This window comes from Antennarius striatus, chromosome 4 (assembly GCF_040054535.1).
Source record: "Antennarius striatus isolate MH-2024 chromosome 4, ASM4005453v1, whole genome shotgun sequence".
Taxonomy (NCBI): domain Eukaryota; kingdom Metazoa; phylum Chordata; class Actinopteri; order Lophiiformes; family Antennariidae; genus Antennarius; species Antennarius striatus.
The window spans coordinates 12240767-12384945 of NC_090779.1; the positions used below are offsets into that span (position 1 = coordinate 12240767).

General features: G+C 39.3%; 2 protein-coding genes across 6 annotated transcripts; both read left to right on the forward strand.

The window, feature by feature from the left end:
* Positions 1-7393: 7393 nt before the first annotated feature.
* LOC137594046 (voltage-dependent calcium channel subunit alpha-2/delta-1) lies at positions 7394-81923 on the forward strand. Of its 5 annotated transcripts, none has more exons than XM_068313267.1 (40): positions 7394-7664; positions 19639-19720; positions 19985-20101; positions 39514-39573; positions 40133-40168; positions 41137-41266; positions 48786-48917; positions 50036-50105; positions 50211-50261; positions 50476-50575; positions 53131-53289; positions 54550-54654; positions 55092-55170; positions 55598-55647; positions 55734-55823; positions 55954-56028; positions 56111-56191; positions 56435-56509; positions 58608-58667; positions 62200-62256; positions 62531-62602; positions 62810-62871; positions 64204-64280; positions 69332-69392; positions 69486-69577; positions 70573-70654; positions 71248-71310; positions 71859-71962; positions 72482-72571; positions 72661-72728; positions 72813-72851; positions 73041-73112; positions 74979-75131; positions 75650-75702; positions 76064-76119; positions 76243-76372; positions 77095-77207; positions 77993-78075; positions 78337-78416; positions 79984-81923. In XM_068313267.1, exons 1-40 carry the CDS (start codon positions 7576-7578, stop codon positions 80018-80020), a joined length of 3285 nt encoding a protein of 1094 aa, XP_068169368.1. In that variant the 5' UTR covers positions 7394-7575; the 3' UTR covers positions 80021-81923. The 5 variants fall into 5 exon arrangements, with proteins under 5 accessions (XP_068169368.1, XP_068169370.1, XP_068169369.1 ...); XM_068313269.1 differs by lacking the exon at positions 79984-81923 and adding an exon at positions 78841-79518; XM_068313268.1 differs by lacking the exon at positions 78337-78416.
* Positions 81924-91247: 9324 nt separating this feature from the next.
* hgfb (hepatocyte growth factor b) lies at positions 91248-114211 on the forward strand. The gene is made up of 18 exons (XM_068314009.1): positions 91248-91384; positions 92368-92527; positions 92803-92915; positions 93470-93584; positions 95715-95863; positions 98004-98124; positions 99396-99514; positions 103392-103557; positions 103649-103779; positions 104779-104872; positions 108629-108759; positions 109548-109577; positions 110124-110229; positions 110609-110683; positions 110903-111052; positions 111186-111292; positions 111892-112034; positions 112560-114211. The coding sequence occupies exons 1-18, from the start codon at positions 91336-91338 to the stop codon at positions 112737-112739; spliced, it is 2139 nt and encodes a 712-aa protein (XP_068170110.1). The 5' UTR covers positions 91248-91335; the 3' UTR covers positions 112740-114211.
* Positions 114212-144179: the final 29968 nt, after the last annotated feature.

Genomic DNA, 144179 nt, shown 5'->3' on the forward strand with positions numbered 1-144179 from the left:
GGGAGAGATCAAGGTTGCACTAAAGAAAGAGGTGAAGACAGAAGGGGATCAACTGGTCTTGGAGATCCTTCAGTGCAGAAACATCACTTACAAGTTCAAGAGTCCAGACCATCTCCCAGGTCTCAAAATAGTTTGCATATGTGCAAGTGTAACATAGTTACACAAGGGTGTTAACATATGGTGTTAAAACTCATTTAAAATTAACAAATCCATAATTTATTTCATTGTAGACCTGTATGTGAAGCTCTATGTGGTGAATGTGGCCACACAAAAGCGGATTATCAAGAAGAAGACCAGAATCTGTCGCCATGACAGAGAGCCCTCATTCAATGAGACCTTTAGATTCCCCCTCAACCCAACAGGACATTCCATACAGGTACAGACATCCAAATCAGACCAATATGGCTGTTTCCATCTGTTAAACATTAATTGTCATAGAATACCCCTCTTTATTTTTAATAAAGTAATACATGTCTGTAATATATGTCTGATAGTGCTATCCCTAACCACAGCCTGAAGTTCACCACAAAAAAAATCCACTATCATATTTGCAGTAATTTATCAGTTCATTCTGTCCAGTTTAATGTTTAACCTTATTCTGTCTCTGAAATGAATCATTACAGATATTTCAAAGTGGAAGCTTGTAAGGCCTGGAAAAATAAATAACATAATCATCATATCAAAATACTGTCATTGTAATTGTAATCATTGTGCTGCATGACATGAAAAAAGCCACTCTCAGTATTTATAAAATTTTAATAGTAGACATTCTGATGAATAAATTCTATGAAATCTTGCTACATCTCAAGCAGACTTGTATATAGGAGCGCATTTTTTGTGTAGTAAAAAAAAAATCCATTACTGGTTTTATTTTTACACAATAAAGTGCTGATATACCCATTTCATTTTGGTTTAAAGGATAAGCATGGTAAGCATTTATTTTCATGGTAAAACGTAATCTTTAGTATAGATTGACTAGTACTGTTGTCACTTCCTTTGCAGTATAAGCACTTTGTGATCACATTTCTTTCCAACAATGGAAAATGTGCATTAATGTTTCTCTCCCCAACTTATCTCTAGCTTTTCTTGGTGTCCAATGGAGGCAAGTTCATGAAGAAGACACTGATAGGAGAAGCCTACATCTGGTTGGATAAGGTGGACATGAGGAAGAGAGTGGTCAGCTGGCACAAACTGTTTGTCAGTTCCACTCAGACCATTCCCTGAACACCACGCCAAAAGAAGACGGTGACGCAAAAGATCGAGGTGAAGTCAGAAGGTCGTAGTTCAGAGACCCGCTTTTACAAAAAAAGAGAAACGTATACAAAGAAGTAAAGAGATTGATTTAATCTCTCCATCTTTCCTTTATCTCTTAGGTTCATAAGTAATAAAAAAAGAGGGAAATGTGTGCTAGCAACATATCAGCTGTTTCAATCCAACACTGCCAGCAACCCTGTCCAACTCCTCCCATGTATGGTCTATGGTATTTTGGGGCTTTTCCTTTGAGCAACATGCAACAAGCATGAACCCAAACTTATCAGCAATATGGCTTTGAGATCAGTGATGTCATCCCACAGATCCATTATCAAGACATGCATTACACTTTGTTGTTTCAGTTCTGTGAGAGACTGGAAAATAAGGTGAGCCGAATTTCCCATAATCATCAACTGAATTGGTGTTGAGTTCTCTTCACACAGGAGTTGTTGTGATGTCTAAATGATGATTGCATTGTGTATGGACATTAGCTGTTTTTAGATATTCATGAGGGAATGCATATTGTTTTTGTATAGTAGTCAATCTCATGTAAGAAATAAAAGGTACATATACTGCAAACTACGCAGAACAGTTAGGTGGCTAAAGTTTACTGTGAGATGAAGATGAAATGTACAGCACTATAGTGTAGATATCACACATGCAGATCAGAACATATCAGAGAATCACATTGTACAGTGTGATGTTTATACTATACAAAGATATCAGATGCAGAGTATATCTAGAGACAATATACAAAGTAAAATATAAAAAATATAGACATGAAATCTCCTTATAGATTGATGGTGTGGGTGACGCGCTGACAATCCAGTAGGCTACTTTAATCTGAGGTGTAAGCAGTCATAATAGCTCTTATGTGAATGTGGACCTACATGAGCTCAAGATGTTTATGAACAGCAGAAAAAGCAGCTCTTTTGGTCTTTTGATCACACTGATCCATCACAAAACATTCAGCAGGGCTGTGACAGATTTGCAGTTCAGTCAAGGTTAACATCCAGTGACAAGTTGCTGTTTCACTGTGATGCTATGACGAAGTGTAGGTATGGTTACAAAGAGATTAACAGCATATCATGTTTCAAAACACACGCTGTATTGAATGTTACAAGCCAACTGCAGAGGATGGCATGATTCGATCATGTCTGTGTCATGTGTACATGTGAGCATTTTATTTTGAAACTGTTGTGTTTGGTCTGAATAGGCTCTGTCTGTGTAACTCATACATGTTATTAAACTGTTGTAATTGACATGTAATTCACACAAGTGTCAAAATCATTTGGCAATCTGCAACTGTGTTAGTGTAGCCCCCTGGTTCGAGTTTTACCTACAAGTAATGTCAGAATCAATAATAACATGTCAACATTTCTCAGAATGTGCTGTAAAACTCACCACCATGCCGTTGTGTGTCAGTCACTCCGGTTGCTACACAGTGAACCAATCTGTCTCATTACATGTGACCAAAATACTCACTGCATTTCAACTCCGTTTTGAAGCAGAGGACCACAAGTGTCATTGCTAATGTGGAGTAAGTAACCTATGTAATCATTTGCAGTGTTTTTGCCACCACATCTAAAGAATAAATGAATCACTATAAAAGCACTCAGATTTAGTTGTGTACTGGCCTGATGCAATTTCTGAAAGAGCTCAATATAACAGAGGAAACAAAAAAGACACGGAAAACAATGTTATTCAAAGCTCATAGAAAATGAAAAAAACATATACTAAGGTATGGATGTGTGGGCAATATATCAATAGACTTTGCTGTGCCATTTTCTTTCTTCCTTTCTGTCTTTCTATCATTATATTTCTGCCGAGATCCATTGGTTCTTAATTCTATGCAACAAATGTCTTTGATATGTTTGGAACAAAATAATACATCTGTGAATACATGGTCTGAAACTATGTCTTATATAAACATAACCTTAGTTTTTACATTGTCATTAAAATATTTTTTTTAAACTTTTAATATAAATTGTTAACAGTTGTTAACATCTAAATGGAGCTTGTGCACTTTATTATGGTTGTGTTTATTTTCAAGTCTCATTTTAACAGTAATGACATGCAAGATTATCTCTTTTGTGTATCTGCACTGAAATTAATTCTTTCATTTATGGTTTATGTGGTGACAGGAGATATAGTGGTGTGTATATTCTATTAATTTGACAAAAAGAAAGACATGCAAACATGTTAGGGTTCCTAAACAAGATGCACAATCTGACGAAAAATGACCTTTCTACATCATGCTCATAGTCTACTCAACTGTGTACAGTAAATACAGTAAATAAGACATGTGCCCTCCATGCTCAGTCTTCACTGTTTAACCCCTAGTGTTTCAGTAAAATTTACTTAAGCTAAAATCCCTTTTGTTTTAATCAGCTGTTATCTAGTTGTGATGCCATCCATTAGTTGTTGTTCTAAGGGGTGTGAATGTGACTTGAGTCATTTGACATGTGTACAGAACATGTTTATTTTCTACAAAGACTGAATGTTTATATTGTCTGACGTTTGAGCATGTGAGTGTTGAAAAAAAAAATCACAAAAGACTTGCACAGCAATGCGCATCTATAGTTGTATAATGGGAGCTGACTGTGTAATCAAAACAAGTGCTGTCAACCAATGACTGTCTGTGAAACCATGTCCCGTGTATGGCAGAAACAACACAAAGAAAAAAAATCTACTCAATTTCAGTAGTTGTCTGAGAATTCATGTTTTGGATGTTGCATGTTTTGTTGATGCTTTGTCTGTATATTTTGCTTACAGATTATGTTTGAAAAGAAACAGAATATGTATAGATTTATCTGTATTCCGACTGTAAAGAATTATGCTTGTAAAATTGTCCTGTTTTTCCATTCTGTGTAAAAACAAAGAATCTAATGTTCTTGTTTTGTGGTTGTACACAGGATGTGTTGAGATATTATGCAAATTGTTCTAAAAAAAGATCAGATGTTTCCCCTAAATCTAAAGAATAAATATTAAGAAGATCTATCTTACATGTGTAGAGTCCAGCTTGCTCTTATATAAAAATGACACTACTTTTCCACTGACACTAATGTGGAATTTTCACTGGACACATAAGAAAAAAAAAAACGCATTTCATCAGGGTGTCATTCTCAACACTACCATAGGATGGTGCTAAATGATCCACATCATGGTATTTATTTACATTAAAGTCACCTCTCCATAACACTCAATTTCTCATTTCATTTTTTTGATTCCACTGTTTGACCTGGCAAAACTTAAAATTGTTAAAATGTTAAATGTTAAAAAAATGTGCAGATAGAAGATGGGTCTTTGACATTACATTATGACCTTTCTCTTAGCAACATATTACATGATTGGTTTGTCTCTTTTGCGGCTGGAAAACTTACAAATCATGGACAGATTTAGAAAACATCTCCAGAGGTAGCAGGAGATCCCTCATGTAACTGCCAAGGACTTCTTATTATCATGTTTGGAGCAACTCTTTGGTTAAAGCTACAGTATACACACTATTAGCTCTGGTAAGCTATGGAATAAGTAGAACTATACAGCTCTACCTGACTGAGGCCACCTTGGTTCATGGGAGAATCTCTGGGGCATTTAACCTGAAGTTTGGCTGTTTGACAATTGCAGAGTTTTATGTAAGTGTCATCTGTCAGAGAGATAGTTGGACATTCAATAAGTTCTACTCGACAGCACTTGCATGTTGACTAAGATGGAACTGTCCATGATGCCCCCATGACTCACAAGAATGCTAGCTGGCATAGGTTCCAGCCTCACACAGCCCTCCACAGGACAAACACTTATTTTTAACTAACTATGAAAATTCCAACTGAATAAAGTTTTCTGTTTTAATCTGACATCTGACTCATAAATCATCAGTGAAATAAAAGGAGGTCATGTTAGAACATTAAAGTTTAATTAACTTGTTAACGCAAGATATGGGGAAAAAAGGTTTATTCAAAATATTTCTTTGTTTAAATTGCTCATCTTTAACTAATTTATTCCATTAAAAGTGCTGTGTACACTAAAACATAATTTTACATGTATTCTATAGACGGCAACCTTGAAAAATCTCTCAGTGGCAATTAGCTGTTCAGTTAAAGGTGTTGAAGAAGTGGAAATCACAAATACAATCAAAGCTCATCAATCCATCCATCCACCCACCCACCCATCCATCAATCCATCCATCTATCCATCCACCCATCCATCCATCCATCCATCCATCCATACATACATACATACATACATACATACATACATACATACAGTACATCTGAGTTACCTCGCGTTTCTGCGATTGTGACTTTATCAAATAACCGCTAGATGGCAGTGTCGTTTATCAAATGAATTGTTATTGCACAGTGTAATTCAAGAGAACATGATAAAGTACATTATATTAACCTCACTGCAAACCATATGTGTACAGTATCTGCAAGTTTGTTCCATCCATCCATCCTCTACCGCTTACCTGTGGCCGCGCTGCGGATCTGCGAGTTTGTTCTTTCTTCCAAAATCAAACTTAAAGTGGTTAATACAATCATGATCATTAATACATTACATATATGCATATAGATATTGAAATAACCACTTGTGAGCTGAATTAATTAATGATTTAATGTTAAAAAATGTATCGCAATAATATTCTTTGCTCATACAAATTAATCATAAGCTCAATTGAATTATTTTTAGTCTCATTACAATATACTGTAGGTCATATAACATAAACATTTTGTCAGACTTCAGACAAAGAGACATTCCATACAAAAGCCATTAGTTTTGATTTTGGTCCTTTTTAATATTTAATGTATTTCTTACAGTATATGTGAAGAGAGGTGTAGCAGCCAATGATTTCAAAAAGAACATGGAATTGCGTTGTCTGAAAAGAAGGTCTTTTCCTCTCCATCACCTACATAGTGCTCAGCTCTTGTAGTACGATAAGACCTCTCCTGTTCTTATCTGTCAGTTACTCTTTTCAATCCCTTCGACTGGTGCATTTGTTGTTCTGATGAGGGAAAAGAATGTGAGAAAGGTGTAGTGTGAGAGGATGCAGTGAAGGTCATGTGATGAGGAGTGAAGTGATGAGATGAGAATAGTTGAGAAACCGAGGGGAATGAGCAACAGCACAATACAGTTGGAGCACTGGGGGAGAGTTGTAGACAGGAGAGAAAAGGGGGGGTTGGGGCCATGTGGAGCTGGAGAGAGAAAGAGAGATGGTGTGTGGTTGCCAAGCAACAATTGATAACCAAATCCCCAAGCATCCTGCTTGTGATGCCCTGCCCTCCCTCCAGGCCTGAATGAACACAGTAGGGTTGGTGTTATCACTTTGTTTAATTATTAAATAATATCAAAGTGTTGATGTTCCTTTAAAGTAAAATGATGCAGGCGCTTGTATAACCCATGGTGAAAAATATATAAATTATATATTTATTTTATGATGCAGAGCACACATCCTCAAATTCAATCTTATAAAATGGGAATGATTTATTGCTCTGAGAGTTATTGGGCTTTTACTATACCTTGATTATAAGATTTTACACAATAAGTGTGCAATCAATGGGACTGTCACACTCGGATTGAGGACTGGGACTGATTCCCATGTGGGATAGTTTCACGCTACTAGAATGACTGATAGTAAGTGCCTAGGCTTGCGCCATCCAAGTCACTAAATTCTCCCTCCCATTCCTCCAGGGCGTAGGAACTGAAAGGTTGCAGCGCATTTCAAACACCTGCTTGCATCAGTATTCAGCGTACATATGGTCGTGTGTGGTACCTGTCGATGGACTCTCCGTGTAGTGCACCAAGTATTGCTTTACATAGGTAAAATAAAATGTTGCTCCGAACCACCTTGAGTATATTTATTGGGGGGGGTATATTTATTGGACCCAGACAAAATCTTATAGCAGCTTTAGAAATGTCACATATTCACAGCAGTGGTGGCTGTTTAAAATTGCACCACATCAATTCGATAAGAAGAGTCAGTTATCACAGGCTAAAATGAGCATGGGCGATTTTTTTTTTCTTGCAGTGTTGATGAAAAGGAGGGAGGACACTAGGAGAGCGACAGCGTGAAAAAGCGATAGAGATAGAGAGAGGGGAGGTGGGGGGAGAGGGAGAGAGAGAGAGAGAAGGGAGTGAGGGGGAGACAGAGAGCCTGAATATCCAGCTTCAGTACCTGTTAGAGCTCTTGATGACCGGGTGAACAGATTGGAGTCGTCAGGGTTCGTTAATCTGCCGCTCACGCTGCCTCTTGCGCACCGCCGCCGCGCCGACGGGAAGTGGCGCTCATTTGGTGCTGACGCGCGTCGGGGAATTTCCCCCGTTAATATAATGGATACCTGCACGGTACGAGCCTGGCTGTTTTGGGCACTGTTATGGCACGATGGGTCTTTTGCGTCGCAGTTTCCGACACAGCTCATGTAAGTAAAGCCCTCTTTAATCCAATTTGGAGCAGTTCATGTCGTTTGAATTCCAGATACCATTCTTCTCAAATGCTCGGTTGTTAAAATGAGCCACTCGAGGTGTGTAGATTGTGTCGGATGGTTAGAGTCGGGTAGGCAGCAGTTTCATTCATACACTCCAGTGGTCATTTGAAGGGAGAGAAGTTTGGTTTATAGAATACTTCTTCCCCTGGCTGCTCGCTTAAGGCAGTGATTATAGTGTTGGCTACCATAGCAGTGATTTAAAGTGGCAACAGCGCAGTAACTTCCTCTAAGAAGTTCAGTTACCAGGTCCTATAACCCTATGTGAAATGACAAAAGTTGTCCCTTGTCTGTACTCTTTGCGAGTTCAGAGTTTGATTCCATATAATCCAATATTATTAAATGTTACCGGGATTGCGTAATAATCCTTTTTTTAAAAAAAAACAATATCAGAAAGAGTACTTTTTTATGCATTATTATACCTGGGCACCAAATTTGGTGACAACATAATAAGCTTGCATTGAAATAAAGGGCAAATATAGAAAATATTGGATGTAAAACTTTGTGAGTTAATTGAAAATTAAGAACTTTGAGTCTGTTTTAGATTTTTGTGGTGATGGACTTTATTCATATTTTCATCATTGAGCTATGTAGCTGGTCCAGGATAAATACCTCTAGGACATCTTATTGTCCCTGAGGTAAAACCAAAGTGGCAACAGAAGTTAAACATTTGTTAAAATCTACATTTGTTTGCATTACTAATGATAATTCATCATTTTCATTATCATCCAGTCATGTGTGGGTGAGTTTTACTTCCAGGGTTGGTCACCAAACCAGACTACTGTAAATCAGAAAATGGCTGTCAGATATTTCTAGCATTTTGTAAATCACAATTATTAGGGTGAAATTAGTAATCATATGTATTAGAAATACCTCAGAAAAAGACAGACTTCCACACCACAGACAAAATTTTATTTCTCAAAATCAACAACCTATTCCCTTGCTTCTGCTGCAGACTGAATGCTGTGTCAGAAAATATACCTGTACAAAACAACCTTACCAAACTGACCTGTCTGTGCATCCCTTTATGCAAACCCTGCTCATTGCTCAATATGATTTTTGAATGAATGAGTGCATGAATGAAGTATTCAAAATCGATTCAAAATCATAATCATATGCTTCATAAATACAAATGCACCCATCTTCTTTGCAACTCAAATAGATTGCATGTATAATTTTATCCACTGTCAAAATGCAGTGGTGTGAAGCAGCATGAAGCCCTGCAAACAAGATAGTAAAAGGAACTCACAGGTCTATTTAAATAAATGAAAAGTTGTCATTTTGTATATGCAGAGCTGCTGAAATAATAAATAGTTAATCAGATATGAAATACCGGTATCTTTTTTTGTTTTTAAATGCACAATTTAAATAAGTACTATTTGATTTTTTTCTACGAAGGTTCAGATTACTGTGAGTTCCAGGACATTGACTTAGCTCCTCTCCTTGGGGCAGCTATTATGAGGAACATAATGGATAGACATTTTGAACAAAGATCCAATGAGTCATAATACATAGAAAACAGTCTGCTGAAAACACGTCCTTTTTTCTGATTATCAATTGGCGGGCTACAATTTTGCCAATAACAGCCAGTTGTTTTGCAGTTTGACGATCCTAAATTGCTCAGGTGTTGGAGTAAATATTCTGGAGATGAGATTATTTTTACTGCCTTTAATGTCTAAAGCAACATTTCAAACAATCAAAAATGGCACAAATGCTTCATAATGAGATCACAAACTCAAATTGCAATTATATGATATTTACAATCAATTCTGCTTGCATTTATGCATTTATCTTTGCAAAAACTATGTTTATCATATGGCTTTGCAGAGTTTAGCAAAAATGAGGGTTGAAGAGAGGGAAAGAACTGCTGCTGGGAGGCTCTGAAAAGCATTAGCTCTTGGAGGAATGAACAACAGAAACCTGCTCTAATCCTGAGGAGAGCTGAGATTACCACTGGGCAATGTGGCATCAAATCAATGACATGGTTCAGTCAAACTTTTACCAAAAATAATCAATTATGATTGTTTTCGTTCATTTTTTTTTTTTGAAGATGAGGCCTGAAGTGAATCAGTAATTGTCTAATCTTTAGCCACTTATCCAAATCCGGGTCAAAGGAACCTATCCCAGCTGACATCAGGCGGGAGGCGAGGTGAAACCTGGAAAAATCACCAGTAGAGAGACAAACACCCATTTACACTCACATTCACAACTACAGTCAATTTAGAGCTGGCATTTTACCTGAGTTGCATGCTTTTGGAGGTAGTAAGAAGCCGGAGAACCTGCAGAGAACCCACACAAACAAGGGGAGAACATTCAAATGCCACACAGAAAGGCCTGAGGTGAAATTGAACCAAACACCTTCATACGGTGAGGCAACAGTGCTACCTAATGTGTTACTGTTTTGCCCTTAATGAACTAAAATGATCATTTAATTAATTTAAATAATTGTTAATTTAAAAATACATTTAAATGTAGTTTCTGCCTACAAAACCACATTCATCAACCCAAAGAATTAATTATTAATTGAATGTCTTACCAGAGCAAGACATGTTATGTTTGAAATGCAGTGTTGATAATCCTCTTTTCATGTTGAATTTGGGACTGTTATTTGTTTATGGCTGAATTTTTTCTTTCCACGATCCACTGCAACCGTAGAACTGATGTTGTGTTTGTTAACTACAGCTGGAGGCCTTTCAAATTACTTCCTCAGAGTATATTAAACACTTGCAGCAGCACAACGCAGATGAAACCATACGTCTGTCATTTTCTGTCCTATGGTCAAGGGGGCACAAGGTAAATAACATATTGGTCGTTCCCAGGACAGCCATGATTAAAAAACAAAATCCAATTGACATCACAACCTCGCCCGCAGCCTTTTAATATCTAACCATTCATTCATTCATTTGAAAAAAACCCCAAAAAAACCTGCCAATATTCATATTAGAAAAACCCACATTTTAGTGATTTGCTCATTTGCAGTCTCACTGTTGAGAAGAAGACAATCATCATTTAAATTTGACTGAACCAAGTGCAAAAAGGCGCTCAAGGTTGATTGAGGAAGAGGGTGAGGCAGGTGAAGAAGGTATGTCGGATACAGTACACTCAGCAATTTGTACACCATGTAGACAAAAGGTGTTTAATTATCTTAGTTGTGCATTCTTTCTTGTACAGAATAAGTGTGACACAGTTACTCCACATGCATATTGGCTTCTTCGGGGCAAAATAAAACCACATTTTAAAGCTTTTTTCTGTGCTCCATGACAGAGAATTTGTGAGGTCACTGCGTCCCACCACCATGGAAACTGGAACTTAAATTGATCGTGACAAACAGAGTAACAATTAACTATACACCAGGAAAAATTTGAGGAACTGTTACAACATGTTGCCACTGATTAGACATTACTTGCTATTTCTGCATATTTAACCATAATCACTTATATTAGAATCATTACTTGTTGAACAAAAGTAATAAAATATGAACTTTAAATTTCAACAGTGAATCATTAACATTTGAATCAGCAGGATTGTGAGGTTATCAATTTCTGTTTTGATGCATTTTCAATTACCTTATTTTCCGCACTATTAGGCGCACCTAAAAGCCTAAGATTTTTTCATAAACCCGTAGTGCGCCTTATAATCTGGTGCGTCTTATATATGGATTAATATTCATATTAATATTGGTTAAAAACATGATAGCTGAAAAAAAGCCAGCAGTCTGGCTGCCAGTCATGCCGCACTCCGCCACCAGGGGAGCACCCCCACAAGGCACTCGGGCCCACGCCCCCTAACAACGGTAGTCAAGGGGCGTCACCGAAGCCCCGGCTCTGACCGAGCTGCTCTCAGACGGTAGAGCAGACTGTAGGAGCACCGGTGATTACGTAGCAAAACATAAGGAACTTTCAACAATTCTATTAAAAAAGTTTGACTGACTGACTGATCTCAGTATTTCCTAACTATTTGGCGTCGGAAATAACCCACTTTAAACTTAATTGGTCTTAAAAATGCCATTGTGCTGTCATCTGGAATCTAGTGACAGTCCATTCAACAGTATTAGTCTGTGGAAACACACGGAGAAACTGGCATAAAGGTGAATGAAAGACCCTCAAAGCTGAACTTCCAGCCTTTTCTGAAATTTCAGGAGCAGTCACTGCTAGACAAAGGTACCAACGGGTGTGCTGCAATTGATTTACAAATGTAGTTGATAGATCTGGGCGGAGGGGCGCATTCAGGCTTGTGTATTCTGTCTGCAGCGACATACTATGAGATTCATGGTGGTGAGACACCGACGTTAAAGTCAGTTCTATGAGTAAAACAGCATCATATTTGCAAGTAAATTAGCAGCCTGACATTAAAAACTAGTTAAACAATTGTTTAGGACACACAGCAGCAAATAGCTGCACCTCACCTCCGACTGGACTACCGATCGATCGAAACAATATTTAATTAATAAACGAAGATGAACGTCGGAGCTTAAATATCTGCTTCAAACTTCAGATCAGGAAATAATCCGCTCTGTTCGCACTGACTGCACTCGTAATGAATTTAACCAGTTTTTAATGTCAGGTTTTTTAATATGCGTGTTGACTTCTTTCTAAGATGGCAAAGTGATCAAGTGATCAGGGTTCCTTGATGAGGCTCAGAATGGCTTATTGACATAACAATAGGGGCCATTTAAAGGTAGTCAGGAAGTCATGAATACAATCATGACTGCCTGAGCAGAAAAGGCTCTATCTAGTGGACGGATTGCACAACAACAGCCACTGCAGTTTATCAAATAAATGTTATTTATTTTTTATTGTGTGCGCCTTTTAATCCGGTGCGCCTTATATATGAAATAAATTATAAAACAAACAAATTATTGAGGGTGCGCCTTATAGTCCAGTGCACCTTATAGTGCGGAAAATACTGTAAATCCCATGTCTCAATCACAGTTAACTTAAAAAAAAAAGGTTTTAGAATAAAAGGAAGATTTGTCTTCACTCTTCTTTCTTTATCTGTCAGCAGAATGAGTTAAGGTGTAATGTAATTTGTGTCCCTTCATCCATATTGACTGCTGACTGGAGGAGAAGTGTTTATAGAAATACAGAGAGGCAGATGGAAAAAAAAAAGAACTGCGTCTGAATACCTTCAACGATTGTACTGTGCCCATACACAGTAACACCCTTAATTTTTGTGAACGTTCACATTCATTGTATCGGAAAATATTCTGGCTGTTTGGAATCCAAAAAATGAATGATTCAATTTTTAAGTTGCATTTGTTATGCCAAAGGATAATTTGCTTCTGAGGGATAATCAGCACAATTCAAACTATATTAAAGAAGCAGATAGTCAATTGTTGAGTCTAATAATCAGGTTGTCAAAAATCCCAAAAGCTTTTATTTTGTATCAATATTGTCATTGGTGTCATGATTTGCTTCAAAATATTATTTTAGGGATTTCTCCCTTTTCACTGAGAAACTGCAATCTTTGGTGTTTCCATGTCTCTTACTTCTGTCTGGATGGGACCCCTTCTGTTTTTGCTTCTTTAATGATGTGTAATTAGACTGTAGTTTAACACAGCTGCTTACTGAGGTGCAGACTCTGGGCGGCTCATTACTCTCTCCAGAGCCAAAGTGAGAGCATCACAACATATGTCTCTCTATTTTGTATCGCCTCTCTGCCTCGTTTTCTCATTTGCTCTTCCTGTGTCTGAAAAACAACGTGGGGCAGTGTCTGACCCAGTTGCCATTTGTGTGTGTTTATGTGTATGTGTTTAATTATCCAGGATAGTAGCAGAGGCTGCAGTAATCATAGCCCAGTAACCAGAGCAGAAACATTTTGCTACCTCAGATCAAAAGGATTTACTTTATTACTGTTTTGCATTCACTGGATTTCTTTCTCATTTAAGTGACTGAAAGAGTGCCAGTGTGATAAAATTATGATCGTGATAAGATAGTAAGTTTTACTGAATGCAATATTTGTATAGAAAGTCAAAATAATTTAATCATTAGTCTTAATTTCAGGAGGAGATCTTCAGTCAGTCAGTCAGTCAGTCATCTTCAGATTATCACCGCTGTATCCGCCGCAGCGGGTCACGGGGAGCCGGAGCCTATCTCGGCAGCAGAGGGCGTGAGGAGGGGGACACTCCGGGCACGACGCCAGTGCACCGCGTCAGGAGGAGATATTACTTCCCAAATGAAGCATGGGCAGAAAGTATGCCCTTCCTAATACCATTTATGAGTGTTGCCACTTAACTATGTTGGTACCTCAAGGGATCATTGGAAATGATTTAAGACAAAATAATGCAGAAAAAGTGCATACATTTTTAATGTCTGATACAGTAATTCTTATATCTTTAAGGGATATTTTCCATAGAATTTGCCTGTGAGTAAAACAACAGGCATACAGCTGTAAACTGCAGTGGTAGCATCAAAGATGTTCACAGACATTATTACAATGACTTATACTACAAGTAATTGAGACGTTTCACTGCCGCTCTTGAACTGCTTCGGTTCTCTATTAATCCGGAACAGAAAAAAAAAAAACCCACAGTGGCACAAAGAATCCAGGGTGTATATGTTTTGTAGCTGCTGAAAAAAAGGCCAAATCTGAACAAGTTATAACAAAGTTATTACTACTATTTTCATTGCAAGTAGCTGGGTTTGTGTCAAGTGCAATGTAAATATTCAACCAAACAACACTGAGAAATGCTTTTCTACAATTCTAATTCCCATTTCAAAACATCCTAAGACAAATCCACCACACCATCTCATAATCCAAACAACCAAAGCCCAGGTGAATATATACGACAGTTTCAGCTTAGATCTTGGAACCTAATAAGATAGCTGTTGGGTATTTACATCCCAAATGTGAAATTCTTATATCCCAAGATGGTGAAGGTACGTATCAATCCTGCTGTCAGTGGTTTATATCCTGATATTCTTACCTTACATCAAGATAATTGGGCTGAGCTTTTGAGACACTTTTATGTAGCTTGGTTTTGGCAAAATACACTAAATAGGTTTGAAAAGGAAAAAAATTTCATTATCCATAGACACACAGTGAAACACATCTTCACACAATGCACCAAAGCCTGGGTCATCTCATCCATTTGTCAGTGCTTGTGAGTTTTTGCCACAGAGATTTACACTGGAAGCAGCAGATTGAATAGAAGTTGAACTCTGGAGAGATAGCCCTCTGCTTCCTGAATATAAAGCTTCTAGACGCACGAACACACATACACACGAACACACACACACACGCACGCACGCACGCATGCACATCACTGCAATCATAGAGCTTAGGCCCAAGGTGCTCTACAATGCCTTACAGTTTGCTGTTACCAGATTTGGGAACAAATAAAGGGCGAGACAGATGGGAGGAGGGAAGAAACTGAAGAGAAAGGAATTTCAAAAGGAAAAGAGAGTGAAATAGAAACAATGATGAGAAGAGAGACAGAACCTCAATACCTTAAGTTGTAGATATTTGTTACTTGACAGGAAGAACCATACACAATTTGCTTTACTGGCTAAGTATGTCTGATGTTTGGCCAAATGATCATTGAATGCGCTTATACAGCTGCATGTTGACTGGCTAGGCATGATATCAGCACAATATAGTATATAAAAAACCAGACATAAGTAAACCTGATATAAGTGTGTAAGAAATATTGTATTGGCAAAGTACAAAGTAGAAAGAGAGCCACATTAGTCACAAATGAATGACAGTCTCATCAGTTTACAGGATAAGTTCTAATAATTGCCAAACATATTATTTAATAGCTTTTCTGCAGTATTACAAATTTTCATGATATATTATATTCTTTTTAAACTCCATCTCGTCCTTCCAACTATAGTTGATGTGTATGAAAAAAACATAAATCTTAAATAAAATAATGAAGTGCAAAAAAATTAAAGTGTTTAAATTGAAGCTTTTAAAAATGAAACACAAAAAATTAAGCATGCCTTAAAAATACCAATATAAAAAAAGAGAGAAAACTTACAAACTTTAGGCAACAGTAAGTAAGAAAAATATAGGCATCAGAGTTCTCCTGGAAGAGCAGTGTATGGTCTTCAGCCAGTCATGAAGATCAATCCTAGTCCTGCCCAGGGGACACAAGAGACTGGTAGCAGGATATACGTAGATGGATGTGGCAGGTCAGAGATCTATACAGGTGCCTGACCATGCAGGCCTCTTCTATTTGTGGAAAAAGAATGTTGAACTTCACTAGAAACTAATGAATGGGCTATGAAATGGTGGAATCACTGTTATGAGATTTCACACAACCTATAGAGGACCCTTGCAGCAAGGTTTCAATCATTTGTAGACAGTGTATTGACATCTCACTGAGGCAAAAGGGAGATGCTATGGTCCAACCAGGACAATATGAAACAATGGAATCTTAGTCTGATTGAGATAAAACAGACAGGAGTTTGACAATCTTCTTTAAGATAGCAGAAACCTCTTTGTGTATATATACATTATATTGACAAAAGTATTCGCTCACCTGCCTTGAAATCCCATTCCTAATCAATAGTTTCAATATGATGCCAGTCCACCCTTTACAGCTGTAAGAGCTTCAACTCTTCTGGAAAGCCCCCACCAGGTTCAGGAGTGTGTGTATTGGAATTTTGGACCATTCTTCCAGAAGCCCTGGCTCTCAAGCTCTGCTCTAATTCATCCCAAAGGTGTTTTATCGGGTTGAGGTCAGGAGTTTGAGCAGGCCAGTGAAGTTCGTCCAAAAGTTCATCCACACCCCACTGTCATCCATGTCTTTATGGAGCTTGCCCCCCCAACAAACTTTACATTTGGCACAATGCAGTCCAACAAGTATCATTCTCCTGGATGGAGAAAGAGACCGCTCCGTCCATCTCCGTTCCACGCGCCTCTCTCCCTCGCCCTGGAGAGCGGCCGCAGCTGTGCTGTCATTGTTTCCTGACAGGACCGCGGTCCTGCTCAGACTGTTTCGCGCAGGTCCACACTCACATGTCCGCATCAAACAAACTGTCACGGTAGTGCGTTCGAGGGTGCACACTCGGCGCCTACGTGTTTCCCCCACATCCACACAAAACTGTATGAGAGACGCTCACCTGAGGATGCTGGTCCTTGGTCCGTCTCCGGGTCAGGGGCCAAACCAAGGCACTACCTGGGTGTGGCTTAAATAGCGCATTGTGGTGCGCTGTCAGGCCAGCCCGGTACCTGGACTGAACCATTTTGGTTATTACTGGATTGTTTAGTGGGCGGCACGGTGGTGCATTGGTTAGCGCTGTCGCCTCACAACACGGCGGGTCCGGGTTCGAGTCCCGCTCTATGCGCAGTTCGTATGCGCTCCCTGTGTCTGCGTGGGTTCTCTCTGGGTTCTCCGGCTTCCTCCCACCTCCAAAAGCATGTGCTTCAGGTTGATTGGCAGGTCCCAAATTGCCTGTAGGAGTGAGTGAGTGTGTGTGCATGTTTGTATGTCTTTGTATGTGGCTCCGCGGATGCCTTGGCGTCGTGCCCGGAGTGTCCCCCGCCTCACGCCCTATTGCCAGCTGGGATAGGCTCCAGCTCCCCATGACCCGCTGCGGCGGATACAGTGGCGGTTTATGAAAATGAATGATTGGATTTTTTTGTATTTTAAAACATCACTAAAAGATGTTTTATGTTGCCCCAAACTCCACCATGCCTTTAGTGAACATTCGTTTGCATTTTTCTTGGTCATTTTGCCCTCAGCTCGGACTTCAGGGGATAATTCTGCGCAAAAGATCTGTGCTTTGTTTCATAGTGGCGCTTCGTGTTACCACTTTTATTTCGTTCAGACCCTATGAGGTAAAATGGTTTTGAACTGCCTGACGGAGGAATAAACATAAACTTCGTCCACTCATTGTTAACCAGCGTTTTTTTTCCTTGTTAACCTCCCTTCGTTTGGAGCTATGCTGTCTCCCTTCTGCTGTGCTCCGCTATAGCGGTAAACTCACAGCGGCAGCAAGCTGTCTCACTTCCTGGTAAACTGAAAGCGCAGAATAGACAAACGATCTGATTGGCTGAACTGAGTGGCGCTATTACCTGATTAACTGGAGGGGCAGCGCCCGCCGTCTGTAGCTGCGAACTGCAAGTAAAAATGCGCAAAGAAAATCTACTCCCGTGAATTTATCATGGAGTGGTCACAGGTCCAGACAGAACCATCACGCGGTCCGGATCCGGACCGCGGTCCGCCATTTGGTGACCCCTGCTCTATGGAGAGAGAGAGAAAGAGCGAGAGAGAAGAGGAAAAAAAAGGCGCACCTGATTCGGATTATTTGGATGGGTGAGCGAATACTTTTGACAATATAGTGTATGTATTTCACTTCTGCTGTTCAATTATGTTCAAGTGGAAAAACAGTCATGTAACCAATGCTCAATAGTAGCCAGAGCACTGTTTACAAGCACCAGCCACTCTCTACTTGAATAGAGTCAATCAGCAGTGATTACTTCATACTGAATTTTAATGTAATGTCTATAATGAAACACATAGACACACTTAATGGGAGCTGAAAGCCAGACTTCAGGTTAGACAGATATGTAACAGACCTTTACCACCGGATCAATAACTCATTAAGAAAATGCTGTCAAAATCTAAACAACTTTTTCACAGATTAGTCAGGTAGACATCCAGCTATACTTTTTTTCTATCAAAAAAAACTGTCCTTGAGCTGTACAAATAGGACTAGTGTCCATTTGTAACTGTTCAACAAACAAGTATCCAATAACAAAGTGTAAAATTGAAAAAGACAATACAACCAAATGGTACAAAAATATTCAACAATTGTAAGTGTAGTAACTGCAGTGCAGCATCACCAAACTAATTCCATAACTCAGTGGAATTCTGGTACATTACAGCAATAATTTAGGGAAAGTTTGTGTTTGTAAAATTTTGATGAACTATTAATTACAAATATTCAATTACTTCTCTCTTGTACTGTGTTACTTTAACAAATTCAGAAAAACTCTGTTTAGGATCTCCAAGTGGATAATGTCAGAAGCCAACAGACAGCAGATGGACAATTAAAAATGGAAGAACAGGCAGAGTCTGCTGCACATATGGTTAAATAAGATATAAAGAGAAAGAGATGGCTGAAATTTTAAAGTTAGAGTAAAAATTTAAGGGAACAATTGGATAGACAGAAAATTACTTAAATCCATGCTGAAGCAGTTTTTCCTTCTAAACACTCGCAGTCAGAACAGATGTCTCACCTCCCTCTGAATCCAGATACTTTTGGCTCACTGTTCCGGTGCACATCATTGGACTGTGCATGTGAATTTATTTGTTGCACATTTCTCCATGTGTTATGTCCTTCAAAATTATATCATAAATTTCATTTATTTAATTAATAATATCTAAGATCTTTTTCATTTACTTCATGATCTCTATCCATGGCTACTTTTGCAAGGAGTCAGGTTGCTGTACAAGCTCATTGTGATCCTTCAGGATTATGAAGAGGCTTCGAAGGAAGAATTGTTTTATTTTTCTAACCTTTATTTTATTAGGTGAAATATTTGAGAACCCGTTCTCGCTTGCAAACATGACCTGGCACCAACATTCTCTTCCTCATGTCTCCAGAGCTCCTTGATAAACAGAGATGTACATTCCAGTTATCTAGTTTTCACTTGTTCTCTTATATCACTTTCACAAGACACAACATGTTGACATTTATCTGACGGCATGACTTAATGTCAGTGACATGTGTTTGATTTGACTACATTCTCTTTGTTCCTGGTGATGCCCGCAAAGATTGGTTCGTATTTCGCTTGACCTATCAGAGTAATTCTTTTTGGCACATTTTTTTGCTTTCAACCTGTGCATCTAGAAGGTCTTGCTAGCTAACAGATTGCATTGTGAAATGTCTGTGATGTCTCCTAAACAGGATTACACCTGTGATTCAAGATTGACTGTGTGGATTGCTTTGTTCAATAGGATTAAAGATTGGGTTGATCAGATGCAGAAGGAACTTGTCACCTTGGCTGACATGGCCACAGCTGGAAAGAGCCTCACTGAGGTATGAATATACATACTAAACACACAGGCATAAAGAAAGAGCACCATAATGCGGTGTATCCCCACACATGCCAGCGTGTCTTGTTTCAGTTATTTAAAAGTTGTATTCTAGTCACCTGTTGTATGGAGATATATTTATTTATGTTCAGTGAACATAAATAAATGCCTTTAATGGAATATAGAATTGTGAGGCATGAAATAGCTTAAATACCATATCATGTGTGTTATTTTACACGTTCACTAATATGGTATTGTTTCTCTCTAGATTTTTCAGAAAAACCAGCACTTATACACTGTGGAACAAAATGATGCAGAGGAGCTGGTGGCCAGAGCAGCCACAAAGATTGAACAGTTGCTGCTGAAGAGGGCAGCTGCACTAGAGGTAATACTCATTCCAGAACCTGCTGTTGGTTTGCGATTTTGCATGGTGCCTTTATGGAAGGCTAATATAGAAAAAAATGGTGAGGAAACCATTTGGCTCGCCATTTTGAAATGGCCTCAATAGTTAAGTTGATATTTTGTTAAAATTCAAATAGTATTCTAAAAAACACAATGAAGCCACTGAAGTTACAGTACCATTTGACAGAACATTTGTTTTTCACACATTTTCACCTTTGGTAACAACTCATTTAAAAAAAAAAATTAGTGATCGTCCAGCTAAAAAGTTTCTCTTTATTCCTCTTGACAAAAATGATTTGTAAATTTTATTAACTTTTAATTTTTAATTAAAAGTTAATGTCTGATAGGAAATAATGTAAGTCTGTGACTTCGTGGATGAAATATATATTATTTGTATGCTTCATGATGATAGTGTGTGATGCACCTACACTAAAAGTATAAAAGTGAAGATTTTCTTCTCCAAGATTCAATCTGATGAGTTTGCTGACCCTGGGGGTGTTTTGTCCTCCTCTCATCCCTTTTTTCTCCTCTTTAAAGAGAAGTAGGTCAGAAATGTTGATCAGTATCCGATGTTTGAAGTGTTTGCTTGCATTCAGAGGGAGAACACAGCACTGCTTACTCTGCCCATATAAGGCATCCTCATTGTTGTCTTATTAGTAATGGAGTGGGAGTATTTATGAATCTTTATAAACACGTCTCCTGCCAAGTGTCTGTTTTGTGTATGTTAAGTAAACTCACTGGTGTTCTTATCGTTTTCCCGAGCTCTTGTGCCATAAGATGCGTAAGCAGCCGGGGAAAACTGTCCTCAGTGTTTTATCCTGTTGACAGACGGTTGTATTTCTGTCTATGAGTTTTAATGTGTGTGAAAGGTGATGGACTGTTGGTGGGCAGGTTGTCAGCCAGCTTGATGCTGATGATCTATCCAACCTCCTTTATTGCATCTTGAGTCTCATTTTTACCCACGACCGACCTCAAGGCACATTGATATTAAATTTTCTTCCTTGAGATGTTAGGATAAAAAGATAAATGATTGACTGGTGATGTGAAAGAACAATAAAATGCATGAAGATGTTCCATGCATTGATGGGATGAATGAAGGAGCATGGGGAACCAGGTTGCAGTAAAAGAAAAAAAAAAGTGGTGTTATTGTTGATAGGATTCAGTATATTGTGATCTACCGTAAATGTGTTTAAAATGTCTGATGTAAGGTTACAAATGATTCTTGGTGTCAATGTAATCGTAATTTGGTAGCTGAAGACACTTAGGCCACCTTTACTACATTGTGAACTTCCATCCTTTTACTTCTGTTTTTCTATCACTTTCATTTTATTTCTGTTCGGTTTCTCTTCTCTACCTCTATGATTAATGACCAATAAACCTTTGAGAGATTGCTTTATTATAATAAAGTACGTGTAATTTATTCTTGGCTTTAATCCCAAAAGGAATACACTCACGAACGGGGTGTGGAGCAGACTATGAGCCACTGTCAGCTTGTGGACCCAAACAAGAACATTGACTATGTAGAGAAAGGACTGACACACACACACACACACACACACACACACACACACACACACACACACACACACACACACACACACACAGACATACACAGATTGTTTAAACAACAGCAGAAAAACTGCAGCAGATACACAGTGTGCTGATTCTTAGTAAGAAAGAGATGTGGATTGTGTGTGATGTCTGTCTTCAATGACCAACCAGCTTGCCTTACCAGTTGTTCACCATCAATGAATGGGTTTTTAATTACAAAGTACACAGGGATAGCAGGGAAGACAAAGAACGAGAAAACATGCTCTGTGTGTGTGTGTGTGTGTGTGTGTGTGTGTGTGTGTGTGTGTGTGTGTGTGTGTGTGTGTGTGTGTGTGTCTGTGTGTGTGTGTGTGTGTGTGTGTGTGTGTGTGTGTGGTGTAGGTGTGTGTGTGTGTGTGTGGTGTAGGTGGGTGTGCGTGTGGTGTAGGTGTGTGTGGGTAGTTCTAGGGGCAAATGGCTCTATTCAGTGACTAAAACACAATAAGAAATGTTCATTTAGAGACACAAAATCCATTAAAAAACATTACTTAAGCATTAATGTTGTTATAAATACGAAATAATTCCATTGACTCATATTCTTTGATTAAACATCTCTTCTTCTTTTCCTTTCGGCTTTTCCCTTCAGGGGTTGCCACAGCGAATCAATTTCCTCCATCTAGCCCTGTCCTTTGAATCCTCTTCTCTCACACCAACTACCTTCATGTCTTCCCTCACTACATCCATAAACCTCCTCTTTGGTCTTCCTCTAGGCCTCCTGCCTGGCAGTTCAAAACTCAACATCCGTCTACCAATATGTTCACTATCTCTCCTCTGGACATGTCCAAACCATCTCAGTCTGGCCTCTCTCACTTTATCTCCAAAACTTCTAACATGTGCTGTCCCTCTGATGTACTCATTCCTGATCCTATCCTTCCTGGTCACTCCCAGAGAGAACCTCAGCATCTTCATCTCTGCTACCTCCAGCTCTGTCTCCTGTCTTTTCCTCAGTGACACTGTCTCTAGACCAAACAACATCGCTGGTCTCACCACAGTTTTGTACACCTTTCCTTTCATTTTAGCTGAAACTCTTCTATCACACATCACACCTGACACCTTCCTCCATCCGTTCCATCCTGCCTGGACACGCTTCTTCACCTCTTTTCCACACTCTCCATTGCTCTGGACTGTTGAGCCTAAGTACTTAAAATCCTCCACCTTCTTGATCTCTTCTCCCTGTAACCTCACTCTTCCACTTGGGTTCCTCTCATTCACACACATGTACTCTGTCTTACTGCGGCTAACCTTCATTCCTCTCCTTTCCAGGACAAACCTCCACCTCTCTAGCTTCTCCACTTGAATTCTTTGATTAAACATCATAACTTGTAAATCTTGTTGGCCATAGTAGCATTGTGTGTGTGTGTGTGTGTGTGTGTGTGTGTGTGTGTGTGTGTGTGTGTGTGTGTGTGTGTGTGTGTGTGTGTGTGTGTGTGTGTGTGTGTGTGTGTGTGTGTGTGTGTGTGGGCAGTTTACTTTTCCTAGGGTGAAGGGCTCTATCAAGTGACTAATGGACCAGTCCACAACATTACTTAGAGTAATACCTCAGTACCTAGTAATACCTCAGCATCAGTAAAACTCTGCAGGACACAGATGGTGTGTGTGCTGTGTGTGTGAGTGTGTGCTTTGTTATGTGCATGATCTGGTTTAAGGAGCATGGAAAGGTGAGACAGCTACAAAACTATGTGTTTTCAAAAGAGCACATACGACATCTAAGGCTATAGCATGACTGCCTAATTTTTTTTTTTAATCAAATGATGGGTTCATTGACTTACAGTGTTATTACTAATGATAATATGTCAGTTGGTGTCAGCCTGAATCCTGACCACACAGTGTATAATGATAATCCATTTTCACTGCAGGAGATACAGTACATATCAAAACATCCACTGAATATCTAAGAAATTGTCAAAAGTTACCTGTAGCATATTTGCACAGGCTCAAACCAACTTGTATTACCTCTTATATCCCACGGTGTGTCGCAGATGGGGTTTTTACTATATGGCGTAATACACTGTCCATTGATTCCAGTTAGCTGTGGGAAAGACAATAATCCTCTTTCCTCAAGATGCATGAGAAAAGACTAGCCCAAGTTTCTGGCCAGGAGAAACATGTTACGAAAGACTTGTGTGTCACAAAGTGCAATAGCGACTAACACAGGACGACATGGGGCAACAGTTAAAGAACAGACTTTGTAAGCCTAGACATATGTTTCCTTTTTTCACTAGATAACTTAAAACACAAGTGCAATTGATGTACTTATTGTAAAGGGAGCTGTCATGTTTAACCCTGTGACTTTACATTATCATTTTCCTTAATGACTGAGCTGATAAAAGTAAAATCCTTTAATTCCTATCACAAAAGTCATTCACTCTTTCATTTCCAGCTGATTATCCTGTGTAGGGTGGCAGGGGAGCTGGAGCCTATCCAAGCTGACTTTTGACAGTCAGTCTCCCTCAGACTCATGCCTCAATTTAACCAGTTCATCTACAGTGCATGTTTTTGTTGATGGGAGGAAGCCAAAGACCCCAGACAGCACTTACACAGGCATGGGGAGAACATACACACTCCACATAGAACACACTCAGGTCGTTGTTTGAAGTTTAACATAGGTACCTCTTGTTGAAAAGCCACAACATTACTTCCTTCCAATCTTGAAAAACAAAAAAGATCCAGCAGATGAAACATTGTTCATCTTGTGAACAAACTAAATGAAATGCCTAATACCATTCATTGGAGTCTAATCTACTGTCAAAATAACAGTATTGAACAGAGGATAGAGCTTTGTCATTGGCAGCCCGCTAGGTTTCTCAGAAGCCTTGGCTTGTTAAGTTGCTGCTTGGATTGGCAGTGTTTAATCATCAATCCAGCCTCCTCCAAATCCCTGCCAGCTATCAACAAACTGAATCCCCAACATGCTTGTTTCCAATCTGTACTCTCGGCAGGCCTGCTTCCAACCTGCACATCTTTTGCCTACTAGTCTCAAGTCTGCCCACCAGCCTGTCTCTGAGTTGGCTAGCCACTGGATCATTATTCTCCATCCTGCCTGCCCTGAGTTGAGTAGCATTCCCCTTGTATGCTCTGATCCTGAACCATACAAACCTACACGGTACCAGATGAGGAGCCTGATGTCCAGTAGCACTCATTTGCTGAATTTTTCTTTCCTATTTTCTAGAGGTTTCCCCATGACAACTCAAAATAATATCTGATCCACATGGCTGTCCCTGATAAACAAACTGCTGTCTCCAAAGATACATAAAAACAAACCTAATGACATACGACATATATCCACACTTCCTATGACCATACATTTATCTTCTTAGAGTTGCTTCCCAGAACCTTTCTCTATGATGTAACCAAGACACAATGGATTAAATTTCACTTTAGTCATTCACTTTGGTGTTGGACCATATTTTAATTAATCTTCTGCCTGCTGACAAGATGCTATAGTAATGAGCTCAAGATGTGATTTTATGATGTCTGTGTGTGTGTGTGTGTGTGTGTGTGTGTGTGTGTGTGTGTGTGTGTGTGTGTGTGTGTGTGTGTGTGTGTGTGTGTGTGTATGTGTGTCAGTATAAGACTGTAATGAGTAGAGGCAATGGTACAATCAGAGAGACATTCCAGTCTCTATCGTGCACACAAAAATACAAAAAAGGACACTGGAGTAGCAACAATTCTTTATGACTTTTTACTCGTCCACAAACAAAAGGACCTTCCACATATAAATATTTCCTATAGACTTAATCACACCCTGTATCCTAGAGCTCCCTTTGGTTACCTATTGTTAAAGTCTTAGGATACTACAGTGGCAGATGTTACTCAACCTCCCATCTCTGCCTTGTGCTGAGATGTCTGCTTGTGTCTTTTTGATCGCATTTCTAACTCTGTGTGTGTATGTGTGTGTGTGTGTGTGTGTGTGTGTGTGTGTGTGTGTGTGTGTGTGTGTGTGTGTGTGTGTGTGTGTGTGTGTGTGTGTGTTAGATGTAGAGAGAAGACAGTGCAGATGGGGTTTCTAACTACACATGGTTTACCAAGGACAAGTGTTGGATCAAATCAAACTTACACTGAAACACTTGGCTGTAAATTTACAGTGACATCTGGACACTATTCCACTGTATTAATGTTAGTGACATCCCATAAACCATGCGATCTTAAAGAAAGTGCCTATGATAAATACATGAACTAGGAATGCATTGTTTACAGGAATTTACTGTAAACTTCATTGTAAGCAACATAGTTTCACAAGAAGGTGAAAGAAACGTGTGAGAGCTGAAAATTTAAACTCAAGCAGACACGTCACAACCTGCTGAGCTTTTTATCATAGATTTCGAGCTGCACTGATAAGGAAAACTCCACTGAGTATAATTGGTTTTCATTTTTATTATGATTATAACAATTTATCCATGTATCACTATACAGTATAACAGGTTTGATAGGGAGTGTGCTCAGTCAATCTATTCTTGGAAACCAATGGACAGAATTCAATGAAGTTTCACAGATGATTTTTTGGGGGTCCCTCAAGGTGTTCATCTCATCACATTTCTGGGCGTATGGCCCATCCACATCAACACTAATTGAGCTTTTCAGATAGCAGGAACATCTGCCTCTTGGACACAATCTAGACACAAGTGAGCAGGAAATAGAATTCCATTATTTTTCTTAAAGATGTGAAGTGTTTATATGTTATTTTTATTACTGTTATTTTTGCTATTGGTGTTTTATTATTGGAAATAAAATAATCATTTTATATGGTGCTCTGTGTCTTAACTCCAGCCACTTTAATTTATGCAGTGGAATCTGAGCGTCTCCTAGCTGACCAAATAAAAACAAAGAGGTGGATCATGGATTGAATGAGGCCAGCTACCTATCTAGCCCTTAATAATGTATATTTTATAGTCTTGAATGGTAGAGTTCGCCTCAAGATCAAATAATAAATATTTCTACCTTTACACGTGTAGCTATTTACTTTGCAACTGTATCACTGCAGGCAGGGGCATATTTTGTTCCCTCAAGTGAAATGGACAATTGAGATACACCTTGGAGCTACATATCTGAAAATAAAAGGCCAAAGAGAGCAAAAAAAGATGGGAAGCAGACGTAAATTTACTGTTCTCAACAAAAGGCTTGGCCTACAAGAGGATACATGGAGGTTGATACAGCTATCTCCTGGGTTCTCACAGTTGCAGACACCTCTGCTGTTTCTCCCATTCTCATATTCTGTCTCTCTTGACACAAATCTGCTCTTTCTTCCTTAGTTGTCCTTCTCTCACCTATCTTGTCTACTGCAGTGGCCGCCAACCTTTTTGGTCCACAAACCAGTTTAACGTCAGACAATATTTTCACAGATTGACCTTTAAGGTGTGACAGATAAATACAGCAAAATAAAATGATACGAACATCTTAAAAAGTGGTATTTTGACGTTTTCGTTTTCTTTGAGTCATATGCTCTTCTTCTGTCTCCTCACTGGTTTTTTTACCCTGTGCAAGAAACTTTCCAAAGATGTTTGTTTTCGTTCTTTTTTGATAGCTTGGGAGTTTCAATTTAGCTGTAATGTATTCTGTTACCAACCAGAGAGGCCTCCTTAAGAAGGTCGCCATTTGACTGAGACAAGCATCTTGACATGCATCAGAAGTGAGTCATAGACAGATGTGGCAGAAGAATTTAGTAATTTTCCAAAACAAAATATTGCTCAGAATCAGATAATAAATAAAACGGAAATAATATATGCTTGTACTCTTTCTGTCCAGCCTGGTACCAAATGATCCATGGACCTGTACACACACATTCCAATGGTCCACGGCCCAGAGGTTTGGAATCACTGGTTTACTGTACCTCCCCTATGTTCAGTGTTCCACAACACCATCACTCTACCTTTTGCCTCTGTCTGACACTTCCTACTATCTTCTCTGCTTCAATTAGCTGTCTGTCCATCTCCCATATTTCCCATTTTTGTTTCTTTCAAGCCTATCTTTGTTTCTTGCCATTTCACACACATGCACTATCAAAGTACATTCAGTAGACATGTGTACAGGGTGGTACATTCATTTATCCTTTTCCCAAAACATCAAATAATCCATTGCAAGATGAGGCTTTCATTATTTTTTTAATGAACACCTTCTCCCATATTTTTCTTATAATTGTTTGTTCTCATTTATAAAGACGTTTATGGACACTGTGATCATAATGAGTCAGAGTAGCATTTTTTTTCTCTGAGCACATGGTTTAATGGAAAGGATGGTATCCTTTCCATTAAACCATGTGCTCATGGTGTCTCTATACCTTTTCCCCATTCAGACTTTTTTGTCTATTATTATTTTCTTACCTCATTGTAACTCCCCTGTTTACTTTCTTGACATCTCTTCAGGTAGAGACTTGTAACAAATACATAATCTTCATAATTGTAACCATATTAGGTACAGGGAAGACTGGATGTGTTTGGTAATGATCTTTTAGACTGTTAGACTGAATGGTCCATTGATTTCAAGGGTGTGGAATCTTTAGAAACATTAAGAACCCCCCCCCCCCACACACACACACACACACACTCACACAGTCTGGGAGTCTGAGAGGCTCTATAAGGTTTAGCAGAGCCTGTCTCATCTTCCCTCTCTATCCTTTAAGCTGTACTCCGCTTTCTCACTAAATGCATGGTGGGTTTCTGGGCTGCCCTGGCAGAATGACAACTAAGACTTGTGAGGGCATGGCAGAGAAAGCTCTGTGCAGCTAGCGGGACTCCGCGGTCATCCAACAGTAGGGTTAGCTGCTAACGATCTTTCACTCCTAATGGCTGCGGTGTAATAACGTCATACATCAGTTTGCATGAATGGTGCAAGGTGCATGAAATGAGAACTACTGTGTCATTGGCTTTTGGAATATTGATAGGCACAATAGTTGTTGGGCCGCTTTTATGTTCACCTGGGATTAAGAAATAGAGAACCTGCATCTATCAACAGTGCTACATGCAGATAATAGTGGATGCTTTGCCCTCTTGTATTATGTTCGAGATTGTTATGAATTGCTTCTCCTCCTGGACCATTTTCTCTTTGAAGCACCTCATTCTGAAAACCCCTGCTTCTCTGCATCTATTTATCTAATTCCCGGTATCCATATTCTTTCTACCCCTTAAAGTCTGCAGGGGAGCGTTGGCTCTCCTCACGTCTCCATTGGTCATTCAGTGACAGAATGAACTCATTATGGTGTGAAGATGGGTTATCTCTACTGCAGTAAGTGAGAGGGAGACTAATGAGTATGTCTCCGGGGAATGTGCTATGCACTCCTATTAAGTAAACTGTTGTAGTGGTAAATTTTCTGTTTGAACAGAGGAATGCTGCCTCCTAATCAATTGACAGAAACAGCGACTTTCAGCATTACTGTAATTAACTCCAATCTTGTTTCAAGAGGTTAGCTTTCACTCAGGGAATGTCTCATCACATCAAGTCTTAGTGGAATTTGATGGTGGCACTGCTTTGTTTAGGTCGCCTGATAACTCATCTCTGTGTGTACACGTTTGACAAAGAGAGATTGAGAGGGATAAAGAGAAAAAAAGAGAAGGGTAATTAAGTATCCTTTCCTCACATATCCCTTCTTACCCTCCCCCATGTCTCCCAGAGGAGAGGGGAGTCTCGTCAAAGCCTTGTCATGAATTTTTAACAATCCTGTCGGTCTGCTCTACTAGGAGGTGTGTGTTTGCGTGTGTGTGTGTGTGTGTGTGTGTGTGTGTGTGTGTGTGTGTGTGTGTGTGTGTGTGTGTGTGTGAAAGAGAACGGTATATTGACATAAAATACTGTCGCTGTATATTCTCCATTGTTGTCAGATTAATTGTTACTAGAGTAAGATGCATGATGTATAAAGTATCAAACAGCTGTTGCTTATACATGTGCTTATACATGTGAGTCACATGTAATCTCATCACAGAAATTCTGGAACCAAAGGGAGGATCTGAAATCAATATCCATATGTTTATCCTCCTCTGTGCTATAATGCTACACATACCACATACGTTAAGCAAACTGCATCTATTTGATAGATTGTCTGGATATAGAATGTACAAGTGCAAATGTCACTTATCTCAGTGATGTGATGTTAGCACAATGTGATGTTAGAGTAACATTAGTTGACATTCAACTAATGACAAGACCCCCTGCACTTGCTGGGCTTGCACTAGGAGCTAGTATGACTAAGCCACTGTGGCTCAGTGTAGAATAATTGATTAAGCCACAAAAGGCCACACTCTGTGTCCAAGACATTGGCGCAGTGCGCGGACGACCAACACTTGTCACGGGGAGCGTAAAGTCAACAGTTCAAGCTGAACTATCTTTATTTCTGTCCTACTTTATGCAGGTATGAATGTGAGATTCAACCATTGAACACTTAAATTCGCTATGGTGAAGCTACAGTCATACAAAATAATGTTTACTTGTAAGTTTTAATTAGACTAGAAGACATTTCAACTTTGACCACCACCAACACCATTGGTATGCCATAGTTTTTTGGGGTTTTTTTTAAATTCAATAACATGATTTTTCATTTCAATTTAAAAAGGCATAAAAAATAGCAAGCAAGTGAATACATATTTACATGCATCGCTGGTTATTCCTGCCAGTCATAGGGAACAAAAGACTACAAACAAGTATTGATAATATCTTTCATTTACCTTCTGATCGGTCTGTCACCACTCCTCCCCCCTCTCAGCATTCACCATTTGTTTATTTATGAGGACTTTAACACCAACTCTACTATAAAACACTGGATTCTTTTGATCGATCGTCTTCACCTTGTCTTACACCAATTCGCGGGTTCAGCTTGTAAAAAAACAATCTTTTTGTTTTTCATTGGACGAGAGGAGGTCATGACCCGAGTGCATATTTAATGATCAGGAGCGTTCGGGTCACTTAGGCTATTTCCGTCGGCATGCTTCGGCTAAATACCATCGGCATACGGAAATAGCGGCACTCGCTAGCGGAAATAGCGAGTGCCGCTCGCTAGTGGAAATAGTGAGCGCTGCTAGCGAGCGAAAAAGTTGTAAGTTTTAGCCTTTTTTCCGTAAAAATAAGAACGCCACTGTGGCTACACAGTCTAAAAACCTTGTAGCCAATCTGGAATTTACTTCACCTATGGCGAAGTGGCGAATGGCTAGCGCAAGTCCAGACTTGACATTTTTAGGATGGATATAGGCCACTAATCCTGCTTTATCTTTGACCACACACTATTATGTAACTTTTTGGTTTTCTTTGAATTCTGTATGGAATGAAACATGAACCAGGACTTTTTTTTTTTGCATTTGGTTAAGTCTTGGTGTATTTTGATTTAGGGAGTCATTAAATTTAATTATTGGAATGGAATGGGATTTTATGAGTACAGTACCTAGTTTGATCTGGGTTTTCCCTGGATATTCTGGTCAAGCCTCTGAATAAAAATTGAACTATAAAGTCTTCAGAGAGTGCAAGCATTCACCAACACTACTGTCTTTAAATATCCAGCAGTCAGGAAATAGTTTCCAGACCAAGTCACAAAAAACCCCATAGCAAATGTTCATTTAGTGACACAACATCCATTAAAAGACATTTAAGCATTAAGTGTTGTTGTAAATACCAAATAATTCCATTGACTCATTTTCTTTGTTTAAACGTCATAACTTGCAAATCTTTTTGGCCATAATGGCTTAGAGCAGGGGTCACCAAATGGCGGACCGCGGTCCGGATCCGGACAGCGTGATGGTTCCGTTCAGACCTGTGACCACTCCATGATAAATTCACAAGAGTAGATTTACTGACGGCTACAGACGGTGGGCGCTGCTCCTCCAGTTAATACAGTAGTAGCGCCACTCAGTTCAGCCAATCTGATCGTTTCTTTACCCTGTCTGTCAGCGCACCAGGAAGTGAGACAGCTCGCTGCCACTGAGAGTTTACCGTCCGCTACAGGAGCACAGAGCACAGGCAGTGAGGAAAGCACAGCTCCAAACGAAGGGAGGTTAATGAGGAAAACCACTGGTTAACAATGAAGGACGGAGAAATTTATGTTTATTCTTCCGTCAGGAAGTTCAAAACCATCTTACCTCACATAGTCTGAACACGTAGCACTAAATTAATTAATTAATAAGGTGAAGCGCCACTACGAAACAGCACAGAGCTTTTGAGCAAAATCCCCTGAAGTCCGAGCTGAGGGCAAAATAACCGAGAAAAATGCAAACGAATGTTCACTAAAGGCATGGTGGAGTTTGGGGCAACATAAAACATCTTTTAGTGATGGGACAGTTGTGAAGGGGTGCTTAAACTCTGTTGTTGACACATTGTTTGAGGGGAAAACGGAAAGATGAGATGTGTGGAAAAACTCCCAACGTCAGCTTCAACAGCAACCAGAAAATCAGAAATATTAACAGCTTGATGCAGCTATTCAGAGAGCACCATGCATATCTGTGGTCATTAATGAGTCTACTGATGTTAGTGGTAATGTCCAGCTTTTGTGTGTGTCACGTTCCTTCACTAAGACAAGGAGCTCTTTGCTGGGTGTAACACCACTAACACACACAAGAGGAGGGGACATGTATGCAGCAATAAGATGCTGACAAAGGGGGACGTAGATCTGAAGCGGGTGGTCTCTATCGCCACAGATGACAGAGACCACCACCCTCTCTTTTTCCACCACCTTGTCATGGTGGGAAAAAAAGAGGGGGCTGTGCCAAACAGTGGGAGCTTTCCAAAACAGTCAAGGTGCGCTCTGTGAACACCTTTTGAACAAGTAACCTTGTGCAAAGTAAATGACTGGCAGGCCACATGCCCCTTTCTCTCATGAAGACAGTTCTGTTTGCATTTTCCCCCTGAAAGCTAGTTTTTATTCATGCTTTGTGAACACGTTAATGTTTTTTTACTTGAAGTGTAGGCCTTCAGTTCTTTAGGCTGATGTGTCTTTAATTTATGAGAAAAAGGGTTACTCAGCTGTATTTGCACTTTATTTTTAATTCTGAGGTTTGTGTGTTCTTCAATCTAACATAAAGGTTTTAAATTTATTTGCCTGGTTTTACTTTTATTTATGGTGAGGTCAAAGAGCTAGCTGTGCACTAATTTAAACATAACCTGCATTGAAAATTGATAATAAATGATAAAGTGGACATAGGGAACGGCAATAAGACAGAAACTCGACTTGGACTTGGGTTCGGACCTTTTACGAAGAGAAATTTTGTTAACCGGACCTCTGTGACATTTAATTGAATACCCCTGACTTAGAGTATATGTGTGTGTGTGTGTGTGTGTGTGTGTGTGTGTGTGTGTGTGTGTGTGTGTGTGTGTGTGTGTGTGTGTGTGTGTGTGTGTGTGTGTGTGTGTGTGTGTGTGTGTGTGTGTGTGTGTGTGTGTGTGTGCACTTACCATGTGCAATGTGTATTCCACTTATAAGCACTGTGCCAGCTATTGCTATGGTTATTATTTGGTGTATCTTTTACCATGTTAATGACTTGTGCGTTTCCTGATCTTGACATTATTTGTCTGATAAGAAATGCAACATGCTAATTTTAAAGTACACATTTTATAAGCAATGGCAAAACTCTTTGTGTGGTGGTGTGGGCACAGCTTTTTTGGCTCCGTGGAGTCGACTGCAGTTTTTACTGCTGGATGCTCAATTTATCTACAGTTAACTAAAGAAAGAGGGACACTTGTGAAACAAATCTGGACTTGTAAAGGATATGATTTCAAATGATTTCACATTACTGTCCTCAAAAAGTTTTTGTTGTGGCTCAAATGCAGTGTATACTTCACTGATGATAGCCAGTGCAGAGGAGGTGGAACAGAGCCAAGGAACTTATAACCAAAGGAATGGGACTGCTGATCCGGAATGGAGATATTTGCTGACAGTAGCCACATGGTCATAGAGGCTTACACATACATTCATTACCACACACTGTAAAACCAGAGATTGTGTGTTATGTCATACAGCTGTTGCTCATGAACAGATCTGACATGCATGACACATAATCATCAATTTTTATTGGGTCGATTAATTTGAAATTCAGGGTGGAGTTTATTTAAGGCTACTGTAGTCTTGGATGGAGGTAGGTTTGTGTGACAGATGGTGAATTAAAGTTACCATGAGAGTCATAATTAACTTGTAAAGTTGGAGAAAAAAGCCTAGTGTTTAACTTCCATACAGCCTTGAGGAATAGTTGCGGTCTCTGTGTATTTATCTGCCTGATGTCTGCTATTGGATTGTGCTGTGTCTTTATTTCAACCCCTTCCCTTTCACACACACATATGGAAAATAACTGAGACACTCACATTTTTAGATTTGATTTTGTATCCGGTCCGTTTCAATCACAATATGGATTGTATCATTGCTGACTATATTCAGGGAAATGTCACTCAATTTGTCTTCATTCCTAAGTTCATATGTGGCTATATTTAGCAAATTACAGAACAAATCTATCTATTAGAAGCTTTTTTGTACTGTTCGATATTTATTCTATCGCTCAAGTTTCAACCTCATCCTACTTTGTTTAGGCAAGATTGCCTGGAGGAGAAGAATAAATTCTGGTTGGATTTTGATGAAGTAATGCACAGCATACCTAGAAGTGAGAGAGTTGTCATTGGTGCAGACCTCAATGGACATGTTGGTGCAGGAAACAAAGGTGATTAGGAGGTGATGGACAGGTTTGGTATCCAGGAGAGGAATGCGGAAGGACAGATGGTGGTTGACTTTGCAAAAAGGATGGAAACGGCTAACAAGGGGCTTATGATGACCTGTATGCTAGGTTGGACAATAAGGAGGGAGAGACTGATCTATACAGGTTGGCAAGACAGAGACACAGAGATGGGAAGGGCATGCAGCAGGTTAGGGTGATTCAGTATAGGGATGGAAGTGTATTGACAGGTGCCAGTAGTGTGATGGGAAGATAAAAGAGTAGTTTGAAGAGTTGATGAATGAGGAAAATGAGAGAGAACGAAGACTAAAAGAGGTGACTGTTGTAGACCAGAAAGTATCAAAGATTGCAGTGGAAAGGCACTCGGTCCTGATGATGTACCTGTGGAAAAATGGAAGTTTCTTGGAGAGGCGGCTGTAGAGTTTCTGACTGGGTTGTTCAACAGGATCTTAGATAGTGAGAAGATGCCTGAGGAATGGAGGAGAAGTGTGCTTGTGCCCATTTTTAAGAACAAGGGAGATGTGCAGAGTTGTGGCAACTACAGAGCAATAGAGCTGATGAGCCAAACAATGAAGTTATGTGAAAGAGTAGCTGAAGCTAGACTAAGGGCAGAAGTGAGCATTTGTTAGCAGTAGTATGGTTTCATGCCAAAAAGAGTACTACAGATGCAGTACTTTCTTTGAGGATGTTGATAGAGAAGTACAGAGAAGGCCAGACGGAGCTGCATTGTGTTTTTGTTGATCTGGAGAAAGCTTAGGACAGGGTGCCTAGAGAGGAACTGTGGTATTGTATGAAGAAGTCTGGAGTGGCAGAGAAGTATGGTAGAGCGGTGCAGGACATGCATGAGGACTGTAAGACAGTAGTGAGGTGTGCTGTAGGTGTGACAGAGGAGTTCAAAGTGGAGGTGGGACTGCATCAGGGATCAGCTCTGAGCCCCTTCTTGTTCAATATGGTGATGGACAGGCTGACAGACGAGGTTAGACAGGAACCTCCATGCACTATAATGTTTGCAGATGACATTATAATCTTTAGTGAGAGCAGGGAACAGGTGGAGGAGAAGCTAGACAGGTGGAGGTTTGTCCTGGAAAGTAGAGGAATGAAGGTTAGCTACAGTAAGACAGAGTACATGTGTGTAATTGAGAGGGACCCAAGTGGAAGAGCGAGGTTACAGGGAGAAAAGAGCAAGAAGGTGGAGGATTTTAAGTACTTAGGGTCAACAGTCCAGAGCAATGGAGAGTGTGGAAAGGAAGTGAAGAAGCATGTACAGGCAGGATGGAACAGGTGGAGAAAAGTGTCAGGTGTGACGTGTGAAAGAAGAGTTTCAGCTAAAATGAAAGAAAAGGTGTACAAAACTGTGGTGAGACCAGTGATGTTGTTTGGCCTAGAGACGGTGTCACTGAGGAAAAGACAGGAGAGTTGGAGGTAGCAGAGATGAAGATGCTGAGGTTCTCTTTGGGAGGGACCAGGATGGATAGGATCAGGAATGAGTACATCAGAGGGACAGCACATGTTAGAGGTTTTGGTGATAATGTCAGAGAGCCCAGACTGAGATGGTTTGGATATGTCCAGTGGTGAGATAGTGAATATATTGGTAGAAGGATGTTGAGTTTTGAACTTCCAGGCAGAAGGCCTAGAGAAAGACCAAAGAGGAGGTTTATGGATGTAGTGAAAGAGGACATGAAGGTAGTTGGTGTGAGAGAAGAGGATGCAGAAGACAGGGTTAGATGGAGGCAACTGATTCATTGTGGTGACCCCCGAAGGGTTAAGCCGAAGGCAGAAGAAGAAGAAGAAGCCAAACTGTTATTTTTATTATTTATTTTTAAAACAGTCAGCAATTACTGACACCCGCCCCCATTAATTAAAATATGGGGCAAACCTGTGTTTGCAGAATAGTTATTACAACAGCACCATTATAAAACAGTGAAAAAAAATACAACAGAAAAAGCTTTACATATATGGCAGTGATTACTCGCTGTACAGCATAATACAGGAGCCCCTCATTTACAGACATATGGCTTACTCCCTCATTAAGCTGGAATTCTTAATGTGCCATCTATTCTGAAATGGTTGTATGTGTCCGTCCTTTCAAAGGTGGATATGTTTGAAGGCATGAAAATATCTACAAGGTTAGCAGTCTTAAACATGCCATTAAACGAGGCAGCTATTCGACAGATTTAAGGAAAAGATCATGAGATTGCTAAGAGTGAGTGGAGGGATTTGAAGGATTTGATTAGTAATATTTGATCAGTAATATTTACTTGATTACAAACAGGATAACTCTTTTTAAATGGATTTCTTTGGATAAGTTGTGCAAACATGGGCCCTGAGGCAAGGAAGAGGTGATTCGGTTTTGAGAAAATGGGAATTTATATATAATCAAGGATAAATTAATACATAACACCTATATTTTTTATGACAGTGTATTTTATAAAGGATTCAAAAGGACAGTGCAACCTGAGTTATAATAGGGTACAACCATGCTGCAGTCGTTTATCCAAGATATTTCACATTTTGAATGTAATGTCGATTATGGCCTCTCTGACCCCAGTTTGTTAAAATGTCCAGTATGTTTGATTTATTCTGCCAGCCAAGCTGCCACCAATGTTAGTACAACTTAAGAATTGGTGAGGTGTTTTTTTTTTACTTCTTTTAAGTCTTTTAATTTGTTAGACACAAAATACAAACACTAAGAAATACAAGCTACAATAAACTGAAAAGAGACACAAAATATAAATTAGCTGATAACATATTTGAATGATAAGAAGGCTTCACTTAAATAAACATTAATTAATACTTAAGCCTTTTTAACTAATGATGTTTTATTTTAAGCTGTTTTACATTACAAAATTCATTAATGGAAACTGAAGAAAGATGTTGCAAAATCATTGACAAAACAGATGAGATTTCGTTTTTGAAACAGACGTATTGTCAAAATCAGTCTCTATTTCCATCCATCCATCTCATTGTAAAGGAGATGGGGCCATTTGGAACTGATCAGTTCACCTAAGCTGCATGATTTTGGAGGAGAGAGAAAGCTGGAGAACCCAGAGACTCCCCAGACATGGGAAGAACATACAAACTCTGCATAAAAACCAAAACATTTTTTTTCTGTGAGGTGGCAGCGCTACCCATTGTGCCACCGTGCTGCAGTGTCTATTTCCATTCATCAAAAATGGTGTTCATTGGATGGCGTGTGCAGTTTCATTTCCTGTGCTACACCTGCTGAGGTGGGATCATCTACAATGGCCCGTCTGGTCCATCCCGTCAGCAAGTTGAGAGTACTTCAATGTGATAGGACCCAACGGACACTGAGCTGTTCTTGGGGTGAAGTCAGAGCAATTTCTGGTGGAGCCCTGTAGCGATCTTGACATAAATATGTAGTATAACCCGGGAATAGAACAAAAGAATAATGGAACAAAATAGTATTCAGTTCTCTCCAAAATTTCTGACAGGATAGCTGATGCTCAGAGTCATACAGTTGTATCTAGGAGAGGCAATGATCAGATGTCTTGGGACTGAAAACGGCTCAACTTGTTCTCAATCTTTAAATGGACAAGAATTCCTCATCACTGCTTTGGAGCTGGGTGTGGTTCAAAATAAATATATGAATCAGACCAACATAATCAGACCAGATACTTTGTTTTTCATCAGATTATGACCAGATAGAGGATATCTGATATGAGATGAGAGTAAAATGGCAGTAAGATTCATTGATCTACTACATCATTATGTGTTGCTGCATTTGACAGTGTACTGTATATATATATATATATATATATATATATATATATATAAAACAGTTATATATATATAATATATATATAACTGTTTTAGGGCATTTCAAAATATAGCTGTCATCTAAAGTGGCTTTTTTTTGCTCTTCATCCTCAAATGCAGATTCTTCATCAGGTGAAATGACTGATCATTAAGTTCCATGTTATCGCTGCCCAGCCATTATTTCAAAGCCACCATCACTCCTGTCCTGGCAATAGCTAGTCATAAAGCAGGAGATGTGTAAACAAGGACCTGCAAGCAGCCAGGCGTCACACAAATGTTGTGTCAAGCATTATACACCGCTTTATATGAGGCATAAAAAATGACTCCATTGTTTAAAATACCTTTTGTTTTACTTTTTATCTCACCCCCACCATAATTCACTAGATCAGTGGTTTTCAATGTGGTGTCATTATTTTCACCGTAATTCCATCCATAAGTAACTCAGTTACAGAAAAATGATCTGTCTTGGTTTTTGATTACATATAGTTTCTGTAATAAAATCTCTGAATTTCAAATTAGATGGGATATCTTCAGACAAAATGTGACTGAATGGGTCTCTGTGGTCTTATTGGTATCATCGTGTTGCTTAATATAAGAAATCTTACTGAATAAAAATTAATGCACAGGTGCATGACACAATTATCAAACAAGATTCAATTCAAAACTCATGTTTCAGAAATATATAATTACTTCTCTTAAAGTCTACCAAGCAGAAAAGGCAGCAATTTCTGCTGTTCAGATTTTGCTTTGTCTTTTTATTGTTTATTATTTAATGAATGTTCAAGTATGATAAATTAGCTGCTCCTCCCTCCCTTCCTTTTGCCATAAGCTTTTCTCTCTCTCTCTGTGTGTGTGTGTGTGTGTGTGCGTGCGTGCGTGCGCGTGCATGTGCGTGCACGTATGTATGCTCTCTTTTATGGTCTCATTCTCTCACACACATCAAAATCATAGCAAAACATTATATTTCCCAGAATGCCCTAAGCTTAATCTTAATGTTCAATCTTAATATTAATCTTAAATGTTCCCTATTGGTCCCAGACTTAAAATGATTCTTCCTGCTAAAATTCTGTATTTATTTTCTGTGCTCACATATTGTCCCTAAAATGGAGGCAATGCCAGCATTCATGTCCTCACAACATGCTCTCACTACAGTCCTGGAATTCAACATTTTTAGTCTGACAGTTTGAGGCTTTGTAATGTGGGCAGTAGCTTAGCTGAGCTGTAAGACTTGTCTCAGGCTCTCTAAGTGTAACCATAATCATTTATCTGCCTCTGTTATGGTTTCTGTCATGCCTTGTTGGAATCTTTTTCTTTCCTAAGGGATTCCTGCAATTACTGAATGCTATGCAGGCGACATACCTTATGTAGTTTCCAGTCTTAATCCCTGTAATATTTCATTCTGCAGAAACTGGCCACAGCTGCTGAGAACTTCCAGAATAAGTATCAGTGGAAAGACGAGTTTGAGGTAACAAAAGCACAAAAAAATGCAGATTTATATACAGCGTTTATTTATTTTAATCTGGTTGTACGTATTTTACACTGGCAGTGAATACAGTGAAAAGTTTCATTGCAAATTATCCAATGTTTTAAGACGCATCACGCTGTTCTAGTCAGACGATAAGTATTCAGTTTTCTAATAACGACAGTGGCAGACTAATATAAAGCAGAGCAAAGAGCTGGTCAGGAAAGTGGCTTGTTATACACACATTTATGTATGTGTCTAAGGACAGAATTATTTTATTGCTTTCTCAATGACAGAACAAGGCTTCCCTGGAGCATTGCAAATGATTTGTAGCCACAGAGACAGAGATGTGAAAAGACGAACACTGTAAACTCACGTTTAATTTGTGTGTCGTTCATTTGACTGGTAGCAAGAATTTAGGTTTTCATTAGCATAAAGTTAAAGGTACTGTCAGCCAACAAAATAAAAAGCCTTATAGGAAGCGTTTCATGGTTGCATAAATGTTATGGTTTGTGTAACACCCTAAAATGTCCATGTTTGTGCCTGTGCGACTTGTTTACAGGATGATGAAATTGCCTACTACAACGCAAAGGACAATGTAAGTGTGCTTTCTACTCCCTACTGTGTACCGTCCTACCATTTTATGCCTTATGCACGCGCGCACGCACACACACACACACACACACACACACACACACACACACACATTCACACACACGGTCACAGTCAGACATGTGCCAGCAATACGCTTTTTGCTACATTGGCTCTCTCTCTTTTGTCCTCCCTTTCACCCCATCATTTTCCCTCTTCCATTTTACATGTCTTATTTGCCACATTCATGTCTTATTTTTTTCCACCTTTGCTTCCTATAATTGCCTCAGCCTTTTTAGTGCTATCCCTCCATATTTTGCCTATCCTCCAAGCTTTTCTTCCAGATTAGTGTCCTTTCCATCATCTCCTCCCACCCTTTTTCAGGTGAAGAGGTTTCTGCCATGTTTCTCCTCTAATTGACACATGAGATCTATGAGCTGGCTACACTGTTGCTTTATTAGGAAGCAACTGTTCACACTCTTTCTCCCTCCCCCCTGCTCCCTCCTTCTCTCTATCCACCGCAGTACCCCACTCCTTCTCTCCCCTGCATTCTTTCCTCCATATCTCATCATCCTTTTCTTCATATGTCTGCCTGCCTGAGCAACTGTCATTGGTGTAGATTGGTGAATGCTTGGTAGAAGTTATAAATCTCTAAAAGGGGCAGCGACAAACTGGTTGTATCTTGGTACTCTTCCCAAGCATAAATGATGGAGAGGGGAAAAGGCGAGATTTCACTAACCATATGTTCGATGATGCCATATTTTCTTAAATGATCTAAGACGATATGATAAGTGCAGGGATGGCATTATTACATCAGATAGGAGTTGATGAGGATCTATAGTCAGGCTGACTTTGAGATTCTCTGCTTTAATATAAACCCACAATCTGTTTCGTGCATTCATTGACACCTCAGCAAATAAAATAATGTAGATATGTGTGTGATATCTTAAAGCCACAGTCAGTTGCTTTTCTCAGGTGGATGCAAATGAAACGGAGAGAAGGAAATACAGGATTCGACCAGACTTTAAAGAAGACCCTTCATTTAAACGTCTGACTGATCACAACCACACAGCTGTCCACATTCCCACTGACATATATGACGGATGTGAGTACACACGGTCTCACACACACACACACCCAATGGTAACCATGGATACAACTGACACACAATCTCATTTTGAAATGTTTTTTTCCTTTATAGGTTGCACTTGTAGTACTGTATATTTGCATGCTTAGTTTGTATAAAAGACAATCCAGTATAATTAAGTCTTCTCCTGCATGCTCCCTTGGATAAATCATGTGTCCTTGGCATTCAAATAAGAGTTTCTGCTAATCTGAATGAAAAGATATTTGTCTTTTTCTGTAGAAGCCTACAAACATCACACAGTGTTTCCTTTGTTCATAATGAAGGATCTAGATAATGAGTCTTAATTCATGCTTTCATGCATCAGATGGGTGAAGCAGACCTTTATTTTGACGTGAGAGAGCGGTTTAAACACAGGTAGCACTGATAATGCAAATTATGGTACCGATCCATTCAAACCATGTTTACTTCCTGGAAAGGATTTCTCTCTACTAAATGGAATGGAAACTTAATTAATTTAATGAATTAAACCTTTGTTTACCTGCTTTTCTATGTCAATATGGCTTGCTTTGAAAGGGCTTATAATAGCTTTGATGCATATTCATGAAAGAACAGTTTCATTGAATTATAGCCAGTGATTCCACTTGATATGCTCTATAAAAACTGCATTTTGTCAACATTCTAAAGGATAGAACATTTTAATTTCAAGCGTTTTAGTGTTTTGTGCATCTACTTTGAAAAGATTGCTTCATTTACTTTATACTGTGAAATCAGACAAATCGGCTGGATGTATTCCCTACACTATAAGCGCACTAGAAGTTATGAAATTGTATTATCAACAATGTAACAAATCAGATTGCTGCTATTTTAATGTAAAATAGAACCATGGGTAGTAGCCGTTTGAAGCCCTTGTGTACGATTCCTCATTGTCAGCTGTGCTTGTCCATCTAAAAACATTGAAAATTATAATGAAAGACATGAGAGATTGCTGAATAACACTCTGGTTTAAATATTGTATTATGTCTTTGACATCTTTTATTTTAAAGTAATGTGTGACACTTTCTAATTGTCAGCTAATAATACACTAATAATGTCATACAGTAAATAATAACATGTTTAGTCTTTTAAATTATGGTGCACAATGGGTTTGAACAAAAGGTTGCACGCTTGCTCCTGGACCGTGGATGCTGTGTGAAACTACGTGTGTGTTTGTATATGTGTGTAGGTGCTAATTAGTGTGCAGTAAGATGCTGTGCATCAGCGGTGACTTGGAGGGACAGAATGGAGTGACTTCCGCAGCATGGCCCCTCAGCCTGCTGCTGACTCGTCTGGCCCCGAGGTTACATTCTTCACCTTTCCGCTGACCCCAAACACCAGGGAAATAAAGTGAGGGCAGAGGATGGCACACATTGATGTTGGGCTCTCTTATCTATGTATGTCAGGGTTCAAACACGACTGGCAGGGGGAACCCAAAACCAACGACAGAGTAGCAGGCAGGTCAAGACTCAAAGAGGTTCAATAGTACAGGCAGGGTCCAGGTTCTGAGTAATCAGTCCAACAGGCAGATGAATCAGACAAACGGCAGGCAAACAGGCTGAGTCCAAAAAAACAGGCGGGGTCATACACAGGAGACAATCCTAAAACCAGGCAGAAAAATCCGAGGTGGGGTTGACAAAAGGCAGGGTCCGGGAAACAGGCTAAGTCAATCACAAAAAAGCAGAACAACAGGCAGGATTCAAAGAATGTAAGCTCAAGGCAAACACTAAACAATCTGGCAGTGAGTAGAGGGCTGAGCGGTCATATGAAGACTGGAGGCTGACTGGGCAGTGGCTGCAGGTGTGTGGAGAGAAGGCAGGTGAAGGGAATGAGCTGATTGCTGAAGAGGCATGATCTGGAATATGACATGAAATTTAGTGATACGAAAACAAAACAAACTATCAATGATGACAATGATAGCGCATGCCTGGCTTAGTGGCATGCTTTTGAACCTGTAACATGGTCATTTTTTAGCGAGACACTTTGCCTACAATCTGGGCTGAGTGCCATGGCTTCTCAAGCTTTTTTTTTTCTCATGGTTTGTTGGTAGCCTGTAATGAATATGCATAGTTCCACTGAGATGCTCAGACCTATCTAGGGCTGGAATCTGATCACAGTGATATAAACAACATGTAAAGTTTGAATATATGGGAGGACTCAGACTTACACCATTGACTGAAAACCCCTGGCATGTTATTTTGAGGTTCATACAAGATTTTAGGGTTTAGGGTGGAAAGAGTAAAGGATGACATTACAACTGTAATAATGTCAATAGAGCATGTACAGATGAAAACAGGACAGGAAATTACCACATTCATGGGAGGAGTCCCCCCATTAACTACACAAAATATTTCTGTAGTTAATGAAGTTATAAGTTTATGTGTGCCCATTTACTGTGTCAGAAAGGCACATGTGCAGGAGGGTGCATTTGTATGTCTGAGGAGAAAAAGAAATAGGGGATTCATGTTATTGAGGTTTCAACTCTCCAATTTGATCTTCACCCTATAAATGTTCCAGGAATAGCCTTTGCTCAGCTGGAGAAAATTGGATTTTTGTGGGTAAAGTGGGAGGCATGTTTATGAAATCCCCTCCTATAGGCAGTAACAAGTCATGTATGTGAAACAAGAGTAGAATAGAATGAAGAGAGGTTGACAGAAAAACAACAAAAGCCACATCTGGTTCCAGTGAAGGACAGAGTGAATGAGATAGAGGGACAGATACAGACAGAGAAGAAAAACATGGTGAGATTCATTGTAGTTGCTTTTGAATGCAGTAGCTGAAAATATATAAATACAACATGACACTACAGGGCAGGACGCATGAATAAATAATTTCAATGAGTATATAAGACATTCCTCATTTTGGGAATAGTATGCCAGTGTTTTGTTTTCTTTCTTTTTCTGAAGAATAGAGCAGAAAGAGAATTTTCTAACAACAGACTATTTCCACTTTTTGTACTAAGCTAAGCTAACGGATGCTGACTCTAGTTAGCTTACAGATGTACATTCATTGAAATGAGAGCGCAACAAATCCAAATCCTATCCTTCCGGTTTTCAACAAAACCAGATGTCTTTCTTCTGCCTCTTGTTGTCGCTTTTTCTCACTATCTCTCTCTAACTCATACTCAGACTGAATCTCACTGATTCTCTGCAAAATGACGAGAGAAAGAGGGAAATTGGAGGAGTATGACAGTAAAAATATGAAAGAAGCTCTAGACCGGGTGGTCTCTTCTGTGCAAGAGTTAAGGAGCGACTTTAATAAGTTCAAGAGTGACTTTGATAAGAAGTTGGAAGAAAAGCTGATGCGGGTACTAGACTGCATGAAAAAAATGAAGGAAGACATGAAGACAATTCAGAAAGACACAGATGAAATGGGGGTGGCAGTGGCTCAGTGGTAGAGCAGGTCGTCCAATGATTCAAGATCGGTGGTTAAATTCCCGCTCCCGCCGAGTCATTTGTCGTGTCCTTGGGCAAGACACTTTATCATCCTTGCCTCCAGTGAGGCACTTGCTGGTGTGTGAGTGTGTGTGATTGTTCCGGTGGTGGTCGGAGGGGCCGTAGGCGCAGATTGGCAGCCATGCCTCCGTCAGGCTGCCCCAGGGCAGCTGTGGCTACACACAGTCTACCATTACCAAGTATGAATGAGGAGCGAATGAATAATGGATCCAATATAAAAACGACTTTGAGTGCCCAGAAAAGTGCTATATAATTCTAATCCATTATTATTATTATTATTATTATAAAAAGAACGAAGAATGTTGTCCTTGTTCTAAGACAAACAAAGAATAGATGAATTGGAATAAAGCATTCATATAATTGATGTGATCATCACCGGCATCAAAATCAAGCCGAGGAATTACGCACATGCTGTGGCCAGAGTTGAGGGAACTGAGCATGCTGACTCCGATTCAGTGGAACAACAAGTGAGGGATCTGGAGATTAATATTGATCTGCACCAGGTTAAGACATGTCATCCACTACCATCTGGAGGTGGGAGACCACCTGCAATGCTGAAAAAATTCTCCAAGTACAAAGTTGCTCTTCTGAAACAAGGCCCTAAAAGAAAAGGAAAAGATATCTACATCAATGAGAATTTCACCAAAAAGAATCCTGATATTGCTAAGAATGGGCTGATCAACAACACCTGGAATAAAACAACTGCAAGATCTTCATCAAAACAAAGGGGCTCTATCCGGAGCAGATGAAAACAATGGTGATCAAAAATATGGAAGATTTGGGAAAATTCGACCAATAAGGTATGACCAAAAATAAACACTATCAAAAAACATTAGACATTATTTGTGGATGTACCACAGGAGTCAGTTTTGGGTTCAAAATTGTTTATACTTTATATAAATGATTTATGTAAGGTTTCAAAAGTCCTAAAAACAATACTTTTCATGGATGATTTGACTATCCTATGCAAAGGAGATGATATACAATTAGCCAAGACAATAAATGAGGAATTGGCCAAGCTGCAATTGTGGTTTGATATAAACAAATTCTCACTGAATCTAAGAAAAACTAAATACATGTTATTCGGGGGGGGGGGGGGGGGGATCTGCAAAGACAATATTAATATCATGGTGAATGAAGTAAATATGCTGAATACAAAATGCTAGGGGTGATCATAGATGAGATGCTTAATTGGAAATCTCATGTAAGACAATTGCAAAAGAAACTAGCCAGAATTGTGTCCATACTGTGGAAAACTCAAGAACTATTAAATCAGAATGCCCTTTATATAATTTATTGTACACTAGTTCTGCCCTATCTGAAGTACTGTGCTAAGGTGTGGGAAAACATATATAAAGGTAGTTTACAACCTCTATTTTTGACTCAGAAGAGAGCTACAAGAATGATCCACAATGCTCATTATAGTCAGAGCTCACACAAATCAATTATTCAAATCTAAACTACTGGAAATACATGACATCATAAGCTATAGAACTGTTCAACTCATGTATAAAGTAACCAATAATTGTTTAACACAAAATATATTATCACAAATTCAGAATTATGAATCCAGTTATCAACTGAGAGGAAACAGCATTTTACCAAAGAAAGCAATAACAACATTAAAAACGTTTTCATTATCTTTTACTTGTGTGAAACTTTTGAACAATCTGGACAATGTAATTAAGAATCTAGGGACTCTTATCTGCCTTTAAAAACCTTTTAAGAGCTTGACTTTGTAAGATTATACTTCTCATGTAAATGATGGTTAATATCTCAGATTGTTATGGCTTATTAAACTACGTACATGTGCTATGCCTGTGAAAAATATCACTGTATAATGTAACATTTAATTTATGAACTTGATTGATAACATGTTATGAGAGATATGTTTTTGATTCTGGGGACAGGAATTTTACAAGCCAAATGGCTTCTACTCATCAGCCCTTTTTTTCCCCCCTTTTTTGGATGTTGTTGATGTTGCAAAGTGATCAGGGTGAAGTCTGCTATACTAAGATGTCCGGAAAGACACAAATAAACTGAATAAATAAATAGATAAATAAAAATGCATGCAGTTGGATGATGATAAACACTATTAGGTCTTTTACAAACTATCATTATCAGTCTAACCCATGTGTCTATGGTCCTGATTTTGAGGATAGGGAATTCTTCTTTTCCTCTTCACCCACTGCTGTGTGAGGCACTAAAGCCTGTAGTGCCAGTCAGTCCAGGCAGCACTCAGGCTGGTCCAACCAGTCTTCATGCTTTGACCCTCTGCTCATGTACTGACTCATGTTATGATGCATGAGAGAAGCTTGTGTGTTGTTGTGAGGGATTTTATCTGCTGGCAGTTTGAGGGTATATTTTTCTTGTGTGGGTCCTTTATTGTTGTGTTTGCGAGTCAGTTGAGTGCTCTTACTGTTCCATCTTTCTCTTTTTATCTAGATGGATAGAGAGATGGTTGGATGGATAGATAGATAATAGATAGATAATAGACCGACCGACCAACTGACCGCCAACCAACCGGGAAAAATAATCACACATGAGCTCACATTCATACATATTTGTAATTTTCTAACAAGGGTTCTGATGTTGCATTCCTTTTTTCCCTTTATAACTGAGATAAAGACATTTCAGAAATCCCGTGACCACATACAGTGAGCACACAGGCATGTTCTCTCTCTCTCTCTCTCTCTCTCTCTCTCTCTCTCTCTCTCTCTCTCTCTCTCTCTCTCTCTCTCTCTCTCTCTCTCTCTCTCTCTCTCTCTCTCTCTCTCTCTCTCTCTCTCTCTCTCTCTCTCTCTCTCTCTCCCTCTGTCTCTCTCTCTCGCTTTCTTTCTCTCTCCTCCTTTCTTTTCTATAATAAAAAAAAAAAATTGACACTTGACAACCAAGGCTTCATTAACTATCTCCTCCATGGTTAGGCATGCAAATTAACAGTGTTTGCTTTACACATCAGTGAGCTATGTCACACTCAGTTCATCTTACCAATCTGTCTCACACAAATGAAGAAAAGTAGGCAATGGGAATTAGATTAAGGCATAAAGATTACTAGATTTTTATAAATATGTTTATAAATATCGGTTTTTTTGCTTCTATAAATAAATAAAGAGACAAAGAAAACTGATTTTCTTATCTTTCAAAACTTGGATTAAACACACATTGCACGAGATACTGAGATCATTTACTCCTCAAAAATGTCACCATACTATACTTTGCTTAGAATGAATGCTCCACCAAGTGACAGTTAATCAAATATGTATTGGGTGTTTATTTAGATGTCTTTCAATTTGATTTGTTTTTATTGTCGTATGAAGACAGGAATCCAGTGAAAAAGAGAGTGATCTGCTCTCATTGACCCTCCCTGTATAAATAAAGGTTGAACAAAGAAAAAAGAGCAGCAGAGAGGCAGGGGCTGTGTCTCCATCCATCATAGAGTGTTATGTGGCTCTGAGCTGTCTCAGTACTGTGTCATTACATCCATAATGTCTGTTGCCTCCCAGAATGTACACTATCAATCACACACACACACACACACACACACACACACACACACACACACACACACACACACACACACACACACACACACACACACACACACACACACACACACACACACACACACACACACACACACACACACACACACACACACACACACACACAGAGAGAGAGACACACAATGTGAGTCTTACAGGTGAAATTAGAGACATTTTAATTTTAAACAGCACAAACACATTACCAGAAAGCCATATTCAACATTTTATGCTGAATATCACTACTTGCCGGTTATGCTTAACTACAGGCATGTCCTGCTGGGCAAGTGGGCTGACTCTGAGTGGGCCTATGTGCGAGTAAATTTGTTAATTTGGTTGATGGCTTTTACTGTCCTCAAAGATATTCATACCAGCACCACTAAACAACTTAGTTGTTTTTGCACATATTTGAATACATGTGTAAAATGAACATTTGATAGCAATGATACATAACAAAACTTTGTGCCACTGAGTCACAGTGTGTGCTTGTGGTTGTGTTTGGATTTCTAGCTAACATTGTGCTGAATGAGCTGAACTGGACAGAAGAATTGGAGGAAGTGTTCAGGAAGAACAGAGAAGATGACCCGACCCTCCTCTGGCAGGTGTTTGGCAGTGCAACAGGCCTGGCTCGCTATTATCCAGGTAATAAAAAACAAAATCCTTCATAATTATTTGTTTTATTCTAAAGTGTTTGTGTGCTTGCCTTATTGTATCATTCTGAAGCTATGCGAATTATAGTATTTTTCAAATCGGAGGCATCATTACAATAATGATTATAACTATTACTTGGTTGACCAACGGTAGAGCATGTGGCTCTTAATCACCCCACAAACAACCAGGGGTGCTTCTTTCACGCGTCACTGAGCAAATAATCTCAATAAATTATCACTGTTGTTCTACTTGCACTGATTTTCTATGCTGTGAGCATATCTACCTATCCATCTATCATGTATATATACTGTGTATATATATATGTGTGTGTGTGTGTGTGTGTGTGTGTGTGTGTGTGTCCGTCCGTCCGTCCGTCCGTCCGTCCGTCCGTCCGTCTGTCCATCCATCCATCTGTGAATGTTTTCTCTGAAAAGCTATTTCTATTCATGAGACTACTTGTTATTGACTGTATGGCTTTACTAGAAGGGTTTGTGTCTTAATATTCATGAATTTTCACTGGCTCTGAATGTTTTTCTCTTTGTTCCCACTTTTACCTCTTAGCATGCATTATAGACAGTCACCTACCCTCACACTGACTTATTTTCTTGGTTGGCCCTCACTGACAGCATAGATACATAAAGAAGACGATTACTGTCAAAACAATCAAAACCACTTTCTGGGCTTTGCCTCTCAAATTAATCTTTTATCTTATCTTCATGATGGTTACCTATTCATGAAAGTCATTAGGGTACATTAACATCTAACATACCTAGATATTTCTCATGTACATACTGTATATACCATGTACTGTATATGTTCTTAAAAGTTAGGATCCAATTCCACCAGGTGTTTGTAATGATTGGGCAAAGATGTTTTTTTTAAATTGTTTATTTATTTAAAGTCCCAGCATGTGTTCTTTTTTACATCCAATATAACCCAGTGACAAGACACCTCTGGGCTGAGTATGGTAGTGTACATTCACAGATATTTGCTATTTGGTGCTTCAGACTGATCTGTCAGAAAACAACTCAAAATAGGAAATGATGCTTTAATATATTCCTTTTGTGATAAATAAAATAATAAGAACAGATTTCATCTCCCCCCTAAAGCCTCGCCTTGGATGGATGCACGCAAGACTCCAAGTAAAATTGACCTGTATGATGTCCGTAGGAGGCCATGGTAAGATATTCGCTATAAGGTATCTGTTCTCATTGAATGTTCGCTTATGTGTAATTTATTGGTTAATATTTGAATGCATTTATTCATTATTGACAACTAATCCAGGTACATCCAAGGAGCTGCCTCACCCAAAGATATGCTAATCCTTGTGGATGCGTGAGTTACATTTAAACCTCAATGATCCATAACATTTCACATTAATCAGAGTTTCTCCTGATGTAATACATGCCTGACCACATCATTTAATGCATTCCCCTCAGCTCAAACATTTCTAATTACACAAAGTAAAATCTCACAGGACAAGAACTGAGAACTGAGCTGGCAGATTGCAGTGAGAATTTGTCAGGTATTTTTTTTTCTCTTTTCACAGTAGTGGGAGTGTGTCTGGCTTGACTCTAAAACTGATCAGGACCTCCGTCAGTGAGATGCTGGAGACACTTTCTGATGATGACTATGTCAATGTAGTTTACGTGAGTATTATTAAACCCTTGCTTTTATGATGTATGATCTGTTTCTGCGAGGGGGTGGAGGTTAAAGATGCGCATGCTAAGAAGAGGGACAGTCGACACCTCAATTTATGTGCTTTTAATACACACACACACACTCACACACACACACACACACACACACACACACACACACACACACACACACACACACACACACACACACACACACACACACACACAAAACAGAGACAGGGAGATAGATGACAAGTACTGAAATATGGATTTCTCTCAGGTCTAGCCACCCTGAAACGAACCTTTAATGAAATACCCACTGCTCTATTTGGTGTACGGGATTAAAAACTCTATCCCACCTGCCCCCACATTCCCACTCAAGGAATTGAAGTTACACCTCTGACTGGATTGAGCTCGGAGGACGCACTCATCCATCACTCTCTTGATCTCTCCTTAACGCTTTTCTTTTCATTGATAAAACAAATTATAACCCTTAGGCTACCAGACAGATTGAAAACAGTAACATTAAATCAACTTTATCCAAACCACTTTATCTATGTGTAAAACTGCTATGCAGTTAGATTGTGCACAATCACTGTGAGAAAATCTAGTAGAAGTTGATTACAACATACTGTACAGTTTGCGTATTTGTAGCAATATGTCAGTTTTTAGAATCTGGACACAGACACCTTAATATTTCCAAATATATACAAAATTACCGTCATAATGCACAGGAATCATACAGTCTTTTCTATGTTATATTCTCCCACTGATTTTGTCAATGATTCACTCACTCACAGACACATACGGTGTCCTATGTCTGGTCCTGAGGGTGTTGTAACCTAACACTAAATCATTAATCTCTGCTATTACCCATAAATCCCTCCTCATTAACTGTAGCCCAGGGACGAAGTAGGCATTTGGTTTGGAAGATGTTCTCACACTTCCTCAACAGCTGCAGTAGGTCAGAAAGCTGCTGATGGCTCTTCCTTTGAGCTCATGCTTTCTCTCTCTGTCCTCATCCTCCTCTTGATGTGCCTCACCCTCTCAGTTTGCTGAGCCTCCTTCACTTTTATTCAGCCTGTTCAGCCCTGTGTAAGCTGGTATCAGCGCTGTTAGCCACTGTCAGTCTAGCAGGGGGAGCAGCAGAGAGTCCAGCAGGATTAGAGTTTGACGATTAGCCTCTCTTGAGTCATCACTAATCCATTCCTAAAACCTGGACCATCTCACGCACGCACACACACACACACACACACACACACACACACACACACACACACACACACACACACACACACACACACACACACACACACACACACACACACACACACACACACACACACACACACACACACACACACACACACAAGCTTTTGCTATAGGATCACAATTAAGGGAATAGTAGTATTTCACTTTTATGGGCAAAGCAATACTGTTTTTTCAAGGAGTTATGCTTTTTTCATTCATGTTACAATGGGTTTATTAATGGAAAATGAGCGTATTTCTCACAATATGATTGCCATACAAATTTCTCTCTACATGTAACAGGCCTTGTCATTGCCCTGCTATTATATTCACACACCCCCATTCCTTTTTCTGTCTTCTTCTTGTCACTTTCTGCTCCTCACACGCCCACACTCCTTTCTCACCTTCCTTTTGTTCTACAGATAAATTACGAGATAAAAGATGCCCCTGACAACATTATGTGATTTGAATTTCTTGTGTTGTGTGGATATAAACCTTACATATTTTACATACATTTGGATTTGTAAATAGCAGTTACAGTTAGGGTAAGTCTCCATATAAATAATATGAGTTGGTGCCTTGTGTGTGCTTGTCATTTATGTGCTTAGTTTGTGCTTTCACCTTGATCTACCACAGCTATGGTTGTTCTGCCTTTCAACAGAGATGTGTGTATCTGTTGTTGTCAATCTCAAAGAAGCATGAAGGATATCACACGCGTTGGCGCACAAAAGAGTCCGGCTTCTCTTGGCTTTTTTTTTTTCTTCTCTGTGTAGACTGGTGTTTCCAGCTTCCCAATTGACTGTCTCACAGAAACACATTGATTAGTAGGAATCGATTAGATGCTGTGTTGTTTTAGAAGCGTTCTACAACATTGTGGTTTATTAAACACCTGTCTAATATTCCTCTTTTAGCAAAATTATATATTCTATCAGGATACAAATTATTTTATTTGTGCATATTGCCATTAGAATTTTGAATTGGTCCTTGAGCTCAGCCTTGTGTGGAAGAAAATAGGCTTTTTTTTAATTATGTGGAGTATGTATGTATATGTGTGTTGAAGTGTGGAGATGAGGAGGTCTCACCTTTAACAAGGATAGTATTGCTGCCTAATCTTGCTCGTATACAGCAGAACCTTGTTTCCATGGGTACCAAATCATTGAGCTCCAAGGATGTGAAGCAATTAGTGGGACTTGATGAATGTGTCTGTTTGCCACTTCTTGATAACAGCCAAGGCCAGGTGGAAGTGTTTATGTTCGCTTGCTGCATCAGTATAATGTGATTCTACACGTGTGGTTATGGTATCCTCCATTATTCAGTTCAATACCAGGGTGAAGAAGACAGCCTGTTTTGACCATCTGGTTCAAGCCAATGTGAGGAACAAGAAGCTGCTGAAGGATGCTGTGCAGAACATCTCAGCTAAAGGAATCACAAACTACACAAAGGGCTTTGAATTTGCTTTTGAGCAGCTCTCTGCGGTAAGAAGACTTTTCCTATTTTTTGTTGATGAAAGAACATTACTTTGTTTTTCTGAGAGCTTAAGATGCTGTACTCTACCTCCACATTTTCAACAGTACAGTACTAGAGAATATGCTTGCCTTCCACTGCCATCTGCTGGTAAAATGAGTTACTGCCGCCCAGCTGTCAACCCTTTGAAAGAAAAATTGGATGGCTAATAGGGTATGATCATGTATGGAGAGAGAATGAATTGTTCCAGTTTTAACTTGAGATGTTCATGAACCAATCGTTTCTGACAAAAATTTCATGTTGGATGCTCTTTTTTTAAACTATAATTGCAACATCAGTCACTACTGTAGATGCATTTTTGGGGGTGCTGACAGCTGCCAGGTAATTGTGGTAATTTCATGCAAAAATATAAATCTCATGAATGCACATCAAAATGAGAATTTATTTTTCCTTCAGGTTTATGTATGTGGTCTGCAAGCTCCATCTCAGTGGAGATGCAAGTGTTGACGGGTCTGTCCGGTTCTTTTATGCCCTGTTCTTTCACTTTTCCAAACTGCTTCAAATCAATGTATCATTTTAATGTCATTCTGTCAATCTTTACGTCCTTTTCCACCTGACGCACAGACTTCCATCCTGTAATCTCTTCCACACCTCTGTCCAATTCCACAAAACTTGCCCTTCTTCCATTTTTAAAAGCCTGTCATGATACAGTGATACTATGATACAGTGTTCAAAAGTAATCAAGAGTGGGTCAAGTTGAACCAAATGCTCCACCAAATTAGCAAACCTGTAGCATCCACCAGTTTAATGCTAACATCATGATAGCATATCACCAAACAGAAAATTCCCAAAGCATTATGTGTAAGGTGTTTTCTATCTATCCATCCGACCGTCCGTCCATCCATCCATCCATCCATCCATCCATTCAGTCAGTCAGTCAGTCAGTCAGTCAGTCAGTCAGTCAGTCAGTCAGTCAGTCAGTCAGTCAGTCAGTCAGTCATTCATTATCAGACACTCTCCCTCACTCTGATTGGTGGTTTGGATTGATTTTCAGTGGATCCCAATGAATGATGTTAGGGGCACCATATGGGGCTGTAGGAATTTGATTTCTCACAGATTTTCTGTCTCGTCCTAATATGTAAAAAATCTATAACCTTGTGAACTAACCTCATTAACAGGACAAAAATAGGATAGACTGGCATTTAGAACATAAACCGCATCTATATTAAAATAAATTACACGTGAGTATACATGTCTTTTCATTTGACCAGACAAATGTGAGCAGAGCAAACTGCAATAAGATCATCATGCTGTTTACTGATGGTGGAGAGGAACGAGCCCAGGCCATATTGGAGAAGTACAATGCTGATAAAAAGGTTTGCTGATGACACGCATTCACATACAAACACAAAAAAATCACGAGTTAGACTGTATCAACAGCAAACATTTTTCAACACACATGTCAAGAGAACAGACGGTTTAACAGCTTTGTAGACAGAAATTATATCACATATTGTTTTTGTGACAGGAAATTAATCTTGCTTTGTCTGAAATATGAAATACAGTATTCACTTAAAATATGCCAAGATAATTTCCAAGAAGTTTCATTTACCTTAAATTTATATTGATATTAAAATTGTGTTCAAATAAAGTAATTACTTTTTTAGCTAATTACATTACATTCCTGGTCAGTATAATATTGCACTTTAAGAGGATGATGACAGTGATTACTGAAATTACTGTAGAAGAGTATAAAAGAGACAAATGAATAAGTTTTTAAAATATTTACTGACTTTACATGATGTTTCTCCAGGTGAGGATTTTCACCTTCTCAGTAGGACAGCACAACTATGATAAAGGACCGATTCAGTGGATGGCCTGCTCCAACAAAGGTATGACCGACATCATAACATATACCATCACCAAAGTTTTCAATTTTTAACAATTCTTTCAGACTTCACTAGTTTTTGTTATATCAATTACATTTAGACAAGTATTGTTTAATTCTTTTTACGTGGTCTACCGGTGGCATTAATAATACATAAAGCACAATTAGGTTTAATGAACAAGTGGTCAAATGATAAAATCGAATCAGAGCGGCCCTCCAATCTTTTCTCATCTGCTTTGATAAAATGTCCTAAATTGACATTTACTTAAATAAATTATTTCGGTTATTGTATTAACTATTTTATCTGATAATTCACCTGACACTAAAAATAGACTACACTGCAGTATTATGCTGTAGACAGTATCATCGGCTTATTGTTGTTGTCTTACCTTTGTTTTACCGTGGCATAATGCCTTTATATAATTCTCCAGGTTATTTCTATGAGATTCCTTCCATCGGAGCTATCAGAATAAACACACAGGTGAGAAAATAGTTTATTATGATGATTATTTGGAGTCAATATGCTCTTTACATTGGTTAAATAATGGTAATGGTCATCTAACATAGGAGTACCTGGATGTTCTTGGAAGACCAATGGTTCTAGCAGACAAACAAGCCAAACAAGTCCAGTGGACCAACGTTTACCTCGATGCCTTGGTATGATGCTGTTATCATTATTATTTAAAGTTATTATATTTATTTTATGGGTTCAAAGTAGTTCCTGCCATTCAAATTTTAAAGCGATGAGATTCCTGAGTTGAAAAGTGTTTGCCTGACTCTCCACCAGGAACTGGGTCTGGTCATCACCGGAACACTACCTGTCTTCAACAAAACCAGGACAAAAGATGACAGGAATGGCAAGGTAGAGTATGTTTCAACACTTTGGTGGTGGGGTCTGCTTAATACATGTGTGATTTACCTTTTCTCATTTGTTTCTGCTTCAGCATCAGAACCAGTTGATACTAGGTGTGATGGGAATCGACGTGTCACTAGATGACATCAAGAAGCTTACACCTCGCTTCACGGTGAATTGAAAACCCACTGTGATCACATGCACTGACACAGAGACATACATTGTGCTCGCCATTAACTAATTATACTTTGCATTTTTATGATAATGCATTATGTCTGTGTAGGTTCTCATTAATCCAGGTCATGTTTATCCAAAGTTGTTTGGATTGACTTAAACTTTGGTTGATAATGCCGTCATCGTGTTTTCAGCATACAAAAATCTGATATTGCTCTCTTCTTTTCATTCTTTGCCTCAGATTGGACCAAATGGATACTACTTTGCCATTGATCCCAATGGATATGTCCTGCTGCACCCCAACCTCCAGCCAAAAGTATGGCATCTGGCTCTATTAGTCATTTTGTGTGGCTTATGTCTTGAAGAATGACTAGATATCCTGGCTTTTCAAAATGGTTGTGCAATAAGTATCTACTCTCAGTAAATGATTTTCTGACTAGCGGTCTCTCCTTTCAAACTTCCATGTGCCGTCACCTCATGAATCTTCACAGAATGAATCAATTCCCCAGTTAGAATATGACTATCAGCTGGAAGGTCATTCAATATAGGAGATAAAATAGATTTGGCAGCAAACTGTAATATATTTTTTAGAATGAGGGATAAGAAAGGTAATTGGTGCATATAGAAGAGATGAAGTGTTTGAAATTGTTAGTAGCACACCAGAATATAATTTGATTTGTTCCACCATGGGACCTTATTCTTGCGAGTTTCATTTCTTCAGCAGTGCTTTGTAAGATTATATGTATCATTTCATCTAAGTTTTGACTGCACATTTATCTAATTTAATAGAAAGTATTACTCATTAGATAACATTTTGGAGTATTACAACAGTATTGAAATCATCAAGTGGTCGTACTGTATATCACTTTCCACGTTATTTTTACTTTTCCTGTCACCAACACCCCTAAATATCCTTACAAGCTCTTAGATCTAAACAGGGCAGCAGAATGTTTTTGGCACTGGTAGGTAATAAAAATGCAAAACTCAGCCATAATCCTGAAAGTGGTTCCAACTTCAACAGGCTCTGACAGGCAGTTTGAGGTGGTGACATTCTGAGCGGCACCTCCTCTTCATCTGAAAGAGCTGTATTTTTGTGACTTACACTAGAATCCCATTCATCAATCCACAATCTAAAGTAAGCAAACAGACAAATGAAAATAAAATCATTTTGCTTCTAAATTTAATAATTATTATTGTTTTGAGGATTCTTATATCAAAAAATGATAAATTAAAAATGATGTATGTAATGATGCCTCCAGGCTTCTGGAAGTTACATGGATAGCTTTGACATTGTAGTATAGTGGATTGTAGGAAGTAGGCATCTATAATACCGGTAGTCCTCAACATACAAACATTTGATTTACAAACTTTCGGAGACATGAAGACTGCACAACGCTATATCCGACTATTGTCCTGCAGTTCCCCTTTCTGCCACAACCCCAACTGAGCAGCAACGCTGCGTTCACACATGTCCAACACTACATTTTCATTCAAATCAGCCACCCTCTGAACTGAAGAAGTCTTTTGGATGAAACACGAAACATCTTCAAGAACTTTATTAACGTCCTGTGGATTGACTTAAACAGCTCTGGATAACTCCTCCTCTTATTTATTGTTGTCTCTGTGAGCATCTCAGACTGTCAGGCTTCATACCTTGGATACATTACTGTTTATCATGGATGATAAAGCAAAGACTAGTGAAAATGATGGTAGCTGTGACTATTTCTTTAATCTTCTTCTTCTTCTTAAGAATGAAATTATAGATAGCAAAATCTTACCGTAAATTAATATTGATTTAAAACAAACACATAAATTAAAAGTGACTTTTAACAGTAGAAAAATGAACTATACTTACATATTTTAATATGATTATTTGTTTTATTCCCATTATTCCCATAATACGTGCTTTAACAGTTTTCTAGTGATTTTAAAAGTCCAATATTTGTGGCGGACAGAGTGAAGTCAAGTGAAATGATGTAAAGTATAATCCAGAGAGACTTAACTCAAAAAGGCCAGTACTTGTAATTTGTGTTGTTTTTATGTCCTGTAGTTATTTCCGGTAAGTCTTAGGGAATAGTACTTTCGTATTTAGAGTAGTAATGGTATGTAATTGACCTCAAATAGAGATTAAAGATTGAAATTGAATAAATAACGACTTACAAACAACCTTCTTGGAACCAATTGTTTTGTATGTTGAGAACTACCTGTACTTGTATATGTTTTTATATGTGTCTGGTTTAACAGATACATGCAATGGTGATTGTAATAATGCATTTCTCTTTGGAATGAAGGGATTTTCCCACTTGTCTTTTATCCCAGACCGATTTTCAGACAGATTGGAACACTTAACTCCTGTCAAACATTCTCTCTCCCTCTCATCTGTATCACTGTGCATCTTTTCATAACTTTCTTAGACAAGGATTCGTAACAGGAAGCTCAGACTCAGAAATAAGTATGCTGTCACTTTTCATGAGGTGAGACTAAGTGCTAGTACTGCAGAGAGCAGAGATAGTTCCTGAAAGTAGTGACAGTTTTCTGTATCGTAGCCCCTTAGATATATAGTTGCAGTCTCTGTAGGCATGATGCATTATCTATAAAGCTGTCTGAATTTCCTTAAACCTAATGCTACAGCCTTCTGTTTCTTGTTAAATATGCTGCTGTGATCATGCAAGAACATTGCAAACATATGATTTGCATGTTTTGTAAGTGTACACATTTTTGGTAGCATGTTTCGTGACAGAATGTTGCCTAAAAAAAAAAAGATGATTAGTCAGTCACCCACAATTTGCCCCATCATACATCAAAAAGGTGTTACTGGTTATGAGTCACCATTAACTACTTAAAGTCCAAATATGGGTATGCTTAAGGTTATAAAATGATTTGACAAACTATAAAAAGGTTTTCTTTTTTTTCTTGTTTCCCTTATTTTTATTTGTTTGAGGTACTTTTTTAAGTAGTTTTGATCAAATGAAGATCCGTAGCATTGATGTTATTTTGCTTCCTATGAACCATCTGTGTGTGTGTGTGTGTGTGTGTGTGTGTGTGTGTGTGTGTGTGTGTGTGTGTGTGTGTGTGTGTGTGTGTGTGTGTGTGTGTGTGTGTGTGTGTGTGTGTGTGTGTGTGTGTGTGTGTGTGTGTACAGTATTTTTGTAAGGCTCCTGTCGAACATTCACTGAATCAGTCAAACCAGATTGTGTGAATGCTGATGGTGACATTTGGCCTTGAGAATATTTACTGAGTCTCATCTCTTTCTATCTCAGCTGTAGGTCTTCATGTAATTTCATCATATTTCCATATATTTAACATTCAACGCAAAAACCTCCCCTGTTGCAAATTCATTTTTATTTTGATCTCACACTCCAGCTTTCTCTAACAAATCGAACAAAATGACAAATAATTTTTACTCCCTCTTTCACTGGTCCTTTTAATCCTGTTGCTCCACAGTCACTTCTCCCTTGATTGTCATTTGATCTTTTTTTAATTTTATGTGCTCCATCCTGTACTCCCATGCCTGTTGTTTTCATACCCAGTCTTTTTTGTGCATGTTTGATAATTCATTCTGTATCACTTAGTGCTCTGCCTCTTCATCTTTTTCTTCTTTCTTAATTGATTTTCACATTGAGATGCTTCGACTTAACCATCATCCCCTATTGGTTCATGTTGGTTCACTCACCATTAAATGTAAGGAACTCAACACAACAAGATATATAACTGTTTGAAGACTTCATGTCTATTTCATCAAGTTTCTGTTATTGATTAGTTGATTTTAATACCTCACATGAACGGTGGAGGGGGCACATGGGATTCCATTTGTCTGTCCAACAAGTTTAATTTCCATGACTAAAAAATGTTTAATATTTTGCCACTGAACTTTATGCATATGATAAATCTATTATGAAATGACGCTTTTGCTCTTTATAGATTTTTTATTTGCAATATCATTATTACCAATGGTTCTTGAGAGGTATTTTTTTCAACTAAAATATATGTTTACATTGCCATATTGCCATGTAGCATAGTCACTGTTTTTTAACCTTTTTGACTAAATTGCATGCTCACGCAACTTTAAACACCACATACTAGCTTAGTTTTGTTTGTTTTTTAATTTGAAATTTCTTGCAACAGATAAAGTTAACGTCCAGACACACTGAATGCTAAATATTACCATTGTGACCCAGTTTGCTTTCTTCTAGAGGGTCGAGGAACAAGTGATCGTATTCTGGTCCCTGAATCAATAATTCAGTAACAAGCTTTTTCATTTCTCTCTGAAATGTACATGTTTGTATTTAGCCACTATTAACTTCTCATTCTGTTGATTATTATCATGTTCAAATTCTGAAATGTGACCTTTTGCATGTGTCAATGTAAACACTATACACTATGTAGAAAACACTGAATCAACATTGATATGCTCTCACCCCATTGCCCCGCAGTGTGATTCACAGAGTGAACAAACGTTGTGGGGGACCGTCTGGTGTCAGATTCCATGTACTGCTGGTTTATAGAGAATCGCTAGATTACTGCTAGTATTTTATCCCACAATAAAGCAAAGCAGACATATATAATTTTTAAGAGAGGATATTAATAGGGTCCAATGTCACTTTGTATCAAATCTGATTTCTGCTGCATCTAGTGTCATGGATATAGTGTTAGAACACTGCCATATGTTTTTCCAAATTTTTACATCCCGCTTCAAAGCGGTGATGTACGTATTGTAATTGTTTGTGTTCGTGTGTTCGTCCGTTCGTTCATTCCTTCGTCCCTTCATTCGTTAGACCACCAAATATCTTCGCAACCATTGCAGATAGAACGATTAAACAAAAAGCAGATTACTCGGCTTGAAAGGGGATGAAAATGAGGTGATGACCTTGACCTTGAGAAAACTAAGTCAAGGTCAAATTTCAACTTTTGTACACTCAGGAACTGGATAAGAGAGAAAGACTAGGAAGAAGGCCAGTGTAAGCCATAGATCAAAGCTAGTGCTTTGATTTACTTATGCACTTGATTTGATCTATGGTCGAAGCTAGTGCATAGCTAGAGTGTGCTAGCTTAATTTTCCTTCAGGGATCAAACCAGTATATAAAATGTAAAAAAAAAAAAAAAAGCTTTGACATACCCTGAAAGGTCAAACCTATGCATTTGTCAGGTAGTACTTTCAGGGTACCCTGACCTACCCTTTGCAGGATGTTGCAGTCTGTTACTACCTTGGTGCATTACAACTTGATCTAAAATTAGGTAACTTTATTTGAAAATAATTGATTGGACAGGGGGAAGTTTTTCTTAGGTCCTTTTTGGCCTGCAAAACTACAAAGGGTCTTCAGAATTGGAGCTATAACATTTTCACAGTTGAATAAATCGCTAGATTACTGCCAGTATTTTATCTCACAATAAAGCAAAGCAAATGTATAGAATTTTTAAGAGAGGACATTAACAGGGTCCAATTTCACTTTGTATCAAATCCGATTTCGGCTGCATCTAGTGTCATGGATATGGTGTTAGAACACTGCCGTATGTTTTTCCCTATTATTACATACCTTGGATTTGAAAAATGATCAGTTATTTACTGAATATAAAATAAACTGCTACTCAAATAGGTAATGTTCAATGTATTGTCTTTTATATCATGGCAGTGAAATGCAGGGGATGACTGTTTATCTCTGAGTAATCGCCATAGTAAGAGTAATGTAAAATGGTCCATTGCACATTATTTACTTCTACTTCAGCAGTTCAGACTTTAGACAGAGTTACTGTATATGAAAGACAGTAATTCTAACCTAAGCCAGAAGTAGAGGCTTCTTGGTTTATGATTGTCTAGCTTTCAGTTTGGCATCCAACTGTTGTTCGTATTTTTTTCCACAATGACAATAATATAAATTCAACATAATGGGGGAAATCAAACCAAATGACTCCTTGTCATTTGGTTTGGTATCTGGTGTCTGGTTATGCTTTAAAATTGTCAGATCTCAGAGTGAAATATTATCTCTTCCACAGAATCCTAAATTCCAGGAGCCCGTTACCTTAGACTTTCTAGATGCTGAGTTGGAGAACGACATCAAAGTGGAGGTGGAGTGTACAGACACACAGAAATCACACACACACACACACACACACACACACACACACACACACACACACACACACACACACACACACACACACACACACACACACACACTGAGGTGACAGATGTCTTATGCCTCCACATATTGCTATGATGATAACTGTGACATTTTTGTTCCTAACTTATTAGTTTTAGTTTATTAGACTTAATATACAAACTGAATCAGATCTATTGACTCCTGAAATGACCTGTCTTTAATGTGTTTCATCCTTTTAGATCAGGAAAATGATGATTGATGGAGAGACGGGTGAACTTACAATTCACACTCTGGTGAAAAGTCAGGATGAGGTAAGAGAATATTTGAAAAGTATTGAAAAGTGAAGAATTACACAAAAACAATAATAAACTTTATACAGATGATTTTAAGCACTTCTGAAATATTTTAACTATTGAAGTTAAATTAACAAATACCGATAATGTTCTTTAGTGTTTTTATCCACAAAAAAATCCAATATTGAAAATGAATTTTCATTTCATTTGTTTCATCTTTGACAGAGGTACATAGATAGAGGAATCAGGACCTACACATGGGCACCAGTCAATGGAACAGATTACAGGTGATTTAACTCCTCTTCATGAAGGTGCCTCTATGTCACTAAAGATAATTCAAAATAAAGTACAGTGATGCAGCTGATGGAGGACACTATTCAAGCCAATAGGGGTCAGTCTTTTGTTTTTATAGTGAACCCCTGCTACATGTATATGCAGCATATTTCAGATAGGTTTTTTTTCTTCTTTTTTTGCATTTCATTGAATATACAGGGAGATAGATAGATAGATAGATAGATAGATAGATAGATAGATAGATAGATAGATAGATAGATAGATAGATAGATAGATAGATAGATAGATAGATAGATAGATAGATAGATAGATAGATAGATAGATAGATAGATAGATAGATAGATAGATAGATAGATAAACAAACAAACAAACAAACACCAGGAGAAAAAGAAACACTGACATCACAGGACATGCCACAAGACATACATTACACTAACAGACAGACACATGCAGCACTAACAGGACTTATATACTAAACTATAAATAAAATATAAACAGTATAAAATTTAAAAATATTACAGTATTAAAATATAAACAGTATAAAATAAAATGTAAACAGTATAAAATTGAATTAAAATATAAAACAGTATAAAAAATAAATAAATAAATAATATATATAACAGTATAAAATTAAATTAAAATTAAATTAAATTAAATCCATTTTCAACCCCGTGCTGACCTCGCCACCTCCCCCCCGCTCCTCCTGAGAGAGTCATTGTACCCCCTGATGGCACGGGGCACGAAGGAGGACCTCAGCCTCTCTGTGGAGGCGCTGTGTGACAGCAGTCTGCCGCTGAAGGTGCTTCTCTGCTGGGAGAAGGTGGTGTGTAGGGGGTGCCTGGTGTTGTTCATGATAGCCTTAATTTTAGACATGGTCCTGCTCCCCAGAACTGTCTCCACAGAGTCCAGGCTCAGCCCGACCACTGAGCCCGCTCTGCGGATGAGTCTGTTCAGACGGTCCATATCTCTTTTCCTGGCCCCCCCACCCCATCACACAATGGCGTATGACAGCACACTGGAGACTACGGACTGATAGAACATGAGAAGGAGCTTAGGACAGAGGAGACTACGGACTGATAGAACATGGAGACTACGGACTGATAGAACATTACATTATATCAAATACATTATATTCGAGAAAAAAATTGAAGCTTGAATTAGTCATGTATTTTCTTATGTTTATTCATAGAAATGCTCGATTATCACATTCAACTAAAAATGCTCAAAGACACAGCAGATCATTTTGAAGTGTTGAAAAATGATTTGCCACAATGACCCACAATGGTAAACATCTCATTAGTATTATGATTATATCTTTTTTGCAGCCTGGCTCTTGTTCTCCCTAAATACAGTGAACACTTCATTCAAGCTAAACTTGGGAATGATATGAAGCAAGCTATGTGTAAGTATAGCATAATTTCCATAATGGACAGTGTCAAAATTCATAAATCAGATTTTGCCAGTGCCTCATGTTCAGGTCCCATGTATACTTGTTTTGGATCATCCTCTAGGTATGTCCACTTGCTTTATATCACTTATTTAACATTCAATTACTTATGACATATGCTTTGCTGGAACCACAACCACTCCTTTTTTATTTGCTTCTGAGATCAGAAGATCCACACAGAGCTTTTCGTTTGTAGGGTAACCCTCTGGTCAGCCACCCTTTACTCCCACAGACACTGATGTGCATGCTTCCCTTCTCAAGCACTAGCTCTTTTGATCTTGTGTATGTTTGCTCTTCTCTTCGTCTTTACTCCCTCCTTCTGGTCCTCCTTCTGGCTCGGAGGAAGACGAAACCTCCCACACCTCTTCTCCCTGCTCATTATCGCCTCTTCTAACATTTTTTTTCCTCTGGCAATGAAACATTTTCAATGTCTTTGGTGGCCAGTTCCATCTCTCTAGTCCTCTGCCTTTTCAGAGGAGTAAAAGGCGGCCCATAGTTGACAGACTTTATTGGGAATGGTCTGCCTCTCTGATTTTCTCTGTCTCTCCATCTGATCTGTAAACCTGTCCACACCTAATATTCTTTATTCCTCCCATATTTCTTATGCTTTGTATCCCTTTTGCCTCTTTTTCAGTTTGTATTTTTTTCTTTTTTCTTTCCCTTTTTTTATTTGTTTGAGATGTACTTTTGTACTCTGGATTCTGTCTGTTTGTCACGAGTCGCTTAAGTCATAAACTCAAGGAGAAAATATTTATATCTCCATATATTTGCCATATAAGTGTTTCTTGCAGTTCTCTGTTTTTTGATTCAGATTTTTGTTACTCTCTTTTGTCGTGTCTCTACACTGGACTTTCATAGCTTCAACTTGGGGCAAGTACTTCTATTCCTTTCTCTTTCCATTTGGTGCATTGTGTAAGCATGTTTGTCCTCTGTGTTTGCGCAATTATACATAGATGGATAGATGGGCAGATGCACGGGTAGATAAGAGCTTTGACCAGTGGATATTACTAGCAGGACAAAACACTAGATTTTGCACATTAGCGTCTGGCTTTAGTGGATTTTTCATAAATTTAATGTGACAAAGAAAACACAAATGGCAATTTGTGATTTTTTTCAACATTTGATATGCTAATTGAGTGTTTGAGCCTCTGTGTCATGCCCTGTCTGCATAACAAGTCTGTCACTTTCTCATAAAGAATGTTTAGAGGTCTGTTAAGGAAAAAAACAAGTCCTCCATTGCTGTCAAAGACTACTTTAATAGGGAGAATGGGACTTGTTGGGACTCTCTGTAGAGCCATCTAAAGTTTAACAATGGAGTCAGACCACCAATGACTTCACTCTATTTTGCCACTTTCTGCTGTTGGGTGTACTTGCTCCTCAAACACCTAAAAGGAGGGTCCCTGGTCAAAGGTTGAAAGGATGAGAATTGTTTGTCATAGCAGGAATGCTGCGTGCATAAATGGCATAAAGTTCAGTTTGAAGAGATGATGACAGAAGTACAGAGCAAGAAAGAAGTTGAAAGAAAGTAGTATGGAAAACAATTGGACATGCAATAAGAGACACCCGTTCCAGAGTACAGACCAGGGCTTTGAAACAGAATTTTCTGCCAATCAGTTCGTTCCGAACAGAAACGGAACGTTTTGGGTTTTACATTCCACTCATAAACTGATGTTCCTGAACCAGTTAGAACAAAAAAATAAAATTCCCGAACTGGTTAATAATGTTCCTTGTAAATATAAATAAGTAGGTAGCTTTAGGACTTTTAAATCTAAAATTAGGGCAATTAGTTGACATACTGTAAACAGAACAACAGCACTGATCCAGTTACATAACAGAAGATGGAGAATCAGAGTGAGACGGAGAAGTTGCAGCAGTTTATGATGCAACAAAGTTTGTGTATGTCAGAGTGTCAGAGCTCCATGGAGAGCGAACATGTTAAGCTCTGAACAAAGCATGTTGTGATCGGTCAAGAACGGAAAGAAAAGACTGATAAATATCAAGAGCGTCGGAGGAAGTCCACCGAAGGAGATTAATTGCTGCAAAGCGCTGGCAGTACTGGAACACACTGCACTGAAAATGACTGGCAGCCAATGAGTTAATGTCTAAATCAAACATTTTTTAGAATTGACAGACTGTAGTGTTTACCTGTTTACCTGAATATAATCGAGGTTGTGAGTCTGCCTTTTCCTTGACTGCTGGTGATATACCTCAACTTCTCTCTGCTCTCAACATGCACTGAGTGAATGACAGGAAGGGAAACATGAGGTTAAACATTTTCAAGAATGAAAAAAAAACAAAACGGTATTAACCGGTATACAATTATTTTCTGTTCCGATTCTGTTCCGTAACATTAAAAAATATAAAGTTTTCAGTTTGGTTTTTGTTCCTCGCAAAATACCGAAAGTTTCTAGTTTTCGCTTTCGTTCCATAAATCATTTCAAAACCCTGGTACAGAGACAAGACAATGAATCTGCTAATTACGTGTGAGGTGATCAATGTTGTTTTGTCATGCACTTGATTCCCATCATCCCAAGGAAAGACAATGTCCATTTGCATTGGACACTGCACTGAAGAACTCAATATATTTTAAATGAACTGTTCAAAATTTCTTTGGTTTCAGGGACCAGTGAGTGATGGCCATCAATGCCTGTCATGGCATTTATGAGATATGAATTACCAAAGAGGATTTGAAATGAAAGAAGAAAGGGTAGACAGAGAGAAAGGGTAGACAAAGCATAGAATAGGAGGATTTCTTATTTCTTATCACCACTGTGTGTTTACATGTTTTTTCTTTTGTTCATTCAACTCTAGTTCTCTGATCTTTTTCTGTCCTGTATTTCCAAAAGTCTACTATGTCTTCTGAGAATTTCATTCTTTTTTAAGTATGTCTATGAAATTTAATATCCTCCCCCTGCAGTTGCTCTGTGATATTTTATTATCTACTGCGGAAAATATTTATAATTTTCACCATGGAATGACATCATCTGTCAGATGATGAATGCTTTTTTGTCACTCTTTGTCTTTGCTATTTTCTCTTCTCCTCATCTGGTTTTGGGGTCACTACAGGGCAACAAGGCAAGTATTACTCAGTGTATCATGCCTCCTCCACTCCTTTCACTCTCTACTGTACCTTAATCCATCACCTCACATCTGTCCATTGTTTTATAAGTCTGCAAAGTTCACTTCCATGTCTATGTGTTGTTCACTAATATTACGAACAATGTAATATTGTCATCCTGCTCTCATGCATGCCTGAACTCATGCAGTCATCTTGCAGAGCAAAATACCATCGAATCAAATAGTGACATTTAACCTCAGGCTCAACCACAGACAAGTGAGCATCACAGACCAGTAGCGTATTTTCAGTTTTAAATTCAGTTAAAGACACAATGTCTCTTAGAAGGAAGTATTGTTTTGTCCATATATTAATTTTATTTTATTTATCTATATTTATTTCAGTTGAATGGACTCAGAGAAAATTACAGATAAAAGCCATGAGAAAGGATACAACTGATTTGATTTTTTTTTTTTTAAATATTTGAAAGCAGTGATTGTTAGGATCATAGAGCAGCACAATAATGTTTTAAACTTTTTAATTTTTTTTCACAATAATGCATTATTATTGTGCATGCACAATATTATCACTGTTCATGCAATAATCCACGCACAATAATGTTTTTTCAGTTTATAATGCATACCATTTTATTTATGTATTTATCTTGATATTAAGGAACATAATTTGTTTTTAAAGGACATTTACTTTTTTTGCTGTTTGCCTGTTGAAAAGGTTTCCCCTTGAAGTTACTGACAGAGCCATAAGAAATTACAATATTGCTTTATTTATTTAATTAATCATTAAATAATATACACTGTGTTAGCTCTTGGTTTAATAGGCTATGTTCATTTCAATATGTTTAAATGAACATTGAACCAGTCCGGCCCTCGGCTTGTAGCAAATTTGTTTTTTTGGCCCTCTGTGTATTTGACTTTGACACCCCTGCCTCAGAGGAAGCTGATTGAGTGATTGAGAGTCGCCACCCTCTTCACATAGAACAGTGTGGTGACACCTCATCATCTGTGATTTACAATACCTTAAACACTCCTCCCGGCTCTGATTGGTTGTTTAGATTCAGCTGCATTATGTTCTTGCACATTTGAGATATTAGATGCACCTACAAGAGACAGATTTTTCTCACAGAATATTAATACCTTGAAATTGTTTTTGGTTTCCTTAAAACATTCCTAAGTCAGAGTCCTAAATCAACAAAAAAAATTGCACTGCTTGCACTGGCTTGTATTGTTCCTATAGAAAATCAACTGTCGCTTCGTCCCCCGGTTAGCTACACAGCACTACACATGATAAAGTAGAAAAAGTGAGTTATCAGACCGGGCCACAGTCTTCTGTAGCTGTATGGTCCAGGTTTAATGCTCCAGATTTAATTCTCACATACCAATTGTAGGTGCTTCCAGAGGTAGAGGGGGGTCAGCATATACACTCTACATAGCCCCATAGTGTGTTGTAATGTACTATGTGTTTCTGCTTCATGTGTCCGTCATTCTTAAATTCAGCAATTTGTGCTACAGTAGCTCCTCCATGAGGTCAGACATGAGGCTGGCCTTAGCTCCACACCTTAGCTCCACAAGCTTTGATGTAGCTCTTTCACTGTGCCTCCTCTGACCACGTTTGTTTTATGTACACACTGTAGATACACACAAGAAGACCTGTAGTTTTGGAGACACTCCAATATATGTTCTTTGTCATTATATCTTATTAATGACTGTGTTAATATCAAATAATCAATGCTGTTGTCTTCACATGTCAGCGCTGATAATGTTCTAACTGAATGGTGTATATCCAAAACAATAATCACAAGGAATATAATAAATAACTGGCAGATACATACAACTAATACAATTAGCATTTTTTCAGGAGATCTCAGGGGATATAAGATGCCTTTTTAGACAGTATGAGACTGTGAAACCAGGTGTCTTTGTGTTTTCAAAAGCCATGGAAACCTTACAGCTGGAGAGATTTGATGAGTATGGTTACACCTACATAGCTCCAAGGTAAGTGATCTCAATAGTGCTGTACAACAAGTTTTCACTGTACGGGAAGAAACGTGTGGCTGACATTGAAACTGATCAATACCGTTTCTTCAGGGAGTACTGCAAAGAGCTGAAGTTGTCACTCAACAACACCCAGTTTCTCCTCGACTTCAGCCAATACATTGATAGAAACACTCCAGATGCATGTGAGTCATGCATCTTTCTCACTGTTATTCCACTAGACCCATTTGCACTGTGATGTCAGTCTGTTGCACTCATACGATAGTATTCCACTGACCCTCACAATGTTGCTTAAATCAATACAGCGTTTTGCATTACTGTAGTGTATGCGTGAAGTAATGTGAGTGGTACTACACACACACACACATTGACTGTTTCACTGTTAGGAATGGTGGAAGTTTCCATTCTGATGTCATGATGATTATAATCTGAAGGTCAGAGCATGACTTCATTCAATAGATTAGTGCCGTATAAGCAGAGTGACATCAGCTTGATCCACTAAGTTTCCTAGAAGCCCAATGTTGTCATGCTACACAGTGATTCATGATGCTGGATTTGTCATCATTCAATGGATCATTTATCCTGATATGGCTTACCACCATCATCCAGCTAATGGATCTCAGTATCCTTAATCCATTTTAACTGGAGGTCAAGCCATAGTCTTAGGTATTGATGGTTTTGTGAAGCACGTTATCACAAGCCATTTGATCAGAGTGTTTACAAAAACTTTTGGGAACATATACATTTTATTTGAAAAGAATTCAGTAACTTGCTGTCACCACTATCCTCAAGTTGAAAAATATTCCCTCTTATCTGCGAGGCACTCAGGAAAGACTTCCAAATATATGTGCCTGCTGGATGAGTTGAAAGTGCAATGAGATCATTCCCCTCTCATTTATCCAGGAAAAAGATTTTGCTGAAGACAAACATGTGTTTTTACCTTTGTACTCTCAATCAGCTGTCCTTTTAGTAATCTCACTGTCAGCCAAAGAACAGATCTACTTAAAGATGCTTGGTTTAGCAAATTGCTCAGTGACCCAACAGTAGTATTACTTGTTCAAGTCAAAATATTCAGTGAATATTCATTTTGCTTGCCAACATTTTTTGAGGCTCTTGTTGCTTCCATTACCACATTTCTAAGATGTGATGATGTTAAATGTATTTTCCCTGTAATCCACAGGTAATGTGTCCCTTGTAAATCGGCTAATCTTGGATGCAGGACTGACAGCCGAGCTGGTTAAACTGTGGAATGAGCAGGCAGTGTGAGTGATGTGAATATATATCTATTATAACATAGAAATCTGTGTTGCATGTGTCCATTATTGCTTAGTCCTACCATCGTTGATGCACATTTCATAGAGAATTTCTTTTCTACTCTGGGTAATTTGATGGTTTCTAAATGGTGAAACCCGATGAAAGCAAATTTCAAAAATACAGTATATATCACACCCAGCCGTACCGCACTCGACTAAGACATGCTCAACATTAATTTTACTCTCGGGTTTGAAAAAGCAAAAGGTCATTTCAGAAAGCTGGCACAGAAACTGTTATACTATACGTTTTTGACTGGCTACATGTTTTTCCACAATCTCTTGATGGGCTGTCAGGGGCGGAAGCATTTGTTAACTAAGGAAAATAAAGTAAAGACATCAGTGCCTTTCCTTTCATGGCGTGCCCACTTGTCTGAAATAATTTGAACACACGGGGTATCTGTTAAACATTAGGACAAATAGAGACAAGTGACTGTGGGTATGAAATGATTTTAGTCACGACTGCAGCATGGTCTATGAGTTCAGAGGCACTTTCTTCTTTGTGTGACTGACTTTGATGTTTGATTGCCTTTCTATGCTCTCAGGGATGGGATAGTGGCCAGGTTTGTAGCCACAGACGGAGGAATCACAAGAGTCTATCCAAGAAGGTACTCTCCCATCTGTATTTTAAGTTTGTTTCTCATGAATCTGAAATTGTATAAAAGCATGTAGACTTCCAGAATTTTCATACGGTGAAAATACGTGAGATGAAAAGGGATCCAGAATGTAATACTCTTAGAACTGCTTAAGTCACCTGCTCCACTGACTTCTCATAGAAATACTTCAGCTGAACTTCCAGAACTGCTGGGCCAGAATTGGACATGGGTTTAATCCACAGACTCAACAGCCAATTGCCCCTTATTTTCTTCCCTAACCAAGTGGGGGCTCCACTTGGTTAGAATATAACATTCCAATTGAAGATGAATGCAGATTCCTCTTGATGATAAAAAATGTAATGCAATCAGTTATTATTTTTACTGGATTATACCCTCAAAATATAATAAAAGGATAGGGTGTGACTCTAACTTTAATGACTAACATTTGACTCTAGATTAAAAAATACAAGTATGAATTGTTCAGCTAGTTCAAACACATTTGCGTTTAATGTCTATAATAGTCCATGTATAATATTACATGACTGTATTAATGTTTTCAGTGCCGGGGAAGATTGGATTGAGAATCCTGAAACATATGAGTCCAGCTTCTACAAAAGGGCCCTGGACAATGACATTTATATTTTCACAGCTCCATCTTTTAACAGTAAGTTTTCTTTTGAGGTTTAAATTCATGTATGTGTGCACTGCGTGAGGATCTTCAATGTTCCCTGGAACTGAGCCTAACCTGCTTTCTGCTGCTGGACGTCATCCAACCCTTGCTGGCAAATATCACACTCCCAGACTTCTGATATCACTTTCTTTATTCTGCTCTTTTTCCCCACTGTGTCTTTCAACATTTATCTCCAACCTCCCTCCCTCCTGCCCTGTATCCTTCCTGTTATCTGTACTGATCTTTCTAGCAGACATCAGGACAGAAAAAAAGTCAGGATAATGTAGCTGCGCTTACAGCTACACTTGACTAGATTAACACATGTACTGCCATCACAGACTCCGTTCAAATACATAAATTACCCCAAGCTAAAAATGTATGAAATTTCCCAAGACATGATACCATTTTTCTCCTGTTGAACTCTCATTCACAATGTGAAATCACATTTTAAATAGGATTTTAGTCAAATTATGATGATTACTGAATCCCTTATGTTTTCCTTTTCCATTGCAGCAGAGAACAGGGAATCTGTAACTGACTCTGGTATCCTAGTGAGCAAAGCAGTTGAGCTCACAGTCGACAAAGTGACGCTGAAACCGGCAGGTCAGTCATGGTGACAACATAATGATTCTTGTGATGCAGCATTATTCAATGAACAATAGTTTATCAACTGTTTTGTTCTTCTTTTGCAGTGGTGGGAGTCAAACTCAATGTCTCATACTGGATGAGCAGCTTCATGAATGCTACACTTAAACTAAATGTAAGTCAGAGCAATAAGTTTTTTTGGTTTCATAAGCCATACTTATTTATTATATTAATTCATTATTGGATTTCATATTTTTAGTGCAAGGATGAGATCTGTGGCTGTCTGAGGAACGACAAGGTACAGCAATGCAGGTTATCAAGTTTAACTGAAGCACTTGATTTTTTTTTTTTTTGTCCTCTCAAAGATGCTTGTCCTTTAGCAACATCAGACTGCATGGGGTCGTATTTTAATAAACTGATTATTTCTTTTCTGCATTTCTATCAGTAGACTTTATTGAATTTTTGTCTTCATGTGGTTCCATTGTAGCATATAGACTGTGTAATCCTAGATGATGGAGGATTTCTTCTCATGTCCAATCAGGATGAGTACATCTCTTTGGTGAGTATTTAATGAACATGTTCATCAACTTAGGGGCAATGCAAGATGTTCATGCTTATACTAAGTGATAAATAAGTAAAACATCTCAAGAAACACCTATATACATATAGATAAAAAAGTTCAAATCAATGACAACTGACAAACTAGACCATATATACTTTTAAACTTTTCTCTACTTTATTACTCACACTATCTCATGTCTTTTGTCACAAAAACACATCAATCTCAAACATAGGTCAAATAAAGGGCTTGTAATTCAAAAATGTGGGAATGGTATGTTAGCTGTGAAAGCTCCATTTCAGCTAACATTTCATGTCAGACCTGAAGGACAGCAGTACATCCACGTACATCCGGTAACTAAAGCACTAGCCACTGGAGGAGGATCAAAGGCAAGGTTCTGATGGGTTTTTAGTTAGTCGTGGAAGCTGAAGTGAGTCCCTTGTGAATAGGCTGCTGCTTTAGGCCCCTGGGTGTCAGTGTTTGGATATACAGTGGGGTTGGAAACATTTCATGTCAGTAAAGACAGGACATCTGCTGTCTTTGATCCATTCTACCCATTGTCTGACACAGAGTTTATGGTCTTCAAGCATTTGAATAAGCACCCTCATACATCTCTTCACATCTTGTGATACATTTGGTGTCCATTGGAATTGAGCAAAATGTTTTGATCATCTTTGTGCCGTTGTCAAAATACAACACAAATCCTGAAATGATGGGAAATTACGTAAACCGTGTATAAACACAGAATGCAATCATTTAAAAATCAATTTAAGCTAAAATTAAGTGTTTACAGTTTGGAGACAAGATATTTAGCATTCAAAATACTGATAGATTTTTTTTTTAGATTAGAGGTTTATAATTGTCTTATGTTACCTTTTCTTTTAACAACGCTCAATTTGTTTGGGAAGAAAGGACTGTAGTTATTGACGTTCTTGATATGCTGTTTTAGTAGCTCGATTGTACAAGTTTTAGTCATATTTGGTGCTTCATATTGCATTAGAGAGAACAAATTCCAACAGGAAACATTTTTGTCCCGACTGACTATCCATCCCTGATTGAGTCCATTCAGTGTAAGGCATCAGAATAAACTCAGGACACGGCAAAAAAGGACAAATTTAATTGTGTTGGGTGGTGCAGTATGGACTCATTTATGTAAGGTACATCAACATACATTATACATATAAAGACTTATCAATATATTTATGAATAAATATGTGTTTTGCATTTTTGTAGTAGGTAAATAATTTTGACTTGGTCATTTTATAAGTATCTCACATGCTGAGAAATTGTTAGCACCCTTGCTTTAAAATATGATCCTCTTACACTCCATCATAGTACTGTCACCTGTCAACAACCTCTTAATCTGTCACGTTTGAAGTGATAGTTAAGCAAATATAGTTCTTGGATCCATTCCAGATTCTTTAAGTCAAGGCAAAGGCACTTCTTTTTACATTACAATCATTTCTACACTGTAGTAGCTCAGACGACTATAATAAAGTCATTCATTCCTAAGAAGACTGCTCTAAAACAAAAGCAGTCACACTCACACAATTGTGCATATAGTTTTTCAGCTATAACCTTGTCATTGTAAATATCTGATTATAACTATGTAGTTTGGGGTTTGTTTATGTTAAACACACTTACTTTTAACCTAATATTTTGGTTTAATTATAATGTAACATAAGTCTTTGGCAGAAATTCTTTGCAATCCCAATATGAGTTGCCATTATGAGTCAAATGAGCTAATTTTGATAGGCTGAACATGCAAATGTAAATTGCAGCACAAAGCAAGAAAATATCCTAAAATACGAAATGATATGCAGAGGTATGTTTTTCTTTGTGTGGTTTGTCGATGAATTCAATTAGATAGGTCAGTTTTTTGGCGAGGTGGATCCTGTGCTGATGAACAACCTGGTCAACAATTCCCTGTACTCCTTTAACAAGACCTATGACTACCAGTCTGTCTGCGACCCAGAGAAAGACAGCAAGGCTGCAGCAGGACGCCGCTCCATCTATGTGGTAAGATACTCAGTTACACAAGCCTTTTTTCACATCCATCACTTTTTCTTTGGTAGTTTTTGTTCACTTTTTTATTTACAGTATCTTTATTCCACCTGCTTAAGGAATGGACCCACAGACACGCACACACAGAAACACATCTATCTATCTATCTATCTATCAATCTATCTATCTATCTATCTATCTATCTATCTGTCTGTCTGTCTGTCTGTCTGTCTGTCTGTCTGTCTGTCTGTCTGTCTGTCTGTCTGTCTGTCTGTCTGTCTGTCGATCTATACAGATATGTGTGTGTGTGTATATATATATACATTTATCTATTTATATATATGTATATATATGTATATATATGTGTATATATATATATATATATATATATATATATATATATATATATATATATATATATATATATATATATATATAAAATATCAACAAAAAAAAGTTCATCAATAAAAAAAATTGTCAACCCTATCTTCTTTATTTTCTTTTTTTTCTTTCTCTTTTTTGCCGGTCTTCAGCCTACCATTGCAGATTTGCTCAGTATTGGTTGGTGGGCTTCCAGTGCTGCTTGGTAAGTATCGTTTTTTTTATTTCCTACACTCATTTCATTTTTGTGAGTGCTTTTTCTATTTCTTATGTAACAAGAAGAGTATGAAAGACAAGGAAGGTTAAAAATATGATATTTTTAAAAAAAGGTGGGAGTTGTGGATTTTGTTCCGTAATTGTCTGTGTAACTTTCCAACTGTGATAAAAGATTTTCATAAGAGAGCAATACCTCCCTACATTACTAGGAATCGTATTCTTGAATGTGTGGTTGTCATTAAACAGACTTCAGTTGTTCAATGTAAGAGTTGGTACACTGAGTAATTCTTATGACTTGTTTTGTTCTGTTTTTTATTTTTATTTTTATTTTTTTAATCTTATATGTGTAGGTCACTAATCCAGCAGCTGCTCTTTGGTATCCTGTTCCCCAACCTTCTACATGCAGGTAAGCAACAAAATCTGCATACTTTATGTGTAGCATCTAGGTGTTTAATATGAATAAAATGGCAGTTTTTGTTCTCTGTAATAACTTTGTCATTAATCTGTTCTTGGTTTCTTGTATTTGTAGCAGAGTCAGCAGATGAAGACATACCAGATGCTATGTTTAAGGAAAGCTGCATCACAGAGCAGACTCAATACTTCTTTGATAATGATGATAGATCATACTCAGGTGTCCTGGACTGTGGAAACTGTTCCAGGTACATGGATGTTTTGTGGTAACCTGTGAAAAAATCTGTTTCACTCCGTTCCCTCTGTTCCCCCATAATGAAAGGGAAAACATTATTAAAGACATGCCTCCTCTTATTGTATCTTCTTCCTGGAACTTCCCTTTTATAGTCTACAGGGATGGGTCCAGAATAGCATTAGTTTCCTGTCCTCCTTCTGTTTTCCAACCTGATTTCAGGCAGCTGGTTTCTGATGACTTTTGATCGGACACAGATGACCTTGGTCCGTCAGCAACTGGACTTGCAGAAGGAAATGCAAAAAAAAAAAAAGTTATCTGTTTTTCTTACTACGCGCTGGCTGCACTTCAAACTCACTAATGTGCATATTCACGGACCACTGCACATTTACTTTTCTGTAACCTCCTTTTGTGTCAATTTGGGCTGTTGGAGAGAGTTAAATATGGCTGTAATTATGGGGTGTTATGAGTCCCACATGTTTGGTACTTTACTCCCCAATGTTACCAACTGTAGACACAGAAAGTTTCCTGACTACCATAAAAAGTCAATCCTTAGAGGAGAGAAGTATGAACGTGTTCATATGTGCCTAACTGCACACATACCTGCATGTGTATGCATACATTTACTGCAATATATTTCATGCAGTCTATGATTTTGAAGCTCTATTATATCATTGTATTCTTGTATTACTGGATTTAAAGCACTTTATCCGCATGTGTGGCCATGTGTGCTTCTAGGATGTATCGTGCTGAGATGCTGCCAAACACCAACCTAGTGTTCCTGATCACTGATGCCAAGGCAACATGTTTGTCATGTGATCCCAGACCACTTCGACAGGCTGAACAGCCCTGTATCTTTTCTCTCAACTTGAATATTGAAAATAGAGTTGATTTTTCCTTTTTTACTTCCCGGCCCACCATCCATCACCCATGTGACAGTTAGGCTTTAAAATCTCAATACAAGGACACCCACCTAAGGGGTCTGCAACACATCCCCCATGAATGTTCATGGACGAACAGTAAACCAGGCGTGCGGCATATGAAAGCCTGTCTCACATTACCCTCGGAGTAGTTTTCTTTGTTTAAATTCATTGGGGCTGCATGCTGCTGTCAGGCTGAATTAAGGTTAAGAGCAGGAGAGTGTGTGTGTGTGTGTGTGTGTGTGTGTGTGTGTGTGTGTGTGTGTGTGTGTGTGTGTGTGTGTGTGTGTGTGTACAGGTGTCATCTGAGTTCACTATTGGATCACAGGGAGCACTCCTAGTTGCTAACAAGGACACGTCTCAAACACACATACATTTTCACTTGTAATAGATACACATTACTGTACATAGAGGCACACGGTTTGTCTTCAAAATAGAATATAGTTTCTATTTTCTAAAGAACACAAAGAATGACCAAATATGGTCTTCCAGACCATTTCCTCTGTATTCCTTTTATTTTAATCCCTCTCAGATGTTAAAAGTGAAATTATCAGAAGAAAATAAATCAGGTAATCTTGACGAGGTGGATGAGCTGGAATTATGAGATGCTTTAATAGTAGGGGAGATTGAAAGTTGGCAAATCATTTAACTGTTGCTGTTCAGTGTTAACTGTGCCGCTGCTGCTGAAGCCTATTTTCCTGAGTGTCTTTTTTCAGCTGAAGGTCCAGATCCATGTGAACTGGCTCAGAATCCCAGGTACCGTAAAGGACCGGACGTGTGCTTTGACAACAATGAAAATGTAAGACATGACCACACCTGTGAATACATGCAGGAAAAAATTAGTTAGGTTTCACCATTGGCTTCTGTCGATGTTTCCTGCTCTGCATGATGATCTATACTCATTGTATTTATTGTTTACTTTTTTTTAATCCATTTAATATTATGTTAGTGTGTTGCAAGCAGTTGTCACTTACTTTCATTTCTTTTGATTTGTCTGTTCTCTCCACTCATTCTCTTCTATTCCTGTTTCATGACTACATCTCAATGACTGTTCTACTAGGATGAGCCCTTGTGCCCAGTCAGCAAAGGTTCTGCTCAGTGCCCCAAGCTCCTCTTGTTGTTTCTGGTGCTAATGTCTTGGTCAGTGTCCTCTTGCAGCTTCTTATGACTGAATTATTACAAACTATGACCTTAACGACTTGTAGGACATCTTAGCGTGGCTGATCCTGCCACATTTAATATTTAGTCCTGATGTCTTAGTATCTTTTCAAGTCTTTGAAAGAAATGGCGCAAACTAAAATACGGTACTTCTTATCAAGATTTGAAATTTTAGATGCAGAAAAAAGAGAATAAATTATTTGTTTTAAAAGTTAAAAGTCAGTTGATTTTGCTGCAATTCACTAGTATTTAGCACCTTTCTCTTCATTCAATTCAGTGTTTATTTCATGTGTTTTTGAAAATCTTTCTTTAATAGTGCATGAGTGCATCGTATTGTAAGTTTCTTTTTGTTGAGTGTACTGGATCCCTCGTTTGCATCATTGATTTTGTATTGTTTGTCTTCAAGGGTGTTTGAATCTCAGTAATGGCGTTAAAACAATTAATTCATCAGAAATTGTCTGGGAATATATTCTACAAGCAACTGTGGATATATTTAACCTCAAACAGGGAAGTCTGTTCAGGTTTTGACATGCAAAACTCAAATGTGATAAAGACAGATGTACATGCACTCATATAAGTTCATGCATTGCAACATTCCAGCTAAATCAGTAAAACAAAGGAGTGAGGGGGACAAATTGTGTGTGAGATCATTGCTTCACCACCCAACTTTGAACAGTCAGAATGTCTAAATATTTTTGAAAAAGTATTTCCCATATCTTTGTGAACTCATTGTGCATAAAGGTGCACATCACCCACACAACAGACCACTAATTCATGTGCCTGCATGTTTATATTGTGGAGGGGCTATGCTGGGAAGCAAAAGGAAGGGGAGGAATGGTTGAGGAAGTATATGAACAGAGTAAAAGTGTGTCCCTTTTTCTTGTTTCAACCATCCTATTACGTTTGGCTCAGCTCCTTGTAGGAAGACAGTTTGCGTCTAGGCCAGCCCATTTTGACACTGATGTAAACAGAGGAAGCTCCACAAGGCTTTCCTGCCCTTTGAATACAGAAGCGTTCCACCTATTTTTCCTCATTCTTTAGCATGCACGGACATCCTGAATATTCCTATTAAATACAAAAAACCTGTGTGCCTATATTAGACAGATGCATGTGTGCAGACACACGTGCCTGAAAAGCAGAGGTCCACAATAAGTGTTAGCTGCATCAGATCATGTATGAGACTTGTGAGAAATGTCCATGCTTGCTTTTAATAACATGAGTTAAATAAGAAGACTGATAACTCTCTCACTCTGTATAAAATATCTGATTAGAGCAAAGACTGGGAAACCACAAATTATAATCAAGATCTTTTTAGTGGTTTAACAGTTTGGATCTAATGTGTGTGCATAAGTGTGATTTTGTGGTCTGAAAGTATGCCAATTTAAAAAATGTAAAATAATTTCTTTAAAATGGCATACAGGCTTATATGTCGGCAATATTATCCTCATTATTAGTAGCAGACGCAGTGATGATAGTGATAGTGATGGTGATAGTGGATTTAGAGACTGTTACTTTAGTCTTATTCATTGACATCTGATTCGTTCAACAGGAGGATGATTCTGACTGTGGAGGAGGGACCTGTCTAAGCCCTTGTCTTTGGTCGATGCTTGGATTCCAACTGCTGCTGTGGCTCATCACATCCTCACATGAGACATGACCCTAACACACACACACACACACACATATGCACGCGCACACACACACACACACACACACACACACACACACACACACTCACAAGCACGTGCACGGAAACTTACACAACAGTCATCATCTCAACAAGAGGACATACGACATCCAGGATGTGTGCAGAGAATTTGCAACACACAGTTTTTTTTATCAGAATTTCCATCCTCCAATGCCAAAGGGTGCTCAATCATTTCGTACTTGTCATTTTCAAAAATAGAGACACATTTGATGTGCTCAGCTGCATTCACGTCCACAGTAGACTACATTATGTTGGTGCAAGAGCTAACCAAGCCCTTTAATTCTGTCAAATTTATTTCTCTCAGTTATTTAGTGGATACTAAAGAATTGTCACACTGTGACAACTAAATATCACTCAAAGACTGTACGTTCACTGACAGCATTGATTTGTGTAACTGTAATTTGTTTGCTTAGTGTATTATTACAAATGAATCATGCGGATCTAACATTATTTGACAATGAAGAATATCCCTTTTGTTTAAGTGTTATAAATTTATGTCACATATCTATTGATCTTTTTTTTTCTCCAAATGAAATAGCATTTAGCAAGGTGTTTATTGTAGCTGCATGTGCTCAGATCAGAGCTTAATATTCTGACACCAAAGCTCCACACAGCAACAGGGACCACATATACCCAAACCCACTACAGAGAAATCAAGCTCATGTATTTTAAAATATTCCGTCAGACATTATTGAGATCACTATTAAAGTTACAGTGTTATCTAGGTAAATAGATATAATTGACATTTGCTTAATCAAATCCCTTAACGCATTTCTAACTTTAAATATGTTTTAGCTGGTCTAACAGCTTTGGCGGTCTTCAGTTTGATGCATCAAATTCCCAGTGCCTACATAGTAGCTCAAATGGTCTATTATCTGATGAATGAAGTAATGAATCAGTTGTGTTTCTATGATGTGTGCGTCTACACTTCAGAAAATGGAGCATAGGCTGCCGCAGTGACCCTAGACAACAAATTGATGATTTTGATTGTAGGATAGGAACATCATTTTCCACGATGGTTAAAACAAACCAGACTTGAGCACATACTCCAAACACCTCTCTTTGTTAGTCCTGTTTCTGTTAGTGTTCTGGTTCACCAGACTCAGGAGCCTAGATGACTTGTGAATGAGATCTGCTTAACAAAATGACTGTTTCTCTCTTCCTCTCCTTGCTGTTCTACTCTTTATGCTCGTCTCTTTTTTGTGTTGCTCTTAAGTGCTGTGAAACCGACGCTGAAGGCTCAGTGTCGAAAATGCTGCAATGTCATAGGTTGAGCTTGTTCTTTGTCTGAACGCTTTGTAGACCTCTGGTCAGCATCAGGGCCTGTTGGAGAGAATTGGGAGAAGAACACGTTACAGGTGGTGATGCATTGCCTTACTTTGCCATGGGTCATACTATTCACAGATTTTTATTATTTTTTTGGTTCAGTCCTTTAGCCATTTTAAATGAGTTCTCTCCACCCCGCCTTCCCTGTGACCTACTGGTGTTGAGTTTTCAGGTTATGCCTGTTTATCAAAGTCGTGTTTTACCCTGAGGAGGTCCAGTGTCTGTGCAGGCATGTGTGTGTGTGTGTGTGTATCCCTCTGATATCTGATTGTGCTTTAATACTCTTCATTATTTACTCCTTTGTGGAACTTGACTAGCCTGAGTACATTTTGTATACATTTGTACATTAATACTATTTACTGTATAAAAGAGAAAATGAAAGAAAATGTTTATAACAGTGTTGATTATTGTGCAAAATATAATATATTCACAATAAAAGTGTTGTATTGCTATGAGCCGGCATGTTGCTTTTGATTCTGTCAAATATGTCCACGCTGTTGTGACAACGGGAAACAGACACACACAAAAAAAAAAACACATTCCAATATAAAGAAAGAGAAACTTAAAAAGGTAAGTTCATCCACATCCATTTTCTCTTTTGTCTCCATTTGTATGTGAAGTAACCATTGTAGGTACAGTTTCAAACTTTGATAACATTACTGCTTGACAGGGCAGCATGGTGGATCTCTGCTTAGTGTTGTTTTTTATTTGTTTATTTGGTTGGTTGGTTTTTTACAATAAGATTTAGGCAAGAAGATCCCAGGTTTGATTCACAATTGGGGTAAGGCTCCTCGGGGAGGAGTACAAATCAGAAAAACAAGTTTCACGACAGTGTAAGATATTCTACGAGAAAATAAAGCATATAAAATCTTTTATGGATAGGTGTGTTCAGAAGAGCACACGCATTAACGATATAAAGTAGGCAGGTACAAACGTTTGTACCTTTCAAACAAAGCTTGCAACCTTTATTTCAAATGTTATCTGGTATCATTGAAATTTTTTGGTCATAAGTTTTTTTATTTATTTCAGCCTAAACATACATGTGATAAGATATCAATAATCCATCAATTAATGTGACAAAGGCTACATAAAATGCCAAACAAGTTTTTTTAAATTCCCTCCGTATTTCGCATTTAGCATATGTTCTTTCTCTCTCTCTCTCTCACACACACACACACACACACACACACACACACACACACACACCACAGTAACAAATGCAGACTGAAATCCATAACTGTATACATAATGACAAAATATGACCTACTGTGACATGCTGAGTTCTGACAGATGTTTTTTCCTCGTCTTCCTCATTTTGTTCCTCCTGAGTTGGCATTACCAGGGCAGACAGTCATGCTATTTCAGTACTAAGCCAGATACTAACAACTGGGCTTTGACATTGTTGCGCATTACTTGTGTTTCATTCAACAGTGTTTGTGTTTATCTGGTGGTAATCTTGGAATCAATATGACCACAGCTTTAACTGGAGACTATAAAGACGTTTGTTTTTCTTGGAGATGTGTCGAACCGGGAGGTCTTCGTATGTGTGCTGTATGGTGATGTCTAGAGGGGAGGCTGTAATGGAATACTCTTGTAAACGGGGGCGAGGTCATAGCCTTTAACATGCCTGGCTTAAGAAGTTACAGACTTGGAAGAAGCCAGGATGAGTTCTGCATCTCCTTTCAATTTGGAAGTAGAGTCATAAAGCTACAAGCGGAGAATGAATCAACACTTTTGGTCGTTTTAATGTTTTTTTTGTATTTTGCTAACTAATGTCTATGCTAACAAACTGGAAGTGCACTGGACTGTGGTATTTACAGCTTAACTGACTCAGTTCAGCACATGCAACAGCTTCCCTTTCTGTCTTTTTGAGTCTAACTTCTTGTTTTTCTTTATATTTGATCACTGTCAGTGAAAAGTGACAAGGGACGGGGTTGGAGAACACTGACGACATGATATAAACGCTGCAGGCTAAAGTTGTGATAAACTGTGAGATCCTGGTTAAGTCATGTGTCTCAGAATGCTTGTCAAACACAGAACAGATCCATATTTAAACCGTTTGTATGAAAAATAAAAAATAAATGCAAACGTCAAAATAATGTTTTCTGCCTCTTTAAGAATCATTTTATTCCTTATAACATGTACACTTTTGCAAGTGTTTGCTGATATAGATTTACTTTTCGAAGGATGATTATAATGGACATTTTTAGATCACCCTTGCTCTTGTATGCAAATGATTGGCATACACAAATACGGACTTTGTTAAATACTTGTCAATTTTTTTTTACATCTGATAAGTTTGTTCTTTTCAGTGGTGAGGGGGAGGTTTTTTTTTCTTGTATTATGGTGTTAAACAAAACAATTATGACTTTTCACTCTTTAATTTTCAGTCCTTTTTGTATTTTTAATTTTTAGGAAGTTTTTTTCTGCTGATTATGTTTTCTCTTCACATGATGTAATGTTTTTGCGGTGTTACTCATTGGTGCTTAAGTTTACGAGGGTGGTTTTTGGATACGTTCCACTAATTGCAGGATGTGAGACATCAAATTGACACTGCTTCAACAACGTGACCTGTGACTGGATCTGGGAGGATCAGCATGTCACTAATTAAACTCTCTGAAGTTCATTAACATTATTGTGATAATAACAAAACATCCATTTACGTGGGTTTGTACCAACAAATGCTATTCTTGGAAGAGATTTCATCTGTATGACGCTGTGATCACACCATTAGCACTAAATTTAGTTGCAGCACACTCGGCAACCCCCAGGTCGTGACACTCCTAGGACAATCAACTCAAGTCTGAATAAACTTCCCTCAGAGGTTATTATAATATGGTTTACATTAGCTGCAAAACTTTTAATTGGCGCTATTTGTTTTTTGTAATTATATATATATATATATATATATATATATATATATATATATATATATATATATATATATATATATATATATATATATATATATAAAGAAGTGTATACTTCCTGTGAGCAGCAGCAGACACGTCACAGTATTTTCATCACTGTAAAACACACAAGGGCAGGGTCATCAGGTTGGGTAGCTCTGACGTCTTGGAGGAAAATAAAACGTTGGTGAGCACTGAAGTCTCCCAGCCATATCTCACATCTGCATTGTGTTTTCCTGTATGAGACATTACTCCCACTGGCCGAGAATGCAGTATAGATAAATCTTGATGTTTTCGCTAACCATTGTTTTTTTTTTCTTCTTAATTTTATAGAAGAAGAGAATAAGAATAAGAAGTACACTTTATTAATCTCACAAGGGGAAATTACATTGTCACCCAAGTATAGTATATACATTCTGTGTTAGTTTTTAACAGTATACAGGCCCCTGAACACAGCACACAAGGGGGCCTGTAAGCATGCAGTTTATAAACACAACAAACTACACACATTGGGAGGCAGAGTGATGGGCAGCGGCTTCCGGAACGCACCCCAAATTGAGCAGCTTGTAGGGGGGACGGCGCCTTGCTCAAGGGCGCCTCAGCAGTGGCTGGGAGGTGAGCTGACACCTCCCACCATCAGCTCACACTCCGGTGATATCATGGCAGGAGCGGGATTCGATCCACCGATGGCTGGGGCGATCTGTCTGCAAGACATCTGCTCTGACTTCCAGACGGCTTCGAGGAGATTCTGGTCCACCATCAGATGTTTCAGGAGGGGGAAGCAGTGCAGCATCAACATTGTGTATACTGGGGATGGGGCGCTGCTGACCTCAACTCGGGACTTTGTGACTCGGTGGGGAGAATACTTCGAAGACCTCCTCAATTCCGGCGACACGCCTTCCCATGAGGAAGCAGAGTCTGGGTTCTCTGAGACGGGCTCTCCAAACTCTGGGATGGAGGTCACCGAGGTGGTTAAAAAGCTCCTCGGTGGCAGGGCCCCGGGGTGGATGAGATCCGCCCGGAGTTCCTAAAGGCTCTGGGTGTTGTGGGGCTGTCCTGGTTGACACACCTCTGCAACATCGCGTGGACATCTGGGACAGTGCCTCTGGATTGGCAGACTGGGGTGGTGATCCGGCTTTTTAAGAAGGGGGACCGGAGGGTGTGTTCCAACTACAGGGGGCTCACACTCCTCAGCCTCCCTGGCAAGGTCTATTCAGGGGTTCTGGAGAGGAGGGTCCATCGGGAAGATGAATCTCGGATTCAGGAGGAGCAGTGTGGTTTTTGTCCTGGCCGTGGAACCACTAGTGGACCAGCTCTACACCCTCCGCAGGGTCCTTGAGGGGGCATGGGAGGTCGCCCAACCAGTATACATGTGTTTTGTGGACTTGGAGAAGGCGTTCGACCGTGTTCCTCGGGGGGTTCTGTGGGGGGTGTTTTGGGAGTATGGGGTACCAAACCCCTTGATAAGGGCTGTTCGGTCCCTGTACGACCGATGTCAGAGTTTGGTCCACATTGCCGGCAGTAAGTTGGATTTGTTTCCAGTGAGGGTTGGACTCCACCAAGGCTGCCCTTTGTCACCGATTCTCTTCATAACTTTTATGGACAGAATTTCTAGGCGCAGCCAAGGCGTTGAGGGTGTTCGGTTTGGTGGCCTCAGTATTGCGTCTCTGCTTTTTGTAGATGACGTGGTACTGTTGGCTTCATCAAGCCGTGATCTCCAACTCTCACTGGAGTGGTTTGCAGCCGAGTGTGAAGCGGTTGGGATGAGAATCAGCACCTCCAAATCTGAGACCATGGTCCTCAGTTGGAAAAGGGTGGACTGCCCTCTCCGGGTTGGGGATGAGATCCTGCCCCAAGTGAAGGAGTTCAAGTATCTCAGGGTCTCGTTCACGAGTGAGGGTGCGATGGAACGGGAGATCGACAGGCAGATCGTTGCAGCGTCTGCAGTGATGCAGACTCTGTATCAGTCCATCGTGGTGAAGAAGGAGCTGAGTGAAAGGCAAAGCTCTTGATTTACCGGTCGATCTACGTTTCTGCCCCCACCTATGGTCACGAGCTGTGGGTCGTGACCGAAAGAACGAGATCACGGATACAAGCGGCCGAAATGAAACAATAACATGTTTCATTTCGGCCGCATTTGAAACAATAACATGACATGCTCGATTTTGTTAGGCATGTGCATTCTCTGAGGTCAGAGTAAATGTCACTGTCTGCAGGGATGAGGTGTTGTTGAGGTCAACATTTATGTTCTTTGTGAATATGACATTTAAACTACAATAGTTTTTCAGGCACTGTTTTTATTACAGTTGTGATAAAGAAATATGCAAGCCAGTTTGTCCATGTTTTTCCTTTTTTTTGTAAAGGGAAAAGAGAAGAACGCTGCCAGCAACTAACATGCAACTTTCAACTAGTAACAAAACCAAGCTGTAAATAGTTTTTAATTACAGAGTACATTAATGTTCTTTGTTAATATCACTTATCATACATCTAAAATAATGATACTCTGCAAAGACTAAACAATGTAGAGGCATTCATGCTTAAGAAGTTGACATCTCTTAATTAGCACCGAACACAAAGTAGAATCCTAATCCTCTGGGAATTTGACCAGACCTAAACATTTTGGACAAATCAGAATTTTTGACCTGATGATGGTTCTAGAAATCTTTGATACTCGTGGACTCGTGAATGTCTTTACCAGATTTTCACTCAATCCATTATGGCAGCTGTGAGGCTATTTCAGTGAACCACATCATAGTGGGATTCATTCACTGGAAGCCATATGTTGTCTTACAAAAATGCCATAATTAATTTAGTAAATGTATCAAACTTTGACCTGCTGGTGTCAGAGTTTGTAGTTGGTTTCTTACCACAGTGTGCACTCAAAGCCGAAAATAAAAACAGATATATATTATATATACTGTACATAGAAATACTGTAGTATATATCTTCAAAGAGAGAGGGAGTAAAAAGAGTCACCTGAAAGGGGTTGTAAACATTTTGGTGAGTTCTGTCAAGAATCATGTTCTTGCTGAAGGGCAGAGTGGCAAAAGCTACAGCAGCTGGTTCCTAAAGACTACGGAGAGCTTGGCATTGGTTATGTTTCTTTCATCGTTCAGGTGATCTGGGTCTATGTGTACGCATTCGTGTGTGTGTGTGTGTGTGTGTGTGTGTGTGTGTGTGTGTGTGTGTGTGTGTGTGTGTGTGTGTGTGTGTGTGTGTGTGTGTGTGTGTGTGTCTGACAAATGACAGCTCTCTGAAGGACCAGATTGCATGCTGTCCTGATTGCCAAATGTCATCTTCACCAACATTTTAATTAGACATTTGAGGTCTGATGCAGACACATGTGAGATGAAATGCCTCACAGCAGCAGGTACATTTAAAAGATTTTCCCACTCCTTCTTTCAATACTCCAACCCTTCTCCCCCCCTCCCCCCCAGTGAATCATGCTGGGTTAATTAGCAATCAGCAGCTGACAAGACTGACTGTTAGCAGATATGTGTGAAATGAGTAAACACAGGTGTAGGCAATATTCTAGAACTTATTTGCAGTTTTCTTCTTGTCCGGAGGCAGTAGTTTGTGTCAAGTTTTAACTTTCATTTAAATTTTCAACTTGCAGTAGTAATTCTTGATGAGAAAGACGGTTTTGTATGAATCTTAGGAAGTGTTTCACTTTTAACTGAGTTACACATTTTAGATCTTATATTTGTGTTTAAATAGTGTATTGCATTAGATTATACATTAGATAGCTTCAGTCAGTACACCATATTTTCTATGATTAGTGAGACACTAAAATTTAATTTTAATCTCTTACTAACATATTCCCAAGGAAATCAGAAATACTACTATAAACTAGTGTGTCCAGGGAGGTTGACTCAAAAATAAACACAATATAGTCCTTCCTTTACAGCATAGACGGTGTATGTAAACATGACCAATTCAGTGTATTTTGGTTTTGTTCTCTTTTCAGTAACGATAGAAGTTGATGTGATTCTGCTTCATATAGACGATTCTGACGGATTTGTCATTTAAACAGAGATGGTTTGTATGAATGTAAAAACTCACAAGGCCATTTGTTGATGGACATTTCCAGAGCTCTGTCCCATATATTCACATCAACTCCCATTAACAGAACAAAGCCAACAGAAGGCTCAGGAATGTGCCATGTCAGAATGAAGTTTCCAGTTAAAATAAATGCTCATATGTCAGAAAACAAAATAATTATTATATGAAAACATTTAAGCTTCAAAAGATGCTGTTTAAGGAACTGACTCAGCTCACCTTTAGATGAATAAAATAAATAAAATAAAATTTCCAATAGTTTTACAATAGTTGTTGTTTTTTTTTATTTGGAATAATTCAGCATTCAACTATTTTTCGTGATCAATAACTCAAGATTCAGTATCTCACAGACACTGAAAAATTCAATTCTTGGCTGATAGAGCAATCTAAAAGCAAACTCAACAGCATAGTGAGTGGTGGTACAGTGTGTAGCGCTGTTATCTCACAGAAGGTCTTTGGTTTGAATCCACACAGTCTGTATGTTATCTCCATGTCTGTATGAGGGTCTCTGGCTTCCTCCCAATGCTAAAAACATGCAAATTTGATGAATTGGTTACTCTGGTAGTGTGAGCATAAATGGGTGTTCTATGTGGCCCTGTGATTTTTTTCTCGTAGTGTGAAGTGAACTAACTAAACTAACAATTTCCATCTTCCATCCTATTCTCCACTGTAACAATCAGAAAATAATTTTATAGATGTGTTCCATTCTGAGTATATCCAGAAAGCCTTATTGTGAAACTCTCCGGACAAGCAGAGTGCATGCAGTTTGTTTGTCTTGCCCGTAACTTTCAGCAGAACTCAATTACGAGCAGTGAGTGCAACTGCATGCACTGACAACAGGAAGTGTGTGTTTGTTTTAAGGAGGATCACTTGACACACTATCTGTGTTTACAGCATCCAGAGCTCCCACTGTCATCACGAACACACACACGCACACACACACACACACACACACACACGCACACACACACGCACACGCACACACACACACACACACACAGATCTTTCATTTTTCATTAGAGGGAAATACCTAGGCCAGCTCTGCTGTGTGCTGTGTTCTCATCTAAGTTCCTTTCTACTCCCCTTATCTTTGACCATCTCACTCAATGTGTCACTGCATCTGTTCTCTGTCGCTGTCATCCTTTAAGTTCATAAAGGATGAGTTCATAAAGGGGTCCAGCTGATTTGCTGCAGAACTTGTACATACAGTACATACAGGAACATTATTCATTAGGACATACACAGTTTACACAAAACATATGAAAAAACACACATGCACCCAGACAATCAGGCTGCAGCACACTGGTCCACATTGTACTTGTTCTTCCTACAGTCTTCTTGCATTGCTCTTCATTTCTCTCAGAATCAATTTCTTTCTTCTCCATATCATCTCCACTCTTGCTAAAACTCTCCTTTACCAGCTGCATGGAGATGTGACGTTTTTGGCAATAACCCACCACAGATGTGAGGAGTCTTGAATGGTGACGGCACTCATTTCTGTGAACAGAGAGGCTACTGGGTCTCCCTAATTCCCATCGTCTAGCCGAAGCCATGGCCCTCTCTGAAGCAGTGAAAACACCCACTGGATTCTTGCGAGGAAAGTCAGTAATGAGATTGTGACGATGAGGACTTATTGTTGCAAGCTCAAACTGATGAAGGCTCCACAGTCATCTGCTGCTCATTATGTATCAGCATGAGCATATGTGAATGTGTGCAGAAAGACAGGAAAAAAGGAGTCTGAATGTACATTTGCAGGCAGGAGAGGGAGGTTGGGGAAAGAGATAGAAAAAAAGAGAAACAAGGAGACTAGCCATGCTCCGGTGAAAGTATCTGACTCATGGCTGTTTATTATTGCTAATGACTCTGTGGTCCTCTAAGGAAGCCACAAAAGCGTTACTCATTCACTCGAAGACGAGGTGGACTCTTGACTCTTCCTGCATATTTATCTGTTTCTCAGGTTTGTTTTGTGCTCATGGTGTTGTGTTAAAGAGAGTAAAATAATACCCCTGCCATACATTAATCAGTAATGTGTAATGTGGTTTCCATCGGACACTGGAAAACAGGGGTATAGCTCCACCTCAGTGATGTTTGGGAAAACAATGCTGATGCCCTCTCCTATATCATGCTGTCATTGCTTGACATAGAGATGACACTTAGGAGATGGGTTGGGATGTCTCGTCCACACCCACCTCTCATCAGCAACGTCAATTCTTATCTGACACAGAGGGGAAGAAGGAAAGCCGTAACAAAATCCCACACACTCACTCCCATTTTACATCCCACTGAGTTTCCTGTTGCTGACAAGGACCAGTCCATCTGTTTTGTTTTGAAAAACAAACAAATTTAAAAAAAAAAAAGATAACTTTCTTTCATCTGAAAGAAAATAACAAAGCTAGACAAAAAGAAAGAATTAAAACCAGATCTCAATATTTTCTTACAGCAGGTTCTCCAAAAATGGTAGTAGGTAATAGGTCAAGGACACCAACATGTGCATGAACACAGGTAGAACATAAAAGGTGACATAAAAAAATTAAATAAATAAAAGAGTGGCATCGGAGCCATGATATCACATGACATTCAGAGCGATAGAGAAGGTGTTGACATTTGAAGTGAATGCAAATTGATGGAAATAAAATGAGAGAGAGAGAGAGAGAGAGAGAGAGAGAGAGAGAGAGAGAGAGAGAGAGAGAGAGAGAGAGAGAGAGAGAGAGAGAGAGACGCTCACGGAAGGAGGCGGGAGTGAAGGGGGAGGGAGGGGAGAGAGAGGCGAGGAAGTACTTAACGAGACGCATCATCTGTGCAGTGGTGGAAGCAACATCTCCAGGTTTCAGTCCGACAGCGCCTCAAACAGAGTCATCAATTTTTATATATATTTTTTGACTAGAGCTGTGACGCAGTGATGTGGATTTACAAGCTCATATTTGGACTCTACCTAATTTCCTGTTCAGGTAAGTTTGACAGAAATCATTTCCAGCTGCTCTGAATGGTCCGTGTGTGTCACTGCTGCTCGCTTTGGTTTACTGTCCGTAAATAAATTCTGTATAACGAGTTAGCGGACGATTTACTTTATTTATAATTATTATCTTCTCATGTATGCCAAATCCTTTCAGACCCTCTGTACTAGTATTTAATATTTGCATCATAAGGAGTGTGAGGGTCTCTTAGAAAAATATTAACTATCCTTTGCATCGGATTCCAATAGGATGTTTTTTTTAAGTGAAACATGAGAACATTTCTTAACTTAGACATTCCTGGGAGAAGTGATCACCCTGTGGATGGAGGTGAAAGGCGACCGATGCTTGAGGCATCACTGATAGTCCTACAGAAGCGTTTTATTCTGTACTCTCGCTCCAGTGCGCATTACCACATACGGACGCGTTAAGACGAAGATAACCCTCCCGGGTCGGACAATGAAATGAAAAATTGAAAAAGGTTCATCTTACTGTCGCACAGCATGACTCATGTTACAATCCGATCAGTGATTAGGTCATCGCTCTTCTAAGTAGATTTTACGACTCGTTGAGCAGACAGACCGATAGACGATCCGGTGAACTCAAGTTGTGGTTCGGACAAGCATGATGCCCCTGGTGGTCTGTCATCTTCAGGTCTTCAGGTTGCATCCCTCAATTACTCACCTTTTCAACAGAACATCATGTGAAAGTTTAACATTTGGTGATTTAAAAAAAAAAAAAATTCCCGAAGCAAAACAAAACAGAAAAATTTCAATACACCTGTTTGGCAGAGCCCAAAATTGACACTAAACCTGAATATCTCTAATTAGACCCTCCATGGGTTGCTTTTTGCCTTTTTTTGGATTTTAGCAAAGCATATTACTAAATAATATGCCTTACATAATGTGCAAGTGTAATGATGTAATGTGCAAGTATGAAACCCTGTGAAGTAGTCATGGACATGCTGTGTCGTCTATCAGAGTGCAGGAGAAATGTACTCCAGGACTACCAGAAGAGTCACAGTACACAGCTGGTTGTCCTGTTTCCTGATTCATCCCACCTGACCAAAAGCAAGAGGGTGAGCATGTTCAAGTGTGCCAAAGTCTGCAGCCGCAACAGAAGACTTCCCTTCACCTGCAGGTGTGTTCACTCCCCTGATCTGCATTTATAGCTGTGGGTAACTTTCAGGAATGGAAATGGAAGCAAACAGAGGTTAGCTGTCTTTCCACAGTACTGACCCCCTCCTCCATGAATAATGTAATGTCGCCCGGCTGGTTTAGCAGGACTTCATTTCGCTATGCAAACGTAGTGTTTATTGCCCAGGTTATACTTATTGTTTCTAGACACTAAATTGAATTGACCATCATGTTGTCCCCATTCTCTCTTGCTCCTGTCCTTTCCCTCGTATCCTCCAGAGCATTCCTCTATGATCATAAAAGCAGGAAATGCCAGTGGCTGTCGTTTGACAGGAATTCACCAGGAGTTGTGAGCCAACAGAACTTCAACTATCATCTCTATCAAAAGAAAGGTGCCATCTGCTGTTTCATCTTTTTCTCACCACTAGCTGATACTACGTGGTATCTCCCTGCTGTTTTATCTTTTCTTGTAGAAAAATCTTATCTTCATAGTCTCACTTCAAATCAGCAGTGTTTCTTTAGCACAATCCTTATTGCTTCAGAGTTTGTGAGAGAACTTTATTACTCTATTTTCAGTGATTATATCTTTTAATCCCTCAAGAGAAAGAAATTCAAGGGTGAGGGCTGTTGTTGTGTTTATTGTGTCGCAGGGCATTATGGCTCATTTTATGTCATTAAGCAGTATTTGTGTACACAATGGAAATCCCCATCTCTGTTCAATAAAACGTTAACATACAAGCTGTATGAGCTGTTTTACTGGATCCTACAGGTTTTTTTTTTTTGCATAAGATTAGGAAAACAGCCATGTTGAGATCAGCGTCATAGTTGAAGACATTTTATCTGTTTTCTTCATCATCACAATAATGTGATCAGGTTGTTGGCTCATCCTACTCTGTTTAACTGTCATATACGTAGTCTCCTTAAACTCTCTCTCTTTTATCCCCAGACTATATTCGGGAGTGCATTGTGGGTACAGGTCAGAACTACAAGGGGCAGAGGTCAGTGACAGTAAGTGGGATCCCTTGCCAGGCCTGGGCCTCTCCTATTCCCCATGAACACAAGTAAGAATCAGGTGTATATTTCACCGCAATGTTAAAAGTAGTGCTAAACCTGCTTCTTGCTATTAGTGTTGGCCTCTAAGTGATATAATTAGTAGTTAGTCTGTGTAGTCTGTATATGTGTGTATGTGTATTTGAGCATGATATATTATGGGGTTGATTAGGCTCCCGGGAGCAGTCGTTCATCATAGTTGACCTCATTGTAACATTTTACTGAGTTACAGATCATTTCCTGCTGTTGCCAAACTGTTTATCTAGGTGTGTGTGTGTGTGTGTGTGTGTGTGTGTGTGTGTGTGTGTGTGTGTGTGCGTGTGCGTGTGTGTTGGTGTTATTGGGATTAGGCTCATATCTAATACGCAGGCTTTGTTTAACTGAAATATGTGAGTATTCCCGCGGCGCATTGGCGTCGTGCCCAGAGTCTGTCCCGCCTCACGCCATAAGACAGCTGGGATAGGCTCCAGCCCTCCGTGACCCGCTACGGCGGGTTAAGCGGCTCGAAAGATGAATGAATGAATGAATGCGAGTATTCCCTGTCTAAATTTGTAGATGAAAATGAAACCTGTTTTTCAATATCCAGACATACATTTGATACAATGTAGCAACCAAAAGGGAATTAGAAGCAGTGAAGCAATGTCCAATTATTTAATAGTTGTCTGGTAAAAAAGAAGAAAGGAACATTTATCCTTTGTAAAATGCAGAACAAAGAATTTACTTGACATAGTATAGGCGGCAGGAGCTCAATCCACCAACTCTTGGGCTGGGGACCGGAAGGTTGCCAGTTCAAGACCAGTGTCGGACAAAATTTTGGTGTGTGAACTAACAGTTGGAGGTGTCAGTTCCGCTCCCGAGCAATGCCGGGGCGCCCTTTAGCAAGACGCCCTTGAGCAAGGCGCATCACAAAGGAGCTGCCTGCAGCTCTACCTCCCCCATCACTTCAAATGCCTACAGGCCCATTGTGTGTGTGTGTGTGTGTGTGTGTGTGTGTGTGTGTGTGTGTGTGTGTGTGTGTGTGTGTGTGTGTGTGTGTGTGTGTACTTGCGTGTGTGCGTGCGTGCGTGTGTGTGTGTGGGCCAGTACCCACTTTACATATGCATGTGCATCCTACTATATTAATTAAGTTGATAACATTTACATATCTAATTTAAGTAATAAAGATGTTTTGTTTTTGTTTTTTTCATCATCATCAAAGGACATAATCCTGATGTCTAAGCATCGCTATTTATAGTGGGGAAAAAACACAGAAGAGAATCTTACACATGGTGCCTCATTCTAAACCTTTATTATCTTCGAACATCACCCCCTCCTTCATTTGTCTTCTCTGCTAAGAAGTATTTAGTGACCATGAAAGGCTTTCTATAGAGACATTGCTGCAGCAGACGTATATTTGTACCTGAAGTGAACCGGCTTTATCAGTCTATTAATGTCTCTGTAGTTCATGTAATTAAAGCCAGGCACTTTGTACTGACCCAACCCATCTGACCCAAGACACACACACACACACACACACACACACACACACACACACACACACACACACACACACACACACACACACACACACACACACACACACGCTACACAGCTTTTTATCAGCGAAAGGGTTCTGATTACTTATCAGGGTTAGGGCTTCTAATCATTTCATTTTAATCTTCATTGAAAGACTTCAACTGTTTGTCATCATGAAAAAAAACTATTTGGACTCTCAGACGAGGTCAGGTCTGTCAGTACAACTGCTGACCACAGCCATGTGCCTGGTTGGTGTGGAGGATATGAGTAATTGATCAACAGGTTTCCACTACATATAGAACCAGCCTCATGGAAAATGAAACAATGCTTCTATATATTTACATGCTTTTCTGATTAATAATATCATGTCATTAACTTTTGGTCCTTTTGCATCGCTATCATTAACTTTTACGCTTGTTGGTGTTCACTGATCGTGTTGACAGGCAGGTTTCATCCATCACAGATAAGTAGCATCAGCAGAGGAGTTTTCATTCTATCAGACTGAAAATTGAAACAGCGGCCTTGGTTTTTCAAACAGAGGCTGCTCTGCATGATAGCAGAAATGTTTGGCAAACTAGTCTTTGTACATTTTTCTGTTTGTGTAACCGAGATTCTGCCTCTGACAGATTCATGTCTAAGAGATACAGGAAGAATGACCTCAGAGAAAACTACTGCCGCAACCCAGACAACTCCTCCACTGGACCATGGTGCTTTACCACTGACCCACGGCCACGTCTCAGACACCAGGAGTGTGACGTACCTCAGTGTTCAGAAGGTGGGCTACACACACGCACGCACACACGCACGCACGCACGCACGCACGCACACACACACACACCATACATAGGCACAAAAATGTTTTCTGTCTATTTGAGGGTGCATTTACTTTCAAATAATGCCTGCTCCTACTAAAAATTGCCTCATTAATTCAAGTTTGGTCATTTAAAATGAGCCGTTTAAATTTTTGGTTGAAACAATGCTGGCTCTTGTGTCTACTTCTTCTTTTCCTTCTTCGGCTTTTCCCTTCAGGAGTCGCTACAGCGAATCAGTAGCCTCCATCTGACCCTGTCTTCTGCATCCTCTTCTCTCACACCAACTACCTTCATGTCCTCTTTCACTACATCCATAAACCTCCTCTTTTGTCTTCCTCTAAGTCTCCTGCCTGGCTGTTCAAAACTCAGCATCCTTCTACCAATATATTCACTATCTCTCCTCTAGACATGTTCAAACCATCTCAGTCTGGCCTCTCTGACTTATTCTCCAAAACCTCTAACATGTGCTGTCCCTCTGATGTACTTATTCCTGATCCTATCCTTCCTGGTCACTCCCAGAGAGAACCTCAGCATCTTCATCTCTGCTACCTCCAGCTTTGTCTCCTGTCTTTTCCTCAGTGACACTGTCTCTAGACCAAACAACATCGCTGGTCTCACCACAGTTTTGTACACCTTTCCTTTCATTTTAGCTGAAACTCTTCTATTACACATCACACCTGACACTTTCCTCCACCCGTTCCATCCTGCCTGTACACACTTCTTCACCTCTTTTCCACACTCTCCATTGATCTGGACTGTTGACCCTAAGTACTTAAAATCTTCCACCTTCTTGATCTCTTCTCCCTGTAACCTCACTCTTCCACTTGGGTCCGTCTCATTCACACACATGTACTCTGTCTTACTGCGGCTAATCTCCGTTCCTCTCCCTGGCTCTTGTGTGATTGTCTTTATTTGCTGAGGCCAACTGCATGTGTTTCCAGGCATGTATACCTGAACCCTAACCCAACCCTTAGCAGAAAGAGACTGGTGTAATTTCCAGTAAATAAATTGTTCAGTATTTTGTTCGACTCTGTTACTCACAAAGGGAAGCCTTTTGAGTTTGTATTATGGGTTTTCAAAAGTAAAGCTTTGATCTTTACGGCGTTGTGATGAAAAAAGAACACTTCCCCACCAGTGTTGAAGCCTCCAACATCACACAATATTACTGACAGGCTCTGATGTCTTTCTTCAGAAGGAGCTGATAATGGCCTCTCTTATCTAAGTCCTGGGGATTCATGCTGTCAGATGGTGTGTTTCCCCTGTATGTCTGACACTGGATCACATTAATTAGGAACCACACTGTGGGTCGATAAGACAGTTGAGGAATCCTTCAACGTGTCAGGCTCACACACTTCATGTTGTCCCTCTGCATTATTACAAGTTTTAATACAGACATAATGGCTTACGTTTGGATAGAAAGCCTGAATGAGTCTGTCTGAAGGAAACGAGTGGGGTATTTTGTGTAGAATTGAGCTGCTTGTAAGGAATTGTACACAGATACTCACGATGTGCACAGAACATACCTGCGTTGTCAGTTCTATCAGTTGTGCTCTGTCATGTCAGCAGTCGACTCATGAACACCTGCTTCTAATATGCATGTTTTTTGTTGTGTACATGTTTTTTGTTGTGTACAACTCATCCCACGAACATGCTTGCTTTTCTGCTTCGTAGATCCTTGGGTTCATTAGTATGACACATAATATGGGCATCCCTGCGTTCATTATATTTATTAATGATAATACCTGGACACATCTTGAAAGGTTTTTATTGCTAAATGACACTTAAAATGTATTAGATAGGATGATCTATTTTTTTCAGCTTAACTGCCACTGTGTCAACTTGTCATTATGCTATAGCAGAAAAACTGGTGGAAGAACTCAAGTACCAGAATGATCTGGAAATGATATGTCACAAGGAACAGTCACACTCTTTTATCATCTTATAATTAAAGCACTCATTATTCATAGTGGAATCTTACAGAAACAAATGGACAACTACATTAGTCAACTAAAAGTTGGACTGTGCATTTATCTAACTTCTTGCTCTGTCTGTTTGTGTGTCCACCCATGTGTGTGAATGTATGCCCATGTCACTGCTGCATAGTTGAGTGTATGAACTGCAATGGTGAGGATTACAGAGGACCCATGGACCACACAGAAAGTGGAAAGGAATGCCAGCGCTGGGACCTTGATAGACCACACAACCACCTGTACCACCCCAGGAGGTAAAATACACACACACACACCCGCATTCACGGACACATGCACTACGAATCATACACAGACGTGCATCGGCTTCACTCAGCATCGCAGCAAATTGTGAATGCTCAATTATACTTCAGCCCACACACAGATACCTTAGCTTGAAGGAAAAAAAATACATTATAAATAATTAGCTCACAGTGTAATTTCTCTGCCTTTCCCTGAGGGAATCCTATCAAAATTTAATGTGTAATTATGTGTTTTTGGAAACGCTTTGCTCTGAAAACTCAACATTGTGAATGAATTGGCCTAAAAATCCTTTCAAACTTTGAAATATAAGGCGGACACATATCCAATCACCATTTCATGAACAGTGTGTGTGTATATGTGTGCGTGTGTGTGTGTGTGCGCATGCGCGTATGCTTGAGTCTCCTTTGTAAGAGCCTGTGTGCGTCGGGAGAGCGTTCCAGCTAGTTGGATGGCAGGTGGTCTGGATTAGTGGGGACTCATTAACACATCCTTAATCATCCCAGTGTTTGTGTAAACGAGGTCCCAGCCTGCTCATAGCACTAATGTAATGAAGGGTCCAACAGCCTGATACTGCATGCCTGGAAGCTGGAGGCCTTCAGGGATGTGAGACTTTGGGATGACTTACTGTTGAACACCTGTAGTGGTTCAGCTTATTATCTCCCTCAATTCCCTCTTCTCTGAGCAGATTCACAGATGGAGACCATAGAGCACTGTTACAGTTATTAATGCTTCTATTCCATATGATGGAGAGATTTCTACTTGATTTTTTTCCTGCAAATTCTCCTCTGTAGTTCACCTTTTGACCTGCTTTAACAATGACATGACAATGATTGTTGTGTACCACACCACCGTGGCTCAGTGGTAGAGCAGGTCGTCCAGTGATTCAAGATCGACTGTTCGATTCCCGCTCCCAACGAGTCATTTGTCGTTGTGTCCTTGGGCAAGACATGTGAATGTTTGTGATTGTTCCGGTGGTGGTCGGAGGGGCCATAGGCGCAGATTGGCAGCCACGTCTCATTCAGTCTGCCTCAGACATGTAGTCTACCATCACCAGGTATGACAGAGGAGTGACTGAATAATGGATCCAATGTAAATCGCCTTTGAGTGTCCACAAAAGCGCGTTATAAATCTAATCCATTATTATTATTATTACCAATACCACCGATTTTAGACTGTTGGGCTACGCCATGGTCTGTTGTGTTGTTTTGCTTGTCATTATTTTTTTCTATACACTGAGGTTGTTATCTTGCATGCTTTCTATTAGGTACCCTGACAAGGGTCTGGATGATAACAATTGTAGGAATCCAGATGGACGCCAAAGACCCTGGTGTTTTACTACAGACCCAAATACGCTCTGGGAGTACTGCAACATCAAAGTTTGTGGTAAGCATGTCTGCATATTTGTTTGTGTTTTCAAGTATTAGTGTTTGTCAAGCGTGTTTAAATGGGTGTGTTAGTATTCTGCACATGCCAATGAGGTGTGACTGACGCCAGTAGCCTTTACAACTTCCCTTACCTTTAATTTGAACACTCCTTGGAATACACAAAGCCACACGTGCATGCACAGACACACACACACACACACACACACACACACACACACACACACACACACACACACACACACACACACACACACACACACACACACACACACACACAAGGAGAGAGAGAATTCCCATCCCAGCACTGGCTCTCTGTTATGTCTTTTCTAATTGCCATAATGTTTATTTTTCTTCTGCACCACTGGTCTTCTGTTTATTATTCAATGCCAGCTCTTATATGTGGTGGTTCAACTGCACAGGGCTCAGTTACAGCTCCACATTAACCTTCTGTTACACATAAAGACACAACACTAGGGTCATACACACTATAAGCAGATCACTTTCATTACACCTCATATGCTTAGTGTAGGCAGGCTGATTGATGTGTAAGAGCTAGGTGCATGTGTCACATCTGGCTTTGCGTTTCCTGTGACCTTATACATAAACCAGCAGATAGGCTTTGCTCCTAAATGATCCATAATTAGTGACGAGTCACTGAGCCAGCCACTGTGGTCCGCAAGAGTATGATACAGACAGAGCAGTAGTGTTATTGTTGGGCTCAGCCTCTCCACAGTTCATGACTGGCCTGTTTGCCTGCTAGAATCATCAGTAGCCTTGGTACCATGTTTACTAGATTACTGTCCTCCATGTGGACCCAGTGATTCACTGTCTCCCCCTCATCTTTCCCCTCTAAAAATGGCTCTCTTGCTTTCTTTCGTTTTTCTTGTGCTCTCTTAATCCCCATCTCTGATATGGAACTTTGTTGGAAACAGAACAAGTTTATGAGCCCCTTAGTCTTAATCAAAACAAGACGGTGAAGAGAGACATGGACATGTAGTGTTCTGTTGTAAATGGCTGCTCGTGTATTGTCACAAATAGTTTATCTATTTTTAGACATATACTTGGAGAACTTAGCTCTATATGTTTTTGGATATAATAATGCAAAACATTTGATAATGAAAAAGCTAACTTGTGTAATTGATGCCTAATGAGCAGCTAGTGCTTCTAGTAGGTCTGCCAGGTGTGTTATGTGGAATTTCCCCTTGTGGGAGTAATAAAGGTATATGTCTATCTTATATTTGGATCTTTGGAGACGTCATGACATCAAAGTCAGTATTGCCTGTGACATTTCCACTGTGGTTAATCATTAAAAATTCAGTGGTACCTCTACTTATGAAATTAATTGGTTCTGGAAGAAATTTCGTAAGTAGAAAATTTTGTAAGTAGAGACGCGTTTTCTATGCAAATGCCCTAATCCGTTCCAAGCCCCCCAAAATTCAGACATGTTTTATAAAGTGTAAAAATGCATCAAAACATGTAACAAATACATGTTACAATTAGATTATTACACAATAAATGAGAGTTGTGCATAATGTAAAAAACAAAGAATAGAGTACAGTATAAAATTGATGGTCATTTACCTTTTAACTGCTGTACTCATTGTTTTTTGCCCTCTTTGGTTCATGCGCTCATGCCTCACCATGCTGAATAACAGAGTGAATTCCAGTCCTCCTTTTGAACTTCTCCAACCAACCACGCGATACCTTGAACTCCTTTACCTTCCTTTTGTTTTAATAACGTGGCGATTGTAGATGCACTACGGCCATATTCTTTGGCGAGATCAACCAAACATATCCCTTTTTCATGCTTTCCTATTATCTCTTGCTTTGTTTGCGCGCTGCGGAGCTAGTAGGTCGGACTCTGCCTCAGTACTGACAAAAAAAACAACAACTCTTTTCCTCATCTTTTCTTTTCATCTTTTCTCAATCACTTTCTTGGGGTCTATAGCGAATACTGTAAAAGTTAATATATTTACATAAAACTATCAGATCACCTTATGGGTCGAGGGCCGAATGACGAGGACGTTGCATAGACACCTAACTAGCTGCACACAGAGGTCCCTCTGAGCCAATGGGATGCCAGGAAGATGCTGGGTAATAGCCAATGGCAGAGCAGCTATAACAATGTTGCATTCATGAACCTTTGGGAAATGCGAGTAGCAGTCCATACTGTATTTTTACCTTTCGTAACTCGAAATTTCTTTCGTAACTAGAGGCAATATTTTCCTGTTGACGTGTTTTGTAAGTAGAAAATTTCGTAAGTAGAGAAATTCGTAAGTAGAGGTACCACTGTACTCATTATCTTCTAGAATAACTGGATTTTAACTAAATGAAGGGAGGTATTGAGAGTACTCATGCGAACAAGTTTGAACCTAAGGGTGTGGACACAATGGAATATTTTGGCTAATTGAAGTGAGCATGTCTTGGTCTGTTCCACTTGGCCCTGACAGTTAGGTGATAAAATCCTGCATTGTGTGATTTTAACGACTGAACTGAGACCTCCGCATTACATGTGTAAATAGTGATACACAGCATAATCTAGAATCTGGTGCATCAATGTTTCACTCTTCTTCATTCATCATCTTGACCAAATGTGGTCTTTTCATCACAGGATAATTGAGAGGTAGAATTATATTGATAATTTTTTTGTCTCTATAACATGTGAAAACCCATGCTCAAGTAACACTGAAGGACTGCCCTTAGTGATGTGAGTAGCATCATTGAGTGTTTTGAGTTTTTAGGGTGTTGTTACTCATCACATAGCCTTCCCTGTCTTGAAGGAAGTGATGACGTAACACAATTTTACGTTCTTGGCTTGTGTTGAAGTATTGCGCTTTGTTCATGTTTCATATTTACTGTAATACCACATGCTATGTTTCAACTACAACCCCCCCAGGGTTAGGCTAACTAATCCTATAAAACCTGCTATACCTGCTATAAAAATGTTTTTGTTATTGTTATCCAAAGCTGTTTAAATAAATCCACTAGACTTTAAGAAAGTTTCTTGTAAACGTTTCGTCTCTCATCCAAGAGACTTCTTCAGTTCTGAAGGTGGCTGGTCTTGTCCCAGCTTTTTAACCCTGTGAGGTGTGGTCAGTGCTATTCACATTTCAACAACCGTAATTGAAACCCATCTGGCTCCTCAAAGATGGTTGATGAGGGTGCCAGAGGGAGTCAAAGAGGGGGTTGTTGAAATGCGAGTTTCACCAAGCCTTTGTCTACTAATGAGGGTCATTAGCATGAGACATATCACCTGGGTTAATCTGCTGAGACATTCTTTTTGGGAGTTTTGAAAGGACCTGATTGAAACAGGTGTACAAGGTGAGGTCGCAGACCCCCCCTCCCCCATTCAGAGGTGGCTTCTCCACCTTGACATGGATGGCTTCTTTCACTACTCTCTCTCAAACCATCTGTCTTCCCTGTCCAAGATCTGAACATCGGTGTCCTGAAATGAGTGTCCCTCTTCCTTGAGGTGAAGGAAGACTGCTGAGTCCTGTCCTGATGAGTTTGCTCTTTTGTGTTGGGCCATGCGCCTGTGTAGTGGTTGTTTGGTTTCTCCTATGTAGACATCTGAGCATTCCTCGCTGCATTTGACTGCATATATCAGATTGGTATATGCAGTCAAATGCATATTCCAGATTGGTATATTGGCAGTCAAATACAGTGAGGAATGCTCAGATGTCTACATAGGAGAAACCAAACAACCACTACACAGGCGCATGGCTCCTTTTTGTTATTGGAAATGGTTGAAGAACTTTTCTGAGACATTAATTATCAAGCTGCAGCATTTACTCTATATGGACATTCATGGTAATTGAGTGAATACACATATGACCAACGTCAATCACTTCTTGGTGTGTTTTTGCATTTTTATAGAAACAACTCCCACAAGTAATGAAGTGGAAACAACCATGTGTTACCAGGGCAGAGGAAAGGATTATAGGGGGACGGTAGATGTGACACCCACAGGACTCACATGCCAAAGATGGGACTCTCAGTATCCCCATAATCACACATTTTCCCCTGAAGCCTACACCTGCAAGTAAGTCTGACCGTCACATAAAACATGTATCCATTCGCCCACCTGCATGCACTTACAGCAGATTACTGGACAAGTTTTTCCTTGTTTCCAGAGACTTGAGAGAAAACTATTGTCGGAATCCAGATGGTCGAGAATTCCCGTGGTGCTTCACTACAGACCCAAGAGTACGCACAATGCTCTGCACCAACATACCTCAATGTGGTACCCAAAAAAAGCCTGATGGTGAGAGACTCAAAAAGCTTTACTTGATGTTCAAAACAGGGAAGGATAGAGGTTTTTTTTCTTAACTGGCAGAAAAAAAATATTCTCCCTTTTCAAATTTTGTGGACTGTACAGTTCATATGAGACCCAGAAACCACAAATATTGGCTGTAACTATGTATTTTCTGTCCCTGTGGATAACTTTAGTCTAATCTAGCTGTGGGAAGGACTGACCACCATGCTTCAAATAAACCAACTCTGACAGCAGCTCAAGATTGTCAGGTCTCTCTGGACATTGAAAGATAGAGTGAAAGGATTAGTGCTGGATGAGATTTTTTTTTTTTTTTCTGGGATAGCAATGCATTTGGGAGCAAGAGACATACATCTGTGGTTGAGTACACAAATGCAAATTTCCCAAGTGATTTGAGTGGTATTTTTTTTGAGATTATAGGACATGAAGGTAGTTGGTGTGAGAGAAGAGGACGAATAAGACAGGGTTAGATGGAGGCAACTGATTCACTGTGGTGACCCCTGAAGGGACAAGCCGAAAGGAAAAGAAGAAATGACTTTGCCATTGGAATTACAAATACTCTCTGAGATTGTGCCATGATCTGCCTTCAAGGGTTGAAAATGTGCCCACACAAAAATGTGAAGCAAGTTGGCAGAACCTTAAAATGTCATCTATACTTAAATATTTTCATGACATCATTGTATACAACTTTTTGTGCATGAATTTCATATTCTAGATAATATTGGTATATTATACGTCAATTTACAACTACGACAGGCCACAATTAGTTGTTTTTAATTTGTCTTTACATAATTAACAACTCCTTCATTGTCAACAGGTTTGAAAACAACAGTAATCAATTTTAATACAATATTATACTGCATAAAAAACTCTGTCATCATAGTGTAGGTTAACAAAGACAGAGGCAGTGTCTTTTTTCCATGTTCTCCGTATGAATTATATGCCAGGAATGCATGTCTCATTTTATTTCTTTTTCTTCTCCAAATGCAGACTGCTATGAAGGCTTTGGAGAGAATTACCAAGGACAGCAGTCAACGACTAAATCAAACCTTCCCTGTAGTCCCTGGAGAGACCACAACAGCAGGTTGGCCAACTGGATTCTTGCTGCCTTCTAACCTAATAACTTTTCCAAACTCGGCTATGATTTACAGAACAGACTTGCACTATTAATATTGTGCAGACAAGAGCCTCTGCTTAAGATGGAGATCAAGATGTCACAGGTCTAGCATGTGTTAAACATCAGAGAAAGTCAAACACAAATAGTGGATTTTTAAAAATTCTATAGGATCAAAGGAAGTCATGAATGAGCAGGAAATTTTAAAATTTCACAGCTATGTATTGGATACAGAGTACTTGATAAATTAGCTCATTGAGATACAAGATTGTGTATGACAGTCTCAGTGTTCACTGGAATGTGTCTTGGAGAACCATGTTTGTGAACCTGAGATGTGGCGGTTAGTGCAGGGAGGTGTTTTAATATTGACCTGTAGTTAAGTAGTATTGTTGTTGGTGGATTGAGTCTGGTCTCTTGCTTCTCAAAGGAGAAGGCTGCTCCTGCGGGTGCCATGACTAGCCCCTCCAGCATCTTTTAATGGCTGCAGAAGTGTTTCCCTGAAGATGACCTAACTCAGCAGGAACGACTCCCAGTGATAGCTTGGCTGGGGGATATTCAATCCACTCTTCACTTTTGACCCCAAAACCCCTCCTTTGTACGAACACTTCAAAGCCAATCAGCTCCACTTCTTGGCTCCTTCCCAGGGTTCAAAGGTCAGGATGAGGGAGTCACTGTTAGACCTGGCTGTTACGCTAGCTGCTGGAAATACAACACACACACACACACACACACACACACACACACACACACACACACACACACACACACACACACACACACACACACACACACACACAGATTTAGATCTGTGGATCTTTGTGATTTTGTTCCCAAGATCCCTCTCCCTCTATCCAATCCAATCCAATCCACTTTATTTATAAAGCACAATTTAAATAAACACAAGGTTTCCAAAGTGCTGCACAGCAACTGGATAAAAAACAGAACAGACGCGCCATAAAACCATGAACATAATGCAGTTAAATAAAATATCAAAATAAAAATCCAATAAAACAATTTAAAATAAGTTAAAAGTGGAAATAAAATCAGATAAAAACAATTAAAATAATGTGAAGTAATACGCATACACAAAATGAGCAAATAAAAGGATTTTAAAATGAATCCTAAGATGTATGGGCAGCCAGTGCAGTGATGCTAAAATGGGTGAGATGTGCTCGCACTTTTTTGTTCCAGTTAAAAGACGAGCAGCAGCATTCTGGACCAGTTGAAGGCGGGCAATGGAGGACCCACTAACCCCCACATAAAGTCCGTTACAGTAATCCAGCCGAGTGGTCACAAAGGCGTGGATTACTGTCTCAAAATCTTTTTTCCCTAAAATTGGCTTAATTTTTGCCAACTGCCGCAACTGGAACTGGATGAAAAAGCCAGATTTCACCACTGCTTTAATCTGGCTTTCACATTTAAGTTATTAATCCATTTTTATCCCCAAGTTGTTCGCAACTGTCTTGTTGTACCTTGCCAACCAATCAAGATTGATAATGGGGGTTTCAGAAGTGCCACAAAAATCAGGACTTCAGTTTTTTTTTAATTAAAATTAAGAAAATTCAGAGACATCCAGGTTTGAATGTCACCTAAACAATCAAGGAGTGGCTTTATACTTTAGTCAGACTTCTTAAGAGGCACGTATATCTAAGTATCATCAGCATAACAGTGAAAAGAGATACCATGTTTTCTTAAAATTGCACCAAGTGGGAGTAAGTACAGCGAGAATAACAGAGGGCCAAGCACAGAGCCCTGAGGTACCCCACAAGAGAAAGGCGCAGTGGAGGACACATAATCATCAAAACTGACATAGAATGTTTGCTGAGATAAATATGATCTAAACCATCTGAGTGCTGTGCCACGAATGTCCACCCACTGCTCCAAGCGAGCAATCAGGATATCATGGTCCACTGTGTCAAATGCTGCGGTCAGGTCAAGGAGTACAAGTACAACGCAATGACCTGAGTCGGTCGCTAAAAAGATATCATTAAAAACTTTTAAAAGTGCCGATTCAGTGCTGTGCAAAGGCTTAAAACCAGATTGGAAAATCTCTAAAATATTATGTTCATTTAAAAAGTCCATTAGCTGGGAGTACACGATCTTTTCTAAGATTTTCGAAATAAAAGGCAGTTTAGAAATGGGTCTCAAATTTGTCCTTATCGTGGGATCCAGATTTTTTTAAGCAAAGGTTGAACCACAGCATGTTTAAAATTGACAGGGACCACTCCAGAAGACAAACTGCTATTAATAACAGCAAGAAAAGATAGACCAACAACCTGGAAAACTTCTTTAAAAAGTCAAGGAGGAACAGCATCCTCAGGAGAACCAGAGGGCTTCAAATGAGTGAGAATTTCCTGTACATAAGGCAGGGTCACAGCTTCAAAAGTATTGAACACTGTAGTGCAGGAGACTGGGACTGAGGGGTCAGTGGATGGAGGTGAAACAAGTGCGCTGGCAGAAGACACTTTACTAATGAAGAAGCTAAGAAATGTTTCACACAGTGCAGGAGAGGCATCAGTTCCAACAGTCGGTGGTGACTTAAGAGCAGAGTGAATAACCTTAAACAACACACAAGGTGTGTGTGAGTTTGAAACAACAAGGTCAGAGAAATATTGTCTTTTGGTGTCCTTCACAGATTTTTGGTACCTACGCCAACCATCCCTCAATATTTTAAACGGCACTTGTAGTTTGTCCTTTTTCCATTTTTGCTCTGCTCCTCTACACTCCTGTCTGGCAACACGGGTTGTTTCGTTCAGCCAGGGCTCCGATACAGTTTTATGTCGTTTGGTCTTAAGTGGAGCTGCTACATCAATGGCAGTCTGACAGATGCTGAGAAACCAGGAGTTAAGAGCCTCTGTATCCTCATCCACTGATTCCGGATTTGCACACCTCTGTCCAAAAGCCTCCGAGAAGAGAGCAGCAGTGGAGGGGTTAATAACTCAACAGACGCGCAAGATTTAGCCGTCTTCCTTTTTTGTGGTGTAATGCTTCACTCAGTGTGGGAAACAAATCTGCTTGTGGTTTAATAGTTGAAGTGAAGACAACTATCATGCGTGCACAAGCATGTTTTAAATATGCGAGTGTAGGTGGGTACATACTGTTTTAGTGAGTAATTCCTTTGCAGATCATCTTCTTATCTGGACCAGAGAGGAAGAGCCTACACAGCTGTTTAGTCTGACTGTGTCACAGTTGGGCATGGCAGTTCTGGTGTGTGGCAGGGAGAGGCCAAGCTCGTGGGAGGAGCCACGGCTCCACACCTTCTTGGTCTTCTCCACACCTGAGACTGATCCACACTCCTGTTACAGATCGTCACACCTGAACTTGTTTTGGGCCAATGATCCTGAGGCTTTTTAAGCCCAGCTCAATTTTGAGCTAGGTGCTGGTGTGTTTCTCAAGTTTGGTTCCTGTTAGTCTGTCCTGATTTTGTAATTTGTTCTGTCTGGAGAATTTTTGAGTTTGTCATTAAATCATGGAGAAAAGATTAGCCTTTAGTGTTCTGCATTTGGGTCCATATCCCTCCACACGTGACAGACTGCCTAGATCGCAGCAGGCCAAATTTGTCAAGCTTTTACTAAAAGATATAAATCTCTGGCAAGTTCTTTTTACTTTCATCACAAAAAAAGATAAAATATTATCATAGAATTATTTTTTTCTTTTGAAAACTGATTGGAGCTTAAAAATAGCTAATAAATACAAATTATAATTCTCATTTGTACTGTTGTCCAGTGGTGAGAGGGGATTGCTGATGGACAGTCTGGAGGGAAACTACTGCAGAAACCCTGATAAAGACAAACATGGACCTTGGTGTCACACTAACAACTCTGCCATCCCCTGGGACTACTGCCATATAAAACATTGTGAGTGAACGGAAGTATGAACACGCAACACTATCACACATGTACACAGTCACATAAGAGGACAAACAGAAAAAAGTGAGACTGTATACAACTGTCTGGTGGTCTCTTTCTCTGTCTCTCTCTCTCTCTCTCACATACACACACACACACACACACACACACACACACACACACACACACACACACACACACACACATATCCATATGTACGCACTTTATTTGCAGTCTTTAAATCTGTCTGCACTCATAGGTCAGTGGGTGCCAGAGAAGATTCATAACTCATTTGGGGCCCTCTGATTATTCCCACATGAGCTAGGAGCAAAAAGCATCATGAGAGTGTGATCAAATAAAAATATTTTATTCATTAGTAGACAACACCTTTAAATTAGCATATTTTGCTATTCAATGTATCGCTAATACACCATTGTGCAGTCAGAAAAAAACAAATACTTATGACAACTTGAACTTATATATGAAGAAATGGTGGATTACACAACATACACAGTGTGTGAAATAATGATTACCGGTAATGATTTTCATACTGAATGGATAGAAATCAATATCTTAAAAAACAACCTTAATTCTCTTCTGAATGCAGCTTTCCAAAACACATACAATTTACATTTTCATTCATATACATATACAGAGTAGCCTCTTACATTAGAGCCCACCTCATTGAAACGTGATCATGACCTGACAAACAAAACAAACCTGGTGTGAAAGGTGCCTCTTATCTTGTATCAGTTAATAGTCCATGATCCCTTGTTTGTCCCCTCTTCTCTCTGCAGGTGATACTTCCCAGAACACCATTCCGCTGGGTGAGTGTCTTGGTCAGCTCATCAATCAGTCTGTGTTTGGGGATGTCTTAGCTACTGATTTGTATCTGGTAGAATCCGAAGCAAATGTAATTGTTTTTGGAACCTTGTTGTCCTTCTCCTGCTCAGTTATTACAGTACATATATAAGGAAATTATATGGCCATGGTGGCATCCGTTTCTATATATGTGTGTGCATGTATTTGCCAGTCTCTTTGTATAATTCTCTTTGCGCACAGACCATCCCGCAGTAGTCCCAGGGCATGGCAGAGTTGTTAGGTGTGAAGTTTCCCTGAGTATGATATATGAACATGTTAAATGATTTGTCTTATTATTTGTCTTTTAAGTTCAGTTGAGCTATTTATATTTATTTATTATGATTAATGTGGATCATTATGCAGTTTAAGTGCCATCAGCATTATTACTGTGCAAACACTGAAATAACGTAACGTAAATAACGTATCATATTATTATACTGTATTAGACTGTAAAATGCATATTATATGATGTGAAAAATACTGACATACACTGTATATGACTGCTTTTCCAGGAGAACTGTCTTCTGTAGGTTGTTTTGTTCATAAGAGAACCAGGATTGTAGGAGGAGGTCCAGTGAGAATATCAGATGGCAGCTGGATGGTCAGCATACAAAAAGGGTACAACAGTGCTTTTAATATTTCATACATTTTCTTGGGTGATCCTGCCCAGAACACTTTCACTTCAGTGGATTTTTGTATTACTATTTATTTAAAAATTGGTAGGAAGCTCAGTTTTCTCTCTCTGTCTCTCTCTTTCTCTCGCACAAACACACACACACACACACACACACACACACACACACACACACACACACACCCAAGTGATTTTTTCTTAGGGTATATATGTAGTTGGAAAATGGATTCCATATTTGTAGTTTTACAATCACAAAATTTCATTTCTACACATTCCCAAAATTCAGTTTTTAATGAATTCATGAATGCTTTTACGCAACTTTCCTAAATTAATGTGCCATTTTGTGCTTTGACCTCTTTTCAGGTCAATACACTGGTGTGGGGGTTCACTCATTCGAGAGGAGTGGGTACTCACTGACAGAATGTGCTTTTCTTCATGGTAATTGTCACTCAGTATATGTAACTTTGTCTCATTTGCTTCAATTTATTTATTTTTTTATGTAAAGCAAATCGTTTTAAAGAACTCTCTATTTTAATGTGCAAGTACCTCACTGACTCCATTGACCTACAATTCTCTGCCCTCATCCATCTGAGTTTTTAGAAGGTTATATATGTGCGCTTTTTTAATTTCTATAAAATTTGTCTTATGCTTCTTCAGTGTTCCGGACCTCAGTGAGTATCGAGTGTGGCTGGGAGTCTCAGATATGCAAGAAGGCGCTCAAGACTGGTCCAGGAAACAGGAAGTCAACATAGCTCATGTGATATGTGGTCCTGAAGGCTCCAGTTTAGCCCTGATAAGGCTGTCTAAGTGAGTACCTGGTAAAAAGAATAATTTAAAATATTTATATACTTAAAATAATATTTGTGTATATGTATTGTAGTGTTGTTCATCCGCTGACGCTGATCACGCTGTATATCATATGTTCATTGAAATTGCCCAGGCCTGCTCTTCCTGCAGACAATGTCCATACAGTTCAGCTGCCAGTGGATGGGTGCTCCATTCCAGAGGGAACATTTTGTAGAATGTATGGATGGGGAGAAACCAAAGGTACTGATGTTTTTTTTGTCCTGCAGTCTGTAAAGCTGCGTAACAGATACTGTTCCTGCTCACCAGGTGTCCAGGCTTTCCTATATACTGCATTTCTCTTGCTGCCATTAGGGATTATTAAGAAATTTCTTGTTCATGATATGATGCGGAGGTTCCAGAAGATATTGCAATCCTGTCCGCTCTTGGATTGCTGGTTGCTGTGTAGCATGGATGATACATTTATCAGCCATGGGTCAGTGTTTCTTGATGGGTTGCTATACATGGTCCGGAAGAGTGGAGATTTATATTTTTAATAAAAATGTGCCAGTGTTCCTGCATGAACTATTAAGACATCCCTCCAAACTCCTGAATAAATAAATGAGTGATATTGCTCTATAATATTATTTTTTTACATTTGAAGACCATGCCAAAAACAACTTCTAAAGTATAATGGTCGCCCTGTTATTGCTTTCATATATTTTCATTCATTCAAGGCATAGTAATAGTTGAAGGCCGAATCAGAAGTTTTCTGTTAACATCTATACATTTCACGTCCCAAAGTAAAAGTGAAGCCTTGGTATCCCATATGTTACAATATAACAGTACTCGCACTGTTTCAGGGACCGGCCATGATGATATACTAAAGGCTGTCAACTTACCCATTGTCAGCAATGAGAGGTGCACAAAGATGCACAGAGGGAACCTCCAAATCACCAACACCAGGATTTGCGCTGGAGGCAGGAGCAATGAAGGAGTGTGTGAGGTAAGCTGTTACTTGTTGGTGATATTTTCCCAGTTAGGTATTTTGCCAATTAAATGTGAGGCCTTGTATTTGTTGGAGTAATCAGCAACTCCACACTAGAATATTTATGGTTTGCTCAGTCCTTCCTGTTTGACAAGAACAGGCCTTTAGCCACCTGGACTAGGTAATTATTCTGTGTGAATTTCTGACAGTATGAGAGTCTTGTTTCAATGCAGTGCTTTAGAAGCTCAGTTTGATCCAAATCTCAAACAAATGTTCTTTGAATCTGTAAGCTTAGTAGTCTGTCCATTGTAAATAGAGCAGCTGGAAGCTGTTTCTCCAAATTTCATCAGTGATCAAAGTCTTGTATTCTATAGTTTCAAACCTTTATGGGAGAGCTGACCATATTTGCAAATGCTGGTCGCACTGTCCATTTCTAATAGTATGAAAATGTATTTTTCTGTTGTTCAAGAGTTCCATAAATTCAAACATGATTGTAAATGCTTCTCAACCATTAATGCAGAGAAATGTGCTATTTATTTACAGAGGGATTACGGTGGTCCTCTTGTGTGTCAGGATGGTGAGATCAGGGTTATTGTGGGAGTGAGTGTCCATGGCAGAGGCTGTGCTCGGGCCAACCAGCCTGGTATCTTCATCAACGTGCCCTACTACACACAGTGGATCTACAAGGTCTTCAAATATTACCCCCATCCTGAGATCATGTAGAGACTGAATGGAGACTTAGAACCTTGTCCTGCACTCAGGACATCTGGTTTCCATGTTGTCCATGCCTACATGTCCCACAGATTGATAAGAATGTGATCTGAGGATTCAATCTTATACATCGAATGAATGGGGTGATACTGTGAACACATCATAACGAGATACCAATCATTAATGGCAATTATGAAGAGTAAAATTTCTCAGACAAAGAAATAGACTGCTGAAGCAGCTACCTAGAAAAAAAGTGAACCAATAGCAGTTGAATGTTACACTAACAAAGATTGTTGTCTTTGATTCAGTTAAGAGCAGACCAGACAAACAAACATTTGTTTTCATCAGGTTTTCTTTTAGCAGCAAATCCACCAGAGAGGTATGCATGCATGTAAGCAGTCTTGATTCCTGACATTACTTGAATATTTTTGAATACCAAAGTGCAGTGGTTTAAATATGCCATCTGTAGAGAACATGAATGGGCCATTTAGAAAAATATCCAGTGTTAGGTCAATGATAAGGGCACTTTGACCAAGCATCTCCAGGGGCTTACGTAAAGTGGTCCTTACTGTATATAATATTATAAGTGTATTTGTGACACTGAAAGTTATTTGGGTCTCATAGACCTATGACAATATAAATAAATGCCATTGTAGGCAGTAATGAAATGATGTACAGTTTATTATCTACATTTCCTCAACATCTACAATTTTCTGTCTCATAATGATGTCAGCTTTTTGTTGTAGTTGAATGTTATACAAAGCCACTCAGTGTAAATATATAGCTAAGGTATTTGCATTATGTGTAGATTAAATAAGGGGTATGTGCAGTTATTATAGGATCTGAAATATAACATGCATGTGTACACACATGCTCTTTCTAAACAACCAGATATGTCTTTAAACCTGTTTTCAATCATTGCACATTGGTGTGCAACTGTTTTTACACTTTTGTCCGATAACAGTTCTAGTACACAAAAGAAAAACTGTGTGTGTGTGTGTGTGTGTGTGTGTGTGTGTGTGTGTGTGTGTGTGTGTGTGTGTGTGTGTGTGTGTGTGTGTGTGTTTATGTGTATGTACATGGTTGAGCCAGAGCTGGATGGTTGTCTGTGAGTTGTCTAGAATGGGTTCTTTACTGAGATGACTGAATGGCTTTTGAAATAAATTAAGACATCTTTTTTGTGGTGTAAATCCTTGAGATGGCTTTGTATGTAAAATCACTACATTATTACCGAGACTGAGAAAATGTTTCTCTGTGTGTATAGAATTGTGTGCACTGAAAGAAGCTGCAAGCTGCTACATGCTACAGGTTGTCCAGTACTGTCTTATTTTTCTCTGTATTATGTTCAATTTATATACATTTCATGTCATCTTATCCACCATGATAAATGTTAGATGACAGTTAACCAACTAAAGCCATTGGAAATGTTTTATGTCTGTATCTATATTAAATGTTTTTGTAATAAAATAGTTATAATCCCCTTTCATATTTTCCATGTTGCATTGTTTAGTGGCACCATCTAAGTGTACTACATGTGAAATGTAATTTCAGCTCTCCAAATTTTGTATCTTCAAATCATGGCAGTTTGATTTTCCTCCAGGAGATGGCACCATAGTAGCAAGTATAGAGATAGTAAAGATGGCTTTGTAATATCGCTCTCTCTCTCTCTCTCTCTCTCTCTCTCTCTCTCTCTCTTACACACACACACACACACACACACACACACACACACTCAGCTTCATCCACTAAAATGAACATGCGTTCATTAATTTATTGACTAAGATTAATGTACTTAGAGTACAGTATATGTATATATGAAGAAGACATGAAGGTGTGTGTCTGTGCACGTGTGTATATGTGTGATGAAGCAGATTTAAGTGAAGGTGAAAGGAAAGTGGGGACTTTACGATGGAGATTAATTAAGAAGCCCTTGATGCTTTATAAAGGAACTTACGAAACAAGCAGAAAATACACACGAGTGGACATTTTCTCTTGCCATGCATACTGTGCGCTGTCTACTGATGCTGACACAACACATGCGTATATCAGTCATGCACACACACACACACACACACACACACACACACACACGTGCACACACACACAATACCAGAACCCCCTGTGCTAACAGTCACTGTAGACTTATCAAAAGGTGATGATGTGTGATTTCATCAGCTGGGCAGAGAGAAAATGTAGCCATAAACCAGAATACAGACCACAACACATCTACAAACATACAAAATCTAAGATGTGGATGCAGACTGAGTGACTAAGTGGATGCTGTCTCAGATCTACGGCATACTTGAGACTAATGATCCTGACAACACGGCTTTTGTCAGGGCTGATCATGCTGGCATGAAAGTGTGTGTGTGTGTGTGTGTGTGTGAGTGCGTGCGTGTGAGAGAGAGAGAGAGAGAGAGAGAGAGAGAGAGAGAGAGAGAGAGAGAGAGAGAGAGAGAGCATGGAAAGATGAGACTGTAAAGTGAATACTCTCTTATGAAACGAAATTCTTCCACTCTGAAATCTAATAGTGTGTAATGACGTAGTTAATGATATTAATTTATAAAAGACAAAAAGTGACTAGTCAGCTAATATCCAGACGTGGGCCAATATCATCATAAACTGAATCCAGAAAAGTTGTTTAAAGATGGCACAATTTCAATTCTGTCATGTGTTTTTAAGAAATATGCTGCATAAATAATTTGATGTGATGCTATGCATATTAGTGAACTAGTGACTACACTCCTTGTCTTATAGCCTTTTCTCTTCCAAAGTTTTTTATTACAGTGGAAATACCAAAATCATATGGAATGACTGATTTTGCTCAATTTTGTGTTTCTTTGGGGGTGTCACATTTCCATTGACTCTTTTACAATGTAAATGGAAAGGTGGGTTTATTACATTTCCATGTATGTCTTACACAAGAAATGAATTTTTGTCTTGATTTTGTATCTTTATGAAAGAAAGAAAAGCCTTCAACAGCTAACATTTGTTTAATATTTGATTAGTTAAATATATATTCTTGCAAAGCTGTTAAGATTTCATACAACTGTTTGTACACAAAAAAAGCAAACAGATTTGTTCAGGATAGCAAAAACAGTGACAAGTGAAAAGCAGACCCTTCCTGAACACAGTGGTAGATAACCACACAATGATATTTTTTTTCACAATGATCAAGAAGTAATCAATTTCCAAACAAAATGAATTTTTTCTTATTATGGCTGTATGGTCTGTTCTGTCTAGCTCAGCTCAGGTGTGGTCACAAGGAGCACCTGGCCTGATATGAGTCCAGCAGTAGAAAGAGACATCTAGAGTGAGGTGTACATGCTGGGATGCCTCTCAAGCTGCACGTTGTTTCTGTTTTGTTATTTCAGTTTTATTTCCATTTTTTTTTTTAATAAAACACAACATTTTTGTCCTTTCAAAGGCGGCTTTTGTGGTTAGGCTGGCCCAGTGTATCCGTTAGCCCCTTTCGGTGACCTAATTGTGGGGCACAACTTTAAGTGAACATCCAACATTTTACTGGAATTTTTTGATGATTTTTATTGTTATTGGTTCAAAATTAATTACAGCTACTGACACTTTACAATGAGGGGATATCATGTTTTTAAGGACTCACAAGTTCAGTCAATGCATCAGTCAATTCAGATTAAGCTGCTGGAATAGTTGCATGTGGTAATTTTCAATTATTCTCTAGCTAAATCTCTGGCTGTTTGGCCTCTGAAATTCATAGAAAGTAACAAGCTACTATCACGTGCTCCCAGTTTGCCCCTGATTGCATCCAGAGATATAAGCGTGACTGGTGGTGCTTCCATCCCTCCGTATATGTGTGAGTGACTGATGGGGAAAGTGAGAAAGTGTGGTTGACTGAGATAGAGAAGGTAAAAGTGGAAGGAATGATTTTCCACTGAAAAGCTTTTATGAATTACAGGACTCTTATTACCGATCAATGAGTTTCAGATTTCGCTAAGAATATGTTTCATTATGTAGTCTCTGTAATGCTAGTTGACTTCTTTAAACACCCTTTCTTCTCTCTCTGTGGACTCCTCAGGATCTGTGTGTAGTGCATATGTGTGTGTGTGTGTGTGTGTGTGTGTGTGTGTGTGTGTGTGTGTGTGTGTGTGTGTGTGTGTGTGTGTGTGTGTGTGTGTGTGTGTGTGTGTGTAGTATAATCCTTTTTGGCATTACATCAATATTTTATCCTGTAATGTAATTGAACTTGATTATTCTCAATCTTTTCGTGTTCCTTATTCCTGATGTTGGTATCACCACATCTATCACCACTGCTCTCTTCTGCTCTTTGTCCACCACCACTATGTGCAGTTGGTTAGCCAGCAGCTGTTTGTCAGTCTGGAAGCTGAAGTTCCACAGGATCTAAGCCTTGTTGTTCTCAACCACCTTTACTGGTATGTCATTTGTAATTGGGTACTTGTAATGGGAATTTCACATGTATGAATATTAATATGTCACCTGTTTTCAGTCAATTGCTTTCTTGTAAGTTGTTTTGGTCCATTCCAGTGTGCAAGGTTGCCTGATAAAGATGTTTTTCTCGGGGTATGTGAATGCCTCCTACACTGCATTCCCAGGTGTAGTGGGGGCTTCCCCACACTGTTTGGTGCCACCGAAAGGAGGGGTGCCTGCGAGGTGGGGCTGGCCACCCCGGCTCGCAGGCAGGCGTTGTTTGTTTAAACGTATAAATGCGGAGAGTTTCCGGTTCCAGGTTAGAGTCAGCTGCGGGTTGCATGCGGACGCGTACGGACGCCCAGCATGGTGATGATACTCTGCCTGGGTTGTAGGCTCTCCTTTCCATTGTGTCAATGTAAGCAACTGAGCATATTTGGAATGCTTTGGCTCAACCAAAGAATTTGTGGGTACTGTCCTATGCTCTTTGGGGAATGAACGACACATTTGTTCTAACATCATAGGGGGTCCTGGTAGTCATAGTACATTACTATGCTCTGTGGGGAATAAAACTACAGGTTTACTCCAGCATCATAGAACTGTTTCTGTGCTCTGTGGGGAATGAAACTACCAGTTTATTCTAGCGTCATAGTTATTTGTTGGTTGTTGCTCATGGTTTGTGTGTTTGCTTGCTCTATGCTGTTTGCTTGCTCTATGCTCTGCGGGAAATAAATTACTCATTTATGTTAGTATCATATCTGTTTTCTGTCTGATTTATTGTGTGAGTTATCGGTGTACCTACCTCCGGCAGACCTGTAGAATTTTTCACAAAACTACTTCTAGTCCACAACTGGGTACAGATATTCCTGTACACTATCACAGCTACTTGGTTGTGCCTCTCCATTTATGCTGATCCTGCTAGCATCTTATAACCTGCCACCATATGCTTTAACGTCTCTGGGGTTTCTTTACATAGCCTGCTCCTTGGGTCAGATCTACTGTGGTAGATATTGGCCTCTATTGCTCTTGTACTTAGGGCCTGTTCTTGGGCTGCCATTATCAGTGCCTTTGTGCTGTCTATCAGTCCAGCTTTGTCCAGCCATTGGTAGGTCTTCTTGATATCAGCCACTTCCTCTATCTGACGGTGGTACATGCCATGTAGGGGCTTGTCCCTCCATGTTATCTCCTCCTCCTCCTCTCTCATCAGGTTCCTGCCATCAAAGAAATTCACTGAGCAGTTCTTCTTTTGGGGCCATCTTCCTGAAGAATTCTTGGATTTTGGATTTTTAATCCTGGACAGTGATCCTGATGGTCATTAGTCCTAGGCCTCACTCTTTCCATTTAGTGTACAACATCAGGCTGCTGGACTTCCACGCATGGTGAGGAGCTTTCTAGTCTTGATATCTGTGGCTTCTATCTCCTCCTTTGACCCTCACTTGATAGTGTTCGCCGTGACTGGGGTTTGAAACCATGCGCTCCTTCAAATATATAGGTGTGTGTGTGTGTGTGTGTGAGTGTGTGTGTGTGTGTATACATACATATATATACATATATATATACATATATATATATACACACAGAGAGGGAGAGAGGGAGAGAGGGAGAGAGAGAGAGAGGGGGAGAGGGAGAGAGAGAGGGAGAGGGAGAGGGAGAGAGGGAGAGAGAGGGAGAGAGGGAGAGAGAGAGAGAGAGAGAGAGAGAGAGAGAGAGAGAGAGAGAGAGAGAGAGAGAGAGAGAGAGAGAATGTCCCTCTCACCCTTGTGGGGTGGTATCTGTGTGTCATCCTCATATATATATATATATATATATATATATATATATATATATATATATATATATATATATATATATATATATATATATATAGATAGATAGATAGATAGATAGATAGATAGATAGATAGATAGATAGATAGATAGATAGATAGATAGATATAGATATATATAGATGATTGCAGATAGATTTAAAGACTGCAAATAAAGTGTGTACATATGGATACATGTGTGTGTGTGTGTCAATATATACTGCAGATATGTCTGTATGTGTGTATACATATATCGTATATACAGTATATATATAAGCAATGGAATGTGTTTGTGTTGCTGCTTCTGTTAGAAGTATGATTTGGGTTTGAATATTAATAAACTTAAACACATATTTCTTCTGGAATATTCTTTGCCTCTACAGGAGAATCTAGGGTTCCTTGCCTGCCTTGTTTGTTTCATAATTTATTTCATATATAAGGCGCACCGGATTATAAGGCGCACACAATAAAAAATAAAATTTATTTGATAAACTGCAGGGGCTGTAGTTGCGCAATCCGTCCACTAGATAGAGCCGCGCTGCTCAGGCAGTCATGATTGCATTCATGACTTCCTGACTACCTTTAAATTGCCCCTATTGTTATGTCAATAAGCCATTCTGAGCCTCATCAAGGAAACCTGATCACTTGATCACTTTGCCATCTTAGAAAGAAGTCAACACGCATATTAAAAAACCTGACATTAAAAACCGGTTAAATATATTACGAGTGCAGTCAGTGCGAACAGAGCGGATTATCTCCTGCTCTGAAGTTTGAAGCAGATATTTAAGCTCCGACACTCGTCTCATTTATTAATTAAATATTGTTTCTATCGATCGGTAGTCCAGTTGGAGGTGAGGTGCAGCTATTTGCTGCTTTGTGTCCTAAACAATTGTTTAACTAGTTTTTAATGTCAGGCTGCTAATTTACTGTCAAATATGACGCTGTTTTACTCCTAGAACTGACTTTAACATCGGTGTCTCACCGCCGGGAATCTCACCGCCGTGAATCTCACCGCACGTTGCTGCAGACAGAATATAGAAGCCCGAATGTGCCCCTCCACCGCCTGCCCAGACCTATCAACTACATTTGTAAATCAGTTGCAGCACACCCGTTGGCACCTTTGTCTAGCAGTGACTGCACTTGAAATTTCAGAAAAGGCTGGAAGTTCAGCTTTGAGGGTCTTTCATTCACCTTTATGCCAGTTTCTCCGTGTGTTTCCATAGACTAAGAGAATGGACCGTCACTATATTCCAGATGACAGCACTATGGCATTTTTTAGACCAATTAAGTTTAAAGTGGGTTATTTCCAACGCCAAATAGTCAGTCAAACTTTATTAATAGAATTGTTGAAAGTTCCTTATGTTTTGCTACGTAATCACCGGTGCTCCTACAGTCTGCTCTACCGTCTGAGAGCAGCTCAGTCAGAGCCGGGACTTCGGTGACGCCCCTTGACTACCGTTGTTAGGGGGTGTGGGCCCGAGTGCCTTGTGGGGGTGCTCCTCTGGTGGCGGAGTGCGGCATGACTGGCAGCCAGACTGCCGCCTTTTTTCAGCAATCATGTTTTTAACCAATATTAATATGAATATTAATCCATATATAAGACGCACTGGATTATAAAGCGCACTAGGGGTTTATGAGAAAATTTTAGGCTTTTAGGTGTGCCTTATAGTGCGAAAAATATGGTATATTTTTCTTTACCGTTGCAGCTTGCTGTCAAATCCTAGCTATTTGGAATTTCTTTCTAAATGTTTTTTTGTAAATCGAGTTACATATTAGGAAACCCACTTTTTCTTATCACTGCAACTGCAATCCAGTCCATTCCCCGAGATAAGGGTCAGTATCCAAGAGGTTTGTGCTTCATATTTCTTGAAAGTAAAATTCTTGCGAAAAGAAATAGAAGCGATATGCTCTGTATTTATTACTTTGCAAATAGCCCAGAGAAAAGAAGTTAATCCCCAACTGTTGGGATGAAACTGCTCATCGGCCAACAAGCCGATACACAGCACAGAAAAAATAACCAGGTGTAAATATTTTTAAAATCTTGGAATGAACTTTTCATGTCAAATGTTAAATAAAGAGTTTATAAATCAATATAATTATAGCTGCAAATCCAGTTTTGGCTGTCAAGCTCAAATGATTTGGTTTTGCAATCGGCATCTTTTTTCATCTCAAGGTCTCGATCAATGGAAGCAGTAAATCAGTCTATGTGGCAGTGGCTATGTTGATATTAATCATTACTTATTCAGTCGTGGCCCCAGAAGGCAGCACGACAAACTGAGAGACATTCAGGCATGCAGACACACAGCAGGGTGAATCATCAGAGGAGGAAAAAGGCTGGAGGATATTAAACAGCAGTCAGTGACATCATGAAATCGCAGTTGGTTGTTTGTCATATCACAAAGTGTCAACCAACAACCAAGGTTATGTCCAGTAGCTTTATTTTTTCTTGTCAAGACTGACTGACGTGTGGAAAATTTGATTTTTTTAATATATTTATGCTAAAGAAATTTTACTTAATTATGTCACACTTGAATATTTGTACAAAAATGAAAAAACACAAATGAGCATAAAGAAATTTTACTTAATTATGTCACACTTGAATATTTGTACAAAAACGAAAAAACACAAATGAGCATACTGTCCTGCATAAACGTACATGGATACTACCTATAAATTTCAGCATGGAATTTAAAGAATTTCAAGTCTTTCTCCTCAAGGATGTGTGGTTACTTGTGATCCATAGAGTCTTCACAAACGGGAGCCAGATTCTTCATGCTCCTTACATGTGGCACTGTCTCCCAGATTGGGTCTGGGAGGCAGAGGCCCAGGCCCTCTTTACATTCACGAAACAGGCTTAAAACTTTCTTTTTCGCTAAAATGTTTAGCCAAGACTAGCTTAGGCTAGTCATTAGGTATGCCACAGTAGGATTAGAATGTTTTAGGACTTCCTTGGATGCACTGAACTCTGCACTCCTCTCCCTCTCAACAAAAACAATAATAATGATAACAATATTAAATATCTTCCCCATATCAAGCTCTCCCTCTCCCCATTTATGTCCTAATGAAGATAGGACCAACTTGAAGCCTGTATCTGCTTGAAGTTTCTGACTGTTAAACAGTTTTTCCTAACAGCTCTTCCTAATGGTGCTCATTATAGATTGTCAAGTAAAATAAAAGAGTACAGTCCTGACCTGGCTTTCTTGGAAAGAGCCTTGACATTAATGTAATTTGATACAATATAAACAAAACTTGACATGTGTGTTAAAAAGGAAGTGATCATCTATAGGAGTGGTCCCCAACCCGATACCGATCTGAGGTTCATTTGGTACCGGGCTTCACAGAAAGAAAAAATAATTTACATTACTTCAGTTTGGAATCTGAAAGATGTTTTATTTTGAAAAATCATGTCTGTGCAGAATGACACACAGACGAATACATGCGTCTGTCCCGCTTGACAGGTCTCAGTCATGTGACAGGTTACCAGCCGCTACCCCTAAATTAAGCGCCAGAACTGCACCAGTGTTCTAGATTGAAGTCAAGGCAGATTATCCTGAGAGCGCCCAAAAAGTATCGCAAACCCTGCTTCCATTTCCAACCTCCTGTCTTTGTGAAGCGGGATTTTCTGCAGTGACTGTAAAGTAAACCAAACTTGGGATCAGACCAGACGTCCGGACCTCACTTCAGGTGTCATTGTCTCCCGTTACCCCTAGATCAGTGGTCCCAAACCATTAATTCTCCTTATTGTTGTTATTATTATTTGATTGACTTGTTCACCCTTTTATCGGAAATGATCAGCAATTTTGAATGCACTGATTGTAAGTCGCTATATTTCAAAATAAACCTCATCAGTTCAGTCACTTCAATCGCGTTTTTAATATAATTCTTTTTTACTATTATTTTGTTTATAGAGATATTGATTATCAATTTATGAAAAAAAGGTTGTTTATTGTCTGTTGATGTCTGCATTTAACATAAAACCACTGCAAATAATTTATTATTAGACTACAGCTGTCCTGGCGTCATTAACAATTATCGAGCAAATGAAGGCCGGTCCAAGAAAATATTGTCTTAGATGAAAAAGGTTGGGGACCGCTGATTTATATCACCAGTCGTTTGTCATTTGTCAATCTGTCCAAAAGTCTTTCTGTCTCCTTTTTACATTGGCACTACCTGTCTGAGTCCTCTTGGGACAAAGAGACTTTTTTCATCTCTGTAAAGAACCCACAGTGCAGTAATATCTCCTGAGACAGTCAGGGATCTGATTGGTATCACTCTACAAACAGGACGTTCTTCCTATGACTCTACACTGAGTTACTATGCTGCTTTCTTTTCCTCCTTTCAGTCGCTCTCTCTCTCATTGACTCTAATCCTTATATTTTTCTCTCTCTGTGTCTTTCCACCTCTCTCTGTGGGTGTATCTCTGTCTCTGTCAGGATGATCTAATGGAGAAAGAGGTGTGTTTCCTCACTCAATTGGAGGCTCTGCAGATATTAGCCTTTTTTGTTTTTTCTAACTCAGTCTAGAATTAGAAACACCACCCATGTGTGACCACTATGTTCATGCGCAGTGGAATTGCACTGGTGGGGATGTAGCTGTATTTTTGTGAATTCATTTTGGGTGCCAGTTGTCCTACAGAGTCTGTGTTGGTAGTGCGTCACCCTACTTTCTCCGGTCCAGATTTCCAGCTGTGTTCAGCATATGGTAACCATGGGATTCAAACTGCATTAGATACAGGTACAGATAGGGTATGCCACCAACCAGTGTTTGATGTCACTATTCTATGTCACTATCCTCTGGTCTTTTCTTGTGTCCTGTCCCTAGTCTTTAAAGGATATATATGAGAATCACAAAATGCCACTACTGGACAATTTTCCCATAATGCAAAATATGTCTGTGTGCTGAATTATGTAAGTGCTGACTGTATGTAAATATTCATACATGCTAACCAGCTAGCCCTGATCACTCCTGTCTTATTTTATCATTTTTTAAATCAAGAAGTTATAGTGAGTTAGTCCAGCATGACATGACTGGATATAGGAGAATGAGTATATTCTACAGGCTAAAGAATAAGGGGTCATAGTTAAACGATGACTGACAGAAAAAGTAGGTCTCCTAAGTTCTTTGTTTTGCTGGCGGAAACAGATTATTCTAATTGCCGGACAAAATAACCGAATTTGTAGCAATTTGGAATAAACCAAGACTTATTACAAAATAAACCAGTCAATGTTAGTAAGTACATCATCAATCCGATGAAGAAATATTATTATGCTCTAATCAGTCATGGGTTCAAACATCTTGGCAAGTCCAATTCTGTTGGTATGTCAGGGTATTGCTGGCAGTGGACTGAAGGGATAAATACAGTAGATTCCTTTAGTCCCTGGCACTGGTGATTCATGGTGGATGTTTTCATATGAAGTGAAAGCGCTCTGTGTTATTACTGTTCTATCTCACAAGTGAACTACTTTGGAATATTTAGTAATGTTTTTAGGCCAAATATATTTTTGGTCTGGCTGATCAGGTGGATGAAGCCTATCAAATGCATATAGTGTCTACTATTATGGGGAAATATGGCTGTAAATTCATCTCCGTTGATTGTGTGAACCTTAGCTTAGAAAGAGAATTACAGAAGTAATGCCTAAGTTTGCCTAAGTTTTCTGGTAGTGTTGGTAACCATAACTTACTGCCTGCAGATGCTGATGGAAATCACTGATATAACAAATTTCCACTGTTTCTTATAAATATTACTGTACTTTAAAAACAAAATAAAATATAATCAAGATATTCAGTGCTGGTTGCACTTATGGATATCATTTATTATCAAGGGAAGACATATTGTGTCCCTAAAGTCCCATTTTGTTTACGATGTTGCCATCAACATGGCTAGTAGTGGCTGTCATGGGAAGAACCTTTAGCTTTGTTGACGGTAACTTTATAGTTCTATCCATTTATTTAAACATCGAATTTGACATTACAGTAATTATATAGTAGTCCACTGTTGTATTGTTCTTGATTATTTGGTCATTCAAATGTACATTTGAGTCAGTGAGAATATTTTGATCTCCCTGTTACTACTGGACAGCATGCTAACACCTAGATTTGCTTCCTGGCTAAAGATTGATCTTTGTACAAAGGGTATCATTTAGGTAAATACGTTTATTTGCTGTCTTCACTGAAATCAAACACTGAGATTGATTATGTCATGCCTTGGTGTCCAATTAAAGTGACCTATTTCTCCATTCTTTTAGAATGTGTTAGCAGAGAGGCATGTGCCAAAACACACACCTGCAGACACACACATCCAAAGATCCTGCTGACAGAGCCTGTATTGATCGGATCGATGTGGACAATGCTCGTTTCCACAAGTGTAACAAGTTTTGCATGTAAAATGAGAACGCTGCAATCTAGCCAACATCTATCCCGAATTAATATACTCATCTCAAAAAGGTGGAGAAACACACATGCTGCCAAGTCTGTAGTATGTCTTATTTCTTCATCTAGTTTGTTATACATTCCAGAAGAGTAAAATTAATTATAAAATAAGATCATCACATAGACGTTTTTAAATATTAGTATATTCATAAATTAAATCTAAATATAAATTAATGCTTTAAAAAATAAACATAGGGTTGTTGCATCAGAATGTTTTTATTACAAAATAAACCAGTATTATCATTAATTATTAATTGGAATAAATAAAAAAATTCTGATTATCGCCATTTTACCTATGGGCAATTCACTTTCACCAGTTGACATATGCTGAATATTTTTGGGCTATGGGTGGAAGCATACATCTTACATACAAGATGTTATGACTACCTTGACGTGGGAAAGGAAAGGTTTACCAACACCATAAATTAATCCAGAAACATCATACAGATTGGAATACTAAAAGGTCATTAACAAAATTGAAGTCACTCCAAGAACTGATGAAGATATGTGCAAACACGCACGTCTATAACCTAAATGTGACATTTAATGTATGAATTTGTTTGATAACATATTGTAATGAGACAGATGTTGTTGGGGATGGGAATTTTACAAGCCAAATGGTTTCTACCCGTCAGTCCTTATTTTCTTTTTTCGGATGTTGTTGTTGATGTTGCAAAAGTGATAAAGGTGAAGTCTGCTTTAATATAATGTCCGGAAAGAAAAATTAAACTAAATAAATAAATAAAAAGCTGGAAACCCCAGAATGATGCAGACATTGCCTTGCCAGTTGTATCACTGAAGACAACCAAAATGACTGTCAAATGCTGTTAAATATTAAGACATTAGTAATTTTATTATAATTTCTAGACAGCGTTCTGGAGAGTTCAGCTTTTGATTTGAATGTTTTAGAACATATTTGCTGCTGGTTCAACTGCAAACTTGTAAAATGTATTCTACACACTTTTTTCAACTAAACTCGGAATACTTGTATTTTATCTAAAAATATATGCCAAAATATTTTCTTCAGACAGCGAGTTAGACTCAGCATTGGAACAATGCTACTGTAAGTCCGACAACTTACAACTGGCTAACACTAACGAGACAGAGCAATAGGCTAATTCTTAAAAACAAACAAACCTTATCAGAAATAATGGTGTTCGGTGACTTTTGAACTCAAGTAAAGGGGACAGTACTGCTGTGATGGCCCAGTCTCCTCCCCACCACTTTATACAGTATAACCACCTCTTCTTTGCTAAAACCTTGGAGCTAATTGCTGTCCTAGAAGACTGAAGGCTGCAGGGTCTTGTGATCACAAGGCTAAATTTTCAAATACAGCAAAGGTAAGCTATGGATACAGCTGCTCAAAGCCATTATGCATCTAGTTCATCCCTACGGTCTCAGCAAAAATGAGCTGAATGATTTTAGTTGTTAATATGATAATCAATTATACATGTGTCAGAACTAATGGCCTCAGACACCACAAAAGGACATCAATGTTCAACTGAAAGTCCAAAGGAATTATTAGAGGAAACATTATTTCCCTTGGATACTAGAGAGGATTAAACTCCAGAGCTTGTGGGAGACTGGAATTGTTTTTCCTTTCCCTGGGGTTATCTCAGGTAACAAATGTTCAAGTATTATTAAAGAGCTAAAAATGGCCCATACAGTTATAGCAACCTGAATTCAGGTGCCAAGGGGTATTTGCCTGAATGTGTGTATGTGTGGGTAGGGGTGGGGGTGGGGGGTGGGAGGGTGTAGTGTGAGCGCACACATAGGCCATGACTGTGCATGTGCATTTGCATGCATGTGTGACAGTGCCCTTGGAGACTTGTGCTTGGAATATGTGTCTAAGAAGAAATCAGAATAAGAGGACCTCCTTAAATGTGCACACCTCTGCAGAAAACTACTTTGGCATTTATGCTGGAGTACAGAAAATAAGTACCTGATAAGTAGGTATATTTTGTCACTGCAAACGCTGCATGCCATTCAGCAGCTTTTAGCAATATTTCAATGATCTCTCTGATGGTTGTCTATTCAGAATGTGTAATCCTTTCCAAATATGGTTTGTTTGTCACAATACGAACTATCAATCATGTCTCTTATAGTCTTTCTATGTCACTTTTTTATGTTTTAAAGACTATGACGTTCAGCAAAATGTAAAATAAACATGCAGAACAGAAGTGACATACTTTCCTTACTGTACTGTTGCACACTTTTTTTAACCCCCAATTTAATACAACCATTCAGTCTATTATTATGGCATTGACTGTGCTCTTTTTAAATGTAAACAAGATTTAATGTCTTTTATCTATGTTCATGTGTGGTGGTACTGAGAGGCAGAGTGCTCTGGACATTGGGGAAATCAGGTAAATCACCAATACGGCTCATTATCCTCCACTATAATGGCAGACATTCACAGACATGGATGACATTTATTGCTGCCCCAATGGTAGTTAGAGAGCACAGCAGCTGTGTATTTGTCTTCTAAGCTTGCATGATCTATTAAGCTTCTCTCCCATGTCACTGACTGTCCTTGTGGATGAAAAGTGATACAGTAGGTACAGCATGTGTCTCCAGTATTTTATTATGCTCTTGCATACATGGATATTCTCATGTGGGTTTATCTATGTCATCCTCTTCAGGCCTCTGAAATCTTCCTTACTGATTTGATGCAAGTTGAGTCCTCATGACCTTGCAGGCACTCACTAGAATCTGATCCCAAAAGTGCAGCTGGCATGACTGAGTTCTTTGGCCTCATTAACATTGTTGGCCTGTAACTTCACATGGTAGACAACAGTATGGGGATGCTCTAACTGCAGTGCCAGTGATTCTTCAACCAATGGATCTGAAAACCTTTGCATTTTGAAAAAAGTAGCTGTATTTTTCTTTACTAGTTCAAATTAAATACAGTCAAACCTCGGTTTTCGAACGCTTCTGTTCTCGACCAAATCGGTTTTTCGACCAGAAAATCAGAGAATTTTACGTCTCTGAACCAAAATTCGGCTCTCGACCAAACCAAAAGAAGCCGAACGTACCTGAATGCGACTCACTCAGGAACCGAGCGAACTCAAATGCCCAGGATGCTTCCTCCATAGCGCATTCGTGTTCAAAGTTCAATAGGATATCTTTCATTAAAATAAAACACAGTGTCTATTTCTACCCTTTTTTATTTATGGTAAAGAGTATACAGTACAGTGCAGTTTATGGTGTACAATAGTAAAAACTTGGAACGGGTTAAAATTATTTACATTAATTATAATAGGAAAAATTGTTTCAGATTTCGAACAACTCTCTTTTCGAACAGCCTTCTGGAATGGATTATGTTCAAAAACCGAGGGTTGACTGTATTTTGTCAATGATAAAAGCACATTCCTATCAACTTTTCCTTTCGGCTTTTCCCTTCAGCAAATCAATTGCCTCCATCTAACCCTGTCTTCTGCATCCTCTTCTCTCACACCAACTACCTTCATGTCCTCTTTCACTACATCCATAAACCTCCTCTTTGGTCTTCCCCTAGGCCTCCTGCCTGGCAGTTCAAAACTCAGCATCCTTCTACCAATATATTCACTATCTCTCCTCTGGACATGTCCAAACCATCTTAGTCTGGCCTCTCTGACTTATTCTCCAAAACCTCTAACATGTGCTGTCCCTCTGATGTACTCATTCCTGATCCTATCCTTCCTGGTCACTCCCAGAGAGAACCTCTGCATTTTTATCTCTGCTACCTCCAGCTCTGCTGTCTCTAGACCAAACAACATCGCTGGTCTCACCACAGTTTTGTACACCTTTCCTTTCATTTTAGCTGAAACTCTTCTATCACACATCACACCTGACACTTTCCTCCACCCGTTCCATTGTGCCTGTACACGCTTCTTCACCTCTTTTCCACACTCTCCATTGATCTGGACTGTTGACCCTAAGTACTTAAAATCCTCCACCTTCTTGATCTCTTCTCCCTGTAACCTCACTCTTCCACTTGGGTCCCTCTCATTCACACACGTTCTCTGCCTTACTGCGGCTAACCTTCATTCCTCTCTTTTCCAGGACAAACCTCCACTTCTCTAGCTTCTCCTCCACCTGTTCCCTGCTCTCACTGTAGATCACAATGTCATTTGCAAACATCATAGTCCATGGAGATTCCTGTCTAACCTCGTCTATCAACCTGTCCATCACCATAGCGAACAAGAAGGGGCTCAGAGCTGATCCCTGATGCAGTCCCACCTCCACCTTGAACTCCTCTGTCACACCTACAGCATACCTCACCACTGTCCTACAGTCCTCATACATGTCCTGCACTGCTCTAACATACTTCTCTGCCACTCCAGACTTCCTCATGCAATACCACAGCTCCTCTCTGGGCACCCTGTCATAAGCTTTCTCCAGATCTAATAAGCTTTCTCCAGATCTAATAAGCTTTCTCCAGATCTTTCTACAGATTCCTATCAATTAAATAATACTAAATTAATTACATTTTAAATTTACTCTATTTTGTGCTTTATATAGTCTTCCTTTAATTGTTGACCCGTTCTTATGAGGCAGCTGGTAGGCATTTGTCCCATTGAGTACTGCCTATGTGTGACTGACATTGAAGTGTATTTTATTGGACAGCTCCACAGCTACCTGTTCTTGCCTGTTCCCTTATGAGAGCCAGAGTTCACGTGAAGTTTGCTCCACTCTGTGAAAATCTTGTCTGTTGACATTTGCGCTACAGGTACCTCGCTATGCAGCAGAAAGCATGGGGGCCATGAGTACTTGATTGCATTCCAAATCAAGCTCCTGTCTGTTACCTTCTATACCCTTTCCTCCCTTTCTATCCCTTCATCTTCTATTGTTAGCTCTGGTTCTATTTTTTCACAATATGTTTACAAAATGGTCTTTCTGCCCCCAACGACTGTCAGTTTTGTTCACACCACTGATGAATTGGAGAAATGCCCAGTTATTACTGTCTCTTAAGGAATGGGTAAAGAGAGATCACCTGAGAGATGACAAATGATAAGCAAATAAGTGGTTGTAGCTCTGTCTATTGATATTGTTCACTTAATCACATTCATATAAAACATATGAACATCATTGGAAGTGAGAGCGGTAACTCTGTCACAAAATATATCCAACTATCTGCTTATATTCAATGAACAAATGTAAATCAGTTATACATCCATCCATCCATTTTCTTCCGCTTTATCTGCCGCAGCAGGTCACGGGGAGCTGGGAAAAAAAAGTAAATCAGTTATTTTATTTTTTAATGTTATTATTATTAATATTATTATTATTATTATTATTATTATTGTTGTTATAATTCTTATTATTATTGTTATTATTATCATTATTATTATTCGTCAGCGAACAGACGAATAGAGATTCCACGGAGATTCCTGTCTAACGTCGTCTGTCAGCCTGTCCATCACCATAGCTCAGAGCTGATCATTGATGCACTCCCACCTCCACCATGAACTCCTCTGTTACACCTATAACACCCCTCACCACTGTCTTACAGTCCTCACACATGTCCTACACCGCTCTAACATACTTCTCTGCCACACCAGACTTCCTCTCTGGGCACCCTCTCATAAGCTTTCTCCAGATCTACAAAAATACAATGCAGCTCCCTCAGGCCTTCTCTGTACTTCTCTATCAACATCCTCAAAGCAAATACTGCATCTTTAGTACTCTTTTTGGCATGAAACCATACTGCTGCTTACAAATGCTCACTTCTGCCCTTAGTTTAGCTTCAACTACTCTTTCCCATAACTTCATTGTATGGCTCATCAGCTTTATTCCTCTGTAGTTGCCACAACTCTGCATATCTCACTTGTTCTTAAAAATAGGCACCAGCACATTTCTCCTCCATTCCTCAGGCATCTTCTCACTATCTGAGATCCTGTTGAACAACCCAGCCAGAAACTCTACTGCCACCTCTTTGTTCTCTCATTTTCCTCATTCATCAACTCTTCAAAGTACTCTTTCCATCTTCCCATCACACTACTGGTACCTGTAAATACACTTCTATCCATATCCTTAATCACCCTAACCTGCTGCACGTTCTTCCCATCTCTGTCTTGCTAGCCTGTATAGAACAGTCTCCCCCTCCTTACTGTCCAACCTAGCATACAAGTCATCATAAGCCCTTTGTTTGGCCTTTGCTACCTCTACTTTCACCTTACGTTGCATCTCCCTGTACTCCTAACTACTCTCCTCAGTACTCTCAGTGTCCCACTTAGCTAACCTCTTTTTTTGTATACACTCCTTATCTACTTTCCTTCCAGATGACACACCAAGTACTCTCCTACCTGTCTCCCTGATCAAATTAGCTTTAGTTGTCCAGTCATCTGGAAGCACCTCCTGACCACCCAGAGCCTGTCCTAACTCCTTACTAAAAGTCATTCAACACTCTTCCTTTTTCAGCTTCCACCATTAGTGGTTAGCGCTGCCACCTCACAACACGGCAGACCCGGGTTCGAGTCCCGCTCTGTGCGGAGTTCGCATGCTCTCCCCGTGTCTCCGGGTTCTCTGGCTTCCTCCCACCTCCAAAAGCATGCGCTTCAGGTTGATTGGCCGGTCGAAATTGCCCATAGGAATGAGTGTGTGTGTGCATGGTTGTATGTCTTTGTGTGTGGCTCCGCGGTGCACTGCCGTCATGCCCGGAGTGTCCCCCGCCTCACGCCCTATGCCGCCGGGATAGGCTCTGGCTCCCCGTGACCCGCTGCGGCGGATATAGCGGTGGTAATCTGAAAATGACTGACTGGCTGTTCAACATTCAATTGTCAATATTCAATTCAATATGTTTCAATATGTGTTCAATCTTTGAATTCTTCTTAGAAAGATGCAACCCACATTCATTACTGAAAAGGGGCACATGGCAAGCCTCAAAAATTTGCATTTGAAGCTACCTGCAGTGATAAGAAGACTGAAAGGCTATAGAAGTATTCCATTATACATGATGTGAGCTGTATTTTAGGCAAGAAACTCCAAAGCCATTTTTGGGGGACTTCAGGACAGCCCATCGATGTAACAGTGATTGAATTTTTTGTTGTTGTTGTGCTTGAAAGCAAAATCTGTGTCAATCAAAATCCTTTGGCAGTTACTTGTGATCTATGTTAGCCCAAAGTTTCAACTCTAGAATAATTTCTCAGTCATATAGTTTGTTTTTCGTTTAAATTGTATATGTCTATGAACTAATTATGTTTTCCCAAGCAGGATTATCAAGCCAAATAAATGCAAAAAACAATTTGGCTAGTGATAACGCAGTACGTCCTGATTTGCATCTGCAACACAAAATGAGAATGTTAGCTTTAGGAGTATGATTCAGTCATGCATACTGATAGATGATAATAATAATCCTCCTAATTCTGCTTTGCGAAATACCCCCTTGAGGATGCTTTCTTTTTGATAAGTGTGGTTTCTCTACATAGTCTGAATATTTTTGTGTAGTTTAGCTTTGATGGCTTTGTGCTATTATAAAACTCCTTGAAATTTCAGGGGAAAAATAATTGCAATCTACTGTTTTTATCAGAGCAGAAGTTGACTTGTTCTATTTTACACAGTCTTCACTCCCTAAAAGACTGCTGCCGGCTGATCAAAATAAACCTTAAGGGAGGGCTGTCCAAATAAAGGACCAGTTGTGACCTCTTTAGAGAATCACTCTTTTCCAGCAATTGTATAACTTGCCCCAACATGCACGATTGTAGTATCCTGGTGGCTGCCCTTTACTGTTTGGATTGATGGTTGGTGAATTGGCATGGTATTCCTCTCATATTAATGCCTCATTGTTTCCTCTTGGGTAGCAATGACAACAGTGAGTGGAGAGGGGCATACCATCCTGTATTTGGCTGTGCCACTTACTATGGCTTTCAATCTACATCTGGCTGAATAAAGTCAACTCCATACTGATGGTGATAAAAACAGCAAAGATGATGATCATGTTATGGTTCTGAGAGCTGTCACCCGTTTAGTATTTATGGCTGTGGGAATATTTTTATCTGAGAAGGTTCGTTGCTCTGTCATTTTTTGAGGTCATGACAGAAAATATATTTGTGCATCTGCCTGATCATGCCTAGTGTCTCCACTTCGGTGTAACAATTCAAGATCGTCTAATCTATCTGAGCTAAAGAAGATGATGCAGCACAGGCTGTCCTCAAAGCTCAGAGTGTAAAGCACACTAAATATTTATTCTGATATATCTAAAATGGCAAAACCTGGGACCACTGGCAGGACAAACATTTGCATAATGATCACAACAATGCTGTTGCTATGAGTTGTCTCAGGAGGCCACAAGAACATATTCCACAACCCAGCAGAATAGCAGCTCTCTCTTCGCAGGTGTGTGTTGCTTTTGCGCAGGAGGTCTCACGTCTTTTCGTAGTGAGGCATTACAAGTGTGTGAATTATATTAATGAGTAGTCTACAAACTGGGATGTGTCATTGAACCACGACTGAGCCAAACCCTTTTTGTTGGTGTTATGAAAATAATCACATCACTCCCATATTCAAGAGAAACCAAGCTGCCCTGTCTTCGGGTGCTGGCAGACTAAATATCAATGACCAATGTGTACTGAGACTACAAACTGGTAGTGAGTCAACACAGAACATATGGGGAAGTTGGTGGAGGGCAGAAAGACACAATGGGCCCGTTTCATGAAGATAGGGTTAACATACCCTGAGGTAAACCTGTGGTTCTGGATTGACCATGGATTTCGGTTTCACAAACTCTTTTCAGACTTAGTTTTGTTAACCCAGAGTAAATTGACCTGCAGTTTAACAGGCAATGTTTAACAACGTTAAAAAAAAGCCATCATCAATGGAGCCCCAATAGCAGTGCTTTACAGCAGTTGGAGTACAGATTTTAATTTATGCATATGAAGACATTGAGGACATTTTCCAACGAAAGAGAAACAGAGGTGCAGCTGCAAAAAAGAGGGAGATGGCGTGTGTGTGTGTGTGTGGGGGGGGGTTGCTGCTCAAGTAAATTTGTAAGTTTATATGCAGTCCGTTGCACTCACAGTAAAATTACGTAGGTAAATGGCTTAATTACTAATTTATGTTATGTAGGTGCAATCCAGCGGTGGAGAAGACCACGTGTCAGCAGCTGAGAATGAAGTATAAAAAAATTGTTCACACAGGTCAGACTTCTGCATTATCTAATTAAGGATCTTCCTCATCCTCATTCTTGTGATATTCCCTGTGTTCTGTTGTGCGTGTGTTTTCGGTTGTGTGTTTGGCATTGTCGCGAGATTTGGGAGGGGGAGTGTGAGTGTGAAAGGTGAGTGTTGAGTGGGAGTTTGTCAGTTCAGAATTGTTAATGGTAAAAGCTGGACGTGTTCATTAAAGCTGACCAAAGAAATCCGGAGTTGTCATCCGGAGTTGTCATCCTTCCACTGCCTGGGCGGCAGTGGCTCAGTTGTAAAGCGGGCGGTAGAGCAGGTCGTCCTATGATTTAAGATCGGCGGTTCGATTCCCGCTCCCGCCCCCCAAAAAAATACCTGGAGGTGAGCTGACAGTGGGAGGTGTCAGCTCACCTCCGGAGCACTGCCGAGGCACGCCTGAGCAAGGTGCCGTCCCCTTTACAAATTGCTCATTTGAGGCGCACCAAGAAGGAGCTGCCTGCCACTCTACCTCCCCTGCATGCCTACTTGTGTGTGTGTGATACAGGGGCCTGTACTCACAAATATATATGTATGCATGCGTTTGAATCAGTAGCTAGAGTGTGCGTTCTTAATTTCCCTTCGGGGATCAAACCAGTATATTAAATTAAAAAATAAATAAATAAATTGTCTGTATGCACAACACTGACAGATTGTTAAGTTATGTTTGATATTGTCCGGTACATAGTAAGTGGACGTTTGACTATTCAGTTGTTTTATCGCCTACACAATGCTCTTGTCACGCACATAAATGTTCATCTATAACAAGTTCTGTTAAATAAAGAAATCTTTTTTTTTTTTAAAATTATGTTATGTAAATAAATGAGTAAATCAGCATATGCACGTTACAAAAGCAGTTGAGAAGAATATACATACCATTGCGCATACCTATATTATCTAAGAACTGAAATCAAGAGCTGGCATGTAGCTTCTTTGCATTGTTTCCTTGATACAGTAATAGCCCAAAACTGCTTTATTTCTTAGATCAATATCTGTGGCATTGTACTGCTTATGTAGCCCCCTTTGCTGAACATAGCAAATACTATGGGTGACTAACCTGAGTTTGTTGTTTCCGATCCTGCTGTTGATGAGTTCCAGGTAGTGCCTTGTATTTCTATTTACTGTACTGTTCCCTATTAGCTCTGAGAAAGTACTATTCAATATTCCTTTCAGTAAATGACAAACAATCACATTTAACATACGTGTATTCGTCAACACACAGAACACATGGCATTATCACAAAACTCAATATAAAAGTAATATAAAACAAAAACAGTCCAACAGGTACTGAAATAAAACTTACTCTAAGCCGGCAATAATAACTAAATACCTAAATACCCAGTCCACGTGCGTTGCAGGCCTGGCGCTTGTAGTTTTTTTTTTTTTTTTTTTTGTATCGATCCCGTCCTGCGGCTGCTCCTGGGCTTGTAGCACTTCACAAGTGAACTGTCCGAATGGATGCTCCTCGGCGGAGAATTGGTCCACACCTGCTCCCTCTGCGGCAGCGAAAACTGCCCCATTGGTTCATGAAACCCACAGCACCTTTGCAGGTTAGTCCCTCTCTGTGTGTCCTTTTTCATAGGTCCGTGAGTAAACAAATTCCCTCAGAGTATTCCCAGCAATACAGAGAATACACCACACATTTCATCAAACAAGTCAACATAATAATTCAACATAATAGTGAGTTTTCCTCCAACATGAATTAAACATTTTAATAATGCTGTACCCAGCGTATTTTGTCTGTGAAATGATATTAATACTTTTATTTTATCAAATATTTATTAACTATTTATTAACTATTAACAATTTGTTAATAATAATATTAGCCCTACTAAACGCAGGGCTACACTTATAACAGCTCCAAGGCATTACAGGTTTTTATTTTTGTCTGTTTTAGTCACATGTTATACGGGAGTTATTATTGATAAAAATGAAAAGAAATTAATAAGAAATTGAAGAAAATGGAGGTGGTCTACAATTTTATGTTACTGATTGTTTTCCTCCCATTGCTTAACATTCTGGTGTGATATGTTGTAGCCTCTACTGAAGTATAAACACTTTTTCATCCTTTTTTAAAAGAGCATGGATGGACAGTAGCAGGAGGGTCCCCACTGCACAGATTATCACAGTGAAATAGTTACTCAGTAAAACCAGAGGGTCATTCTGGGGAATCCATATTCTATTATGTTTAAATGTCCCCTATATGTAATCCCACCTATCTGTTAAAGATGTTTCTAGAATTCATTTTATAAAAAAATACAGAAAACAGAAATGGTTTACTTGGATCACCAGATTAGGAGGACAGATCTGGACATATAAATTCTGGAGCACATGTTAGAGGTGGTTGATGGTCACAGGTAAATCATTTTAACTATTAGAATGTTAACTGTTTTAACGATAAAAAAATTGTGTATTGTAAGAAATAAAGATGACCAAAGGAAATGTGTATTGTATGTTTTTATTGGCCGCTGTGATGGTGACTCTGGAATGATTCTGGCCGATGGTGTCTGTCTCTGCTCTGCCGTCCTGGATAGCAGGAATCATCCTGATGTGACGTAGGCACTGGAAACGGGCTTTCAGCAGGTCTATGGTCATCTCTACCCAGACTCTCGTCCTGCAGTGAACCCAGTGGAAGTTCTGTTGAGTGTCTGGGTCAGAGTAAAGGGTCAGCAGCCCCGCTTGGCACTGGTAACCCATGTCCCCCAGCCAAAAACCATCAAACTCTCCTGTAATGTATAGTGGATTCATTGAAGTCGATTAACCGATGGAGACAAGTGAATTATTGTATAAATCTTTAGGTTACTGACCACATTACAGTCTGCTGCTCAGGTAAGACTGATCATACATTCGTGAGTCAGGAACTGACCCAGACCTCCACATCAGAAATGTAGTCTGCAGCATCACATATGATCCGGACAGATGTTAGTTTATCTATGATGCAGTCTTTAACATGTTGAAACAGTAGCTAGTTTAAATTTACCTTGTTGGGTACGATTGGAATGTGGGTACCATCTATGCAGCCAATTACATTGGGAAATCCTAAAAGAAATATAAATTACTAATCCAAATCTGAGGTTGCATTACAATGTTATTAAGAAAGTGCACTGACTTTGTTTCCCCTGCCTCATGCCCTAAACCAGCTGGGATAGGTTTCAGCTCCCGTGATCCGCGGCAGCGGATAAAGCGGTGAAAGAAAATGGATGAATGGATCATTTCCAATTAATTTATCTGATTTGTACATCATTCACCTGCAATCCTGTGGAACTCCTCCTTGATGATTCTGATGGGTTTATCTCCAGGGAAATAGAAAAACTGGGGTAAAGGTTTCAAGGCGAGCTGCACGGAGCATCTCCCACATTGTATACAAAAACAGGCGTTTGCAAAGAAAAAATAAAAACTGAACGTAGTGTTACTCGCAGCACTGCTGTAGATGTGAGGATGGATTAGGTTGTGGATCTGTGTGTGTGTGTGTGTGTGTGTGTGTGTGTGTGTGTGTGTGTGTGTGTGTGTGTGTGTGTGTGTGCGTGTGTGTGTGTGTGTGTGTGTGTGTGTGTGTGTGTGTGTGTGTGTGTGTGTGTGATGGATCGTAACATGAACCAGTACCGATCATAAAGAGAACTGTCTGAATATGACGGGACATTTGAACACGATACAAAAATATTTAAGTCTCTACTAATTAATGCTGAAACTCCGTCAAGAGACTCCTTGTCAAACGGACATGCCATGTATTTCTCTAACATACCTCTAAAATACAGTTTTTTTATAATGCCGACCTTCGGTCAAACTCTCAGAACCAGGAAGCAAAGCCGCGCGAGTGGCGGTGAAAGGGGTCGGAGTCAGAGGAAACCCTGGGTTTGTGGAATAAAACCTGCTCCCAACCATGTTAGCTTCAGATTCTATAACTGCGGTAACAAACCCAGAGGTTCATTTTACCTTGCTTCATGAAACAGGTCAGCGTCACTCCTCCAACTCTGGGTTAAGTTACCCCCTTTGTGAAACCGAAAACTCCGATTTCCCCTAATTTCAGGTTTACCTTACCCAGGCTTTCCACTAAACCTGCTTTTTGAAATGAGCCCAATATTTTGAATGAACCAGAAAAGCTAACTTGTGGACTTTGCATAAACGTTCAGCTGGAGTTCAGTGATGGGAAAAAGAGTGGGAGAGATCCAGGGGGTTTAAGGAAGGGAAAATTATCATAGGTGCTTTGGGTTTAAACGATTACTCTCTCCCTAACCTCAAGCAGCAAGCTGGATCTAAGAAAGCCTGCTTCATACTGAGACTGAAGACACATCACGAAAGCTGGATAGTTGTAAAACTGCATTATGTTTAATTAAGTTTGTTAGAATGTAAAACGACTTTTACTTGAAAGTCACAATTAGTGAGAGAACTTGACAGAGGCAGCAAACTCATAGCTAGAAAAATTTGAGAAAATAAATTAGAAATAAAGAGGACAACAGACACGTTGAGTAATAGGAGGAGAAGAGAAGGACCTGGGGATAGTTTATGTAAGAAAATAATGTTTTGATTTTTTAGACACATTCTACTCTAATGCAGCATAATTTACTAACCTCTAAATGTTGAAAAGATGTATGCAAAATATAAGAAAGTAAGAAATGTGTATTTTGCTATCTTGATACTATGTATTATTAGGTAGCAATGGATCAAATTTATTTGTTTGCTTGTCATAATTGTATCCAATTCAACACGTTAAACACGGATTAACACGTTAAACAGCTTTCTCTCTCAAATGATAAAAAGTAAATGTCAATTTAATTTTTTCCCCCCACCAGTCAGGGATACTTCACTCACTCAACTCTGGCATACGATGAGGCGTGAATCTTGGCCAAGATTATTCAGTTTCCCTTAAGTTGTTCAAACCAAGCAGTAAGATGTCTGGTGGGGGGACACATGAAAGTAGTTGTGCTGTGAGGAAAACCATCATGTGTGTGTTCATTTAATCTACAGAGGACAACATAATTTGAGGAGGAAACAAATGCAGATCTTGGCAAATGGGCAGTTGAAATGTTTAATCATAGTGACTAATTTTGTGAACTGGGTTTAGCATTATGCAGTGCTTGTTCTGCAAGGAATGTGTCATTATTATTCTGTTTATCTTATGCAATGAATTGAGTGAGTCAAGCTTAAACTCTTTTCAGACAAGATCATTCATGTTTTTCATTGTATTTGATGCCCCAGTCATTTCTAGTTTGATTTTCCAGTTACAGATTAATTTTCAGCTTTGGTGATGTCTGTCATTTGACCATTTGGATTTTCTACACGAAAAAAAAGGATCTAGCTCAGGGATCAGCAACCCGCAGCTCCAGAGCTGGATGCAGCTCTTTAGCGCCACTCTGGTGTCTCCCTGGAGATAGATCACAATATAAATAATAATACTGAAACAAAAAAATAAAAAGATTTCCTACTCATAGCTAAAAATAAAACTTAACTTTAATGACACTTTGTCTTGAATATGACTATATTTCGACATTTTTGTCAAGAAAGAATTGCGTCAGAACCTGCGACACATGTTTCTGCGAAGGTGTTTGTTGAAAACGATGCAGCGGGTGTGTGATGGGCCATGGATCCCAAGGTGAAGAGGATTCAAGGAAGGACCAAATCATTTGCTTTTATTGCCAATGCGGAATGATTGCTTGCATATTCGCTTTGTAATGAGAAGCTGTCAAATAACAAAAAGAGTAATTTGGACATTTCCAGGGAAAGCATGCTAAATTTGCAGTTGACCACCCAGTTGTGCTTGAGATTAAGAGAAAAAGTGTGATTGCAGTACTACTGGAGAAATTATAGCATGTTAATCTTTTCAGGGATGGAGTCACATTGAACAGTTAAAGTTTGGTTAAAATTACATAGTTGATAGTAAACCAACCTTTATCTGTTCAATGACTCCATCCCTGAAAAAGATTAACATGCTAATGGCAGTTATAGTGATAGCGCCACCAACAGGTAAGAGGGAATACAGTATATGTTGAGTGACAAACAGCATGTTGATTTACAATTAATTTAAATGGTGCAGACGAGGCCAAAGCTGATATGGATCCAGGAATGTGGAAGAGGAATGGTGAGGGCATATACAACATTGCTTACAGCTTTAATGTGTTTTAAAATTTTGTTGAAATTGTTGAAATAACTGTGAATTATTTCCAAAAATGTGTTCTTTACAGCCAGGAAATACCTAAACATTTTTCATCTGAGATTTAATTTCAGACAATGAGAATTACTGATGAGTTTTAATGACATGTTTTTTAATCACGTGACAAACAAAAACCTTGAAGTTAACTGCTACTGAAATCATACAACCCATAACTTGAAACGCCGGTCCTTGTTACAACAGCAGCAGAACATACTTTGAGTTTGGTACCTACGCACTGACCTTCTTCAAAACTACTCTAACCAGGGCCTACAGGTGGATGTGACAGTGATGAGTGCAGTCATTAATAAACATATGGAACAGCACCGACATTGACAGGCTAAGGGAGAGATGGGAAACTGTTGCAGATTAGACTGCCAAATTGGGAGGCTGTGCTGATGATGATGGGGAGAATGAGGCATGTCGTGTTGCATATGTGTGTTTGCAACAGTGCAGCTGGACTTTTCTGCTTGGACTAGAGCTTTTAAAAATTATTGTGTATGAGGACTTAAATATGCTTAAATATCATGCTACTTTTTACTGAGAAATTTTGTCTCTCTAAATGACAAATTAACTGTGGAATGTAACTGTCAGTGGAATTAAACCAGATCTCTTGTACATGTCAATGCTTACGTTACCAACCAGTAGAAAACAAGCAGTGGCAAAACTTGTTTTCAAGTCCAGCTGCTCAGGAAATGACTTTCACCATAGTAGAAATCCTGACCACGTCATTCATTTTTAAGCGGGGGATTTTTTATGAAGTGAAGCAAATTCTTTACATGCTTATACTGTATTGCAATTTTAAAGAAATCATCTGTAAATTATGGTGGAAAACAAGTATTTGGTCAACAAAAGTTCAACTCAATGGTTCAACTCCCTTTGTCGGCAATGAGAGAGGTCAAACATTTTCTGTAAGTCTTCAGATGTTTTGGACACACTATAGCTGGCATGTTAGCCCATTCCACCATGCAGACCTGCTTTAGAGCAGTCATGTTTTGGCTATGTCGTTGGGCAACAAGAACTTTCAACTTCCTTCACAAATTTTCTATGGGGTTGAGGTCTGGAGTGGTTGAATCGACCACTCAAGGACCTTGAAATGTTTTTTACAGAGCCATTCCTTTGTTGCCTTGGGAGTGTGTTTGGGATCATTATCTTGCTGGAAGACCCAGCTACATTCAATCTTCTATACTCTCGCTGATGAAAGGAAATTTTGGTCTCAAATCTCACGATACATGGCACCATTCATTGTTCCCTTAACATGGATCAGTTGTTCTGTCTGTTTTGAACAACAGCCCGAAAGCATGGTTCACAGTATGTATGGTGTTCTTGGGATGCAACTCAGCATTCCTCTTCTACCAAACACAACGAGTTGAGATTTTACCAAAAAATTCTGTTTTGGTTTCATCTGGCCATATAATATTCTCCCAATCCTCTTCTGGATCATCAGTATGCTCTCTGGCAAACTTCAGACAGGTCTGGACATGTACTGGCTTAAGCAGGGGGGACACACCTGGCACTACAGGATTTGAGCCTCTCTTGGCGTCGTGTGTTACTAATGGTAATTTTTTTTTTGCATGCCCTCCCCGTGTCTGCATGGGTTCTCTCCGGGTTCTCCGGCTTCCTCCCACCTCCTAATGCATGTGCTTCAGGTTGATTGGCCGTTCCAAATTGCCCGTAGGAATGAGTGTGTGTGCATGGTTGTATGTCTTTGTGTGTGGCTCCGCAGTGCACTGGCGTCATGCCCGGAGTGTCCCCGCCTCATGCCCTATGCTGCCGAGATAGGCTCCGGCTCCCCATGACCAGCTGCAGCGGATATAGCGGTGGTAATCTGAAGATGACTGACTGACTGGTCCCAGCTCTATGCTGGTCATTCATCAAGTCCCTCAGTGTAGTGTTTGCTCACCATTCTCACAATCATTTTGCCACCACGGGAGGACACCATGCAGGAGGACCTACAGTAGATCAAGCGAAATATATCAATGGTCTCATATGTCTTACATTTTATTACAATTGCTCCGACAGTTGATTTCCTCACACCAACCTGCTTGCCCATTCACTTTTTCCAGCCCGGTACAGGCCTAAAATTTTCCTCCTGTTGTTCCTCAACAGTTCTTTCGTCTTGGTTGAGTTTAGAGTCTGACTGAGCCTGTGGACACACATCTTTAATACGGATATTGAGTTCAAACAGGTGCCATTAATACAGGTAATGACTGGAGGACTGAGAAACTTCTTAAAAAAGAAGTTACAAACATGTTTTTCTGATAAACTTTCATAAACTTGACATTCAGTTTACTGTGGTTGCCAGAAGAGGATGAGACGGTGAAATCTTCTGGTATAACTGAGCATGAGCATCAGTTTTTGTTCTGTAAATGAGAAAGAGAAATGGAGAGTGAAGTTTATGCTAATTACTAAAGCTTCGGATGATCTTTCAACAATTAAGGCTTTATGCCTCACAACTTATATACATAATATAATGATCAACCTTACTTTGTGCTTTCTCTCTTTCTCTGTTCACCCTAGTGATCACGTCTAAATTGAAAAAAGCTCTCATTTATGGAAGTTGATTCCCATACATGTGCACACACCTTGGTTGCTGGGGAAACCAGTCTAAAGTTGTGAGCTAAAGGCAGCAAATGATTCTGCAGTGCAGCAGAGAAACACCAGCAATAATCCTGTACTTGGAGTGATGGCAGACGCAGCAACACTCATCACAAAACACAATCATGCATAGAGTCAAACTCTACCGACCCCCCCCTCCCCACCTTATCCCCAAAACCCTCTCACTCTACCACTTGTAAAAGTAAAACACACACTCATCAACTCTGGTTGGGACATCACTGTAGCTGGAGGTGTTTTCTGATTTCAATCAACAAGTCACTTAACATCACTAGATGTTATTTTGACCATACCTCATCATATTTCACATTTTGTGAGGATTTAATGATCACACAGCCACCTAATTTCACAGTAACTGAAATTAAATGCATTTATGACACCAGATGCATGTTGTTGTGTTACAGCTTTATTTAAAAAACAAACAAACAACCTGTCATGATATCATATGTGCACGGTTGTAAAGGCTTTAAGATTCTCATCATGATTTCCCATTATCGTTGTCATTGAGTAGATTTCCATTCAGCATATTTGTTGAATGGAATTGCCACATCAAATAATGAACTGAAATGTTGAAAAAAAAAAGAAAAAGAAATTGCAAACCTAGAGCAAAAAGATTTTGGTATATAAATGCTGTTTAGGAAGCATAATCATAACATTATTTGAAAAAAATGCACTCCACTATTAGAGACTTTTATGCAGCCCAATACACAGAGTTAAATTTGGGAAACGGAAATTGCTTACAAATCATAAATATGATTTTTATTGCTGGGATAGGCTCCAGCTCCCTGCGACCCTCTATAGCGGATGAAGCAGTAAGAGGATGTATATCTGTATGTATTTTAATTCTTTTTTTTTTTTTAAGGCTTTAGCCAATGCAAGACACCCATACGGTATAACAAGAGGACACCATCTGTGACTTT

Excerpts from the sequence above, each read along its gene's own strand:
- hgfb (XM_068314009.1), top strand. The coding sequence starts at position 91,336 with ATGTGGATTTACAAGCTCATATTTGGACTCTACCTAATTTCCTGTTCA. Across the intron at positions 91,385-92,367 it reads CTACCTAATTTCCTGTTCAG|AGTGCAGGAGAAATGTACTC; the intron begins GTAAGTTTGACA and ends GTCGTCTATCAG. Across the intron at positions 92,916-93,469 it reads TCATCTCTATCAAAAGAAAG|ACTATATTCGGGAGTGCATT; the intron begins GTGCCATCTGCT and ends TTTTATCCCCAG.
- LOC137594046 (XM_068313267.1), top strand. The coding sequence starts at position 7,576 with ATGGATACCTGCACGGTACGAGCCTGGCTGTTTTGGGCACTGTTATGG. Across the intron at positions 54,655-55,091 it reads AGTACAATGCTGATAAAAAG|GTGAGGATTTTCACCTTCTC; the intron begins GTTTGCTGATGA and ends ATGTTTCTCCAG. Across the intron at positions 72,852-73,040 it reads GCTGTCTGAGGAACGACAAG|CATATAGACTGTGTAATCCT; the intron begins GTACAGCAATGC and ends GTTCCATTGTAG.